The sequence below is a fragment of the Ochlerotatus camptorhynchus genome, unplaced genomic scaffold, assembly GCF_037179485.1.
Source record: "Ochlerotatus camptorhynchus isolate MF236.1 unplaced genomic scaffold, CSIRO-AGI_Acam_v1.1 ptg000330l, whole genome shotgun sequence".
In the NCBI taxonomy this organism is placed as follows: Eukaryota; Metazoa; Arthropoda; class Insecta; order Diptera; family Culicidae; genus Ochlerotatus; species Ochlerotatus camptorhynchus.
In genome coordinates, this window is record NW_027040818.1 from 12,902,586 (window position 1) to 13,025,323 (window position 122,738).

At 42.7% G+C, this 122,738-nt stretch overlaps 10 protein-coding genes across 12 annotated transcripts; 5 read left to right on the forward strand and 5 right to left on the reverse strand.

Annotated features, from left to right (window-relative positions):
• The first annotated feature begins 19,419 nt into the window (after positions 1 to 19,419).
• LOC135708627 (zinc finger protein 493-like) lies at positions 19,420 to 20,971 on the forward strand. The gene is made up of 2 exons (XM_065230729.1): positions 19,420 to 19,634; positions 19,702 to 20,971. The coding sequence occupies exons 1-2, from the start codon at positions 19,521 to 19,523 to the stop codon at positions 20,953 to 20,955; spliced, it is 1,368 nt and encodes a 455-aa protein (XP_065086801.1). The 5' UTR covers positions 19,420 to 19,520; the 3' UTR covers positions 20,956 to 20,971.
• Positions 20,972 to 21,471: 500 nt separating this feature from the next.
• On the forward strand, positions 21,472 to 23,213 carry LOC135708407 (transcription factor grauzone-like). Its single transcript, XM_065230506.1, has 3 exons — positions 21,472 to 21,665; positions 21,738 to 22,859; positions 22,928 to 23,213. Exons 1-3 carry the CDS (start codon positions 21,540 to 21,542, stop codon positions 23,123 to 23,125), a joined length of 1,446 nt encoding a protein of 481 aa, XP_065086578.1. The 5' UTR covers positions 21,472 to 21,539; the 3' UTR covers positions 23,126 to 23,213.
• A 29-nt stretch (positions 23,214 to 23,242) lies between these two features.
• LOC135708412 (zinc finger protein 391-like) lies at positions 23,243 to 46,078 on the reverse strand. 3 transcript variants are annotated; one of them, XM_065230512.1, is made up of 2 exons: positions 24,625 to 24,768; positions 23,243 to 24,554 (listed from the first exon to the last, which is right to left on the reverse strand). In XM_065230512.1, exons 1-2 carry the CDS (start codon positions 24,736 to 24,738, stop codon positions 23,268 to 23,270), a joined length of 1,401 nt encoding a protein of 466 aa, XP_065086584.1. In that variant the 5' UTR covers positions 24,739 to 24,768; the 3' UTR covers positions 23,243 to 23,267. The 3 variants fall into 3 exon arrangements, with proteins under 3 accessions (XP_065086584.1, XP_065086583.1, XP_065086585.1); XM_065230511.1 differs by lacking the exon at positions 24,625 to 24,768 and adding an exon at positions 45,874 to 46,075 and having other exon boundaries at positions 23,245 to 24,554; XM_065230513.1 differs by lacking the exons at positions 23,243 to 24,554; positions 24,625 to 24,768 and adding exons at positions 44,545 to 45,807; positions 45,874 to 46,078.
• Positions 46,079 to 56,635: 10,557 nt separating this feature from the next.
• Positions 56,636 to 60,410, forward strand: LOC135708669 (uncharacterized). Its single transcript, XM_065230769.1, has 2 exons — positions 56,636 to 56,900; positions 56,946 to 60,410. Exon 2 carries the CDS (start codon positions 56,958 to 56,960, stop codon positions 60,408 to 60,410), a length of 3,453 nt encoding a protein of 1,150 aa, XP_065086841.1. The 5' UTR covers positions 56,636 to 56,900; positions 56,946 to 56,957.
• An 8,108-nt stretch (positions 60,411 to 68,518) lies between these two features.
• On the reverse strand, positions 68,519 to 70,073 carry LOC135708418 (zinc finger protein 681-like). The gene is made up of 2 exons (XM_065230520.1): positions 69,848 to 70,073; positions 68,519 to 69,781 (listed from the first exon to the last, which is right to left on the reverse strand). Exons 1-2 carry the CDS (start codon positions 69,959 to 69,961, stop codon positions 68,528 to 68,530), a joined length of 1,368 nt encoding a protein of 455 aa, XP_065086592.1. The 5' UTR covers positions 69,962 to 70,073; the 3' UTR covers positions 68,519 to 68,527.
• A 1,399-nt stretch (positions 70,074 to 71,472) lies between these two features.
• On the reverse strand, positions 71,473 to 73,967 carry Rint1 (RAD50 interactor 1). Its single transcript, XM_065230445.1, has 3 exons — positions 72,910 to 73,967; positions 71,827 to 72,851; positions 71,473 to 71,764 (listed from the first exon to the last, which is right to left on the reverse strand). Exons 1-3 carry the CDS (start codon positions 73,855 to 73,857, stop codon positions 71,569 to 71,571), a joined length of 2,169 nt encoding a protein of 722 aa, XP_065086517.1. The 5' UTR covers positions 73,858 to 73,967; the 3' UTR covers positions 71,473 to 71,568.
• A 7,502-nt stretch (positions 73,968 to 81,469) lies between these two features.
• Positions 81,470 to 82,310, forward strand: Chrac-16 (chromatin accessibility complex protein 1). The gene is made up of 2 exons (XM_065230598.1): positions 81,470 to 81,676; positions 81,741 to 82,310. The coding sequence occupies exons 1-2, from the start codon at positions 81,560 to 81,562 to the stop codon at positions 82,140 to 82,142; spliced, it is 519 nt and encodes a 172-aa protein (XP_065086670.1). The 5' UTR covers positions 81,470 to 81,559; the 3' UTR covers positions 82,143 to 82,310.
• A 1,722-nt stretch (positions 82,311 to 84,032) lies between these two features.
• Positions 84,033 to 89,631, reverse strand: LOC135708670 (uncharacterized). Its single transcript, XM_065230771.1, has 4 exons — positions 88,686 to 89,631; positions 88,399 to 88,559; positions 87,877 to 88,074; positions 84,033 to 84,164 (listed from the first exon to the last, which is right to left on the reverse strand). Exons 1-4 carry the CDS (start codon positions 89,629 to 89,631, stop codon positions 84,033 to 84,035), a joined length of 1,437 nt encoding a protein of 478 aa, XP_065086843.1.
• A 5,493-nt stretch (positions 89,632 to 95,124) lies between these two features.
• Positions 95,125 to 98,268, reverse strand: LOC135708628 (putative helicase MOV-10). Its single transcript, XM_065230730.1, has 4 exons — positions 98,134 to 98,268; positions 97,191 to 98,075; positions 96,833 to 97,131; positions 95,125 to 96,772 (listed from the first exon to the last, which is right to left on the reverse strand). Exons 1-4 carry the CDS (start codon positions 98,188 to 98,190, stop codon positions 95,389 to 95,391), a joined length of 2,625 nt encoding a protein of 874 aa, XP_065086802.1. The 5' UTR covers positions 98,191 to 98,268; the 3' UTR covers positions 95,125 to 95,388.
• An 8,741-nt stretch (positions 98,269 to 107,009) lies between these two features.
• Positions 107,010 to 109,499, forward strand: LOC135708629 (probable cytochrome P450 308a1). Its single transcript, XM_065230731.1, has 4 exons — positions 107,010 to 107,225; positions 107,280 to 107,619; positions 107,679 to 107,869; positions 108,683 to 109,499. Exons 1-4 carry the CDS (start codon positions 107,044 to 107,046, stop codon positions 109,479 to 109,481), a joined length of 1,512 nt encoding a protein of 503 aa, XP_065086803.1. The 5' UTR covers positions 107,010 to 107,043; the 3' UTR covers positions 109,482 to 109,499.
• The last annotated feature ends 13,239 nt before the right edge of the window (positions 109,500 to 122,738 follow it).

Here is a 122,738-nt window from a genome sequence, read left to right on the forward strand (position 1 = left end):
ACATATTCAGAGAACTTAATATAGGCTTTGAGTTCATGGAACTGAGTTTAAGTTCAAGAAACTTATTGAAAGTACAGGAATCTTCGTATAACTGATATTCACCGATTTGCGATGATATCTCTCGATATTATTCAAGACTGAAGATCTGCAACTGTTGAAAAATTCAAACGACAATTTTTAGACATCCTTCCAAGATGGAAGTTTGATTAGAGAGTATTTAAAGGATATGCAGTTGGTCCGAGATTTAAAGACCTCTGGATATTGTTCAAGACTTCAGGTTGATCAATTATTATTCTTAAGATATTCAACTGTTAATAAAATTCAAATAACGTCTCTAGATAGTCTCTCAAGATTGCTGGTTGGTCAGATATTAGTGAATTCAGGTTGATCAGGAAATCTGAAGATCTTAAACTAGTCAAACATTCAATTGGCTCTCTCAAGATAGCAGATCGGTTAGAAAGTACTTAAAGATCTCCAGCTGATCGAAGATCACAATAAAGTCCTCTGGATATTTTTCAAGGCTTCAGGTTGATCATGTATTATTGTGAAGATATTCTCCCAAAACTGTACGTTGATCAGGAAGTTTTCAAAAGATCTCCAGCTAATCGAATATTTCAGTGAAGTCCTGTGAATATTCAATTGGATCAAGTTTTATTCTGAAATATCCGATTTTGGTTACATTATTCATATTCAACGTATTCAGGAAGAAGCCTAAAATGTGAAGTCAAAAACTTCATTTATTTAACAAAAATCTTCATATGCCAGCTTAAAATTAAAAAAAAATCCATCGGAAGCCTGCTTCAGCTTCCGCATGTCTTGAAACAACTTCACAAATCATGAGATGTCTTCAAAATGTCTGCATGAAAAAAATACCTTCACAGAATTTTAAATGTCTTCAAAATGAAGATATGTCTTTAAATCTGGTGTCCCTACTATTGAAGGAATCTCCATTTTTAATCTTTCTTCGATGGAGATGAAACATACGAATATTAAAACAATTTACTATCTTTGTTCACTTCCCGGGATGGTGGAAACCACCGGGAAATGGAAGGTCTACCTCAGACCCCTCAGACCATCGAAATCGCCTTTTCGAATGATAGCTGCAACCGGATGACGGTTGTTTTGAAATCAGATGATTTTCCTCTCGACTACAGGATGAAAATTGGTACGAGAAGGGGAGCCTTCAGTTGAAATGCGTAATGATCTCTGCAGATTGATTGTCATACTAAATGGATATGCATATGATATTGGTTCAGTCCCTTAACGCAAATCATTCAAAACGATGATGTAAATAATTCTATCCAACGTCATTTTCTGATCTGATGTTTCGTCGACGTTGAACACACGACTGGGAGGAAACTTGATTTCGTCAAATTTGATCTCCAGAATGTCATAAAATTGATTCACTGAAACTGTGTTGAAGCCTTGTGCCCTTGCGATCGAAGTGAGCTCTGGCTTCCGCATGTTGGGGATGTCGTCAAAAAGCCAGTCATAACCCGCCAGCTGGGATGTTGTATTGAACAATGGATGTTCTGTTCCATTTCGTTCCGCCAGTTGATAAGCCATACTTCTAATGTCTCGGAGGCTGAGACCGTACAAGCGTTTGTCCTCCAAAAGGTATTGCACTAATTCCTCCTCTCGCTGCGGGGAAAATACTGTGTCGCGCGGATTCTCCGCGTAAAATCTTCTCTCCCCAAGCTCTCTCGTCACTGCAGATAATTTGTTATGTCCTGTCTGCATTAATCGAATCGTTTCGAGTATTGTCGAGGAGCCATTTTTCAGAACGCATCAGCGCAATTTTACATGACTGTCACCTAGTAAGGTGTACTGGGACTGAAACTCTCCTCACGTCACTCTACTTTTAGAACGTTGCGGGCCTGTACAATCGATCCACCCTGCAGTGTTCCTCTGAAAAGAGCAGTATTATACTGCCGATTACATTATAGGACCCATACACGCTACAACCTGATGGCTTGACTTGTTATCCAATGTTCGGATAACCATTTCGATAATCTAATGAAGTTTATACAGCTTCTGTCCCACACAGACTTTGACACTGACCCTCGTAAAATCTGTCGTCTTTTGGGGCCAACCCCGTCAGAATCCCGACCAAGTGCTGTGGCGACCCTGTCTAATGAGGTCAATACGCAATACAATTTGGTTCCACGACTAGGTTGCATCGTGTGTGAAGTGGATTGTTGACCATTCCACCGAGCATCCACCCAACCTAGTCTTACAGCAAAGTCGCAAGGAGGTCATTTTGTCCGTACAAACATTGCAACCGAGTACCAACCCGACCAAGTTGAACTACCAGAATGTAGCGTGTATTGGCCCCATTGTGCATGGTAGAACTTGCCGAAGACTAACCATCAAATCCAATAATCGATCTCAAATCGCAAACATTCGAACATACTTTTCGTATCATTTTATACCTGGGATCCATGACAAAACATTGAACGGATAATTTCCACTCTCGATCATCACAACAGACTCACACACATCTTATTCATAACCTAGAAATATTTAACAAAAGAAGAAAAAACTGCTAAGTTGCTCTATACTATCTCCAGTAGAAGAGATTCAAGTGTTGAAGAAGAAGAAGAAAAAAAACGCGAATACCCTCTGCTTGCGCGGAAGGTAAAAGCACTAATTCGTAATCCATATTTTCAATGTCTCGTTTTTTGAGTGGTTCTGTGTTGCATTAGGTGATGACCGTTGAGCGAACGTTGAGCAAGAGAAGAAGAAGAAAAAAAGTAATTCGTAAATATGTATTTGATAATGCATGCTGTATCAGAACTTCATTTCCAAGAATTTTATAAATTTTAGCACATTTGTATGCGTAATTGTAACTATTTTAAACGACAAAAAAAAACAACAACCAATAAGTAAAATGCTATTAAATAACTGAATTATAAAATATTCGATCATGGGCAATGGGGAAAGCGGTAAAACAAGGGGAGCGCATCGGCATATTGTTGATCAATTCTTGTGGGAGGATAAAATAAAGTATGGGGAAAGAAAGAAAGAAGGAGAGATTCTTAGATGTTAGGAGCAAGGATGAGAAGAAAGTATCGTTAGATGAAATTTACTATACAATATTTATTCGAATCAAACAAAAAAAAACCCCTCCACTCCTGTTAATGAGAATTGGCATATACGAACGTATTCACCTACAAAAAGCGTATTCATTAGGTTTATTTAGCCCCTTTTAATAAATTATTCCTGGCCGCCAGCTAGGCGCCCACCTATTTCCAATGTATTATTACAGCAATTATTATTATTTTTCTGGAAGAGCTATCCAAACACACACTGGTGATAAACTGTCTCAATTATAGTGAAGAAAAAAAAATCAAGAAAATCTGCCGAAATCCATTTATTCTAAAAAAAAAACCCCACTCAATTCAAGTGAACAGAATAGTTTTAAATAATCAGCAAATCATACACAACCGTATAAACAAATATTATGTATAGCTGAGAAAAGATACAGAGAAACGCTGACATGCAGAAACAAAAAATAAAGAGAGAACAGAAAATGCTAGAAGCGAAATATAGAACAAGCAAAAGGGCAGAACTAAGAATAACTGAATAAACATTTTTATAATGTAATTATTACAAAATTGGAATCAGGGTCGGTGGGATTTTTTTCCTAGCGAGTAGTGGAGATATCACTGTCCTTTTAAACGTCGATTTAAAAAAAAAAAGACTATTTGCAATTTGGGATTAGAACACTGTACACTATTTTAAATTTAAATAACCTGGTTGCGTTCCTGTCTGAGTAATTTGAAAATGGGAGCTTTGAAGGTTTCCATCCAGCACTAATAAGACGCCCCCCCCGTAACGTGGGTGGATGTGATTCCTAATCTTCTATTCGTTGTTCCCTAGTTTAAAGTGGTTAAAACTAGGGATCTGATGTATGGTCATTATCGGTGCCATTGCTTAATGTTGCTGCTGGGGAATATCATAGAGGTAACTAAAGCGCTGTCCAGACTGAGCAGTTATAATTACCTCTATGTTATAACCATAGAGGTTACTTTAAGACCACAAGGTCCCGAAGAAACGTGCTCTACTTTTTGGCTCAGCTCTTGTAATATCTCCAGTCCCAAGTTAATCGATGCACCCCTCGAAACATAGGAACATCAACGAACCCCTCATTTTATCTGTCAAACTTTCATAGAGAATCAAAACAAACATTGTTTAGTACTAGAATTTCGACTAGAATGGGATACTTTAATCGATTTGCTTGGGACCAATAGGCTAGTCAAGTATAGTGAACCAATTTTAAATCGTTAGTTTCCAACCGGTTGGTGTAACCGTGTAACTGAGTAAAAAAGGAAACCAATACAATTTTACTCAGTATTTGAGATACTTCCATCGGTCGTGTACATACTATTTCAAAACTTCCCAAATTTGGGTAGAATCCACCTAGATCGATCAAAACTGAACCTACCCAAAAATGGGTTAAATATTTTGGGAGTGACAAATTGACAAATGGACAACATCGACATTATAGATACTGGCATCAGCGTTGCCAGATATACCGATTTATCGGTATTTATACCGATTTTCGAACTTGATACCGATATACAGATATGGTTTCCCAGAATACCGATTTTTTAGATTTTATACCGATTTATACCGTTTTTTTATAATAATCAAAATGATTGCCTATCCACGCTGAACTGTTGGAGGAAACCATTGTGAGAGACTTTTATTTTTTGAATATCTCTTATTTTTAGTGCCGTCTTATGATTGATACTCTTTCGATTAATGTTTCCATTTTTTCGCTGATTTTGGCTACCCAGGAATTGAGAAACAACTGATGAATCATCCCGGTAATTCCTTGGAATCGAAAAATACTTTTTATTCAGTGAATAAATAGGTCCATGAATATGTTGCATTTTTAACTTCCTAAAGTTTATTCAATCTTCCCGTGGAATATCGTTCCACCTTACCCCGTTAGTTATTTACCGATTCCTATGGAAAGTAATATCGACTTCGCTTGGAAGTTTCTCCTGGTTTAGCTCAAAAGATTCTTCCGTCTTCTCCCGCCAGTTTGCTTTTTCAACTTCCCCGGAACATCAGGGATGCTTAAAGTGTTTTATTGCGGTTCCACTCTTCCTTCAGGAAAACTGCAGGAACTTTTAAGAAGTTCTGAATATTCAGAATAACTCAGACTTTTGGGTAAGTTTAAAGATCTGTCAGGGTAAGTTCCGATGAATGAAATAAAGTTTCATTCAATTCTGTTAAAATTCGAGAACCCGGGAATTTCAGGAAAGTCCAGAGAACTCCAATAAACCTAAGGAAACATCAAACATATTTTGGAAACTTCACAAATTTAAAGCACTTCAGGGAAATTTAATGGTTTTCAGGACTATTCCATTTTTCCGGGGCAATTCAGAGAACTTAGGGAAGCTCTGAGAACATCAGAACCCTAATAAAAAATAACCATAAACGAACGATAACCCAAATCATTGAACTATTCCACAAATGGTTTGGATGATACCCAGAACACGTCGTTAAGCAAATTAACCATACAATTTTTATTAGGGAAAGGATCAATTGATTTAAATGAAATTGCTGAAACTTTAAAAAGAGTTCCGAAAAACTCGGGCAATTTCCGAAAACTTGAGCAAAGTACCGAGAGGTTCATGAAAATTTTGGAAGCTTAAGAGAAGTAATATGAATATTAAAAAGTTGTGCGAGGCAAGTTTCGAGAACTTTAAAAATCAAAAAAAATCGAGAAGATCAGAAAGCTTCAATGCTGATGATGAATCAATTACAAGAATATTGTGAGAGCACTTAGGAAGTTCTGAAACCTTCATGAAAGTCCGGATACCTTCAAAGAAGATGAGAGATTTTCTATAAGTTCCATAATAATCAAGGTAGTTCCCAGTACTTTGAGGATGATCAGAGGACTTCAAAACAGCCCCATAAACTTTAAGAAAATTGCAAGAACTTTCAAGGAGCTCCGAAGAATTATGTGATATTTCGAAGTGCATTTCAGGGGCATTGTTGGGTCTTCAGGGATGTTTTATAAAAATTAGGAAAAATTACTCAGGATCATTAGAACATGCAAGGAACTTCAGGTAATGTTGTGCTAAGCTAACATCCCCAAGAAATCTCTTTCTTCCGGAGTTTTCCCCCAACTTCTTTGAAGTTTCTTTCGACTGATCTGTAAGCTCTCTGACTTTTGACTTTCTCCAGAAGCTTCTTCCACTCTACCTTAGGAAGTTTATTCCATCTTCTTCCGTCTCCAAAAAGTTTATAACGTCTTCTCCAGGAAGTTTAATTAAACTTCCACCAAATGTGTATCCACAGAAATTTCGTTCGTCTTCCTCTAGAAATTTCTCCTTAAGCCATTCTTCGTAGGTTTTTTTTTTTCGGCTTCTATTGAAAGGTTTTTCTGAGCTTCTTCTGGCTTTCCATGGAAATGGCTACTCCTGGAATTTGTTTCAGATTTATCTGGCTTCCTCTGGAAGTGTCATCCGTTTTTTTTCCGAAAGCTTCTTTAACTTGTCATCAGAAGTTTCTCAATAGTTGTCTTGGAAGTTCCTTGGAAGTTTTTCTGACTTCTCTTAGAACTTTCTTCAAGCTTCCTCCAGTAGAGCTACTTTATTCTTTCTCTGGAAGTTTTATCGGCTTCCTTTAGAAGCTACTTCAAACATTGCACAGTGGTCCAGAATGCAGATTTAGGTGGAATGATATGTTTTGAGCCTGAAATTGGAACTTTAGACTAAAAGTCTCTTCTACAAAGTTGTTCCTTATAGTTAGGCCCTCATTTTTATGACAATGGATTCTAGAGTGGTTCCTATTATCATTAAAATCAAAAATTTAACTTTTTTGTTTGAATAAATTAAGATATACATTCTTCGGCAAAGTTATAGCTGAGCTAATTTCAAGCAACTTTGTTAAAAATAACTTTTTTGTATCTCTTAAATTGGCCGATTTAGAGCTATTTTCTCGAATTGAGTTAGGGTGGCTCTTAAAAAAACAGTTTTTTTGCTCTATTTTTCTTATTTCGAATTTCTCAACAAAGGTTAGATCTTAAGAAGGCGCAAATTTTTGCTGCACAAAGCTTGTCAATATCTTTCGCCGATCAAGAGTTATTGACGTTTGTATACTAAAAATATGCACTTTTCAAATGTTAATATCTCTGGTTGGGGCAAACAAAAAAAAAGTTTTTTTTGCAGCATTTGAAAGGGCGTATGTTATTCTCAATAATATGAAAAAAATTGGAGGTATGCTATTTTTTAAACTCGTATAAAATCAATTTGAATTTATTCATATTTTTTACTATATTTGAGTATATCTTTTTTATTACAAGAGATACAGGCAACAAATCCAGCTATAAAACATTCGTTTGAAAGTCTCTAGAAGATGACTTTCATGATAAATTTCAATTACATTTCCGGAAAAAATTTCCATTCTAAGTCCAAAAGATTGAACTTTTGGCATCAAAAACGGCAAAAATATAAAATTAATTAAGATAATAAATACCGATAAATACCGATTTCTTTAAACTGTTGGTACCGATAAGCTGGAAAACAATCTGGCAACGCTGGCTGGCATACACTGGCGCCCAACTTAAAAATCCACAAATAGTACTACCGTTAGCGAAATTTTTGGTTTATGAGTTTTGTGCTTGATTACCCTTGGGAGGACAGTTTGTTTTTTACCTTTACGCAAATATTCGGGATGGATTACACACACTTGAGTAATGAGGAAATTAATTATGAGTTTTCTCTGCGTCATGTAGTCAACTTAGGTCCCAAGGTGCTTCGCCTTAAGGGGAGGTTCATTTGGATATGGCCGAAAATCGTGCAAACTTTGCGAATTTTTTTGTGGGAAAATGAAAAGACATACAAAGTTGTGCTATTGAGTTTTAATGCGTTATACATTGATGACTACAAAATGTTGTTTTTGAAAAATTCAAAATGGCGGATCTCGTTGGCCTCTGCGCACGAAACAATGTCCCTGCTGTCAATTATAGGGCCTTCCGTAACTCGGCCTAACGCATTGAAACGCCATTGAAACGACAATGAATACACTTCGGCCTATCGGATGAAGATAAAAATTGATTCGGTCGGAGCGCTTCTTTTGTTTTTGGGAGTTATGGGTGCAAACGTTCGTATGACGTGTTCTCATTGACTTCGTTCGGTAGCTTATTAACTATTATTATTATTATTATTTAGCTTTATTAAGGAGGCTTTCAGCCTTGGGCTGGTTCGCCTCCATAGCGCTTATTAACTAAAGTATCGTACCAAACGCATAATTGACTTGTTAACTCTGAAATCATGGATTTATTTGAAGTTTTCTGCACGATTATGGGCGATTAGGCCGAAGTTGTTCTCTACCCTACCTAACCTAAACAAATGTTTAACGAAAAAAACCTAACTTTTTGGACATTAAAAAAAATATCTTTTTTTTTACTTTGTTCTCGTTTAAACATTATAAAAAAGTAGAAGGGTCTGTGCCTAAGGGCACGAACGGAAGCTTGACGTAGGACCGCTAGTGGACGGAACAAATGTGAATATTTAGTTATTTTAATTGATCAATTATCTTAGCTCTTTCCGTTTTTTATTTGTAAGCGTATCAAATTTGCAGTATTTATTTCAAAGAGAAAGTTGATGAAGATAATCCAAGGGACTGTCAACTTGAGTATTTTCGATTCATCTACCCGACTTTAAAAGGTGTGTTTTGAATTTTTAAGTTTTGTGCATTTTCGTATTAAAGTGTATTTAATTCACCCCTCACAGATTTCCTTCCGAATTATATGAATGGGGCGGGGAGGAAAGTATCGTTTGTGCAGAATATGTAAAAAAGGAGGTACTTCGAGAGATTGAACTCGTGAGCAGGCATGGCAAATCATTTGCATTCATTTCGTGCATTCATTTACATTCATTTGCCCCTAACTTTTTTCATCAACAGAACTCCGCAAAATAGTGTATGGAATTTTTGTAGGTTATGTTATTAGCTGCAACTTTTGTCAGTAACTCAAATCCGTATCTCTTATGTATGACGAACCAGAGTGAACAGAAGCCACTACTGTTTTTCAGTGAATGTATTTTACATTCACTGAAAAACAGTAACAAGTTTTGCCCACTCTAATTCGTGATGCATAAGAGATACAGATTTGAGTTCTGGGCAAAAGTTGTAGCTAATAACAAAATCTACTAAAGCTCTATACATCATTTTGCGGAATGCTGTTGATGAAAAAAGTTAGAGGCAGATGAATGTAAATGATTGCATGAAATGAATGTAAATGTATGTATATTTATTTGGAAAGTCGCCGGGAAATACCCGGTGGCGATTTGTTTTTTATGATAACTCCCTCCTTACTTGAAAACAGGCAAAAACTCACAAACAGGCTGCTTTCTCATGGTATACAGTGTGATAATTCAATAATCAATAAATTATCTCAACATTTAGTGGCAAACCATTCATAAATTTCGGTAACATACAAAAAATTCTATAATTCACATTAAATTTCATATGCAAGCGCCGATTGAAACAATCTTTTCGACGTCACTACAAGGGTGATTGATTAAACAAAAGAAACGAATCGTGCGGAATGAAAGCCGAGGAAAAACTAATTGCACCAATATAGTCAGGCCTACAATTCCACACCTTCTATAGACAGGTTGCGCCTTGATAGCTAGCTGCTTGCGGGAACTGATGACCTTGACCAATGTCCAAATAATACTCTTTAACAAATTCTTGGTGGTCCTGAAAAGGACTGTTTTGTAGTGAAGGTTAAGTAATTCTGAGCTGGGTGTTCAACACGGATGAGGCTGTCGAGCTGTATGTCGTTTGGAGCGAGGGTGACACGCTTGGCATAGATAACCGACCCGCAGCGACTCACGAAGAGCTACTGATTCCGATCCATAGCATAGCGGTGCAGCTTCTTCCTCCTTTGATGGTTGCTTGCAGGCAGCCTTTCGTTGTTACTGGAGAACAATTTTCAACGCCACACGCCGAAAGAACTGCTACTGCTGCTACTGCTGCTACTAATTTCGACGAGCGAACACCCCCACACAGTGGTGTGGTCGTTGGGAGCGTGTGGTTCTGCCACTTCGACTTGTTTCGTCTACTTACTACTCTCTGACGACTGTGCTGGGGAAGCAGCATATGCATGTAGGTAATTGGTGGATTTGTTAGTTAATTCGACGCTTTTGGACAATGCTGGACATTTAACAGTTTTTCAATAGTTTCTTGTTAAAAATTAACATTCGGAAGCATGGTTATCAATGCGTAGCCATATTTCTGATCGATTGGTGATAAAATTATTGAAATTGGACCAGGGGCAGCTGAGTTATTATCGTTCAAAATCTTTCTTAATTTGTTACATGTTCCATTTTCGGTTTTCACAAAGTGTACCCCCATATAGAAATCAAAGGCGTAGTCCTACGTAAAAAAACAAATGTTCATGCCAATAATAGGTACAAGCCGTAAAGAAAAGTATTCACTTTAAAATTATGTTTGAATGAACCGAATCGGATGAATAGAACAAGACTTATCATTGACAAGAGTTCTCAAAACATGGTTCCGAGAAAAACGCGTTTAAAGTTTTTGGCGTGACATGGGTCCGTTCGAGACGCTCTAACTCGAAAAATACGTATTGTATCGGAATATCCTTTGACACATATATTCTACACATGTGTAGTTTACATTTTAAGTAAAAAAATCGATTTTTTCGCCAAAATCTAAATGAACCTCCCCTTAAGGCACTCATACAAGAAGAGTCCTTAAGAGATAATATGCCTACAAGTTCGGAGCATGTTATGAGTGCTCAGGCCAATATTGAAGTCGGTCAATCGCCAGTAGAACAACTTCACTTGCTTACGAGCTTGCTTACGGAAGCAGCCGTCAATTCAATCGACATAAACGATTTGAGTCAACTCCGTTCGCGACTTTCCCACTTCCAAAACCCGTTGCGACTTATCGATCCCCCTGTTGAACTTCAAGACATACACACGATGGTCACGATGCACGTGAATGTGTTGCTCAACAAAGTTGTCAGTGTGTACCGTTATTCGGTGAACGGGGTGCAACGAAGTGAAGTGACAGTGAACCAGCAAGAGAACACAACTGGAACGGTACGGTGGACCGTTGAACGTGAACAAGGAGCTGCAGGAGGAAGCAACGCCAGTTTTCGTTTCCAAGCCACCAATTCCGGAAGAAGATAAGTGTTTCATAGTCAAAAAGAACATGAATGCAGACTATGCGGCAATTGTAACAGCAGCAAGACCACGATCGTTGCGTGAAATGGTGGAGATTTGTACCAGTTACGATTAAACAAGAATGCTCCTGAACAGGCAGCGGTGGATTCCAATTCCACATAGTGCACTACTGGACCCGAACTTTGCGACACCGAGATCCAACAATAGGCCTGCACCAATGCCACAGCAGCAGTCGTATCGTTTCAACAGAGTGCATGCAGTGGAGGTGGAAGGAGACATGGACGAAGACTGGAGGTTGCAGCAATCCGATCCTCAAGGGCACGGAGCCTCAGCAAACACTGAGGAAGACAACTGGCAGTACAAGCATAGAGGTAACTCTAAGACCACTGGGTCCCGAAGAAAATCATTATTATTTTTGGCTCACTCAGTACCAGAACAACGGTCCCAAGCAGTCCCAAGCTATTTCACTCACCCCTGCATGTTCTACATGAATCCACACACCCCTGATGTTATCTGTCAAACTTTCATAGCGAATCAAAACAAACATAGTGTAGTAATAGAATTTCAACTAGAATTGGGGTACGCCATAGAAGTACTTGGGACCAATAGGCTACTCAAGCAGTGAATCAATTTAAAATCGTTAGTTTCGTATTGATTTTTGGTACAAGCTCGATGAACTCGTTGAGCAAGTGAACGCTCTGAAGATGAACTTCGAACGGAAAAGTTCCAGACCCAATGAGGTAGCTCAAAAACCAGCAGCAGCCTCGATTTGTGCATAGATCTAACCGTACGGTACCAGATAATCTGCAACAATTCCGTCAACAACACAGTAGCATCATAGAGGTAACTCTAAGACCAGAAGGTCCCGAAGAAATGTGCTCAACTTTTTGGCTCAGCTCTGGTACTATCTTCGGTCCCAAGACAATCGATTCACCCCTCGAAACATAGGAAAAACCAATAACCCCTCATTTTATCTGTCAAACTTTCATATCGAATCAAAACAAACATAGTGTAGTACTGGAATTTATACTACAATGGGGTACGTTAATCGATTTGCTTGTAGGCTAGTCAAGTAGTGAGCCAATTTTAAATCGTTAGTTTCGTATTGATTGTTGGTATTATTCTGCTATCGCTGTGGACGGAAAGGACATTCGTTGCGCAGTTGCTTCACATGTCGCTCGGATGCGGTAAACTACGCGGCGGAGAATGTACAATAAAGGGAAGCAGCTCTCCGCTAGCACTGGAATACTCCTTAAATTTACCAGAATTCCAGAATATTATCTCAACAATCATCGATCCCGGAAGTGACAACCGTCCGCACGCAGTAATATCCGTATTAGGGAAGGAGTGAACTGCTTTACTGGATAGCGGAGCTAACTGTTCGCTGCTTGGGGGTAAACATATCCAGCTTGCAGAGGAGTACGGTTTGCAGAAATGAAGCGTAAAAGGAGGAATAAAGACAGCAGACGGAGCACGACACAACACCAGCGAGTTCGTCTACCTTCCCATAGTGTACAACGGCCGAAACGAAGTTCTCCCGGTTCTGTTAGTACCATCAATCCCAGACTGCATCATCTTGAGAATGAACTTTTGGGACAAATTCGGAGTCAAGGCCATTTGCTGTTCGGGCGAAGCAGAAGGCAACGAGGAACGCAGTGAAGATCAGGAAATGAAGGAGCTGTCAACAGAGCAGAAAATGCAGTTGAAGAGAACATTGGGGAAATTTCCAAGTGTGCAGGATGGCAAACTGGGATGCACGTATAAGTACGAGCATCGGATCGAGATAGGAGACGCAGTACCACGGAAGCAACGCCACTATCTCATGTCGCCGTACGTTCTCCAGGAGGTCAACAGAGAAATCGATGATTGCCCTGGACGTCATCGAAGAAGCACAATTCTCGCCGTGGAATAGTCCATTAGTAGCCGTCAAGAAGAAGACCGGTCAGTAGCGCGTTTGTTTGGATGCCCGTCACCTAAACTCCATCATGGTGAATGAAGGTTATCTGATCCCGCAAATAGCATCGATCACGAACAACCTCCGGAGCAGCAAATTCATCTCTTAAATAGACCTCAAGGACGCATTCTGGCAGCTTCCACTTCAACCAGGGTGGCGACCGTTAACGGCGTTCACCGTTCCATCCAGAAGCCACATTCAGTTCAAGGTGGTGCCTTTCGGATTTTGCACACGGCTGATGACGCATATTTTCGCAGACATGGAACCGCAGGTCTTTCACTACTTGCAAGGCTGTTACAACACGCGCGGACTTCGCGATTTTCGCGGATTTGAACTTTCAGTCGCGAAAATCGCGGAAACATTAAATGATGTCGCGAAAATCGCGAAGGGACTGATGTGCTGTCACAAAAATTGTGGAATTCATTGTAACCTTTCCGTCCCGGATTATTTTGCTGTCATCAATTTTGTTGTTCATTTGGCTCTCAATTTTTTACCGGTTCAAACCAAAAACCCTGCAAATAATCGAGAAATGATCTCAATTCCATAAGTCACACCGGATTTACACGGAAATTCCGTGAGGTCTGTCCAATGAGAGACATTTTCATGTTTTTATTTATTTCCAATATGAACACAGCATTTTTCGATGTCAAATCATAAACGAATCGTATATATGCGGGTAATTACCATGTATACCGGATATTATAGGTTCTCCAAATCGTCGTTCAGTTGATTTGTTCAACTATATCAACCAAGACTGCAATAATGTCTGTAGAATCGAAATATGTCCAAACAGATTCAAAGTGTCTATGTGGATTGTGTCCGACCTATTGCTACGTATACAAGATGTTATAGATTCTGAAATCATACTGGAGATCAGATTATTTTTCTACTACATTACCCAAGACTAATTCAATATATGTAGTATCGAAATATGCCCAAACAAATTTGCAGTGTCTATGTGGATCATGCCAATCTATTTCCGTGTATATGCCAAATGTTCTAGGATTTCCAAATCGATATTTTGATACTACAGATCATAGATCATCTGGTATACGTGGAAATAATTAAACATTATCCATATAGCCACTACGAATCTGTTTGGGCATAATTCGATACTACAGACTGTATCCCATCTGAACTCCAGAACGATTTGGAGAACTTAAAACATCTGGTATACATGGCAATAGTTCATGCATGATTCACATAGACACTGTGCATCTGTCTGGACATATTTCGATATTAAAGACATTGTCCCAATCTCGGTTGATCTAGTAGATCAAATTATCTGAACTCCAGGACGATTTGAAGAATTTACGTGTGGATTACTCGGAAATAGATCATGCATGATCCACATAGACACTTTGAAACTGATTGGACATTTTTCGATACTACAGACATTATTGCAGTTTTGGTTGATCTAGTAGAAAAAATCAAATTTGTAAAACCTATAATTTCCAGTACACATAGTAATAAGTCGTGCATGATCCACAAACTCACATATATATGATTCGGTTATGATTTGCCAACGAAAATACAATGTCTCACCATTGGACAGACCCCAAGGAATATCTGTGTAAATACAGAACCGCGACGTGACCAACAAGTGTGACTTATGAAACTCTGGTAATTTCTCGATTATGTGCAGGGTGTTTGGTTTGAATCGGTCAAAAATTGAGAAAACTAGCGCCAAATTAACTACAACATTTAGGACAGCAAAATACGTCAGAGACGCAAAGGTTAACTTTCAAGAAAATTTGCATTTCAAATGAAAATGCATTTTTTTTAAATAATGCTTCATCAAATCTAGGCCTGTATTATTCAATAGAAACATTCATAAACTAGGGGGCGACCCCGGCGTAGTGGTTAACATCCATACCTCTCACGCCAAAGTCACGAGTTCAAATCTCACCCCCGGACAAGTCACGAATGACTCAAGAGTGTTAAAGTGACCATAATAATTAAAAAAAAAAAACATTCATAAACAACTGAATTTTTTTTCCAAAGGATACAAACGATACTCCTTTAGCTCAGTCGGTAAAGGCGCAGCTACAAAGCGAGGCTATGCTGGAGGCGACTGAGTTCGATTCCCGTTCGGTCTATTAATTTTTCGGGTTGAAAAATTTCTCTACTTCCTTGGACAGGCATAGAAAGCTCTCAAATCAATGTGAAGGTACTTCAAAGAGCACTAAGTTCAGAGCAGGCAAAATCTAATATGCTATATGCAATAAGCTTGAAATGCCATGTAGTAGTATACAAATGGTATTTTTAGGTAATGAAAACATTTTTTTTTGTCGCGGATTAGTATTTGAAGTCGCGGATTTCTTTTGAAAAATCGCGGATTTCGCGGATCAAATTTAGAAAATATTGTAACAGCCCTGTACTTGGATGACATCAGCATCTGCTCAGAAACCTTCGAAGAGCACATCGCTGTGCTCGAAGAAGTATGATGAAGTACCTCGGTTATGTGATCGACGAGCAAGGATGGCGAGTGGACGACGGAAAGATCGAGGCGATCGTACAGTTTACAACACCTTTGACCAGAAAAGAGGCACAGCGCTTTCTGGGCGTCTGCAACTGGTATCGTCGATTCATCGCAGGGTCTTCCCAACTAGCAGCTCCACTGACAGATCCAACAAGAGCAAAGAAGAAGTTCAGGTGGACACCAGCAGCGGAAGAAGCATTCCTCAAGCTAAAAGCAGCACTGGTATCAGCCCCGGTGTTAGCGATCCTGGACTACGACAAACCGATCGCCATAGCATGTGATGTGAGCGATACAGCGATTGGAGCAGTCCTCACTCAAGAAATCGAAGAAGAGGAACACCCGATCAGTTACTTTTCGCAGAAGCTGTCAGCCTCGGAGCGGAAGTACTCGGTTACGGAACGTGAGTGTCTAGCTGTGATAAGGGCAATCGAGAAGTTCTGAGGATACGTAGAAGGAGTAAAGTTCGTCGTACACTGCGATCATGCGGCTCTCAGCTATTTGAAGTCGATGAAGAACCCAACAGCATTGATGAGTCGAAGGCTGTTACGATTGAATGCATTCGACTTCGAGATCCGGTACAGGAAAGGCTCAATCAACGTAGTTCCTGATGCTTTGTCGAGGATGGTAGCTGAAGCAGTGTTCACCGTACAAAAGTTAGAGGATTCGTGGTACAAGAAGCTGTTTGAAAATGTGAAGAACAGCGGAGACCAGTATCCAGATTTTCGGATAGCGAATGATGTCCTTCTGGAGATAAGCGGAGGCACAAATAGTTGTTTTGGCAACCATGAAAAATAAATGATCTTACTGGCATGCGTGAAAAAGTTCATGCCATCATAGAGCTCTTCTTTGGGCAGTTTTGTTTTGTTTCGGGCGCAAAAGTTCAAAATTAAGTGCAGAGCAAATCTTTGCAACAATGAACCGAGGAATGGTTTGCTTTATCTTTCGTTCTTCCGTTGTCTGCGAAATAAATCGGAATGTGGAATGTGGAAAGCGTTTTTTGCTTTTAATTTTAAAATACTTCTCAATTTTGCGAACAAAATTACATCCATTGATGTAATATTGTATCTGCTTTTTGCTAATGTATGTATGTATGTAAGTAGCCACCATCCTAGCTTGGGTCTTGCCCTGCATGCGGCTCCACTCAACAGCAAGATCAAATTCCGTCATCATTCTGAATTCAACATACTGCTGTATGAAGGGCCAAAAAGGGTTGGACGGGCCCGTAAACAGAGGCACTTACGCGAAACCCGCGGGAATAAGAGAATCTCCTTCCAACAAAATGAATAACGAAATTCGCAATGCATGTTAAGCTTTCCACAGGATGATTTGTTTAAGAAGAGCGCGTCAAATTCATTGCAACTGTTGGAGTGAAATGTAACTATCTAAAATGACAGTACACATTCCCTCCTAGACTCCGGTTGGCACTCCACTCCATTGTCCAGTTACAACTTCAATGATGCCCTGATGCTCCCTCCCGTCCCAGTATTTATTGTAATTTACATTATGAATTTATATATAATCATGTAATATATAATGTATATAAAATACGTAATAAAATAAAAAATATAATAAAAAATAAAGATGTTTTACAAAATACAAATAACCTAGATTATTGGGTCCTATACACACACTTTTTGTTTTATGTGCCATGAAATGACATAATGCATCATTGTATGTTTTGAAAATATAATACTAAAGTATTGAATCAATAGACCGAAAATCGAGGTTATTTGGACATGAGACATTATATTTAAAAGGATACTACCAAACCGACCATCAAACGCACTGCCCACAAAAGCAGACACGTCCCCTCGAAAATGCAATCGAGAAATGTACAAGAACAATCCTCAACTGGAACGTACTCACCAAATCAATATATCCGGGAGCGCATTCCCGATGTCGTCGAACGGCAAAAAAAAGGGAACTCGGTGAGCAAATTTGTGATACGGAATTTTCACTGAAAACAACCACGAATTTCACCACATCCAACTGCGAAACACGTTCAGAAGCACTTTTGGTACACTTTCGATATCAATTTCTTTTGATTTATTTTTTTATTTTGCTAAAATAGTTGCAAGTGTACCAACATCAACACCAATCGTGCCAAGCTTTACACGCACCTTGCAGCGCGTACATAAACTGGAATTAAAATTTTCACTCGCCATGCCACAAATTTCTGGTCCGGGATAAACAATCAAACCACGCAGCGCCACACCTTCTGATGCTTGTTATTTTGCAAACATCATGAATCATGTTTTCTTTCTCGATTCTAAAACTTCTCGGAAAGCGAGAAAACTACCACTCACACACGTATAACCGTCCGGGAGGCAGAGTGCCAGCGCTAATCCGGCAAATGCAGCCGAAAACTATGAAGGCGAACGCACGCACAAAACAGAGAACAAACACAACCTTATCCAAAGGGGTTCCGTGCGCGACTGCTTTGTATCTGCTTTTTGCTAATACATCATTATTTCTTGAATTATTGCTGATTGCATCTGAAACTGGACTGCCACAAAAATACAAAAAGTGTGATAAAAGTGCACCTTTGCGTCAAATCGTTTTGGTGTCTTCGGAGCACTTGTTGCTTGCATCATAAGAAATAAGTGCACGGAACACACCAAGAAGATTAGACGGAAGCTCGCACTTTAATCACACTTTTAAATAAGTGAAAACGCGCTTACTAGTCCAGTTTGGTGCGAAATGCGCAATACATTGATCGATATTACATTTTTTTTTTGCTGTGTACTTCCCGCTGAAATGAGCATGTTCGACTCAATTTTGAGTTGTTGCGAGTTACCGTGCACGGAAACCGCAAAATACGCAAAAATGACTATAAAGGACTCAATTTTGACTATAAAGTATGCATATTCGGCTAAAACGGGACTACACCTAAAATGTGTGTATTTTTTACACATTTTATGAGTATCTGGAACTCATAAATGCATAAAATTTATTCATTTTTGTACTAGTAATTACTCATAAATGTGTAAAATTTTACTCATTTTGTGGGTAGTCCCGTTTTCATTCAAATATGTGTACTTTATAGTCATAAAAGAGTTTTTTGCGATTACCGTGTGTAGTATGTGCCGACTAAACGTCATAAAGCTCTCCATACACGGTCAACTGCAGTAACTCAGCGACTAAATTCAATTGAATCAGGGTATTTTATTTCCATACGAAATTTACTCATACTTGGAAGAAACTGCAGTTACTCATTAGCTATGAGTAACTGCAGTTTTTTTTTTCTAAATATGAGTATATTTCGTATAGAACGAAAATGCTCTGAGTCAATTGAATTCAGTAGCTGAGTTGTTGTAATTATACCAAAAAATAGGTAAATATGATTATTCTCAACGTGGGGTTCCCACGGTTCCCACACTTTACTACCCCTGTTGGGTGGTTTTGCTCCTCCGTTTTTGACAACATTAGTGGCTGTAAGCGGTATTATGGTATTATCCTCGGATTAAATCCCGATCAAGAATGTCCGGCTGCTTTGATGTCGGCATCAGAGTTATTCAACACGATGCTATGCAAACAATTCGCAGATCTTTCAAACAGGGACGGTATTAAAAGTTAATCCGAGTTATCGCTTACCGCCATAGAAGGAGAAAAGCAGACAAACTAGTCAAAAGTAGGTACAAGTGAACTAACCGTTTTGTATTTTTTTCTTACCGTGAAAGTTACTTTGTTTATAAACAAAAGTCATATTGTATACCAACGATATTTTATCTCCATCCATTTTTTTTTTTATTGGCATTGAAATTTATTTTATTCGTGACGATAAATAACCCATCAGTTGACAAACTTTTCTTAAAATCAAGAAAGCGTAATGTAATTTGTGGTAATATGTACTCTATTTAACATAATTCAAACTTGATTTAACGAAATTGATAAAATTAACAAAATGGATTCAACCATCCGAATGTGTCGACTTTGCCTGGAGTACGAAAAACCATCGGTAACATCCATGCAAGATAAAAAATTCCGTGCCAGATTGACTACAGTTTCCAACTTTTTGGTAAGCAACTCCACGGATTTGTGAATTTAAAATAAAAAAAATAAGTCAAATTGTTCTAATGCTTTAGTTCGAGGAAAATGAACAACTTCCCTCCGCGGTGTGTTCGGAATGTTCCAAAAGAGTCAACCAGTTTTACACATTCATGGAAACCGTTCGATGCAACCAAGAACAGCTTCAACTATCGCTTCCACCCACTCAGGTGAAGAATGAGATATTCCTGGAATCGTCATACGAGGAGTTCGAATCTCCAGTGAAAAAGGAAGAACAGTCACCCGAACACAAAACCGAAACGATGGACGTGGAAGTCGAGATGCATGAAGACCCAACAATTGCAGAGAAGAGTGAACCCGAGGAAGAGCCAGCATCGTCTTTGCCGATCAAAGATGAGGAACGCGTAAAAATTACAGACGAGGATCGTCTAATCAAGGAGTTTTTCTCCCTGAAGTGCGATACGTGTTCGGAGTCGTTTGAAACCTTCAAGCAGCTGAAGACGCATGCAAAGAAGGTTCACAACACACAAGCGGTGCTGCAATGTTGCAACAAAAGTTTTTCCTTCAAACGGAAAATGCTTTTCCACATCAATAATCATTTGAAGCCGTGCAAATGTGACGAGTGTGGCAAGGGTTTCCCGGACAACCAAACCCTGAAAGTTCATTACAGCGCCAGGCATATGAGCAGCGAAGAGAAACCATTCAAATGCGAGAAATGCGCTCGATCTTTCCAAACGGAACAAATCCTCCGGACACATCTTCGACGACACGACCAGATGGACTGTCCAATTTGTAAAAGGAGCCTTTCGAACATGTTCACTTTGAAGAACCACATGGCGGTAGTACACAACGACGAGAGGAAGTTCATGTGCGACGTTTGCGGTAAGGATTTCAAATACCGTGGAGGTCTGGACTCGCACAGACTGATGCACACGGGACTGAAACGAGAGGACGGAGCCCGGTGCGAGATCTGTCACACGTGGATCAGCAGGAAGAAGCAACTCCGAAGACACATGATCGAGATACACCAGGCGAAGGAGGTCACCTGCGACATTTGCCACAAGGTTTACCCGAATGAGAAATCCTTGACCACACACAAGGGTCGAGTGCACGTGGAGGACAAATTCGAGTGCGAGATCTGTGGGAAACGGTTCAAGCGGAATGTCTACTTGAAGGAACACCGCGCGACCCACACGGGTCAGAAGCTGTACTCGTGCGAATTTTGCGGCATGGAGATGAACTCGAATGCGAATTTGTACTCGCACAAAAAGAACAAGCATCCAGAAGAGTGGCTGCAGGCCAAGCAGAAAGCGGCAAAGTTTACAGACTAAGGCGACAGGGCTTTAGAATCGAATTAAACTTGTTTAATAAATATGTATGAACTATTAGTAAGCTTTTTACAGTCCCAAGGTATGCGATCAGCAAAATCTATTTGGGTAGAAAGCGAGTGGTGGCTACCCAGCGTGTATGTTTTCAAGTAAATTTGACGTGAATTTTTTGTTGAGTTTTGGTATGCACGCTATTCCAAAATTACCCAAATTTGGGTAGAATCCACCCAGATTGGTCAAAACTGAAACTACCAAAAATGGTATGTTGTGAATGCCAAGATGACAAAAAACAGCGTCGATCGGATTCATGTCGATGTTGTCCATTTGTCAACTTGTCACTCCCAACACAGTTTACCCATTTTTGGGTAGGTTCAGTTTTGACCAATCTGGGTGGATTCTATCCAAATTTGTGTTGTTTTAAAATAGCGTGTGTCGATTTGTTTGAAAACAAACACCATGGTTGTAACTTTTGAATTTAATAAAACTTCATGTGACATCGGAGAAATTTACAATATTCAGCTCGGAATATACAAATCAGCCCTACCAAACCATCGTCGTCTAACTCAAATTTTGAATTGATTGTGGCAATGGAAGTCGAAGTGGTTGATCTGACGATTTCCTGCCGCCTGTGCCTGATACCTATCACAGGGAAAGCCATCGATCTGCACAGTGAGGAGTTGATGGCGCAACTGGAATTCATCTTCCTCGTGTCGGTAAGTACCTATTTCAATCTAACCATCTAGTTAATGTCAGCAGCCAATTACCTTCTAATTAAATTGTTGCAGTTTAAACAAAAGGATTGGTTCCCCCGAACAGTATGCCACGAGTGTCTGGCCCTAGTGACGACAACCTACGCCTTCGTACAGAAGGTCCGGGACAATCAATACTATTTGGAATCTTTGGACTTGTCCTATGCGGTTGACGCTGAACCTGTCGAAATCGAAGTTGGACAGAGTATGAAAATTGATACCGGCGATTTGGTCACTACTGAAAATGGGCTTTCGGAAGATCCATCAGAGGAGGACTGCAAAGAGGAACCGGTAACGGTTGATGAGTCTACCTCAGAGCCAGAAATGGAACTAAAGATTCCCAGGAAACCCCGAAAGCTTAGAAAGAAGTTAAGTCAAACGAAAGATGACGAACTCATTAGACAGTATTACAAGTTTCAGTGTGACCTCTGTTCAGAGGGGACTTCCAATTTCAACACTCTGTTAGGTCACTTTCGTGAGAAACACAAAGTGTCCGGTTACATCAAATGTTGCAACAAGAAGTTGTACCGGCGGTGTCGTCTGTTGGAACACATCTCCAAGCACCTTAATCCGGACACGTTCCGGTGTGAGATGTGCAACAAATCATACTCCTGTAAGACTAGCCTAGAGCTGCACAACATGCACCTTCACCTGCCGGAAACCGAGAAACCTTTCAAATGTACCAAATGCCCACGGTCCTTTGCCAAGGACTATCAGCTAAAATGTCACATCGTGCGGCACGTGGCCGTGGAATGCCCGAAGTGCGGGCGCATCATGTCTAGCCGGCTGTCGCTCAGGGACCATCTGATCAAAATGCACAGCGAAGTCGGTCAACGGTTGATGGTGTGCGATACCTGTGGGAAGGGTTTTCGCTCGAAGACGTCGTTTCAGAGACACGTGCTATTGCACCAGGGTGTGACGCAGGAGAACCGGATCCAGTGTAATCTGTGTTCGCGGTGGCTGATAAACAAGATGGGCCTGAAGAAGCACATCCGGACGCAGCATACCGAAGTGGGGGAGATCTTTGTTTGCGCGGACTGTGGCAAGATAGCACCGAATTCGGCGGCTCTGCAGCAGCATCGGAGGGTTGTCCATTCGGAGCAGAAGTTTGCCTGCGAGATCTGCGAGAAGAGCTTCAAACGGGCAATTGCGCTGAAGGTAAGGGATGGTGGTTGGGATTGGCAGTGGACATAGAGTGATACGAGTGGGATCGATTCTCTTTGCAGGAACATCGGGCTACCCATACGGGCGAGACGCTCTACTCGTGTAAGTTCTGCCCGATGACGTTCATATCGAATGCTAATATGTACACGCATCAGAAGAAAATCCACCCGAAACAGTGGGAGAAGACGCGGAAGGGTAAATTGAAGGAAGAAATAGGCAACGGACTAGGATTTTCAGCATCAACCACAGGGGCTTCATAGCTCGATTGTGTATTATAACGCAATCAATCACCCCATTATTAAGGAAGAACAGAATTAAACTATTTTCTCCCAGTTCTGTCGGATAATAAGCGCTCGAATGGGCTTACAAATAAATCACGCTGCTAGTATTTATTAGGCAAGTTTAATTTGACTCTAAAACCCCATGGCCCTCGTCGGTAAACTTAGCCGCCCTCCGCTTGGCCTGCATCCACTCCTCTGGATGTTTGTTCTTTTTGTGTGAGTACAAATTCCCATTCGAGTTCATCTCCATTCCGCAAAATTCGCACGAGTACAGCTTCTGACCCGTGTGGCTCGCGCGGTGTTCCTTCAAGTTGACATTCCGCTTGAACCGTTTCCCACAGATCTCGCACTCGAATTTGTCATCGACGTGCACTCGACCCTTGTGTGTGGTCAAAGATTTCTCGTTCGGGTAAACCTTGTGGCAAATGCCGCAGGTGACCTCCTTCGCCTGATGTATCTCGATCATGTGTCTTCGGAGTTGCTTCTTCCTGCTGATCCACGTGTGGCAGATCTCGCACCGGGCCCCGTCCTCTCGTTTCAGTCCCGTGTGCAACACACTGTGTGAATTCAGTGCTTCACGGGATTTGAAATCCTTACCGCAAACGTCGCAGATGAACTTTCTCTCGTCGTTGTGCACTCCCGACATGTGCGACTTCAAAGTGTACACATTCGAAAGACTCTTCTTACAAATCGGACACTCAACCCGGTCGTGCAACCGACGGTGCGTCCGGAGTATTTGTTCCGTTTGGAATGACCGATTGCATTTCTCGCATTTGAATTGTTTCTCTTCGCTGCTCGTGTGCTTCACTATGTGATGAACTTTCAGGGTATGCTTGTCGGGAAAACCCTTGCCACATTCGTTGCATTTGCAGGGCTTCAAATGAGTGTTGATGTGGAATAGCATTTTGTGTTTGAGGGAAAAACTTTTGTTGCAGCATTGCAGCACCGCTTGTGTGTCGTGAACCTTCTTTGCATGCGACTTCAGATGTTTCAAGGTTTCAAACGACTCCGAACACGTATCGCACTTCAGGGATAAAAAATCCTTGATTAGACGATCCTCGTCTGTTATTTCCACAGATATCTCATCCTCGATCGACAAAGACGATGCTGGCTCTTCCTCGGCCTCACTCTTCTCTTCAGCTGAAAGGTATTCATCAGCATACATCTCGACTTCCAAGTCCATCGTTTCGGTTTTGTGTTCGGGTGACTGTTCTTCCTTTTTCACTGGAGATTCGAACTCCTCGTATGACGATTCCAGGAATATCTCATTCTTCACCTGAGTGGGTGGAAGCGATAGCCGAAGCTGTTCTTGGTTGCATCGAACTGTTTCCATGAACGTGTAAAACTGGTTGACTCTTTTGGAACATTCCGAACACACCGCGGAGGGAAGTTGTTCATTTTCCTCAAACTAAAGCATTAGAACAATTTGACTTAGTTTTTTTTTTATTTTAAATTAACAAATCCGTGGAATTGCTTACCAAAAAGTTAGAAACTGTAGTCAATCTGGCACGGAATGTTTCATCGTCCATGGACGCTTCCGATGGTTTTTTGGATTCCAGGCAAAGCCGGCAAATTCGAATGGTTTTATCCATGGTTAATTTTTTTGAGTTTTATTGGAGAAAATCAAGTTGGTCAACGCACAGAATGACAGTTTCTCATTGTATATAGATCAGTGCACGGTCCCTAACCTCACTTTGTGCTCCCTATCATTTTGCTTCTGAGTAAAAGAGATAGCAACGAATGGGAGCCAAAACAAACCACCCAAAACTGTCAAAACTTACGGGTGAGAGAAGAGTGCGGCAAATCTTCGTGAACTGATCAATTATCCTCACAGGAGTATACGGCCAATGAGAACGACCCAAATTTGAGTTTAGTTCACTCATATTCGCAAATAGTGCAGGAATTCAGCGATGAGTAAATTTGCCTCATGTTTTCCTGTGAAAATTTTCGAAAATCTGCCGGAAATTGAGTAAAATTAACGAAAAACATGAGGCAAATTTACTCATCGTTGAGCTTGCACTTCGATGAGGAAACTAAACTCAAATTTGGGCACTCTCATTGGCCGTGCAAGTGACGGCGCCGATCAGCGTTGCCAGATATACCGATTTTCAAACTTGATACCGATATTGATGAATTATTTACGTTACGGTCGACCAGCAGATGGAAATGATTTGAAAATTATAATGACGTTTTGCTACCTGGCAAATCGTATGGAATATTTTTTAGTACTTCATCAGTTTTGTAATTGCAAATCTGGAAACTAGGTGTCGCATGGCCAGTTTTACCTCTGCGTAAATTCATCAATACAGATAAGGTTTCTCAGAATATCGATTTTTGAGTTTTAATAACGATTTATACCAATTTTTTAATAATCAAAATGATTACTGCCTGCCCGCGCTGAACCGTCAGAGGAAACTGTGAATACTCTATAATCACCAAGGAATCACCGAGGGCTAACACAAAAATTGCACTTGCAAGACAAACAAAACAGCTAGCTGTTTCTGTGGAAGGAACGTTTTTCCTCGAAAATTCTGGAAAAGGTATGAAAGAAATCAAATTATTTTCCCTAATGGATATCTATAATTTTAGCGAAATAAGTTTTTACCACATCTGGAGATTAGCTTCGCGTCGACCGAAGATCCTCCCGCACCGAACGGACATAATCGTTGAGGTAGTTGGGTAATATCCTGTTTCGGGCGTCCTGTACTGGTATTCTTGTACTATCAGTTGGTTTACCGATGGTCCCATTTGCTTTTTCATCTACAGGCTTATTCGTCTTATCAACTCCAGTATCGTTCGCGAACTTGCTCGTTTCAGTTTCGTGTGCGGAACTGTCGTCACGCCATTGGTGTACTCTTTTGGTTTGTGATACGTGCCGTTTTAGTACTACTCCATCCCCGTCATCGAGCACCAGGCTGCCGTTTTTCTCATGTACGACGGTGTACTTCTTAGGAAGAAAACGAGTCTCTCCTTTTGCACGATTGTGCCGTTCCACTATCACCGTGTGGCCCGGCTTCACTCTACATGGTTTTGCTCCGCGTCTTCGCGAGATTTTCCCAACAGTTTAGATTGCCGATCGGTACTTTCAAGAAGCTTCTCATCATACGACGCTTTCTCATGCTGCAGTAGCGGTAGTCCTCGTTTGATCTTGCGGCCCAGCATGACTTCCTCCGGTGGCACTTTGGTTACGCTGTGATTTGCTGCATTATGGGCATTGATCGCTTCCCGTAGCTCGTTAACGAAGTTGGTTTTGTTTGTAGAAGCTGTGGCCATTGCCTTGTTGACCACCTTCATGTAGGATTCTACCACCCCATTTTGCTGCGGGAACAACGGGGTTGAAAAAATCGTGGTTATTCCTCGCTAAGCGCAATATTGTTTGTATTCTACGCCATTGAATGGCGGACCATTATCTGATTTGATGATCTTAGGGTAGCCCTCCCTCTCGAAAACCTCTTCAAGTATCTTTTTCGTGGATTCGAAAGAGGTTGATTTTACTGGCTTTGCTATGAGATACCTGGATCTGTATTCAACGATTAGGAGTATCGAAATGCCACCAAACTTGACGTAGGGGCCATTGAAATCGATGGCTATTGTTTCCCACACTGCGTTTGGCACAAATACTCGTTCCATCGGTGTCGTCGTCTCCGGTTTTCCACTAATGGCACATGTTTTGCAGGACTCCACCCAATTTCGGACATCCTTCGAAATGCCAGGCCACCAAACATGCTGTCTGATAATACTTTTCATTTTAGCAGTTGTTGGATGACCTTCGTGGGCTACTTGTAGAGCTCTTTTGCGAAGTTTTTCCGGCATTACGGCACATCCGGTTTTGACTATTATTCCGTTCCGAATGGTCAAGTCATCCTTCACCGCCTTATACTTTCGCAAATCGATCGACCATTCTCCCGTCTGTAAGGCATGCATTACCTTTTTAAGCGTCTCATCGTGTTCTGTACGTTCCCTGACGTCGTGCTCAGTTAGAAATTCCATGGTATTTGCCTCTAGACATCCGATTTCCCAGGGACTTACGTCCTCTTCGAAGGGAGCGTCGTCGCCACAGTATAGTCTTGATGAACTATCAGCTATATTCTCACGGCCTCGTACGTACTCGACGTCATAACTGTATGGACTCAATCGAAGCGCCCAGTCATCAGCGCGAGTAAGGGCTCGTTTTGAATCCTCTCGTGACCGGTTCAGAATAAACGCCACTCCTTGGGCGTCAGTGCGCAATGTAAAATGTCTACCGAGGAGGTAGTACGAAAATTGTTCTACTGCCCAAACTGCACCTAACGCTTCACGCTGGTTTTGGGCGTACTTCCTCTCGGTAGGGGTCTATGCCTTTGAAGCGAAGCTGATTATTCGTGGATGACGAGTATCACTCTCCTGTACCAGCACCGCCCCCAGAGCTACCGGCGATGCATCGGTGTAAAGGATTGTTCTGTCGGTTTCGGAAAAATAACCGAGAGCCTTGGTGCATTCCATGATTCGCTGCTTTATGATGTTAAACGCTTTTCTTTGTTCTGGGCCCCACGACCAAATTTTTCCTGTAGTTGCTGCCCACAAAGGACTCGAAATATCGGCGAAGTTTGGTACGTACGGGCTGATGAACGACGCCAGACCAAGGAAGCTTCGAAGCTCGGATAGAGTAGCTGGCTCCCTGAAATTCTGAAAGCTTTTGATTTTCTCCTCATCGATGTGGAAGCCTTCTTCATCTAGTTCGTGTCCTAGAAACTTGATTTTTGGCTTGTCGTACTCACATTTGTCTTTATTGAGCGTTAGGTTATTTTCTTTCAAAATAAACAGGACCTTTGCAACGTATTTTCGAAGATCTTCCAGTGAACTAGCGAAAATCAAGATGTCGTCAATATAGAAAATAATGTTTTCAACATCTTTTAGTATCTGTACATCCCGTCCTCGGTCAAAAAGGTCGTTAAGTCTCTCGATTCATCTGACAAGGTTAGATGGTAAAAAGCGTTCTTCAGATCCAGTTTTGAAAAATACTTCGCCCCGTGTAGTCGCACTTTCATTTCTTGTATAAGGGGAAGCCGGAAGTATTCTCTACTTATCGCTCGGTTAGGGGCGCGCATGTTTACTACCAAGCGGAAATCGTTTTTCCCTTTTGAAACTGCGGACATTCCACTAATCCAGTTGGGTGCTGAAGTAACTTTCTCAATGATCCCACGTGTTTCCATTTCAAGAAGTCGGCGCTTTGCCCCTTCTCTGTACGCAGCTGGCACGTTGTAATATGCGTTCTTTACTGGTGTAATCGTGTTGTCTACGTTGAACTTGACTGTAACGCCTGGCATCGTCGGGAATTCCTTCACGTCTTCTGTTATTTCGCAAATATTGATTTGCAGTAGCCTTAAATCGCTAGCTGTCGATCGACCAAGAAGTGATCGGAGTCCCTTACGGATGACATGGAAAATCGCTGTAATGGGAGGGCTGCTACTATTTGGTACAACTATCTCAGCTCTAAACGTCCGTTCCACTGACAGCGGTTCTTTCGACCCGTATGCGAGAATTCCCTTATTCTTTTTGCTAACCATTTCCAGTTTTGCCTTGCCGGATTCAAAGTCGCGCTCTATGCGGTCCCAATCATTTCCGCATACGACGTTGACGTCAGCACCGGAGTCAATAAGAAAAGAAATCAAACTGGCTGACCCCAAACTGCAGTTAATCAAAACGTCTTCTAAGGATAATGCATTGATATGCTAGAAAGAACAAAACACATGGTGATCATCAATAAGTATATTATCACATTGATTATATAAAAGTTATGCATTTTTATTCTTTCAGTACCTGTTTGTCATCTTCACGTCCGTCATCATGGTCACTTGATACGTCCTCTCGCTTAAAACGGACTGCATTGACACGTCTGCTTCTGCAAGCTGCTGCGAAGTGCCCTAGCTTGCCACAATTGAGGCACTTCTTATCGAGTGCAGGGCATCGACCGTTCCTATGGAATAAAAGGTTGCACCGTGAACAGCGGGACCGTCGTCCTTGAGCATGATCGATCTGACGGCGTTTGGCAGGTGGATCACTCGTGGAGTTATCCAGATTCCTGCGTTTCTGGTTGCTACTGTTCGTTTTATTCTGGTGTTTTATTTGAAATACATGGTCGTTTGCAGGTTGTGTTGTCTCAGCCTCATATGCCTCGTCACGGGTAGCTGCCTGCACGATGAAATTCGTTTCGTGTCCGTACGTTCTGGATGCTTTGACTAATGCTTTGTTCCGTAGACCTTTAAGCAGCTGCGCTCTCACAAATCGGTCCTGGTCGTCATTGCTGTAACCACATAGCCTGACCTTGCACATTAGACGTGCATGAAATGCGACGGTGGATTCATTCTTTTCTTGCATCATGGACGAGAACGCTTCGTGTTCCGCCGCTGTGTCTGTCATTGATCGGAAGTAAGCATGGATGTTAGCAGCAAACGTCTTATAACAGTTCACGTCCGTCAAACATGGGCGTAATTTTGCTGCTCGGACTATCTCTTGTAGATCGGGGCCCATTGAAAGAAACAAAAGCTGTGTTCTTTTCACGGGGTCATCGACATTACTCAGCGATGCGGCAATCTCAAAATTTTCTATATATCTATTCCATTCCTCCCACATCTTATTCGCCGGAATACCGGAGGGGAATGGTTGGATGTTGTCCCATCTTATCGCAGATGATTTTCTCTCACCCGTGCTGGGAGCATCAATAGGCACACTCCAATTCGGTTCGGTTTCCCGGTGTGATGAGGATGGGCGGTCGTATGTTTGCAAGGATTGTATGGTTGAAGCCATACACTCGAGAACTTTTTCAATTCGATCCATCCGGTCGTTCGGAATTTCTCCTCCGAGGTTCTTCGTGAGTGACGTTGGACACATATCAGCTTGACCATCTTTCGAATTCGCCTTTCCATTAGTTGGTCCGGTACACGGTTCGGTAAGGGATTGATCCGGACACGATGGATGTATGGGTTCTTTTTCAGAGCCAGTGCCATCAGCTTCGTCACCAGAACCACTGCTATTGGTATCGTTGCTTGCAGATTTATCGCTGTAGGATTCACTACCGTCGGAGTCACTACCGTCAGAATCGCATTCCGTGTCCACGTCACTGATTGCATGGTTATGGTCAACTGCCTCGTGCTCTTCATTAATTCCTTCCGATTGCGCTTTAACGGGAGATTTGGGATTTACATCACAGTCTTCCTGTTCCGTTTGCTCGACGGTTCGCACGTATTTCCCATTCATGGTGCTACGTTGTCTGGTTGTGCAATTCGCTTTCGCTTTGCTTCGTATTGCTGCACTATAAACCTGTAACAAACACATATGCAAAGCATTCGCTAGATCTCGAATGCTCCGTCGTCTTATTGATAACGGGGATATTATGATTTTTGTATGTTTTCCATTCGATTTAGCGGCGACGTCCCGACCCGCACTATTAACATCCGTTTATCAGTGAAAGGTCGCCTTAGCGGCTGTCTCAACACGTTCGAGGTTGTTTCAAGATTCGATCATAGCGGCTGTCCCAACTCGCTTTCTTGTTTCTATCCATAGCAAACACGTTTTCTATATTAGAATACAGTCACTTTTATTACGGATGTCCCATTCCGCATTGCAATCTTTGAAAGTTCTACGTAACACATAACTATAACTTTTCAATAATTAGTTTTGTTCTATACGCCTCTTTAACACATTTTTCCATGGTCCTTAACTTGATGTTGCTCCTATTTGAGCAACTCCTGGCAGGATCGCCATTGTGAATACTCTATAATCACCAAGGAATCACCGAGGGCTAATCACACGGAAGCACGTCTTACCGTCTCAGAAGCTGCAAGTGGACTGTGCAGAGACTATGGCGGTACCAACGATGCCTGGTCGAGTGCTAAGTCGCTGTGGACGGAAATCACTCACACATTCATATTCATCTAGCTAAGAGGCGAACAGGGCGATGCGCTGGATGATTTCGCCCGAGTTTAGCACATGTTACACTACAGTATTTATGCACCACACAGAAACTATTGTAAGAAACTTTTATCTTTTTGAAAATATCAAATTTTTTTAGTCTGCTCAATAAAATCCATCTTTAAAAACGTCTTATTCTTCTTCTTCTTCTTCTTCGCATTTCAAGCTTATTGCATATCGCAAATTAGCTTATTGCGTGCTCTCAACTTAGTGTTCTATATGCACTTCCACAATTATTAATTGAGAGCTTTCGATGCCTGTACCATTTTTGCATTGGTATAATTGTGTTTCAGTCCAATCATACTTCTATGCCCAGGGAAGCCGAGAAATTTTCCAACCCGAAAAATTCCTAGACCGGACCGGGAATCGAACCCAGCCACCTCCAGCATGGTCTTGCTTTGTAGCTGCGCCTTTACCGACTGAGCTAAGGGAGGCCTTTAAAAATGTCTTATGCTCTTGCGTTTTCGGCTACCATGGAGTCGAGAAAGAGCTGACGACTCATCCCGATCTGGGAGGGAGTAGCAGATAGCACACACGGACTTCATTGTATACTTGTTCTTCTTGTCGTGAAAATTTGTGCCATTGAAATCAAATCAAAACAGGCGTAGCAAAATATCGTGTTTTGTTTTGAGCCTGTAGTGATTATTTGAGATTATTCAGTGTGCAGTGAGAAACTGTACTTTTCTGTTTGGTATTTTACTATGCCACTAGATGTTTTGACAAAACAAATGTTTTGACCTTGATTAATAATATCTTTAAATATTGATTTGTGTGTATTTCGAATGAATTAAAAAGAAACGGTGTTCCATTGAATAAAATATCTGGAAACGACAGATTGTCATAAATTAATTTGCGCACGAATTCAATACCGCCTTGTGTATTCCTGTTCAACTATAGGAAAAGCATCATAAAATTCCTTGGCTTCCAATGACAGTTCGGGGCAGCAGAGCCGTCCATTTTTCTCTCTTCGCGACTCTCCCTCAGATCCCGATAATCCTCGAAATCGGGAAATACTTTTATTCAGAGAACAAATCAAGCAGAACATTGCATTAGGTCCTAAGTAACATTGATCGATTCTCTTCATCGACTTTCTCTTTCGTTAATAACTTGGGTATAGAACCATTTCTTGTCATGTTTGTCGTAGAAGATAGATAATAGATTCTTTCATCGATCTGTAAGCTGAAAATAGCTAGAAATGTCTTAACATGGCCGTGATGATGGAAAGAGAAAGTCGTCGAAGAGAATCTATCAATGTTACTTAGGACCTTATGCAATGTTCAGCTTGAAATAGGTCCATCAAAATATTAATTTTTCATCTTCTTGATCTCCCTAATAAAAATAAGCATAAAAGAGAGCTTAACGACGTGTTCGGAGAATCATCCAAACCATTTGTGGGATAGTTTACGCATCCGGGATACAGTTCGTTTATGGTCTTTGTTTATTAGGGCTGCTTAAATCTTCGCTTTGAAGTTTCTTCCAACTTTCCCTAGGAATGCCTTTTTTATAATGCGTTTTTCCAGACTCATTTGCTGTAGCTTTGCGGAGCCGATATTCCTTGTTTAGATAACAAAATTACTTGAAACTAACGATAGTAAAGCGGGGGCCGATTACTCGCGGCTATCTCGAGGTTAGGGGTAACAAGTTGCAACAAATGGATGGCAGGGTAGGGATTGTGAACACAAGGTTTCGAGAGCAATGTGCTCTTGAACTCGAATTAAGCGACATACTGATGAAAAAGACAAACATGGGGGTACACCTCCCTAGGAATGTTCGTCCACCTTACCCTAGAAGTTATTTTTCGATTCCTTCCAGAAAGCTATTGTGGCTTCCCTTGGAAGCTTCTACTGGCTTCGCTCGAAAGATTATTCCGTCTTTTCCCGTCAGTTTTGTTTTTCAACTTCCCCAGAACTTCAGGAATGCTTCCAGAGTTTTATCATAGAGGTAACTCTAAGACTAGAAGGTCCCGAAATAACGTGCTCAACTTTTTGGCTCAGCTCTGGTACTGTCTTCGGTCCCAAGCTAATCGATTCACCCCTCGAAACATAGGAAAAACCAATCACCCCTCATTTTACCTGTCAAACTTTCATAGCGAATCAAAACAAACATTGCGTAGTACTAGAATTTCGACTAGAATAGGGTACGTTAATCGTTTGCTTGGGACCAATAGGCTACTAAAGTGGTGAGCCAATTTAAAATCGTTAGTTTCGTATTGATTGTTGGTTTTATTGCGGTTCCATTTGCTTCAGGAAAACTGCAGGAACCTTTTAGAAGTCCTGAAACTTCAGAATAGTCCATACTTTTAGGTAAGTTTAAAGACCTGTAAGGGTAAGTTTCGATAAATTAAAAACAGTTTCAGTAACTGCTGTTAAGGTTCGAGATCCCGGCAATTTCAGGAGTCTAGAGAACTCTAGTGAACTTAAGGAAAAATCTGAAATATTTGGGAAACTTCACAAGCTCAAAGAACTTCATGGAAATTTAATGATTTTCAGGACAGTTCCACTTGTTTCAAGAGAATTGAGATAACTTTAGGGAAGCTCTGAGAACATCAGGACATATAAATTCAAGGAAATTTCTGAACCTTTAAAGAAGTTCCGGGCATGCTAGGCAAACACAGTTTTGGTTACTGTAGAGTTCAGTAATATTATGCGTTAAGCAGAGGTACGTCTCTGTATGGTTCGACTAAAATACATCCCTGTATACGTCTGGTAGTATATTGGAGAAAATAGGAACGAGAGGATGATCACAAGCGGTATCGAGTTAGTTGCGATACGAATATCACTGGAGGTGGACGGGAGTAGCTGGTTGACGCAGAACGAACCAAGAGGCATCGAGCGATTCTACAGGTCACGAACTGCTCATTTGCTAATAACTTTGCTCAGAAATGACGAAACATTGTTCTTTTTGAAGCAGTAGATAGAATAGACTTTACACACTTAGAAAAAATCACCGACTTCGATAATTCATTTACCGAATTCTCAACAGCTGAACGGTCGGAAATGTTTTCGGTAATCAGCAAAAGCTGAATAAGGCTTTTTTGAATATTGTCCACACTAGCCCGAACCTGTTTTGGATGTGTAACGAGTGCGCCAAGCTGATGAAATGTGCTCGGTTCAAAACTGCCGTCTCGTCGTTTGGCAGTGTGATTAATTCTATCACCGAGAGACAGGAAATCGCACACGCTGAGCTTAGGAAGGAAATGGCTAAGCAAGAACAGCAGATCGCTCAGCTATCGAAACGAATCGCATTGACAACTCCGACAAACTCCGATTTCATGCGTCAACCGCCATTAAAACGGCGCCGCGATGAAGGCTCGCTCACTAGCAAACCACTTGTTGGTGGTTCTAAAGCAGTAACAGGCGACAATGCCTTTACCGAGGTCCTTACTGTCCCTGAACCCAGCGAGCTGTTTTGGCTGTACCTTTCTCGTATTCATCCTAGCGTGAAATCTGAATCAATCGAGAAGCTGGTCAAAGGTTGTGTACAGTGTGAAGATCCGATTAAGGTTGTGCCACTAGTCAAAAAAGGATCCGACATCAGCCGTATGAGCTTCATCTCGTACAAAGTCGGAATGGATCCCAAACTACGCGAAGCTGCTCTTAGATCGGATACATGGCCGAAAGGAATTTTGTTCCGTGAATTTGAAGACGGTTCAAAAAACATGTGGTTGCCTCGTTTGAACACGCCTACCATCACGATCTCTCCTATTCCGGGACCTTCCGAGTTCTCAACTCCCATTTCCGGACTAGACCCAGTCTGCTGATTCAGAATTGGATTTTGCGTTGTGAATTGGAGCGCTGTAGACCAGAACGCACTGCCTGTCGCATTATGGGAGACCTCGAACCACTCGATCCAGTCGCGCTAGCTGTTTCCCGCCATCAAAGCCGTTCTATTTCCTGCCATCAGAGTCGTTCTGGCCCTGCGGTCGAGTTCGGTGGTGAGGTCTCCCGAGCATCGTCGTCAGGCAAGTATGCATACATTAGTTACAGTCATTTGCCTGATCAGTTTCCGTGTTCCAGTGCAACGCTTCATGATGTTTACACGATTTCCAAGAATAATGCTGCTACCTTTATTGCTTCTGGACCACCACCATCACCACCGAGACGCATCGTGGATAGCACTGTGGAAGCCCCTGATTTCTCTGCCTCAGTCGCGCTTATTCCAGCCAGCGCTCTGCATAGTCGTCTCGGCCCTGAGTGTAGATGTAGGTCGGGGGTCTTCCAACCAGCTATTACTGGCAAGTATATTGACGATTCAGCTTCTCCTTTGCCTGATACCGCTTCAACTTCTAGCTGTGTTTCCGGTTCTGCGATCTCCACACTAGCCACATCATATCCATGCATCCGTCCTGCCAACTACCAGCAGGTTTATGCCGCCGAACCTCCCGACCCAGTCGCGCTTGCTGCAGACATCCGCCATCGTCATCGTCCCGGTCCTGTGGTCGGTGATGGTATCGGGGGCTTCCGGCCTGCAACCTCAGGCGAGTATGTTAGTGATTCCGAACTTTCGGTACCTGATGTCCTTTCGATTTCTAGTGCCCGTGATTGCTCCTCGAATGGTCTCCGGATTTACTACCAAAACGTGCGTGGGCTGAGGACTAAAATCGACTCGTTTTACCTGGCTGTTGCGGAGGCCGAATATGATTTGATTGTGCTGACGGAAACGTGGCTGGACGACCGAATCTACTCATCGCAACTTTTCGGGTCACTCTATTCCGTCTTTAGAACTGACCGGTCTGCCCTAAACAGTCAAAAATCGCGCGGTGGCGGAGTCCTGATTGCAGTATCTACTAAACTAGCCAGCTACGTAAGTACGTCACCCATTTCCAGTCAACTGGAACAGCTGTGGATTGTCGTAGAACTTCCACAAAGCAAGCTTAGTGTAGGCGCAATCTACCTGCCTCCCGACCGCAAAAACAACTGCACGATCATCCGTGAGCATGTGGAATCGTTAGGGTCAATGTCGTCACAATTAAGTCCCTGCTCTCCCGCTTTCGTATTTGGTGACTACAATCAAGCTGGTCTACAGTGGCGCTTTACAGACAGTGGCACACCATTAATTGATCCACTGCTTTCGCATATGCCGGTTGCTTGCTGTGCTCTTTTGGACGGTTTTAACTTTTACGGGTTCACACAAGTGAATACTTTTCCGAACCAAAATGGACGTTTTCTAGATCTTGTCCTGGCAAATGATTCCGCACTACCGGGCACTTCTGTTTCCTTGCCCGTCGAGCCACTGATTGATCTAGATGCCGATCATCCCGCTCTCGTCGTGTCATTTAGTTTACCTGCGCCGATTCTTTTTACGCCGTCATCTGAGTGCTACTCTTTGGACTTTCGCCGGGCCGATTATGTTGCATTGAACAATGCGCTTGCGGAAATTGATTGGCAATTTATCGAAACTGCCGCTAGCGTGAATGATGCAGTGGATTTTTTCAGTGCTGCACTGGAAGATGCTATTTTCCGCATTGTCCCAGCTCGACGACCTCCGCTAAAGCCTGCATGGTCTAACCCACGCCTACGCGTGCTAAAACGTCAACGCTCTGCCGCCCTCCGAAGGTATTGTAACTCTCGCTCGCCGTACTACAAACGACTGTTCAATTTTGCTAGTTTTATATCGAATTTGTTTTTGATTCAGTTCCAACCTGGATCGGGTATCAAGATTGGGTCTGCTTGTTGCCTTTCAAACGTCAGTGTTAACGTTTGTTTTTGTAACCTGGCTCGGGTTGAGGTTCGCACTGACAATAAGCTCAGGTTCACACGGGTTGGAACTGGTTCCAACCTGGATAATAAACAAATTCGCTAGTAGTTATCGAAATTACAATCGTTTTCTCTATAATCGACACGTGAGACGCACGGAAGCGAACCTTCGCACGAATCCGAAAAGTTTTTGGTCGTTTGTCAACTCAAAACGGAAGGAATCCGGGTTGCCTTGTTCCATGTTTGTCGGGAATGACTCGGCTAATAGTGAAAGAGAAAAATTCGACTTGTTTGCTCGTCATTTCAAGCAAGTGTTCAACGATTTCTCCGCTTCGCCAACACAAGTGCTGGATGCTGCTGTTGGGATGCCACGTGATGTGTTTAGTTTCGTTATTCCGCGCATTTCAGAAGACATGGTGATAGCCGCAACACGCAGACTGAAGCTATCGTTCGCCTCCGGACCTGACGGCATTCCGTCATCAGTTCTAAAACGTTGTGTAGCCAATCTCTGCCTTCCACTTGCAAGGCTATTCAATCTCTCGGCACAGCAATGTGAGTTCCCCTGCCGCTGGAAACTTTTTATCTGTTCCCAGTGCACAAAAAAGGAGATAAACGGAATGTCATAAATTATCGTGGAATCACCTCCCTGTGTGCCTGCTCAAAACTGTTCGAGATAATCATAAATGGTGCTCTGTTCGCACGCTGCAAAAATTATATCGATACAGAACAACACGGTTTCTACCCGAAGCGCTCCGTGTCCACGAACCTGGTGCAGTTCACTTCTAACTGTCTGCGATGCATGGATTCGTTTCCTCAACTGGCGTGACCCAACGAACTTGCCACCGTACGAGGAGCGTTGCCTTCTCCTGGGAATCGAGCCATTAGAGGTGAGACGGACGGTCGCTCAAGCTATGTTCGCTGGAAAGCTGCTTACAGGTGACATTGACTGCCCAACACTGCTGTCACAGCTAAATATGTATGCCCCTGAGAGGTCTCTTCGTCAACGCGACTTTCTGTTTTTGGAACCACGAAGCCGGAATTATACACAACACGAGCCAATTCGAGCAATCAGCCGGCAATTCAACAACTTTTTTTATATGTTCGACGTCAATGTATCAGCTGACGTGTTTCGTCATCGGCTACTTGGCCTTTTCCGTACCGTTGACCGTAAATATTTAGTTTAAGTTTTATTCATTTAGACAGTATTTGTCAGTTGAATTTTTCAATAAACAATAAACAATAAACAAAATTAGTTGTCAAATTTACCGGACGATCGAACTGTAATTTTGAGGCCGATATGCAAATCGAAAATTACCGAGAGATCTGTAATTTTTTAAAAAGGTAACCGACTCAACTGTAATTTGCTTTAATATTGTTTCAAGGTGGCGGTCACTGCAACCCATGCAACAATTTGGCAGCAGTCGTGATCAATGTGTTAGTGTTGCAAATTGTTCTACCAATGAACAAAAACAAGTTTTTGTCGGAAGGATTCGGCGCTATACACTGAAAACAGAGAAGCATTGGATGAAGATTCCAAATGCTGTTTTCAGATCGTCGCCAACGGGATTGGAACTTGGAACGACAGAAAAAAAAACAAGCAACAACATCGGCCATCTGTAATCGGTATTTATTTAGATAACGAAAATTAATTTCTTACGGAAAATATCTACGATTCGCTCATCTTGGTGTTACATAACAGCCTCCATAATTTCACCTTTTTATTTATCACAAACACGAACGTTTTCAAAGTCGAGTTCAAAGTCGATCTAAAATCACAATATGGTGGATTTGACGTTTACCGAGACCGTTACCGAACTCAGTAATGAAACGCTTTGTTTACCGAAACTGCAGTAAAATATTTCACCGAAGTCAGTGATGTAGCTGATTTACAGACCTGCCGGTAAAAAATGTTTACCGTTTTCGTTAAATTAAAATGAAATTACCGAAGTTCGGTCATTTCATTTACAGTTTTTAGCAATAAAGCGAGAAAATACCGAAACATCTGCAATTTTTAGTGTTACCGATCTAAGAAGACAGTGATTTTTTTTACCAAACTCAGGGTCTCATTTTAAAGTGTGTAATCTATCAATGACTTTAAAGAAAAACAAATTTCAACAACTGAGTGAAAATTTATTAACAAATGAGCAGTTGGTGTGTAAACTCTAGATAGAGCTGGAATAAGAGCGATACAGCTTTTGTAAACAATGACTTCTCTCGATGATTTCTCGAAAGTCATAGCTCTCCCTGGCAAATCGACATCCCCATCGAGAAGCGGAAGACTTCCCCTACTCGATGGATATGTTGCTTTATGTAGGCGTGCCTTGAATTCCTAGAAATCATCGAGAGAAGTCATTGTTTACAAAGGCTGTTATGCCCTAATTCCAGCTCTATCTAGAACTGTGCATGCCAAGCATGATTCAGGGAATTTTCAAAAAATTCAGCAAAGTTCCGAGAGGTTCATGAAAATTTTAGAAACGGAAACGAAGCTACATGAACATTAGAAAATTGTGAGAACATTTTAAGGGAGGTTCTGAGTGCAGTTTCGAGAACTTTAAGAAAATCGGGAAGATCCGAGAGATCTCAGAGATCAGAGATCCATTAAATAAAAAAAATAAAAATAAATTAAAGCGCTAAAGAAGTTCCGAATACTTCAAGAAAGTCCAGGGACTTTCAAAGGAGATAAGAGATTTTCCGGTAGTTTCAGAGAGCTTCAAAACAGCCCCATTAACTTAAGGAAAATTGCAAGAACATTGAAGGAGCTGCGAGGAATTATGGGATATTCAGAAGTGCAATTCAGGAATGTTCCAAAAATTTCAGGGACATTGTGGGGTTTTCAGGGATGTTTTATTTGTATCAGAAAAATAGCTGGATCATTAGAGCATGTGAGAAACTTCAAGGAATATTGTGCTAACATCCCAGCTAACCGTAATCATTTCTTCCACATCTTCTCCTTGTATCTTTCGACCATCCGTATGCCCTCTGGCGTCCGGCTTTTTTGATAAGTTACTTCAAATCTACCTTAGGCAGTTTTCCCTAGCGTGTCCAGGAAGTTCATTAAAGTTCTAGCGGATGTATCTATCGAGTTCTCCCAGAAGTTTCTTTCGTCTTCCTCTGGAAGATTCTCCATAAGTCATTCTCCGTAGGTTTTTTACGACTTCTATTGGAAAGTGTTCCTAAGCTTATTCTGACTTCCCCTCGAATTGGCTTCCGATTTCCAAAACTTTTCTGGTTTCCTCTGAGTGCGTCCTCCGATTTTTTCCAAATGTTTCTAAATATTTCGTAAGAAATTACTCAATATTTATCTTGGAAGATCCCCATCGGATGTTTATCCGACATTTCTTAGAATGTCCTGCAAACTTCCTCCACAAGATCTTCTTTATTCTTTCTCTGTCGGTTTTGTCGGTATCATTAAGAGACTTATTCAAATGTTCGCCGGAAAATTCTTCCGACTTACCTGCAAAGTATATTTTTCGTTCTTAGTCCAAAAGTTTGAATTTTCACCTCCAAAAAGCAAAACTATAAAATTAATTAAAATAGTGAATACCCTCAAGACTTTGCGAAGGAAATTACAAGCTGCTGTATCAGCCACCACAAGATGGGCCTGTAGGGTCGGCTTTGAATTATCCGCAGAAAAGAGCGTGGCTTCCCACGTATGCCACTTCCGTCATCGCCCGCTACCAACAGCCATCGTTGCGAACAATATTCCAATACCCAACAAGAAGACCATCCAGGTTCTCGGTGTACGTTTGGACCGGGAGCTGAGGTTCGACGCACATTTCAATGAAATCAAAGCCAACTGCCGCACGCGGCTAAACCTCCTCCGGAAACTTTCCAAACCACACCGGAGCAGTAACAGAGAGATTCTACTTAAAGTGGCCAAAGCCACTGTAAACAGATAGATTATTCTACGGGATCGAACTGTTCTGCCTTTCCAACGACTCTCTAACCACACGACTAGCCCCAACGTATAACCAGGCAATCAGAATCGTCGCAGGACTTCTGCCTTCAACACCGGCTGAGTCGGCATGCGTCGAACTCGGTGTACTACCGTTTCAATACCAAGTCGCCGAAACGCTGAGCTGCAGAACGACCAGCTACCTGGAAAGACCACCGGGAACCACGAGGTCTTTCTCCTCAGGGAGGGGAACAGAGCTCTCGGAAACTTGGTCCATCAGGAGCTCCCACCCGTGTCCAGGGTACACTGGAACGGAGCCAGAGGATGGACAGAACCAACCAAACGCGTTGACCTTTCAATTGCCAAGCGCTTCAAGGCAGGTAAAAACTCCCGTGCCATGCAAGCCCACGTAGCGGAGCTGCTGAGAACTAAATACGCAAATTTTCAACACCGTTACACGGACGGCTCTAAGGCCGTGGGGAAGGTCGGATTCGGAGCAGCGGATGTATCCAATAGCTACTTCTTTCGACTACCCGATCAGTGCCCCGTCTTCTCGGCGGAGGCTGCGGCCATCCACTTCGCCACCACGACACCCGCCAATAAACCCATATGTGTCCTAACAGACTCCGCCAGCGTTTTATACGCCTTGAATTCAGCAACATCCAGACACCCCTGGATACAAGGGATCCAAAAGGCCGCGCCGCCTAACACCTCATTTGTTTGGGTACCCGGCCATTGCGGTATCCGGGGCAACTGTGAAGCAGATCATCTCGCTGCCACAGGTCGCTCCGGCCGGATGGCCACCACAGTTGTACCATAGAGGTAACTCTAAGACTAGAAGGTCCCGAAATAACGTGCTCAACTTTTTGGCTCAGCTCTGGTACTGTCTTCGGTCCCAAGCTAATCGATTCACCCCTCGAAACATAGGAAAAACCAATAACCCCTCATTTTACCTGTCAAACTTTCATAGCGAATCAAAACAAACATTGCGTAGTACTAGAATTTCGACTAGAATAGGGTACGTTAATCGTTTGCTTGGGACCAATAGGCTACTAAAGTGGTGAGCCAATTTAAAATCGTTAGTTTCGTATTGATTGTTGGTTGTACCCAGTCAGGGCCCGGGCCCGGGAGTGGTTCGCAAAAAGGGGACCGTTCCTGAGAAAAATAAAGGGCGACACCTCCAAATGGAATGACATTACGAGCCGATGGGAACAACAGGTCTTATCCCGGCTTCGATCCGGACACACCCGAGTGACCCACAACATGGGTAGCGCTACCTCTTTCGGAAGTTTTGCGACTCCTGCAACACGATTATGACAGTCGAACACCTGATTGTTAACTGTCCCTGCTTCCATAACATCCGGCTCCTCTATGGAATACCGAACAGCATACGTAACGCCCTCTCTAACGACCCGTCCACGGAAGCAGCCCTAATAGCTTTCCTAAAAGATGCTGGGCTGTTCTATAAAATATAATCAATATATACAAAATGACTACGCTTCGAACATGGACACCACTGGAGTAAGCCTGGATATCACATGACGATTACCTGACTGCCTTCGACAACGACCACCGCCATTCACACCATGATCCGCCAACCACGCTAAGAACCAAGAAAGGAACTATAATGAACTCTGTTTAAAAATACTCTGTACTAAGGGGACTCCCTACTGGGGCTCCACCAACCTCAAGGAGAACCCCTTCTGGGTTCTCCAAACTCTCAACTATGTAATTAGGGAAGCCCCCTTCCGGGGCTCCCGGAGATGAACCAGCCTGCGGCTGAAAATCTCCTAAATAGGGATAATAATAATAATAATAAAATAGTGAATACCGGTAAATCTCGATTTTTAAAACATTTGATACCGATAAGCTTGAAAACAATATGGCAACGCTGGCGAGGGTGGCCAGATTATTTTTTTCATTATCGGTAGTTTCTCAAAACTTTTATCGGTAGTTATCGGTAGGCCGTCTTAAGAAGGCTTAACGAAACTTTAAACCTTTCTGAGCGGGAGAAGGATGAAAACAAATCACGCGCAATTTTGAACTTTTGAACCGAGCCATCAGTCCTTCAACCTTATACATTGGATAGTCTAATCTAGAGTCACGCCAAGAGTGAAGCCAAGTCTACCTATTGAACTGTCAAACCGGCTACCTATCATGTAAAGTAAACAAACATTACGATGCTATGAAAGGTTAACAAAACGCAGCAAAAAAAATATTTTTATACCATATCAAAGTGGATGCACTTCAATCGTGTCAAAAATATGGTGTAATATTACTTGCCAAAAAGAACAAAATCATTATTAATACAGTGCATGAACTGACATAACGCTCCTTTTACTGCATTTGTTTATTTTTGTGGCCATAAAATTATGTACATGTGATTTTCGACATGATTGAAGTGCATCCTCTAGGATGTAATATCACAATCTCGTGGGTATTGGATTGTTTTAAATAAAATGGGGGTACTGCTGGACAACTGTCTTTGAAGTTGTTCACAACATTAAGTGCTGTTTGACTGTATATTCAGGAACATTCTCTAATTGAATATACCAGAGGAACTCAGACCAGCCCAGCAGTTCACTCATAGATCTAAATGCAAAATGTAGGTTCTCGAGTGAGCTCAAGAAGAAGAGGTAGTTAATGACCCCATTAGTCCCCTTAATTCAAATAATGCTGCAACTCACACAAAACAAACTACAGAAGTCTATTCATCATCCTCTATAGTCGACCTTCAACTGATTTACTACAGCCACTATTTTTTTTCTCGCTAGAAGTCATGTGAAATTGATGTAGAAGTCCTTTGTTGCCAGGGAATCTTTCGAAAACCGTGATTCGAGTTCAACTTTTGTTTCTCTTGGCGTGACAAGTAAGTGTGAGTAGGACGAACGGAATACGGAACACACAAAGGGAGAAACAGAAAATTGCATCTCTGCTAGGAGGCTGACAGAGAGAGAGTCGATTAAACGTTAAAAGAAACTCATCATTTTGGATTGAAGTTACAAAACGCATTGCGTTCGATAAAATTGACTAAATACGGAAAACAAAACATAGGTATTGAACATTTATCAAGATTACTTAAAATCTGTGTTTCTCGGTAGGAAAATTGTAAAATCGGTAGTTTTGAACCTTTCGTCTGTGAATCGGTGTGCATCCCGAAAATCGGTAGAACTACCGATAAATCGGTAGGTATGGCCACCCTGGCTGGCGCCGGTGCATCGGTGTAGATACTCATGTAATAGATGTGCGGATGCCAGCTAATGTATCCAAACCAGCTAGGTGGCATCCCTATCTTGCTTGCCTTGCCTTGAAAAGAGCTAACATCGCTGCTGACCCGCGAATTGCGGGCCCCACTGACAGCTCATAATTTGTAAACAAATAGAAGATTCAAGCCAGAATTTCAAAAAAGGCGTGACTGATATTATGGATATTCTTAATATTTTTGCTTACATTTTGTGAAAAATAAACTTAGGACTCATAAAATATTATTTTCTGATTTTCTACCACGAAGTCAACCATTTATATGGCATAAAAGGGAAAATAATTTCATTTGATAAAAATAAGACAATTCAGTCACGCCATTTTTGCAGTTCACACTGGAATTGTGACGTTTCAGATGTTGGTTTCAATAACATGGCGGCATGCAAACGGACTGTGAAAATCGAATGGAAATTCTCGCGTACCTTCTCAAATAGACCAATCTACATTGATCGATTCTCTTCACCAACTCTCTCTTTCGTTAATAACTTGGTTGCATTCCTACTTCAGGCTTTTCCGATCGAACCGTATTTCCCATACAAAACAAAAATGCATATTCAAGCATATTCATGGAATAAGTTTTATTTGACACCAAAAATCGTCCCTATCTAGTCAATAAACTTGGACGCCCCCTGCTTAGCCTGCCTCCACTCCAGTGGGTGTTTGTTCTTTTTATGTGAGTACAAATTCCCATTCGAGTTCATCTCCATTCCGCAAAATTCGCACGAGTACAGCTTCTGACCAATGTGGCTCGCGCGGTGTTCCTTCAAGTTGACATTCCGCTTGAACCGTTTCCCACAGATCTCGCACTCGAATTTGTCATCGACGTGCACTCGACCCTTGTGTGTGGTCAAAGATTTCTCGTTCGGGTAAACCTTGTGGCAAATATCGCAGGTGACCTCCTTGGCCTGGTGTTGATGCATCATGTGTTTTCTGAGATGCTGTTTCCTGCTTATCCAAGTGTGGCAGATCTCGCATTGCGCTCCATCCTCCCGTTTCAGTTCCTTGTGTATCAGTTTGTGCGAATCAACAGCACTGCGGGATTTGAAATCCTTACCGCAAACGTCGCACATGAACTTCCTCTCGCCGCTGTGCATTCGCGCTATGTGCGACTTCAGAAGATACATGTTCGAAATGCTCTTCATGCAAATCGGACACTCCACCTGGTCGTGCAACCGAAGGTGCGTCCGGAGCTTTTGTTCCGTTTGGAATGACCGATTGCATTTCTCGCATTTGAATTGTTTCTCTTCGCTGCTGATGTGCTTGGCGCTGTAATGAACATTCAGGCCAGTCTTGTCCGGGAAACCTCTGTCACATCCGTCGCATTTGAACGGCTTCAAATGAGTGTTGATGTGGAAAATCATTTTGTGTTTGAGGGAAAAACTTTTGTTGCAACATTGCAGCACCGCTTGTGTGTTGTGAACCTTCTTTGCATGCGACTTCAGATGTTTCAAGGTTTCAAACGACTCCGAACACGTATCGCACTTCAGGGAGAAAAACTCCTTGATTAGACGATCCTCGTCTGTAATTTCCACAGATTTCTCATCTTCGATCGATAAAGACGATGCTGGCTCTTCCTCGGCCTCACTCTTCTCTGCAGTTAGAGGGTCTTCAAACATCTCGACTTCCACGTGGATCGTTTCGGGTGTGTCTATCTCTGGCAGTTCTTCCTTTTTTACAGCACAACCGAGCTCCACATACGGCGATTCCACAAATACCTCACACTTGATCTGAGTGGGTGGAAGTGATAGCTGAAGCTGTTCCTGGTTGCACCGAACTGTTTCCATGAACGTGTAAAACTGGTTGATCCTTTCGGAACACTCCGAGCATACACTCGAAGTAAGTTGCTCACTGTCCTCGAACTAAAGCATAGAACAATTCGTCTTAAATGTTGGTTGATTCACTAACTAATGCATGGTATTGCTTACCATAAAGTTGGAAACTGCAGTCAATCTGGCCCGGAATGTCCCATCGTTCATGGATGTTACCGATGGTTTTTCGGATTCCAGGCAAAGCCGACACATTTGGATGGTTTGATCCATGTCTACAATTTAAGGAATTTCAAAATCCACCCCGAGATAAAACTTTATTATTGGCGAGATGGAAGCATTCGTGGTCTTAGCTTATAAAGCCTGTCGGAAAGACAAATCCAGAAAAAATACTTTTGACTGTTTAATACAGTACACGCTCGTCTGATTTTACTCTAAAGTTAGTAACTTTTACTCAGTTTCGTATTTGTATGCAAAATGTCAAAAACTGACCAACATTAATTTAGCACAGTGAGTAACATTTACTCTAATTAAATAAATATGAAACTTAACTGTTTTGAGTAAAATCAAATGAAATAAACGTTCGAGAAATTTTAAAGTTCGGAGCTGAAAGTAAACCCTAATAAAAATTACCATAAAAGAGAGCTTAACGACGTGTTCGGGTATCATCCAAACCATTTGTGGGATAATTTACCCATCGTGGATACAGTTCGTTTATGGTATTTGTTTATTAGGGAATCCCACAAAGTGTTCAAACAAAGAATGAAAGATTCTGCGTTCAGTTAAACTGGTCTGGACAGTTTCACGAATTGACCTCTTTTACGAATGTTTCGGATCTTTCGGAGGACCATCCACTGCACAATGCACAGTGGTCCAGAATGCAGATTTAGGTGGAATGGTTTTGAGCCTGAAATTGAAACTTTAGACTAAAAGTTTCTTCTGCAAAGTTGTTCCTTATAGTTAGGCCCTTATTTTTATGACAATGAATTCTAGGGTGGTTCTTATTATCAATAAAATCAAAAATCTAACTTTTTTGTTTGAATAAATTAAGGTATACATTCCTTGACAAAAGTTATAACCGAGCTAATTTATAGCAACTATGTATAAAAAAAAAACTTTTTTTTATCTCTTAGAGTGACTGATTTAGAGCTATTTTCTTGAATTGAGTTAGTTGTCTCTAAAAAAAAACGAGTTAGTTGTTTGAGCAAAAATATGCGTCATAAAAAGTTCTAAAAGTATTTAGAACAAAGTTTTTACGGGAAACAAAAGCATAAAAAGATTTTTAAAGAAAGCCGATTTTCTAGGGGCCACCCTAACCTGCTCGTTTAAAATAATCATAACTCATGAACCATTAGAGATAGAAATTTGATGTCTTGAGCAAAGTTGCTTCAAATTGATTGTTCTAGAACTTTTTCAAACAGTGCATTGGTCCATCTCAAATAATAAAAGAGTTGTTATTAATTATGTATATTAATGACTTGCGACGTGTTTTACGATTTTACGACATTAATCTTTTTTGCAGATGATACTGTGTTATTCATTGCAGCTAAGGATTTAGATGATGCCGTTTTACACTTGAATGAAGATTTGCGATCTCTAAGTAGATGGTTGAACTATAAGCAGTTGAAATTGAATACAAGTAAAACTAAATTTATGATAATTTCGCGGAGTCGAGTAAATGAGAACGTCTCTGTTGTAATTGATGATGAGACTATTGATCGCGTTCGGGAGATTAAATATCTTGGCGTGATTATTGATGACACACTTAAGTTCAACTCTCACATTGAGAATGTCATCAAGAAGAAGTATGGAATTCTATGTCGACTGAAAAACGATTTAACTATTGCCAGTAAAATACAGCTATACAAATCAATCATCTCTCCTCATCTAGACTTTTGCCCTTCCATTTTATTTCTGGCCAATGCAACACAAATATCGAGATTACAGCGCTTGCAGAGTAAAATAATGCGTTTGATTTTGAGATGTAATAGATTCACTTCCTCAACTTTGATGCTAGACGCCTTACAATGGTTTTCGGTGAAGCAAAGAATTGTATATTTGACTATGGTGTTCATTTTTAAAGTAGTTAACGGTTTGCTGCCTCGATATTTGTGTGATCGAATTGAAAGAGGAAGTGACTTTCATAGATATAATACTAGAAACGCGGTTGAAATAAGAACACCACATTTCTTGACTTGTGCTTCACAAAATTCATTATATTATAATAAATGTTTTCAATTCGATGCCTAGACATATCAAACGTTCAACAACACTTACAGAATTTAAAAGACACTGCATTTTACACGTTAAAACTGTCTTTTGAACAGTTATCCAGTGATTTTTTTTATGAATTGACAAATTATGTATCTTGACGAAGTTATCTCTAACGGATTATTTTATTTTATATGGATTGCTGTCATAGAGACTTTTTTTTAATAATTATTGTAGCACTGCAAAAACTATTCCTGTTCGCCACGATGGTGATGATGGATTTTTAATATTTGATTTAATAGTAGATTAATTTACGTCAGGCAAATATCATCTGTTTCTCGATTAGTACCACTCCTGATTCGTTCATTGGTTCCAGCGCATTATCAGTCATCAATCATCCGTCACCTACCGGTCGCCTAAGAATTCTGGGACGCATTGAAGTTGGCAGTACGGAAGCCCCTTCTTCTCCCGCCACAGTCGAGTTAATCCAGTCATCGTCCTGCAGTCGTCCTGGACCTGTGTGTGGGCTTGGAGAAGGGGTCTTCCAACCCGCAACTCAAGGCAAGTATGTTCGTGTCATCACCAGTTCCGCTCCTGATTCGTCCGTTGCTTCCAGCGCCTCACCGCCTCAAGAGCAACAACCGGCTGGTTCGACTGAAACGTCATACTCCGATGGCTTCAAATCCCACATCAGCACTGCACCGGATCTTGCTCGCCACGTTTTGGAACATCCCAGACCAGAACGCGCTGCCTGCTGCCTCAAGGAAGCCCCTGAGCCACTCAACCCAGTCGCGCTTGCTGATTCTTGTCATCGTAGTCGTTCTGGCCCTGTGGTTGAGAATGGTGAAGAGGTCTTCCAACCTTCTACATTAGGCAAGTATGCTTTTGTTGAAAACAGTTCTTCTCCTGATCCGTCTCTGTGTTCCAGAGTACCACCATGCTCGTTTCGGCTGATCGATCATTCTGCAGACCTCCAACCGATTTCGTTTGACCGCCTGTTGGTGTATTACCAGAACGTTCGTGACCTGCGAACAATGATTGATGATTTTTTCCTTACTGCTTTTGACTCTGACTACGATTTCATAGTTCTTACGGAAACCTGGCTCGATGACCGCATTAATTCATCTCAATTATTTGGCAGTCTATTCACGGTATTTCAAAACGACCGCAACCACCAGAATAGTACCAACAATCAATACGAAACTAACGATTTGAAATTGGCTCACTACTTGACTAGCCTATTGGTCCCAAGCAAACGATTAACGTATCCCATTCTAGTCGAAATTCTAGTACTACACAATGTTTGTTTTGATTCGCTATGAAAGTTTGACAGATAAAATGAGGGGTTATTGGTTTTTCCTATGTATCGAGGGGTGAATCGGTTAGCTTGGGACCGAAGAGAGTACCAGAGCTGAGCCAAAAAATTGAGCACGTTATTTCGGGACTATCTAGTCTTAGAGTTACCTCTATGATAGTACCAAATCGCGTGGAGGAGGCGTCTTGATTGCGGTATCCAAACGCCTAAGCTTCTGCATCGATCCTGCTTCAGTTTGCACTTCTCTAGAGCAGCTGTGGGTCAAAATAACGACGCCTCGTAGATCAATAAGTATTGGCGTTATGTATCTACCTCCAGACCGGAAATCTGATGCGAGCAGCATTGCACACCACATCAGTTCGATTGGTACCGTATTCTCTCGACTAGAACAAAACGACCTAGCTCTGGTATTTGGTGACTACAATCAGTCTGGGCTCTCATGGAACGTTCCTGCAAACGATCTTCCTAGCATTGATGTTCTTCGCTCGAACATACCCGCATCCTGCTGTGCTCTCCTTGATGGCTTATGGTTAAACCTGCATGGCTTAACGCAAATCAACTCGATACTGAATAGCAACTCTCGGCTGCTTGATCTCGTTCTGGCGAACGAAGCTGCAGGACTGGAATGTTCTATGCTAGAAGCCGCATAGCCTTTGATTGGCATCGACACCAATCATCCTGCGTTGGAAGTTTCCATCAACCTATCTGTTCCTCCCTAATAAAAAATAACCATAAACGAACGATAACCCAAATCATTGAACTATTCCACAAATGGTTTGGATTATACCCAGAACACGTCGTTAAGCAAATTAACCATACAATTTTTATTAGGGCTGTTCGCTACGATAACCCCCCTGCTGATGTACATGAGCTCGACTTTCGTAGAGTAGATTTCACTCGCTTGCCCAGGATTGGCAGTTCCTTGACACGTGTTCATCTATTGATGAAGCCGTCAACTACTTCGCTGAGGTCGTTGGCCGAGCAATAACTGATTCTGTCCCATTGAGGAGACCCTCTCCCAAACCCGCATGGTCCAATGATCGACTACGAATTTGAAGCGTCTGAGATCGAAGGCCCTCCGTAAATACTGTCGTACTCGTAACCCATTCACCAAACGATTATTTTCAACAGCGAGCAACGAATGTCGCACATATAACCGCATTCTTTACAAAAGCTACACAAGGTGTGTGCAGGCTAATTTACGGCTTAATCCAAAGCAGTTCTGGCCATTCGTGAATACCAAACGAAACGAGGAGGGGCTACCAGTCGAAATTCACCTGGGTGATAGAGTCGCCAGCAATTCCCTTGAGAAATGTAATCTTCTGGCAGAACATTTCAAAAGCATTTTCAATGACACTACGGCTTCGTTGTCCCAAGTTGCTGAAGCGATGAGGGACACTCCCAGTGATGCTTTCCATTTTTCGATTACCTCGGTTACAGTAGACCTCGTCGAATCCGCCATCAAGAAGCTGAAATTTTCTAATGCTGCTGGCCCTGACGGGATCCCCTCAAGCATCCTGAAGCGATGCTGTTCAGAGCTTACAACACCGCTTTCGAAGCTGTTCAATATTTCATTACAGCAGGGGGAGTTCCCTACGCGTTGGAAATCGTCATTCATGTTCCCGATCTACAAGAAAGGAGACAAGAGAAACGTCGAAAATTACCGACGGATCACATCACTCAGTGCCTGCTCTAAAGTTTTCGAAATCATCATCAACGACGCATTATTCTCTAGCTGCAGAAATTACATTTCTCCTGACCAACACGGTTTTTATCCCAAGAGATCAGTTTCAAAAAATCTAGCTTCGTTCATTTCTTTATGTCTTCGGAGTATGGAAGCTGGAGCGCAGGTGGACGTTGTACATACAGATCTTAAGGCTGCATTCGACCGGGTTGACCACTCCATACTGCTAGCTAAACTTGAAAAAAACTCGGTGTATCCTCGGGTTTAACTTGTTGGTTCAAGTCCTATCTGACCAATCGGGAACTTTGTGTTAGAATCGGATCAGAGCAATCGGACTATTTTACAAACAGCTCCGGTGTTCCTCAAGGTAGCGACTTTGGACCATTGCTATTCTCGATTTTTGTGAATGAGGCCGAACTTCTGCAACGTGTGGACAATTTTCGTGACCTAGGAATCACGCTGGACTGCACCTTAACATTCAAGCTTCATTACTCGGGCATCGTTGCAAAAGCTAACAGGCAACGAGTTTCAGGATCCTGCCTGTCTAAAAGCTCTATACTGCTCTCTATCGATCTTGGAATTCAGCTCGGTAGTATGGTGCCCGTATCAAGCAGTTTGGATAGCGAGGATTGAATCTGTTCAAAGAAAATTAGTTCGGTATGCCTTTCGTCACCTTCCTTGACCCTTGACCCTGTGAACCTTCCGCCGTACGAAGATCGTTGTCAACTCCTGGATCTTGAAACACTAGAACCACAAACGAAGTGACAGACGACTAACTGGCGAAGAAATCCATTAAAATAATGTGGTTCACTGTAATAGAATTTTCTTGGAAGCTTGTGCCATCATCCACCAGATGGGTTAGTTTTTTTGTTTTGATTTGAACAAAGTTGATTTTGTGTATAATGATCATTTGACAGGTTTGAGCCTCGTGCGTATTAAAGGGTGGAACGGTCAAAATTGGTTCGTCGACTAAAATTTGGCGAATTTTTTTAAATCGTGCATTTAAAAAACGTGAACGCCCCTTATTTTGTAGGCCTGTGCGTACGGAATGTTGCCTCTATTTTGTTTTTGTCGTTTTCCATTCAGTTGTCAAAATGGCGTCGAACCAAGAGGAACAGCGTATCACAATTTTGCTCGCACATAAGCAAAATCCAAATTATTCCCACGCCGATTTATTGCGTCAGAAATTTGATTGCATTATAATGAACAATGAAACATACGTCAAGGCGAATTTCAAGCAGCTCCCAGGTCAAGAGTTAACACGGCTACCGGAAAAGGAAAGGTTCAAGATAAGTTTAAGCAGAAAAAGTTGTCAAAGATCTCGAAAAAAAATCTTGCTTTGGCAGGCGATTTGCACATGTGGGATGAAAAGCGAAATTTTCGAGATAACTGGCATTACCAACCAAGATATTTATGGAAAGAAGTGGTTGCAAAAACGATTTTTGAAGAAACACAATTGTTCCGTGCTGTTTTGGCCTAGGAACGGTATTGCGCCCACAACGTGCAAGTGCAACCTCCAAACTCGCCGCAGCTGCACCCAATTGAAAAATTTTGGGCAATCGTTAAGCGGAACTTCAAGAAAACTCAGAAAGCAGTTGGAAATGAGAAACAGTTCAAAGCAAATTGACCTTCAGCATCAAATAAGGTTGATACAACAGCGGTACAAAATCTGATGGAAAGTGTGAAACGTAAAGCCCGACAGTTCTCATTTGGAAAATCGGAAGCCCAATCAAATAATTTTCCTGTATTTTGTAGTCATTGAACTTCAAAAGGAAATGCAGCTTGATCATCCAATAACAAAATTAGTATGCACTTACTTAATCATGATTGACCAATTTTTGACCGTTCCACCCTTTACGGATATAGAGGACTGAATTTAACATGAAGAGCTCAACACCACTTGGTACTGATGAAGTCTGCAAGTAGTAGACGAAATACGCGTATCTGTCAAAAGATAAGCAATTATAATGGAATTTAAAGGAAATAAACCAACCCACTCAAAGCTCTTCATAAAGGGATTCAGTTAAGAGGTTCGACAAATTTAAAAGAATTGGTTAAAATTTGATAAAAAAAATGCAATTTTGAAGCTTATTTGGAAGATACCTTGAGTTAGTAGTAAGTTTTCTGGCAAATGTTGGGGGTTCGTAAGCATTCCTGACATTGCTGAAAATTATGACAGCATCAGATTGCGGGGTTCCTAGTGTGTAGTAGGATGCTTTGTTGATTGTTCACTAACTCTTGATTGCTTGTAATACTTATGAATATTTTAGGTGGACTAAAAGGCGAACTAAGAGGTGGACGCCTGAGTTTTTCCACATTTATATCGCTGTGAAGCAACTGTAAACTCTAGAGGGAATTTATATCTGTAACTGAAACCAGTTCGATTTTGTTTGCTAACCAGGTTAAAATGTCATATTTAATTATTTTTGATTTTTTGATTTTTTTTGATTTTGCGAGACAGAAGGGGGTCTTATGAAGGCCAGATCTCAAGTCTCAAGGCCAAATTCCAGAACTTGAGTGGAACATGGTTCTCACGTATAATGTCTAAAATGAACCACATGCCCCAACCAACCCCTAGAACGGCTCCCATACACTCTCCATGCTGAATCTTGAGTCCCCCCTTTTCCCATATCATTACATGCAAAATAATAACCCGATGCAGATCAATTGAATATGCCTAATTGAATTAGTTGCAATGAAAGTGTTAACAGTAATGACAGTATAATATAGTAATTTATTAAAATGAATATTTACCTGTTAATAATGATCGAGGTTGGTGAAGAGTATGGGAAGTTGTTAGTAGATTTTACCATCACATAGTTAGTCGAATCCTTGGAAACCATCATCCTCGTCTTCAGAGAAACCTCTGAAATCCAGGATGTTCAGTTGCTCATCGCTACTTGAATCGCTGAGAGTAACTTCCGAGTCTTCGTATTCTGATTCCACCATTTCAGTGAACAATCTTGTCGTGGCTGATTTGAACTCACTTCTGTTATTAGCCACCTCTTGCCAATAATCCACCGATCGACCGCTTCTTTCTACATCCTGCCTTGCGCTGGTTTTCCAAGTGAAGCAGGGTCTTCCAACTTTTTTCTTCTCCGGGCTTTCCTGATAATCCCCTGAGGTGCGCTTCTAACGACGTATGTATGTATGTATGTAAGTAGCCACCATCCTAGCTTGGGTCTTGCCCTGCATGCGGCTCCACTCAACAGCAAGATCAAATTCCGTCATCATTCTGAATTCAACATACTGCTGTATGAAGGGCCAAAAAGGGTTGGACGGACCCGTAAGCAGAGGCACTTACGCGAAACCCGCGGGAATAAGAGAATCTCCTTCCAACAATATGATCCAACAAAATGAATAACGAAATTCGCAATGCATGTTAAGCTTTCCACGGGATGATTTGTTTAAGAAGAGCGCGTCAAATTCATTGCAACTGTTGGAGTGAAATGTAACTATCTAAAATGACAGTACACATTCCCTCCTAGACTCCGGTTGGCACTCCACTCCATTGTCCAGTTACAACTTCAATGATGCCCTGATGCTCCCTCCCGTCCCAGTATTTATTGTAATTTACATTATGAATTTATATATAATCATGTAATATATAATGTATATATAATGTACGTGCAAGCTATGGGAGCATTTTGGCTGCGCGGGTGTTGATCAAAGGATCAAGCAAGCGGATCGCCGATACCATTGCAAGATATGTTGCTCCAAGCTAGGAGCAATTAGCAAGCAGCTACCGCTTCCCGCAGCAGATCGCCCTATTCGAAGCACACGGGCTAGTTCGAAAAGGAGCCAACAAGATCCGACAACGGCGGCAAGTGTTACGTCGACCGTTCGTGCAGCAATTCTGGAGGCCCAGCTGAAGAATGCGGAAGAAGAACTACTACGACGGGAACACGATTTGATGGAGCAAGCCGAAATAAAGAAGAGGGAACTGGAAGAATCGGAACGCCAGCTGGAGGAGAAGAAAAAGTTAGCAGAAGAAGAAAGAAGTCTACGTGAAAGAAAATTGAAGGAGGAAAAGGAATTAAAGGCCATGCAGTCGCAGTTGAGGAAGGAATCCATGGAAAAGCGGCAGGAAATCATTCGGCAAGCAGCTTTGAATAGCAGTAGAGGTGGGTCCATTCCGGAGTCTTTCCAAAAGGTATCGGACTGGCTGGAAGAGCACACGGGTGCTGGAGGATTAGAGGGAAATCCAGTGGAAGACAATAACGTCAATCCCCACTCTAACAAGTTTCCTATTTACCTAGCACAGCAAATTGGGGGACGAAATCCGTTGATAAGTGGAAATTCATCTCGACGACCAGCAGCTTTACCCCCTCAACCAATAACCCATTCAACTCCACTTCACTCTGGTGAATCACCAATTCCTGCACCTCAAGAACATCCGAATCGGAGCCCGGTTGGTTTCAACCTGAACGATCAAAGACCCAGACAGGTAGCTGATGGTAACCAAAGGTCGATTTCGAATCCTGTCGTGCTTACACAGCAACACATTGCTGCACGGCAAGTACTGGGCAAAGAGTTGCCAGTATTTAGCGGTAATCCTGAAGATTGGCCTATATTTATAAGCAGTTTCGACCAGTCCACGATCGCTTGTGGATATACGGATGCGGAGAACCTCATCCGCCTTCAGAGGTGTCTCCGTGGTCGCGCTCTAGAAACGGTCAAGAGTCGTTTACTCCTACCAACAGGGGTTCGGCAAGTGATACAAACCCTGCGGACGCTCTATGGTCGACCAGAACTTCTCATTCGTTCGCTGATCGATAAGATTCATCAAGTGCCACCACCAAGGCACGACCGATTGGGCACATTAATTGACTTCGGCATTTCTGTGCAGAATCTCGTGGACCATCTCATTGGGGCTGATCAAAAAGACCACCTATCGAATCCAGTCTTGATGCGAGAATTAGTGGAAAAGCTCCCGGGATCAATACGACTAGACTGGGTTGCCTTCAAAACCCGTTCTCAAACAGCTAACCTGGAAACATTCGGCAATTTTATGTCCGGGCTAGTGAACGCAGCGAGTGAAGTCACTTTCGATCTGCCAGGATCCAGCAGTACTTCCAGGGTAGAAAAGCGGAAGCCGGAACGGAAAGAGCTGGGATCTATCCATGCACATACTTCTGGGTCAACCGATCCACTACCGGTAGGTAATTCCACTACAATTTCAAAACAACCGGCCAAACCTTGTGTCTCATGTGGCCGTGAGGGCCATCGAGTGGCGGGTTGTCCACAGTTCAAGGCTGCTAACTGTGACGAGCGGTGGAAATTAGTCGACCAAAAGGGGCTCTGCAGAACGTGTCTCAACAGTCATGGTAAGTGGCCATGTAGATCGTGGCGAGGCTGCGAAATCGAGGGATGTCGCAAAAAGCATCACACACTCCTCCACTCGTCCTCTCCTCCTGGAAATGTGATCGTTTCTGCAAGTCACATGTCGGTGAATTTTCCTGGCCTCTTTTCCGTATGGTGCCAGTAGTTCTCTTTGGAAAGCATGGTCCACGGGTGGTGCTGGCCTTTATCGACGAAGGTTCTTCATTTACACTGTTGGAAGACTCTGTTGCCGACGAGTTAGGTATCTCGGGACCTACGGAAGCACATACTCTTCAATGGACTGGCAACGTGAAGAGGATGGAACCACAATCAAAGGTGGTGCAAGTTAATATTTCCGGGAAAGGTAGTTCAACCAAATACAAGTTAGGTCATGCCAGAACCGTGAGCAGTTTACTCCTGCCGTCTCAAACGCTGAGGTACCGCGAATTGGCTAGACGATTTCCCCATCTGCGTGGCCTCCCTGTAGAAGAATACGAACTTGCTCAACCAAAGTTGCTGATCGGGCTGGACAACCTTCACCTATGTGTTCCGCTCAAAATTAGGGAAGGGGGCCCGAATGATCCAATCGCTGCCAAGTGTCGTTTGGGATGGAGTATATACGGGAGCATACCGTTCCATACACGTACAGAAGCTGTTGTTAACTTTCACGTCGCAGCGTTGCCTGATCATGATCAAGAGTTGAATGAACAGATGCGCGATTACTTCACTATGGAGAATGCTGGGGTTTCTGCTCCGTGCAACAAACTCGAGTCCGAAGAGGATAAGCGGGCAATCCAAATCCTGCAAGAATCAACACGCCGCACGGGAGAAGTATCTCGTTTTGAGACGGGGTTGTTGTGGAAGTTTGACGATCCTGACTTCCCTGACAGTTATCCGATGGCAGTTCGCCGTCTGGAGTCATTAGAACGGAAATTTGAAGCGAATCCATGTTTGGCGGAGCAAGTACGCAACCAGATAGCTGACTACGAGCGCAAAGGCTATGCGCACAAGGCCTCTCTTACGGAGCTGACGTCCATACCGGCAAACCGGGTGTGGTACCTACCTCTAGGAGTCGTAACCAGTCTGAAGAAACCTGGCAAGATCAGATTAATCTGGGATGCAGCAGCAAAAATAGGTGAAGATTCGTTCAACTCCAAACTTCTGAAAGGACCGGACCTGTTAACGCCACTTCCGAAGGTTCTATGCCAATTCCGGCAGTTTCCAGTGGCAGTGTCTGGAGATCTGATGGAGATGTTCCACCAATTAGGAATCCGGTATCCGGACTGCTTATCTCAGCGATTTGTGTTCCGCGATAGACCTTCCGACTACCCGCAAGTCTATATCATGGACGTGGCCACGTTTGGATCGACTTGTTCTCCAGCGTCGGCACAATATGTGAAGAATCTGAATGCCCAAGAATTCTCCAACAAATTTCCCCGTGCTGCTGAAGCCATAATCAATAAGCACTACGTCGACGATTATCTAGATAGCTTTCGAACAGTCCAAGAAGCGATAGATGTGGTGAATGAGGTGAAGATGGTGCATTCGATGGGAGGATTCACGCTACGACACTTCCTATCCAATGAAGTGGATGTTCTGCGTGGGATCGGTGAAGTTGCAGCAGATGAAAGCAAGAATTTGTTACTGGAGAGAGGAGGATATGTCGAATCAGTGCTTGGGATGCAATGGTTGCCAGAAGACGATGTTTTCACCTATTCCTTCGTCAGACATGTCCCTACGAAGCGCGAAGTAGTTAAAGTGGTGATGACCTTGTTCGATCCACTAGGACTTATTTCGTTTTTCCTCGTTCATGGCAAAATCCTGATTCAGGATATTTGGGCCAGAGGTACAGATTGGGACGTTACCATTCCCAACGACCTGTACGAACGCTGGCGTACCTGGACGAGCCTTTTTCCGACGCTCGATCTGCTTCGTATTCCGAGATGTTACTTCCGGTCAGCGCTTCCGGAAAATGTTGATGGCCTGGAGATTCATATGTTCTGCGATGCCAGCGAAGCAGCGTTCTCATGTGCCGCTTACTTTCGCGCAGAAATAGATGGAGAAATACAAGTGGCGTTCAGCGGTTCCAAAACAAAGGTCGCTCCACTCAAAACCCTTTCCATTCCTCGACTTGAACTAAACGCCGCCGTGCTTGGGACCCGTCTGTTGGAGACTCTTCAGAACCATCATAGCATACCGGTGTCTCGCAGGTTTCTCTGGAGCGATTCGAGTACCGTATTGTCATGGATTCGTTCCGACCATCGCCGGTACCATAAGTTCGTAGCCTTCCGTATCGGAGAAATCTTGATGTCTACAAATCCGTCGGAGTGGAGATGGGTTCCCACCAAACTTAACGTTGCCGATCAAGCAACGAAATGGAACAACGGACCATTGCTTTCGTTAGAGAATCCCTGGTTTCGAGGACCGAGTTTCCTTTTCGAACCAGAGAAATTATGGCCAAAACAGCATCCTTCAACGCCGACGAAAGAAGAACTTCGCCCTGCTACCACGCTCTTGAGTCACCTCACACCGCAGGTGGGTATCCCGCTTGAAGTTCCTCGATTCAACTCATGGACAAAGCTTCAACGAACCGTTGCCTTTGTTTTGCGCTACGTGGACAACTGTTGCCGTAAGAAACACCAAGAATGTCTGCGGCTAGATGTCCTCACCCAAGAGGAGCTAAAACGGGCCGAAGAACTTCTGTGGAAGATCGCTCAGAAGGAAACATTTGCGGAAGAAATTTTTATCCTCGCCGAGTCACAGGGTCCTCCTGAGAAACGACATCGTATTGTGCACAAATCCAGCCCAATTTACAAGACATGGCCCTTTATGGATGATCATGGGATCCTGAGGATGCGTGGCAGAATAGGTGCCGCTCCTTATGTCCCAACCGAAGCTAAGTTTCCAACGATTTTGTCGAAAAACCACCCAATAACATTCCTAATCGTAGATTGGTTCCATCGCCGCTTCAACCATGCCAATCAAGAGACCATCGTCAACGAGATCCGCCAACGATTCGAGATTTCTAAGCTTAGATCGCTGGTGGAGAAAGTCTCAAAAAATTGCGTCTGGTGTCGTGTTTCCAAAGCTGCTCCAAGACCTCCAGCAATGGCCCCACTACCAAAGATACGCCTCACTTCATTCGTTCGACCCTTTTCATTCGTCGGACTTGACTACTTTGGGCCAGTCTACGTTAGAGTCGGTCGAAGTCTCGCTAAACGATGGATTGCCCTGTTCACTTGCCTGACGGTAAGAGCAGTGCACATGGAGGTGGTGCATTCTCTGAGCACGGAATCCTGCATCATGGCAGTGCGTCGCTTCGTGTCTCGCCGGGGTCCGCCCAGAGAATTCTATTCTGACAATGGGACGTGCTTCCAAGGTGCAAGTCGGGAGCTCAAAGCAGAAATCGAGAATCGAAATGAAGCCCTAGCGCTTACTTTCACGAGCGCGGAAACCAGCTGGAAATTCATCCCACCTGCTGCGCCCCATATGGGAGGCGTATGGGAACGAATAGTTCGGTCGGTTAAGGTGGCAACTGGGGCAGTTTTGGATGCCGCTCGTAAGCCCGATGACGAAGCTCTGGAGACCGTGATCCTAGAAGCCGAGGCGATGATCAATAGTAGGCCGTTCACTTTCGTACCATTGGAATCAGCTGATCAGGAGGCTTTGACTCCCAATCATTTCTTGTTGGGCAGTTCTACTGGGGTCAAAATTAACCCCACGGCTCCCGTAGATAGCCGTACTATACTTAGGAGCAACTGGAAACTGGCGCAGTTCATCAGTGAAGAATTCTGGCGGCGATGGGTGAAAGAATACTTGCCCGTAATCACTCGCAGGTGCAAATGGTTTGAGGGAGAGAAGGATCTTGAAGTCGGTGACTTAGTGTTGGTGGTCAGTGGATCCTTAAGGAACCAATGGCTGAGAGGACGCATCGAGCAAGTGTTCCCTGGCAAGGACGGGAGAGTACGTCAAGCGCTCGTACGCACTGCAACGGGATTTCTTCGACGACCAGCTGTGAAACTAGCTGTTTTGGACGTCATGAACAGTGGTAAACCTGGTTCAACTGCTCCTGGAACTCCAGAAGATCACCAAGGTTTACGGGCGGGGGAATGTAACGACGGACCCCCCGTCGCAGCGGCGCCGTGCGCACAGAACGCTGAATGAACCATCGCACTTCACTTCACATATCTCGATGACAGCGCACGTCCACGATTGTCATCGCTGTAGAGTATGGGAAAAAAAAACAATCGGTAGAGAAAACGATTTACAACGAGAACAACAGTAATTCTAAAATAATTTATTATTTGTACTTAAAAGTATTTGACTTTAAACGAGTGCATTTAAATGCGATACCTATATTATCCTACAACACTAAAAGTAAGTTTGTTTGCTTAAAATATAGCTTAAAATTAGTGAACTAATAATATCTTAACCTAGATTCAGCTTAAAAACTACAACGTACGAATCCGACGACTCACTACTTGAACTATTGTCGGTTTACCAAAATTGTAAGTTGAAATGGGAGCAGTTTGTAGGTTGGACTAAAATAAATATCCTTTTCTAGCTTGAAGCTAACAGCACAACAAAAACAGCGTTTGCTCTCGGGAGTTGGAAAACCCGTCAAGTCTTCAACCGTACAGCATCATTGTATGTTTTGAAAATATAATACTAAAGTATTGAATCAATAGACCGAAAATCGAGGTTATTTGGACATGAGACATTATATTTAAAAGGATACTACCAAACCGACCATCAAACGCACTGCCCACAAAAGCAGACACGTCCCCTCGAAAATGCAATCGAGAAATGTACAAGAACAATCCTCAACTGGAACGTACTCACCAAATCAATATATCCGGGAGCGCATTCCCGATGTCGTCGAACGGCAAAAAAAAGGGAACTCGGTGAGCAAATTTGTGATACGGAATTTTCACTGAAAACAACCACGAATTTCACCACATCCAACTGCGAAACACGTTCAGAAGCACTTTTGGTACACTTTCGATATCAATTTCTTTTGATTTATTTTTTTATTTGTTGCTAAAATAGTTGCAAGTGTACCAACATCAACACCAATCGTGCCAAACTTTACACGCACCTTGCAGCGCGTACATAAACTGGAATTAAAATTTTCACTCGCGATGCCACAAATTTCTGGTCCGGAAGAAACAATCAAACCACGCAGCGCCACACCTTCTGATGCTTGTTATTTTGCAAACATCATGAATCATGTTTTCTTTCTCGATTCTAAGACTTCTCGGAAAGCGAGAAAACTACCACTCACACACGTATAACCGTCCGGGAGGCAGAGTGCCAGCGCTAATCCGGCAAATGCAGCCGAAAACTATGAAGGCGAACGCACGCACAAAACAGAGAACAAACACAACCTTATCCAAAGGGGTTCCGTGCGCGACTGCTGTGTTCTATAAAATATAATCAATATACAAAATGACTACGCTTCGAACATGGACACCACTGGAGTAAGCCTGGATATCACATGACGATTACCTGACTGCCTTCGACAACGACCACCGCTATTCACACCATGATCCGCCAACCACGCTAAGAACCAAGACAGGAACTATAATTTGTTGTTGTTGTTGTTGTTTATTATTGACATTTTACATCCTGCGGATGCATTCATGTCAGTTCAATTGATTTTTGTGTAAACAGTGTGTGGGTGTGTTCAGAGTGATGTGAGGGTGAGTGTTAGTGTTTACGATACAATTCAAAATTCACTTAGCTTTCTTATTGTTTGCTCGTTTCCTGGTTCATCGTCTGCATGCTCATCTCATGGTTTACACTTCTTCTCTATAAATATCTTCTTTACTTCTTCTATATATATATTCACCATCTTCATTCTTCATGATCTGCCATATATCTTTTCCACATTATTTTTCGATTTCTCCGTTCCTTCCTTGCGCTTCATATTTATCTTCATTCTTCTGCATCTTCATAATCATTCATGTCTTCTGCAGTACTTTCGTTTTCTGCTTCATCTTCATCCTTTTTCACTTTATCTTCTTCGATTTCCATTCAGCATCTTCTTCATGAACTCATTTGCTTCCAACATTCATCGGTAACATTCTTCCACTGCATCTTCTTCCATTTCCTGTCCGACATCTTCTTCCATTCAGACTTCATTTTTCTTCTGCATCGCTTGCTTGTTCTTCATCCTCCGCTTCGTTTTCTTCCTATATCCTGCATTTTCCTTTCCATTCTATTTTCGCCTTTCAAAGCTTCCGATAAAGTTTGGTTTCATGCAGAAACTTCAGCAACCGCTTCTCATAATCATCGTCGTTGCGTAACGCCGTAAAAAGGCTTGTGGAATCGATTCCGTATTTCGTCCTGGCCGCTTCAAATTTTCTGCAGTGCAGAATAATGTGACGAACGTCAACAACGGTCCCACAGCATTCACATGCTGGCGGAGCTGTTTTCTTCAGCAAAAATTCATGCGTAACCCTAGTATGACCAATGCGCAGACGGGTGAGTATGCGTTGATCGGCAGAGCTGTACTGATCGATCCACTTCTTCGTTTCCCTTTTGACCTCCTTCAGCTTCACATCTGTCAATTGTGCCCAACGTGCTTCCCATAGCTGACGAAAGACTTGGTTCATGTTCTTGATGGAATCAATTCTTGGTACGGCAACGTTGATTGGTGGACTGTTTCGTGCTTCACTGGCTAGACGGTCTGCTTCTTCGTTACCGCGAATTCCGGCATGACCAGGGATCCAACAAAGGTGGATCGGCCGTCCACGTAGTAAGCGCTCGATTTCCTGGATCCACGGATGCTGCGATCTACCACTCTCTATGGCCGAAAGACAGCTGGCCGAATCAGACAGAATTATGACACATTCGGTTGATGCTCTTGCAGCGATGACGGCCGACTTGATTGCAAAGGCCTCCGCCGAAAAAACGCTACATTGTGACGGAAGACCTATTGCTTGCTGAATGCTGCTACTAAATACACCTGCTACAACTATGTTCTCGCATTTAGAACCATCCGTATAAATAGCCAAAGCACGGCTAAACCGGTTAGCCAACAACTCCTGCACGATGGGACGCACTGTATTCGGGGGGTCCCCAGCTTTCACCTTCCGTTTCACATCCCAAACAATATGCGGCTTGGGTTCATACCACTCTCGGTTGGCTAGATGTGTTCGTACAGCGATGTTTGGAAGCTCTACATCAATCATCGCCAGGCGATCGGACGCTCGTTCCACAACTGGAAGATCGATATTCCTGGAATCCTTCTTTATCAAACGAATTGCAGCACGAATTATGGCTTGCATAATCATTAAATCGAATGGCAAAGTGCCTGCTTCAGCCATAATCGCTGGAATCGGACTGGTGACGTAGGCCCCTGAGGCGAACCGGACCATCCGGTTGTAGATGGGTGCAAGAGTCTGCACCACCGAATCCTTCGCTCTACTGACGAGCCCGATACCGTAGATAAGTTGCGACGTGACGATTGCTGATCCGATACCCAACAGAGAATCGCGTTGCCCTCGCGGAAGTTTAGCCCCGATCATCTTCAAGATCCGCAGTCTAGAGTCGCACGTGTTTTTGACTACCTTGCAATGGTGTTTGAAGGACAGCGACGGTACAGCTGTACGGTCGATGAATATATCGTTGCTGGGTTCTCGACGGGCGTTGGGACTGCCGTAGAAAATGTTTGATTTTGTCGCGGAAATTGTGAAGCCGACGCTTTTCGCCCATTTGTCGACAGCTTTCACGGCAGCCTGTAGATCTCTATACAGAGGACGCTCCTTACTCCTCCGTACCACCAGCAAAATATCGTCCGCATAGAGAAGCACGGCAACAGTATGCGGCACCACTCTGAAAATCGGCTGCATCGCTATAAGGAATAACGTGACAGACAACACTGATCCTTGGGGGACTCCGTTCTCCAATGGCATTTCATCCGATAAATGTTCTTCCACGTTCACCCGGAAAGATCTGTCGGTGAGGAAACTGTTCAGTACGTTGAACATGCGCCCACCCATCTGCCACTTACGCAGAGTACGCAAGATACCGTACCGCCAAGTGGTGTCGTACGCTTTCGACAAATCAAGCGATGCAATCAAGCAGTGTTCGTCCCGATTTGGCAATGACCTATCCAACTCCGCCAAGTATGTGTCGACGCCTCTTCCAGCTCTAAAGGCGTGCTGCCTCTTATCCAGTCGTCCATTCGACTCCAACTCAGTCGTCAATCTGCGGTTCACGATACGTTCGAACACCTTTGCGATGCAGTTGGTCAAAGTGATAGGTCGGAAAGCAGCAGGTCCAGATTCAGAACAGTTTGGCTTCGGAATTGGCACTATTATTCCGGTTCGCCAGCTGATAGGGTAAACGCCACTACGCCAGATTCTGTTTAGAAGCTGCAACAGCGCGATTTTGACGGATACAGGCAGACGTCGGATCATCGGATACCCTACCGAGTCAGGACCTGTAGAGACACTACGTCCTTTGTCGAGTGCCCACAGAAGCTCATCCAGGGTGAAGTCCGCGTTATATATCTCGTCGTTATCCGGAAGAAAATCCACGCGATCCCGTTCCGCTCTTTCCTTCGCTGTTTGAAACAGTTGGGGATAGCTTGAGGTCGCTGATCTCTCACAGTAGTGCTCGGTCAGTTCTTCTGCTATTTCTTCCACTTTCTCCGTGTAGCCATCGGGTCGCTTGATAACCGCCTTGCTGTATTGTCGTTTGCCTCTCAGGGTGTTCATCGTCCGCCACATTTCTGCCGTTGTGCTGCTAGGTGATATTTTTCCGACAAAGTCCTTCCACGAATGTTCCTTAGCTTCCTTCACTGCCTTCTTAGCCACTGCCTTCGCTTCCTGGAACTGCTTCAAAACATCCGTTGTGTCTGATCCTGCTATTCTGCTGCGCTTCAGTGCTCTCAGAAGTTTTCGACGCTGCTTAATCGTCGTTTTCACTTCCGGGCACCACCATGGTACCGATTTGGAACCAACTCGTCCTGATGTTCGAGGAATGCTAGCGGTTGCTGCTGATAATATCCGATCTACGAACTCATCAACGCCAATCTCGTCATCCGGTTTGATGCTGCTGGAAGTCAGTCGTTCGAACAATGTCCAATCTGCTTGGTCGTAGAGCCATCTTCTTCGCTTCGTGGCGATCTGTGAGAATTCAGGTGAAGAGACGGTGATTGGAAAGTGGTCGCTGGTGTGGGTATCCGGAAGTGTTCGCCAGATAAATCTGGGAGCTAGAACCTCTGAACAGATCGAAAGATCTATGGCAGAAAACGAACCGTTTGCTGGATCCACCCGCGTGTGTGATCCGTCATTCAGGATTATCAGATGCTCCGTCAGTGTCTTTTCAGCGATGTAGCGGCCAAGCGCATTCGATGCCGTAGAACCCCAGGCGGGATGGTGCGCATTGAAGTCGCCAAGTACCAAAATTGGCGGGGGCAGAAGCTCCAAGAAATCATTTAGTTCTGTTTGGCACTGTTGCTGGGAGTTCGGAGATATGTAGATCGACACTACCGTCATTGGAGTCGGAAGATGGATGCGAACTGCAATGGCTTGAATATCACAATTGATATCGATGCGCTCGAATGGAACCCCTTCACGGATGGCAAGGCCCACTCCTTGCTGCCAGTATCGACGACTACCGGTTTGAAGAAGCAGGGTGTAGTTCTTGCCGACAAAGTCTGGCGCGACCACACGATTATCCACTTTCGTCTCTTGCAGCGCTATAACGGACGGTTCATGCTGGCTGATGAGCAATTTGAGCTCGCTGATGTTGGCACGTAGACCACGTATGTTCCACTGGAGGGCAATACATTTCGTGGGATGACTACTGTTGACTGTTGCTGATGACGAAGATGATGCTGACGGTCTACGCGTTGGACTTGACATATCGGCCGGATTCCAGGAGGAAACAGAGGGTGCAAGACACTCGTGACTGGTCCCACTCTCGTCCCCCTGAACATCCACTTCCCTCCTGGGAAGGGGGGAGGTTACTTCACGCTCTCCCTCCCCACACCGATTTCGGAATACTGTCTGTTGCAGTAATGCTGACGGTGGAGATGAATCTCGACTTTGCTGTTGACGACGAACTTCACCGGCGGAAAAATTCCTGAACCGGTTACTAGGAATAATAGTGCCGGTGGCACTCACAATGTTGTGGTAGCTAGTGTTGGCTGACGGTGGATTTTCGATTGGCACTACATGCCGACGGCTGCTTTCGTTGGAAAATGGCCATATGGGTGTATTGGATGTAAGCGAGTGATATCGAGGTGGTATTATGGTAGGTAGGTAAGTGGTATGTTGCTCTAATGTTTCATAATCGACCGCAGAGGGGGATTCTCCATCAACGGGTTGGAGTAAGACGTCCCGGATGGATCCTCCAGCCTGCTGCGCTCTCTCCTGTGAGAGTGAAGGGGGTACTACACTTTCCCTCCCTTCAAGTCGATCGATGTCGTTGTCCGTTTCGCTTGTCCGGTAAGTATTGCTGGTCGGTAAACGTTTGGAGGAATGAATCTTATCGAAGATGCTGACTAGGGGCCGTCTGTTCGATCTCATCCTCGTCGACGCTTATCGTTTCCTGGTCGGATGTCGGTGTTTTTTCAACGGGCTTCTTCAGCGGTGGGCTTTGTCGGCCGGGTGAGGTGTTGTTGCTCCTGTCATGCCTTTTCTTCTTCTTGTTGTGTTTAGATTCCGTTGTCGCTGGCGATCTACTTCTGAGATGCATCGACGGTGTGCCTATCTGCGATTCTCCGGATTTTCTCATGAGTTGAGAATGCAGGTTCGAATCGATTGCTTGGTTCGATTGACTTTCAGAAGGATGGATCGGTTTACTCGGCTGAGCTAGCGGGGTTTGTTGAACTTGCGGTGTTCGAATCAGTTTAATGTGTCCCATTAATTTGTCGATCTTTTCGTCCTTCTTCTTCATCACTTCAAGAAGTTGAGCAATTTGGGCGTCTTTCTCCTCCATTTTCTTCTCCAGTTCCTCCAATTTTTTCCGGTCGGCAATCTGCTGGGCTGCAGCTGCGGCGTAACTTCCTGTCCCTGTTTCGACTCGCTTGCGTGCTTCAGGGTACGTCAGATTATGATCCACTTTTAGACGGATCACTTCCACTTCCTTCTTATAAACCGGGCATTGACAGTTGTTCGGACGATGAGGTCCACCACAATTGATGCAGTGGGCAGCTGCTGCACACTGTTCATCCTCCGCCAGTTCATGATCGGCAGAACAGTTAAGGCAACGTTTCGGACCAGGACATCGGACACGGGGATGGCCGTATCGGACACAACCATAGCACAAGAGAGGAAGCAGCCCTAATAGTTTTCCTAAAAGATGCTGGGCTGTTCTATAAAATATAATCAATATATACAAAATGACTACGCTTCGAACATGGACACCACTGGAGTAAGCCTGGATATCACATGACGATTACCTGACTGCCTTCGACAACGACCACCGCCATTCACACCATGATCCGCCAACCACGCTAAGAACCAAGACAGGAACTATAATGAACTCTCGATTAACATTTCAAATGGTCCTATCTGCTTTGATCGATTCTCTTAATCGACTTTCTCTTTTCATAACCACTGCTATGCAAACAGATTTCGCGTTAATTCTACCACATAGTTTGATAAAGGAGGTTCTTATCTAGCGTCCAAAACGTCAAATACAACAGGGAAAGGTTTTGCAGCTGAGTTATTAACGAAAGAGAAAGTCGATGAAGAGAATCGATCAAAGCAGATAGGACCAATTGAAATGTTCATCGAGAACTCTGTTTAAAAATACTCTGTACTAAGGGGACTCCCTCTTGGAGCTCCACCAACCACTAGGAGAACCCCTTCTGGGTTCTCCAAACTCTCAACTATGTAATTAGGGAAGCCCCTTCTGGGGCTCACGGAGATGGACCAGCCTGCGGCTGGAAATCTCCTAAATAGGGATAATAATAATAATAATAAAATAGTGAATACCGATAAATCCCGATTTTTAAAACATTTGATTCCGATAAGCTTGAAAACAATCTGGCAACGCTGGCGCCGGTGCATCGGTGTAGATACTCATGTAATAGATGTGCGGATGCCAGCTAATGTATCCAAACGGACTGTGAAAAACGAATGGAAATTCTCGCGTACCTTCTCAAATAGACCAATCTACATTGATCGATTCGTTAATAACTTGGTTGCATTCCTATTTCAGGCTTTTCCGATCGAACCGTATTTTCCATACAAAACAAAAATGCATATTTAAGCATATTCATGGAATAAGTTTTATTTGACACCAAAAATCGTCCCTATCTAGTCAATAAACTTGGACGCCCCCTGCTTAGCCTGCCTCCACTCCAGTGGGTGTTTGTTCTTTTTATGTGAGTACAAATTCCCATTCGAGTTCATCTCCATTCCGCAAAATTCGCACGAGTACAGCTTCTGACCCATGTGGCCAGCGCGGTGTTCCTGCAAGTTTAGATTTCGCTTGAACCGTTTCCCGCAGATTTCGCACTTGAATTTTTCCTCCACGTGCACTCGATTCTTGTGCATGCCCAAACCTTTCTCGTTCGGATAGACCTTGTGACAAATATCGCAGGTGACCTCCTTGGCCTGGTGTTGATGCATCATGTGTTTTCTGAGATGCTGTTTCCTGCTTATCCAAGTGTGGCAGATCTCGCATTGCGCTCCATCCTCCCGTTTCAGTTCCTTGTGTATCAGTTTGTGCGAATCAACAGCACTGCGGGATTTGAAATCCTTACCGCAAACGTCGCACATGAACTTCCTCTCGCCGCTGTGCATCCTCGCTATGTGCGACTTCAGAAGATACATGTTCGAAATGCTCTTCATGCAAATCGGACACTCCACCTGGTCGTGCAACCGACGGTGTGTCCGGAGCTTTTGTTCCGTTTGGAATGACCGATTGCATTTCTCGCATTTGAATTGTTTCTCTTCGCTGCTGATGTGCTTGGCGCTGTAATGAACATTCAGAGCAGTCTTGTCCGGGAAACCTCTGTCACATTCGTCGCATTTGAACGGCTTCAAATGAGTGTTGATGTGGAAAATCATTTTGTGTTTGAGAGAAAAACTTTTGTTGCAACATTGCAGCACTGCTTGTGTGTTGTGAACCTTCTTTGCATGCGACTTCAGATGTTTCAAGGTTTCAAATGACTCTGCACACGTATCGCACTTCAGGGATAAAAACTCCTTGATTAGACGATCCTCGTCTGTAATTTCCACAGATTCCTCATCTTCGATCGACAAAGACGATGCTGGCTCTTCCTCGGCCTCACTCTTCTCTGCAGTTAGAGGGTCTTCAAACATCTCGACTTCCACGTGGATCGTTTCGGGTGTGTCTATCTCTGGCAGTTCTTCCTTTTTTACAGCACAACCGAGCTCCACATACGGCGATTCCACAAATACCTCACACTTGATCTGAGTGGGTGGAAGTGATAGCTGAAGCTGTTCCTGGTTGCATCGAACTGCTTCCATGAACGTGTAAAACTGGTTGATCCTTTCGGAACACTCCGAGCATACACTCGAAGTAAGTTGGTCACTGTCCTCGAACTAAAGCATAGAACAATTTGTCTTAAATGTTGGTTGATTCACTAACTAATGCATGGAATTGCTTACCATAAAGTTGGAAACTGCAGTCAATCTGGCCCGGAATGTCCCATCGTTCATGGATGTTACCGATGGTTTTTCGGATTCCAGGCAAAGCCGACACATTTGGATGGTTTGATCCATGTCTACAATTTAAGGAATTTCAAAATCCACCCCGAGATAAAACTTTATTATTGGCGAGATGGAAGCATTCGTGGTCTTAGCTTATAAAGCCTGTCGGAAAGACAAATCCAGAAAAAATACTTTTGACTGTTTAATAACAGTGATGTGCTCAGCCGTACACGCTCGTCTGATTTTACTCTAAAGTTAGTAACTTTTACTCAGTTTCGTATTTGTATGCAAAATGTCAAAAACTGACCAACATTAATTTAGCACAGTGAGTAACATTTACTCTAATTAAATAAATATGAAACTTAACTGTTTTGAGTAAAATCAAATGAAATAAACGTTCGAGAAATTTTAAAGTTCGGAGCTGAAAGTAAACCCTAATAAAAATGACCATAAAAGAGAGCTTAACGACGTGTTCGGGTATCATCCAAACCATTTGTGGGATAAATTACCCATCGTGGATACAGTTCGTTTATGGTATTTGTTTATTAGGGAATCCCACAAAGTGTTCAAACAAAGAATGAAAGATTCTGCGTTCAGTTAAACTGGTCTGGACAGTTTCACGAATTGACCTCTTTTTTCGAATGTTTCGGATCTTTCGGAGGACGATCCACTGCACAATGCACAGTAGTCCAGAATGCAGATTTAGGTGGAATGATATGTTTTGAGCCTGAAATTGAAACTTTAGACTAAAAGTTTCTTCTGCAAACATGTTCCTTATAGTTAGGCCCTTATTTTTATGACAATGAATTCTAGGGTGGTTCTTATTATCAATCACATCAAAAATCTAACTTTTTTGTTTGAATAAATTAAGGTATACATTCTTTGACAAAGTTATAGCCGAGCTAATTTATAGCAACTATGTATAAAAAAACCTTTTTTTATCTCTTAAAATGACTGATTTAGAGCTATTTTCTTGAATTGAGTTAGGTGTCTCTAAAAAAAACGAGTTAGTTGTTTGAGCATAAATATGCGTCATAATAAGTTCTAAAAGTATGTATCTAGAACAAAGTTTTTACGGGAAACAAACGTATAAAAAGATTTTTAAAGAAAACCAATTTTCTAGGGGCCACCCTAACCTGCTCGTTTAAAATAATCATAACTCATGAACCATAAGAGATAGACATTTGATGTCTTGAGCAAAGTTGCTTCAAATTGATTGTTCTAGATTTTTTTAAAACAGCGCATTGGTCCATCTCAAATAATAAAAAAAAGTTTGTATCGTTCCATCTATGCTCTTCTGAGATCACACACTCCAAAGCGTTGTCAGAGCTCACACGAAAGTCCATCACTTTGCCACGCAACTCTCCAACGTCGTGCCAATTCATCCGGATATCCGTATTCGTACGAGTCAAGTCATTCACCCATATTCTTGTTTTCGTTCGAACCATGCAAAAAAAATGTTTGTATGGTTCGAACGGTTCGAGTGAAAACAAGAATATGGGTGATTGACTGTCCTGCTTTAGAACAAGGCAAAGTTTCTCAAAAATGACTCCTTTTTCCAGATCAACAGAAAAACGCAGCAGCAATGGTTTATTTTTCGCAACACAATATTAATATACTATATACCTAAACGTTCGTAATGTATCAAATTGACGCCCAAACTCCACCTCTAATCAGGTTTAGGATACGAAAATATCGTTTCGCCTTTCTAGTATTTCAGCAACGGCTGACTTGCTCAATATAGATAATCCTACCTCTTTCAGCGTGTTCCTCACTGCGTCCTCCGTTTGCTCCGTGTTGTTTGAACCGAGAGTTTCATGTAGCAACATTGCCGACCCCAACGGCATTGTCAGCAATGTGCAAGCGTCGTTTATTCTGTGCGAAACCAAGTTCGTAAAGTTCACAATCCTGAGCATATGTTATCCGAGCTTACGTACCTCTTGAACAGCAAACTCGGCTTCCGGGCATACTGGCCCAACAGGGCAAACAGATTCCTCGTCATATCGAACTGAAACTGCAACGCTCCGCCGGTGGAAAACTTCGTATTCATCACCATCCCATCGATGAACCACTCGTCCAGATGCAGAGCGATCAACCGAATCACAATCGAGAATACATTCGCCGACAGTTCTGCCTCCAGGCTGTGCAAATGGTTCACCAACACCTGGAACATCTCGCTGGCGCTGGCCGAAAGCATGAACGTTTCCTTCGTGTCCAGCTGGTTCATGGTGGGCCAAACATCATGCCGATAGGAGCGGGATTTTGCCTTCACGTCGTCCACCACCCGAGACGCGAGATCCTTCACCAAAGCCCTCTGCCAATGGTCCAACTCTTCAATCGTTTTGTCAAACACGGAACTTATTTCATCGGCATGCGGACCATACAGAGCGGCATGCAAGTGCAGATAATGCACGTTTTCTCCCCACTCCCGAAGGACTGACGTGATATAATTGATGGCGTTCAGGATTTTGGTCGAACTGACACAATCCGGACCGGGACTGTTATGCAGCTGAACCAACCGACGGCGGAAGTTGTCGATCAGCTCAAGCTGCAACTCGAGAAACTGCAACTGCTGACCAGGTTGCGGGAGGGAACAGTACCGCTCCCGGATTGCATCCAACAGCCTAATGAACTGGTCAGCACATCTTGGGATTTTCATATCGTCCAAATTGGCTGGATCAAGGAATCTCCAAGGATCCTCGCTCTTCAACATTGCGTCCATTTTGTCGGTGGTAAACTTCTCTTCGATTGCCATCCACTTGACCAGATACTTGGCCTGAATCAGGACCGACACGGCACTTGAGAAACTCGACGGATATCCGAGGGTAGATTTCAATTCCTGCTCGAATGAGAGCACTTCATCGATCAAGTGGCCAAACAAGGCCTCATCTTGGCAGATGCTATCGATGTCTTCGACCAGTTTCTCAATGGCCAGCTGAACCAATCCTCGAATGAATTCCAGCTGAAATTGGTAACAAATTGCTGTATTACCCAAATCCACGAAAAACGACCATACCTACCCTAACGTTATGATTCACAGCCCCTGCCTTGATGGCGGGCGTTTGAAAGTTTTGCCCTACAAACACATGGTTCTCCTTGGCCCACGACAGAATCTGCGTAAAGTACCATTCCGGTTTATCCAGTCGGTTCGTTTGTTTGTTACCGGAAAAGTGGAACGCAAATCTCAATCGGAACGGCTTCAGCAGCAACTCATTCGGGGCCATAATCGGAGGACAAATTATCGACGGCGTAAGTTTAACACTCAGCAAATTCTGATCGCCAGGGACCTTCACTAGGAAGAGATACTCCGCCAGAATGGACAACTTGTTCAGGTTCTCCTTGGAAGGGTTGAACACTTCCAGCGATTGGTTCAAGTTGGGCCACTTAATTGCTTTCAGTATTGCCTCAAATTCCTTCGAAAATTTCTCCTTCAAAATATCGTGCCAATAGAAAGCGGTGTTCCGTGCGTACATCTTCAGATGGGGACAATCCAACCCAGCCAACCTGTCCAGAATGCTGTTGGAATTCCCACTCAAGGCCACATACAAACTGATCGTTTTATTCTCGTCCTTCCCGTTGATGGAAACCGTCAGCTCCTGACTAATGTTCTGAACGTCCAGTAAAATCATGTAATATTCCTTCATGTTCTCCAGATTGGATATTTTCTTCAGATGCCCATCGATTCGTTCCAGCACTTCCTTGTGCCGTTCGATCCTCTGCAAGAGCTTTTCCTCGAAAGCCTCCAGGTTATCGGACGCTTCCTCCAGTTCCGTGTGCTTCCACGAGCACGACTGGATCGCATTCTTCAGTTCCGGCATGCAGCTTTCATCGGACAAGTCGATCCTGCCGGCCAGACGTTCCAAGTCGGTCTGGAAGGTCTGCAGTAGCGCTTCGTTCTTTTTCAGCGCTCCGAAGTCCGCGCCCAGCTCCTTGTTAAGGCGGGCCACCACCCTGTCCTCGATCGTCATCGTGTACCGCCGCTTGACTTGGAAACACACAATGCACAATGAAAACACGATTTTTTTCACGAAAACTAGCGAAAAAGTACGGACTATTTGCGATTCATTTCAATTTTTTCTGCGATAAACACACATCCTCATCATCGTCATCATCATCACCACCCACCAACCTGCATGTCGTCGGTCGTTGTCGTCATCGATTTGTTGACAGTTCGCGTGATGCATCGACACGGAGATGAAAAACTATCCAAATTTGAGTAAATCGCATAATATATTATAGTAGTTTTCATCAAGGTGACTACAAATAGGTGTTCTGATGTGTCAAATTCATGATTCAGCCATGTTGGATTTTTGTATGGGACAGCGACCGAGTTTGTTTACAATTTGCTCTAAAACCGCACTTTTCCCCCCCGCGACCTCCTCGCCTATATAGTGACAAAGCTGTATCACCATTTATATACCCACCATGGTTTTCATTAGAAATACTCAGAGGGAGAGATGGGCGGAGAGAATGTTTTGAGCCAAATGTACTGCCAAAATCTGAGCTAATCGAACATTCCCATTAGAATTTGTCGATTTCTTATTCTTACTAGATTAAATTTGAGAGCATTGCAATCGAACGGAAATTCAATCACCTTTATGTTTCGTGTGCTTCTCAAATTCAACTAGTTTTTGGAATCAAAAACAATATTCTATCGCTATTGAATTGGTTACCCTAATAAAAAATAACCATAAACGAACGATAACCCAAATCATTGAACTATTCCAATTCCACAAATGGTTTGGATGATACCCAGAACACGTCGTTAAGCAAATTAACCATACAATTTTTATTAGGGTAATTAATGGCACCAAGAGTATTTCTAGTTTCCATTAACACCAGCAAAAAAAAAAAACAGTTACTTACTCTTTAGTAAATATATTCTACCCAAAATTAAGTTTAATTTACGTAAATTTGAGAATATGCAATTTACTCGAAGGGTTTCTACCAGCGTTAATTACCGGTTAGTGCCAGTCAGATTACCGAAAATTACTCTTATTACTTTTCAGTTAATTAAAATTACTTTATTACTTTCCAATTATTTTTATAACTCTCGATTATCGAAATTACTACGATTACTTGAATAATTTTAAGAATTACTTTGGAATTACCAAGGGGTAGGTCACTCCGCACACCAATATTGGGTCAACATTTTTCTCAGTGTGCCGCAAGTGTACCGCTGGTTTGCCGATTGTGCCGGCATAAGCCATTTTACGAGACGTTTTGATGACAGTTCCTGGTGGGCCGCTCGTGGCATTGTTATTGTTTACGTTTGATATTTTTGTTTTGATTCTCTACACGGCCAACAAAAGTAACTCACGAGTGTATGGGCTTGCCACGGATTTACCCAAAAGTAAGCAAGTTAAACACACTCCGTGAGTCACTTTTGATGACCGTGTAGTTGCGAATGAAGATATTCGGCCCGCCAGTAAATGTCAAAATTAGTAAACAGAATAAAATCAGCTGACTCTACCTGTCTCGTAAAATGCCTTATTGCCGAGCATAGAGCAAGCTGCGATTTACCAAAAAATACGAAAAGTATGGTATACTTGGCAACCCAGTATTTCTGACAGCTTGAATGTTTAGGCTTGCAATCACAACGGCCCCAAAATCTAGATAAAGCTGGAATTAGGGCGTAACAGATTTTGTAAACAATGACTTCTTTTGATGATTTATAGAAAGTTAAGGCTTGCCAACGCAAATCCACAACACCATCGGGTAGGGGAAGAGTTGCCCTACCCGACGTTTATGTTGGTTTGCGTGGGCGTGCCTTGAGTTCCTAGAAATCATCGATAGAAGTCATTGTTACGCCCTAATTCCAGCTCTATCTAGAAATGTCGAATACCGTGCTAGATAAGGATTTCTTTTACCGACGAATAAAACGCCTCTACACCAGCTGGAAGGAACCAGAGTTTTCCCATGATGATTCGCTGCAGGTGGATTGCATTCAGACGGCGGTCGGCGTAGACGAGGAAACCATCTACAGCAAATCAACCTCGCTGAAGATCTGACTGCTGGTATAGGAGCTGATCGATACGATTACAGTGCTGTGCGAAAAGTCAATCTTTTTCCTGACCAGCAAGAAGAAGGTCGATTTCCTGGAGCAGATCCAATCGCGTACATCATGCCCTCCAAGGAGGACTCCGAGGTTATCACCATCAGACGGTAGATGTATTCAACAAGTACCTCAAGGATCACGTCACGGAGATTATGGATGCTGATAAGAAAGTAAAACATGCCAAACTATCGGCGGGTGACGGACAAAAGGTACGTCTCTGGTGTGGATACCAACATGTGCTACCCAGTCGGGTGGCAATTACAGCTTGAAGTTCAGTGCATTCAGCGACAAGAACTATCTGCACTTTGGATCTATCATCTGTGCTCTGGGTGCGCGTTACAAGTCCAGCTACTCCAATGTCGTCCGAACCTTGCTGGTCAATCCAACGGAAACGATTCAGGAGTACTACACTTTACTGCTCAATCTGGAAGGGGAACTGCTGAAGGTGAAGGTGAAGGCGCAAGAAGCTCTCGGAGGTTTTCGACGTCGGAATGGTTTATGCCAAGAAAAAGGATCTCGAACTAAGACGTTTGGTTTGGTTGGTGAAAATTAGTTCGGTATTGTTCAAATGAATTTGGTTTGGTAGCCGACCAATTGACCAGACTACTTTTCACGGTACAATCACAAGGAATGTTTACTACTTCCACTCAACCTAATTAACTTTTATTTTTATTACAAAAATCGAAAACCATTTATTTCATCTCGTATAAGATGACACTTATCCGAAAATAAAGCTACTCAAATTTAAACCGAAATTTACTTCAAATTTACATACGTCGCATCGGTGATAAGGCCAGAGTTGTTATCCTTCACCGCCATCAAAGCATAACCATCGTTGTCTCAGAAGTTGGAACAGGAGTTCTTGATTAGCCAGGAATCTTCTCCTTTGAGTTTTCCGTATCCAACCGCCACCATTGCATGATTCAATCCATCTAATTTGCTCTTGCATTCCGGTTCGTAGTACACTCCATTTGCGTAGTAGCTGAAATACTTGTGAACGGCATCGATAGCAATCGACAGCTCTCTTAAATACACAGTCAAACAGCACGTAATGTTGTGAACAACTTCAATAACAGCAGTCCAGCAGTGCTCCCATTTTATTTAATGAACAATACAATGCCTACGAGATTGTGCCGAAGGTGTGCCGATGGATGTGCCCAAGCTGTGCCGAATCTACTTGGGGCACACTGTACTGAGTGACTTACCCCTTGGGAATTACTCAATTCAGGCATAACATTTGATAACGGCACAAAAGCATTTGTAAACAAACTTTCTAAGACCCTTTACACGAGAAAAAAAAGTACGTCCACGCAAACCAATAACATCATCGGATAGGGGCAACTATCACCTTTCCGAAAGTGGTATTGGTTTGCGTGGGTGTACTTTGGTTCGCGTGTAAAGGGCCTTAGAAAGTTTGTTTACAAATGCTTTTGTGCCGTTATCAAATGTTATGCCTGAATTATTCAATGATTAACAATGTTTCCAACGATGGAATTGTTAGAGAAATACGACGACATCCAAGCTCGATTAACACTCCGAATACGATGCCTCCGAAAAACGTGTAAAGGCAAGTTTGCAATGTCATAACTTAGTCATTTCTTAATGAATTTCAAAAATTGTGGTACCTTTAGAATTCCTAGGGTTTGTAGATGATTTTGATTGCAAAAAGATTGGAAACAGAGTCGTCTACTTTTTTAAAAAGCGAAAAGAGTTGTTACACGTTTTTTTTGAAAAGTATGTTTGTAAGGTTTTGCAAGTGGCGCAAGATCTGTAATTTAGATTAATGGGCACAAATGTTCACAACTAGCCAGAAAACAGTCATGGTTCCTATATATGGATCCTAGAGACAACGGAACGGTCATCAAAAAATCCGGAACATCCGTATAAGTGGTCAATCCCTGAACCTGATCCTAGAGCTCTGCGGTTTTTTTGAAAACATTTGAAACTGCGATATAAAAAAATATTTGGGGTTGTGACATAAAAATGTTCCTGGATGGCCATGAGACCGTCTTTCGGAAGATCCGAAACATCCGTAAAAGTGGACAATCCATGCAACTGATCTTAGAGCTCCACAGTTTTTGAAAAACACTAAGAACTGAGATGATAGAATGAATTTGGGGTGACATAAACATGGACCTTGATGGCCATGAGACCGTGCTCCGGAAGATTCGAAACATCCGTGAAAGTAGAAAATTCACGAAACTGATCCTAGAGCTCCGTGGTTTTCTTGAAAACGTTAGGAACTGTGATATTAGAATGAATTTGGGATCGTGACATAAACATGAACCCAAATGGCCATCGGACCGTCCTCCGGAAGATCCGAAAAATCCGTAAAAGTGGTCAAGCTCCGTGGTTTTCTTGAAAACGTTAGGAACTGTGATATTAGAATGAATTTGGGATCGTGAAATAATCAAGGACACTGATGGCCATGTCCTCCGAAAGATCCGAAAAAACCGGAAAAGTCAAGCTGAACATTGCATTAGGTTCTAAGTAACATTGATCGATTCTCTTCGTCGACTTTATCTTTCGTTAATAACTTGAGCACAGCACCGTTGCTTGATGTGTTTGTCAAATTAGATGCTAGATAAAAGCTTCTTTTATCGATCTGTGGGCTGAAAATACCTGGGATTGTATTTACATGGCCGAGTTGATGCAAAGAGAAAGTCGACGAACAGAATCTGTCAATGTTACTTAGGACCTAATGCAATGTTCAGCTTGACTTTTCCGGTTTTTTCGGATCTTTCGGAGGGGCCATCAGTGTCCTTGATTATGTCACGATCCCAAATTCATTCTAATATCACAGTTCCTAACGTTTTCAAGAAAACCACGGAGCTCTTGGATCAGTTTCGTGAATTTTCCACTTTCACGGATGTTTCAGATCTGCCGGAGGACGGTCTCATGGCCATCAAGGTACATGCTTATGTCACAACCCCATTTTTTTTTTAAATCACAGTTCCTAATGTTTTCAAAAAACTGCAGAGCTCTAGGATCAGGTTGATGGATTGACCACTTATACGGATGTTCTGGATTTTTTTAGGACCGTTCCGTTGTCTCTAGGATCGATATATAGGAACCATGTCTGTTTTCTGGCTAATTGTGAACATTTGTGCCCATTAATCTAAATTACAGATCTTGCGCCACTTGCAAAACCTTACAAACATACTTTTCAAAAAAAAGTGTAACAACTCTTTTCGCTTTTTAAAAAAGTAGACGACTCTATTTCCAATCTTTTTGCAATCAAAATCATCTATCATCTAGGAATTCTAAAGGTACCACAATTTTTGAAATTCAGTAAGAAATGGCTAAGTTATGACATTGCAAAATTGCCGTTACACGTTTTTCGGAGGCTTCGTAGTCGGCGTAAAGTTTTTTTACCCACCGTATCCGGAGTGTTAATAAAAATGAGCGTCACAGCAAAAACCAAAACTGGAATTATGGTAAACTCATATTTTAAACTGAGTTTAAAAAAAGGTTTCATTGAAAAATCGTAATTTGAAAGTTTTTCTTTAAATACTGTATTTCAATATAGCAAAACTCGTCTGTTGCTTTTGTTTTGATTTGAGTTTAAACATTATTTGAGCGCTCTGATGTCATGATGTCATCGAAACAATATTAAATATGGCGTGACTTTCTACCAGCGATTCCACTAAACTGAACCAACTAATTTTTTTTTTATGAAACGCACAAATGATGGCTACTTTTTTCGTGGTTCTAGAAGAAAAAATCTCAAAAATTTTATTTCAAAGTTCGAAAGGTAGTAAACGTCATTTTAACTGCTTGAATGAAGATGATTAATTGACTCACTACTTGACTACCCTAATAAAGATAACCATAAAAGAGAGCTTAACCAACAATCAATACGAAACTAACGATTTTAAATTGGCTCACCACTTTAGTAGCCTATTGGTCCCAAGCAAACGATTAACGTACCCTATTCTAGTCGAAATTTTAGTACTACGCAATGTTTGTTTTGATTCGCTATGAAAGTTTGACAGATAAAATGAGGGGTTATTGGTTTTTCCTATGTTTCGAGGGGTGATTCGACAAGCTTGGGACCGAAGATAGTACCAGAGGTGAGCCAAAAAGTTGAGCACGTTTCTTTGGGACCTACTTGTCTTCACCACAGTGTACTCAACAGATGGCGGTAATGTTTTAACGACGATGTTTTACAATGAGAAATATTTAATGATGTTATGTCTGTTTGTCTGTGGTTTAATCAACATTGAAAGTTATCTTGTTTGAATAAATTTTAATCATTTTTGATTCTATTTTAATCACTGTTTGATTAAAATTGAATTTTAATCATTTTTGATTATATATTAATATTCTAAAGAATAAAATTTAATACTGAAAAGATAAATTTTTATCACAAGTGATTATTTCGAATTTAATCATGCATGACTACTGCCGAACCCTAATAAAAATGTTATGGTTAATTTGCTTAACGACGTGTTCTGTGTATCATCCAAACCATTTGTGGAATAGTTCCATCATTTGGGTTATCGTTCGTTTATGGTAATTTTTTATTAGGGAAGTCATCATGGCTCGGACTCAATAATACCAACAATCAATACGAAACTAACGATTTTAAATTGGCTCACCACTTTAGTAGCCTATTGGTCCCAAGCAAACGATTAACGTACCCTATTCTAGTTGAAATTCTATTACTACACTATGTTTGTTTTGATTCGCTATGAAAGTTTGACAGATAACATCAGGGGTGTGTGGATTCATGCAGAACATGCAGGGGTGAGTGAAATAGCTTGGGACTGCTTGGGACCGTTGTTCTGGTACTGAGTGAGCCAAAAATAATAATGATTTTCTTCGGGACCCAGTGGTCTTAGAGTTACCTCTATGATAATACCTTGTACAGACAAACAAAGTTCACTGTTGTACTACCGTTGTACCATAGAGGTAACTCTAAGACCACTGGGTCCCGAAGAAAATCATTATTATTTTTGGCTCACTCAGTACCAGAACAACGGTCCCAAGCAGTCCCAAGCTATTTCACTCACCCCTGCATGTTCTGCATGAATCCACACACCCCTGATGTTATCTGTCAAACTTTCATAGCGAATCAAAACAAACATAGTGTAGTAATAGAATTTCAACTAGAATAGGGTACGTTAATCGTTTGCTTGGGACCAATAGGCTACTGAAGTGGTGAGCCAATTTAAAATCGTTAGTTTCGTATTGATTGTTGGTTGTACTGCTTTAAGCTAGTACCACAAATTGTACGTTTTGAGGTACTTGATTAAAGGAGTACAACGGTACTAATTTGTATGTCTGTCTGTGGTATAAGGTGAAGCGGGAATTTGCATACTTTTTAAGCTTTTTGATTTCAATTTTATTTGAGTGCACTTTTTGCGATTTGAGTAAACTGAACTTAAAATTGGGTTGATCTCATTAGTCGTTTATACGTTACGAGGGATTATACATTCTAGTACTTCATCCCAGCAAACATCGATTAACGTCAAAGAAGAAAATCAAGTATATCAAAACAAACTGCGTTTTTCGGCGCCTGTTAACCGCTTGTGGCCTACGTTTTCTACGAAGCAGTGTACGTTTTAAAGAATTTTCAGTGAAAACCGTATCAAACAGCCTAAAAAAACATGGATCAAGAGAAGCTGACACAACTCCCCATCAGCCGGATAAGAACGGTGATGAAAACATCGCCATCCATTGGCCATATCAATCAGGACGCTTTATTCCTGATGTGTCGGGCAGCTGTAAGTATCCCGGACGCCATTCGTCAGCTCTAATCGCTTTTAAAACATAAAAATGAATCTCCAGGAAATGTTCGTCGAGTACATCGCCAAAAATGCGCACAAGAAGGGAACAACAACGATGAACTACAAACAGCTGGCCGAGTACGTGGAGTCGAAAGACGCGCTGGACTTTCTGGTTCAGATCCTACCGAAGAAGATGACCGTCAGTCAGTACAAAAAGATCATGGAGAACAAGAAGAGTAAGGGCGAAGATGACAGCGATAGCGACGAGGACAGCAGCAGCGAGGAAGAGTCGGACGATTCGGAACCGTCGTCGTCTTCGGAAGAGGAGGGTGAGGAAGAGAAGAATGACGATGTGGACAGTGTAATCTCGATCAAGTCTTCCAGTTCGGACGAAAAGGAAAACTCCAAGAACATGAGCAACAAGAAGACACCGGTTAAGCATAAGACCGGGGATTCTCCGTAGGGTTGGTATTTTTCTCTAGATTAGTGTTTTGTCTTATTGCATTATGTTCTTCTATAAGCTGTATTAATAAACTGTTAGATTTAGTTATCTATTTAATTGAAGATGCTGTTATTTCAGTATGTAGTACCGTGACCAGCCCTAATTCCGCGCAGCGCCCAATACCGTGGATTTGACAATAAACTTGAATATTTTGCTATGCATGCAGATTTTTTTCTAAATTATTTTCGCAAACGGTAGGACACACAAGTACAAAACAAAATATGTATTGATAGCAGAAAATTGAAACGACTCCCAAAAAAAAAACCCTTACGCCGAGGATGTAGCTACAGGCTTCAGGTTAAAACGCAATGTTTCTTCGCTAAATTCAACGCTCGGAGTGGTTACCGCCGCGATTTCACTCGGCTCGATGCATTTTCGGCAGCAATCGAATCCATTCAATCTCCGAATACCCAGGGCGATCCGTTGGACAGCCCTTTCTCTCAAGCCGAATTGTGCTTCGCACTAGCCAGTGGAAGAGGAAAATTAGCTGATCCTGATGACGACGGATATCCATTCCTTCGTCACCTTCCACCCATCGGCAAAAAGATGCTGCTGCAAAATTACAACCGAGTTTGGACAGATAGAACCTTCCCCGCTCAGTGGCGACATAGTCATCTCTATTCCTAAGAAGTACTCGGTGCGAACGGAACCGAGCGGATACCGTCCCATCTGCAGCAAGGTCATGGAACGGATGGTCAATCGAAGAATAATGCAATTCATCCGAGACAACGACATTTGCATTTCGTACATGTTCTGGATGATGCCCTCGAAAATGGTCTCCACGTGAACTTGGTCACGAGAACACCTTTGCTTCTGTGCTATCTATAGCAGTAACTTAGTAGTAGGCTACGACTTTAGATACGTAAGCTCGGGTAGAATATATTATACATCTGGAAGAGTAATTCGTGTTTATTTACTACATACTCTGTAAATCTGATTCCGTGAAGTGAATTTAGAAGTTGGTTCCTGTTCCGGAGTACCACAGCTTCTATTCGCAACTTTCTCACGAACATAACTTTCGAGGCTCCGTGTTGGCGGCAACCCTTTTCCTCATCGCCATGAACGGAGTCTTCGAAGGCTTACCAAAAGGTGTCTTCATTTTTGGGTTTACGAATGACATCATCATTCTCGCCACTGGACATAGACCCATCCTGATCGGCAGGAAACTCCAAAGTGCATGCTTGGGCATCATCCTTCGGATTCGAACTATCGCCATCCAAGAGTCGATTCTCCCATCTGTGCTTAGGTAAACACCGAGCGAAAAGGAATTCCCCCAAAATCGGTGGAGAAGAAATACCTTTCGAGGCCACGATCCGCGTTATCGGAGTATATCTAGACCGTCACCTGAGTTTTCAGCGACCCGATAGAAAAGCAATGTCATCACCAGCAAGCACACCAACAACAACCGTAACGTTGACCTACGTATCACGAAGGCAATCATTTGTAGCAAACTTCTCTACGATGCCGAGCTACTGCGTAGATAATGTAACCGATAAAATCGCACCAAATTTCAACCGACCTTAGCCCTTGCACTCCTGCAGCAGTCACGTGTGTCGAAGTTGAAATCCTCTCCTCCAGTGTCTTGAAGAAGATGACCGGAGACGACGAGGATGTGTGTTCCTCCTCAAAGAGGCAAACAAGCTCCTTCAAGATTTCACCTACCAGAACCTCCCCCAGTGTCCAGGGTCCACTGGGTCGGAGACGAAGCGTGGAACTACTCTCCATCTAAGATCATATGGGCATTAAATAAACCAACTAAAGAAAATCTGAACCCCCAACGAGCTCATTAGAACAACGCTGAATGGCTGCGAGCTCAACTATACGGATGGTTCGAAAACAGCGAGCCCCAACCTAGATACTAGCAGAGGCCTTCTTAAGCCTACATTTGATCTTCTCGCCTAAGCCAGCTGCCATCTTCTCGACCGTTATGGAGTCCAGCTTAACCTGGAAGACTATCATTATCGATTCGGCCTGCTGAACTGCCTATAATCGCATATCGGTCTCATATGGATTTTCATCAATTTTTAGATAACAACGCTATTCACTATCAATTATTGGAATATAGGCACATACTTGTCCGCTAACTGGGCACACTGGGCGTTCTTTAACTGGGCTGCGTTTTTAGCGAAAGCGTTAAGCCTTTTAAAATTCGCGAGTATGAATGCTGTGAAAATAGCAATAACAAAGCTTGACACTGTTTCAATTCAATGCACGTGAACATGTTTAACGCCGACCAAACAATCCATTTAAGTTTCCCTCATTGTTTTTGACGTTTGACAAGCCAGCCCAGTTAGCGAACAAGTACTGTACTTCCATATGATGTGAAAAAACTACGGACTTTGATCATGAAAAAAGGGAAAACAGCATCAAGTCCATCAAGCAAAATAATCGCATATCAGACCCATCCTGAAATTCAATCGTCCATAGTTCACGTTCAAGTTCTGCTTTTCGAATTGCCTTATTTTTCGCTGATATTACAAAACATGCAAGCTTCATTGCAACTGAGGAAGCCCCTATTCCGCTCATCGCAGTCGAGTCCCTCCTGCCAGCGACCAGCAGTCGTACCAACAATCAATACGAAACTAACGATTTTAAATTGGCTCACCACTTTAGTAGCCTATTGGTCCCAAGCAAACGATTAACGTACCCTATTCTAGTTGAAATTCTATTACTACACTATGTTTGTTTTGATTCGCTATGAAAGTTTGACAGATAACATCAGGGGTGTGTGGATTCATGCAGAACATGCAGGGGTGAGTGAAATAGCTTGGGACTGCTTGGGACCGTTGTTCTGGTACTGAGTGAGCCAAAAATAATAATGATTTTCTTCGGGACCCAGTGGTCTTAGAGTTACCTCTATGGTCGTACCGGCCCTGCGTTTGAGATGGGAGAAGGGGACTTCCACATTCCTGTTATTGGCAAGTATGATCAACCGACGAATATATTATCGCCTGAAAGTATCTTGGTTTCCAGCGGCCTTACTCGAACATCCTTCCTCCGTCAAGTGACATCTACCAGCTCCCAAATGCAACTACACGCTGAACCTCCCATTGTTCCCGAACAGCGGAGGTTGGACATAACGATTTACTATCAGAACGTTGGATCACTGTTACGACATTTTAGTTTTGACCGAAACATGGCTCAATTATCGAACCACTTCAAACAATGTCTTTGGTGCTGGCTACGAAATATTTCGCTGCGATCGAAACACGAATAATAGTAGGAAAACTACTGGGGAAGGCGTCCTTATCGCAGTTAATTCCAAGCTGAAAGCAGAAGTTATCGAGGACGATTCCGAGGACGATTCCTGGAACATGGTTGAACAAGTGTGGCTGATCGTCATATGCTTCTCTGTGCAGTGTACATCCCTCCAGATCGAACCTGTGACTTGGAGCTTATTGACGCACATTGTCGGTCTGTCTTGGCCGCTTCAGGCAAAGCAGGCCCTTCCGACGAAGTTATTGTTCTTGGCGATTTTAACCAACCAGACTCCAACCCATAGTGGTTTCTTTTGTCCTGATCACGAGTGTTCATTTTTCCACGTAGGAACCATCCAGCTCCTGGACAGTTATAGCAACAATCAATAGGAAACTAACGATTTTAAATTGGCTCACTACTTGACTAGCCTATTGGTCCCAAGCAAATGATTAACGTATCCCATTCTAGTTGAAATTCTAGTACTACGCAATGTTTGTTTTGATCTAAGGCTCTGAACCATTTGGTGGATTATTTTAACTTTTGGTTAAAATTTGACAGATGAAAAGTTATCGATTAACCCTGCTATCCGAGCGTGGTTACTTCTGACAGACAAGAAGTTAAATTTTGACGACCGTGGCTCGAAAACCGGTCGATCGACAGCACGGGGATTTTCGAACATAAGAAATAACTTTCGAAATGTCACTTTTAACCACGAGTTCAATTTAACTCGGCAAATGGTTCACAGCCTAAGAGGGTTTTGATTCGCTATGAAAGTTTGACAGATAAAATGAGGGGTTATTGGCTTTTCCTATGTTTCGAGGGGTGAATCGATTAGCTTGGGACCGAAGAGAGTACCAGAGCTGAGCCAAAAAGTTGAGCACGTTATTTCGGGACCTTCTAGTCTTAGAGTTACCTCTATGGTTATAGTACCGCAATTCTGTCACAAATCAATGGCCTGTTGAATGAAAACATCTGCACCCTGGATCTCTGCTTTGTGAGTGCTCGTGATACAGCTCCTTTCCTCTCCACGGCACCGGAAGTGCATCATGCTTTAGTTATCGAGATCGAAAATAATATTGTCCATGATTTCACCAGCACTCCAAACGCTTTGTCATATGACTTCTGTAGAGCTGACCATCGCAATATCGTCCATGTGCTGTCTAACCTACATTGGGAGCATATTCTAGATCCTGTAGACGTCAACATTGCTGCACAAACCTTTTCTCGCGTCTTGGCATATGTCATTGACAGGCACGTTTCCAAAAAGATCATCCATATCGACTCTCGCGTCCCGAGGATGACGGGAAATCTTCGCTCGTTGAAAAGAACTAAGAAGTCTGCTCTCAGAAGATTTACTAAATTCCGCACACTGCCGCTGAAATGCTACTTTGTCAGGCTCAACCACGAGTACAAGCGGTTAAGTCGTCTCTGTTTTTAACGCTATCAGAGGAGAATTCAACGGCGGCTAAAATCACACCCTAAATCCTTCTGGAACTTCGTAAATGAGCAACGCAGCGAAGTCGGCTTACCCTCTCCCATGATTTTCAATGGTGAAACTGCTGGCAATCAACAAGACATTTGCAACCTGTTCTCAGCCAAATTTGCTAGCATGTTTGAAGACTAGCAACTCTCCGCTAATCTCATTACTTCCGCGGCCAGTAATGTTCATTTGGTCAACCAAACGCTTAGCGTCGTCGACGCCTTCCCTCAGCAAAAGACGACACGAACTGACCACTTTTTTGGACAACAATTTCAACGAGATTAACTATTTTTATTTTATTGACCCGATGGTGTTCCGTCGATTATTCTTAAAAAGAACATCATTTGTCTTTTAGATCCACTGCGCGCCGCATGTTCCAGCTCTCTCTTTCCAGTGGCATCTTTTCGTCTTGCTGGAAGACTGCGGATATGTTTCCTGTCCATCAAAAGGGAAGCAAACGCGACGTAAACAACTACCGGGGAATAATAACGTTGCTGACTGTAAGAATCGTCCTGGTCGTTGACGGCCGGGTGTTTTCTCACCTGTCGAGAGAAGGACCAAAATGTAAGAATCGTCCTGGTCGTTGACGGCCGGGTGTTTTCTCACTTGTCGAGAGAAGTTCGTGTCCAGGCTATTTGTTGGGGAAGGAATTTCAGTTTATTCGCCAGGGGTTCCCTCAGCAAAAGACGACACGAACTGACCACTTTTTTGGACAATAATTTCAACGAGATTAACTATTTTTATTTTATTGAGGAAAACTTCTTACAAACTTGGAGACAAGTCAACTAACTTTTTCACTCTTTTTTTCACACCCGCTTGCTTCGATGGTTATTTAGTTGCTATGGTTACGCTCAGTTGGCGGCGCGACGACTGCGATACCCGAGGAGAAAAGTTCGGACTGGCAGTGTCAGCAACATTCTCCGGGCCAGGAACCGAGCTGATTGCCTGGAGCAGCACAACCTTGTTTACAGGTCTTTTGTAGGTCGACTTTGATGTCCGCACTGCAACTGTTCTCACCTTTCCATCCGGTCCTTGGTAGATCTTCTCTACAACTCCTTTCGGCCAGCTTCCTCGGTGTAGCGATTCGTCCACTATCATCACTAGATCACCGACGTGATAATCGTGGTAATTCCTGCTGTCCGGCCACTTGCGACTTCTGATCAACTCCGGACGGAACGAGGCTATCCACCTGCGCCAGAAACGATCCGCGTAAATCTGAGAATGCTTATAGGCAGCACGACAGTTAAGATCTCGTTCATCAAAGTTATGGTCGAACTGGATTGAATTGTTTCGGCCAAGCAGCAACATGTTTGGAGTTATCGGTTCAGGGTCCAGGGGGTCATCCGGAACGTGTGTCAAAGGTCTGTTGTTTACGGTGTTCATTGCCTCGCATAAAGCAGTACGCAGCACCAAGTCCGTAGGGTGCCTATCCCGTAACATTGCACGAAGGGCAGTCTTCACAGAGCGTACTAAACGTTCCCAGCAACCTCCTAAATAAAGTGCACCAGGTAGAATAAACTTCCACTTAAAACTTCTGACGCTCAGCGAATCTTCAATCTGCCGCTGATCCAGAGTTCTCACCAGTTTCTTCAGTTCAGCATCTGCACCAGTAAAGTTGGTACCGTTGTCGGTCATGAAGCACTGTGGTAAGCCACGGATGGACATGAAGCAGCGGATGGCCATTATGCAGCTGCCCGTGTCTAAAGATGGCACGACTTCAAGGTGTACAGCTCTTGATGTCATACACGTGAACAATACTACCCACCTCTTTTCAACACGACGACCAACTTTTACAGACAACGGTCCAAAATAATCAATACCCGTACATGTAAACGGGAACACGAACGGGGTTGTTCTTTCCGGTGGTAGGTTTCCCATTAGCGGAACGGTCGGTTTTGCTCTAAGCTCACGACACTTGACACAGGACATCGTGTACTTCTTTACCTGTGAGCGAATCTTCAGGATACGGTGCCGTTCCTTGATATTGTTAACAACGGTCTCCATTCCTTGATGTGCGTTGGCGATATGGTACATACGAATCAGTAGAGTTGAAAACTGGTGGTTGTTAGGAAGAATCACAGGATTGTTCACTTCAAACGACTTTCCATCATCCTGCACACGACCTCGCATACGGATGATTCCGTTTTCCAGAAACGGCGAATATGTTTTCAAACGACTATTGCTTTTCACGAATCCGGTCTGCTTCAGACTGCGCAACTCTTCACAGAAAATTTGCGACTGTACCTTCCTGTACCAGACACTCTTAGCTTCATCCATGTCGTTCACGGAGATTGTCAAACATTTAGGCTTTTTACACTTTGGCAGTGCTAAAATCTTTCGCATTTTCAGGTAGTACGCAGTAGATCTAATCAAGCGATTGAAATCAGAGAACCTCTCAATATCGGGAAGGTCAACCAACTCAACTTCAACCACGGTACAACACATCGGATCCAAGGAAACATCAGCAATCACTTCGGTATGAAAATTTATCAACTCATACGAGGACATCTCTAGCGGTTCATTGTTCGGCCAATGGACACTATCCCGATACAGAAAGTTTGCACCTTTCAACCATTCCTGCATACAACCAAACTTGGAGGACTTCGTAGCCAAATCAGCTACGTTCAGCTGTGATGGAACCCAATGCCACAGATCATCTCCATGACCATTCTCCTTAATTTTCATGACACGAGAACCAACATACGCCGTGAGCTTCTGACTTGTCTTCAACCAACTCAAGCAGATTTTAGAATCGGTCCAGAAGTACTGCATATTCACTTCTATTTTTAGTTCGTCTTGAACTACCTTCATCATTTGACTTGCAAGAACACACCCTTGAAGTTCAAGTCGTGCTGACTGCTGTATCAAAACTTTTTGAATTGGTTGTCATAGGGTCCCTAAATGCGCATTGCAAGCAATATCTAAGCATAGATCAACACGGATTCATAACTGGGCGTTCCACAACTATACGAACCTGCTGTGCCTAACGTCTTACATCACAGACCGTTTGATTGCTCGGACCCAAACGGACGTTATTCACACAGATCTTACAGCAGCCTTCGATAAGCTGAACCATGAAACAGCGATCGCTAAGCTTGATAGGGTAGGAATCGGTGGAAATCTTTTGAGATGGTTTGGTTCGTACCTCACGGAGCGCCAACTGACAGTAACTTTGGGTACTTGTTGTTGACGTCATCATAACTTCACCTTGCTAATCATTTACCTTTGTTCCATCCCTTTGCTATGACTGGCAGCCCTGATGTCAGTCTCAAAACATGAGAAAAGAGAACCACAACCTGTAAAAAACTTGAGTCTAATAAAACCAAACGGGTCCTTATTTTAGGAAGTTAATTTGACTGTTTTAAGTAGTAATTCCCCGAAATTTCCCCACCAATCTTACGTTAGCCATTAGGTTATGGGCCCAGTCACGGCTGGTGGTGGAAATTAGTGCGGTTCGCGAGTAAAATCGGAACGTTTTCGTCGAAAGTTTGCCGGCGCTGAAAATCGGTCGGAAGTTCGCGTGTGTCGTCGCGAAAACAAAATGGCGGAGAAGGTTGCGATCGAGAAGCTGGGGGATCATAACTGGCCCCTGTGGAAATTCATGATCAACCTGATTCTCGGCGAAAAGAGCCTGTCCGATATTGTGAAAGGCGAGAAACCGGCCGAACCGACGAATGATTGGATTTCCAAAGACGGAGTTGCGCAGTCCGTCATCGAACTAGCTTTGGAAGATACGCAACTATGCCACGTCATGGGGAAAGCCACCGCGAAAGAGATGTGGGATGCCCTACAAGCACACCACGAAAGGAAGTCTATGTGTGGAAAAGTTTTCTTGATGCGGAAGTTGATTTCGCTTCGGATGCCGGAGCGGGGCAGTATGACCGACCATCTTTCGGAGATAACCCTACTTCACAATCGTCTCGCTGGGATAGGAGAAACGATGACAGACCACTGGCTGGTGTCGATCATTCTCTCGAGCCTTCCAGAATCGTATAATTCCCTCATCATGTCGCTCGAGTCTCGTCCGGAAGAAGAACTTTCGTTGGATTTCGTACGAGGGCGACTCTTGGACGAGTGGAGGAGACGGTGCGGCGGTGAAACTCATAGCAGCAGCAGTGCAGAACAGCATCATCGTGCCTTGCAGACTGGCACAAAACCAAAACAAAAGTGCCATTACTGCGGCAAGGAGGGGCACTTCAAGCGAGATTGCCGCAAGTGGATCCAGGATCAGCAGCGAAAAGGCGACGGCCGCGATGGTGCCGGCCGTGGTTCGGGCTGCTCGAAGCAGAAAGTAAACAAAGTGCAAGAAGAAAATGAAGAAGTGTGTTTCAGTGTTCGGTCGAAGAAAGAAGATGAACATTGGTACCTAGATTCGGGGTGCACCTCCCATATGACTGGTGACGTTTCGAAGCTGATGTCAGTGAACGGTTCGCGGAAGCAAACAATTTGTTTGGCTGATGGGAACAAAGTACAATCAAAAGGCGTCGGTGACTGTCGTGTTGACGCGTGTGATGGTAGTGGTGACCCCGTGAATCTAAAACTGAAAAACGTTCTGCTCGTGCCGGATTTGAAGAACAATTTGCTTTCGGTGAGCAAAATCGCTGACGAGGGATACGATGTAACGTTCAGCGAAAGTGAGGGCCGTATCATGAAAAACGAAAGTGTTATCGTTGTCGGTGTCCGTGATGGAAATTTGTATCACTTGAAGCGTGAAAATGAACAATCGTTGTTGGCGGAGACGAATCATCGGGCTGGATGTCAGCACATCTGGCATCGCCGGCTGGGGCATCGGCACCCGGAGGATGTAACCAAGATTGTTCGAGATGGACTCGGTACTGGACTGGACATGACTGCATTTCCGGTGAAGAATTTGGTGGAGATAGATCGGTCTCCGATTCCGACGGTGGAGGACGAGGTTCCTGATGATGAATCAGTATCTACTATGGAAGATGAAGCGGATTCTTCTGACACCGAAGGGAACTTTGATACGGCGGATGAAACGGAGGAATCAGATTTCGAAGGCTTTCGGGACGAGGAGTTCCAGCGACGTTCGCAGCGAAGCACCAAGGGGAAAGCACCAGTTCGCCTGATCGAAGAAATTAACGCAGTGCGCATTCAGGAGGAGAACGAACCGACGACCTATAAGGATGCGGTATCGTGTGCGCAGAAGGATCAATGGAGGACGGCGATGGAAGAAGAATTAGCATCGCATCGTGATTTGAAGACTTGGGAGATCGTCAAGCTACCGGAGGGGAAGAAAGTGGTTGGCAGCCGCTGGGTTTATAAAATCAAACGGAATGCCAGCGGTGAGCCGGTGAAGTATATAAAGCACGATTAGTCGCGCAGGGGTGCAGTCAAAAACCAGGAGTCGACTTTGAGGAAGTTTATGCACCGGTCGTGACTCAAGCCACTTTCCGGACGCTACTGGCGGTGGCGAGCTACAAGAAGATAGTTCTGAAGCATGTAGATATAAAGACTGCCTACCTCAACGGGAGTCTCGGCGAAGAGGTCTACATGAGGCAGCCCCCGGGGTTTGCTGAACCGGGCAAAGAAGGATTCGTTTGTCGTCTGCTCAAAAGCATATATGGGCTGCGACAATCCGCACGCTGTTGGAACGAAGTCTTGAATGACATGGGGTTCACGGCTAGCTCGGCAGATCCATGCTTGTATGTTCGTGACGTCGAAGGTAAAAGTGTCTACATCGTGCTCTACGTCGATGATGTTGTCATCGGATGCGACGATGAAGGGGAGATAGATCGAGTTCACGAAGAGATCAGCGAGCACTTTGAGACGACCGGATTAGGAGAGTTGAAGTACTTCCTCGGCCTGGAGATCGACCGTGTTGCCGGAAATTACGGAGTGTGTCTGTCGGGATACATTCAGCGCGTTGCTGAACAGTTCGGCTTGGGTGATGCCAAATCTTCTCGTACACCTATGGATGAAGCTTATGCTCGGGGCGACTTGGACAGTCAGCTACTCCCGGACAACGTGAACTACAGAAGTTTGGTGGGCGCCTTACTGTACATCTCCGTGAATGCGCGACATGATATAGCTGTTGCTACTTCGATCCTTGCTCAGAAAGTTTCCCAACCGACGGAGGCCGACTGGACGGCCGCGAAACGTGTCGTCAGATATCTGCGTGGAACCCTTAACTGGAAATTGCAATTCACTGAATCTGCACCAACGCTGATGGGTTACTCCGACGCAGATTGGTCTGGGGACCACAAAACCAGGAAGTCAACATCTGGATTCGTATTCACCGTGGGCGGCACTGCGGTAGCCTGGAGAAGCAAGTAGCAGAGCATCGTGGCACTCTCATCAATGGAATCGGAATATGTCGCGCTTAGCGAAGCAACGCAGGAGGTGTTGTGGCTACGAAGACTACTTGCGGATCTAGGATTCGAGCAGAAGGAGCCAACGGTGTTGCACGAAGACAATCAATCGTGCATCGCCTTTGTACGATCGGAGCGGGTCGGTAAACGCTCAAAGCACATCGAGACGAAGGAGATGTTCGTGCGCAATCTTTGTGAGAAAGGAGAGATAACATTGCAATACCTTTGTTCGGAGGAGATGATCGCCGACGCTTTAACGAAGCCGCTGGGAACGATTAGAAACCGGAAGCTGTCGACGAAAATGGGATTGACCGAAGATGAATTTCGTGGAACGTCGGGTAAAGATTAAGGAGGAGTGTTGACGTCATCATAACTTCACCTTGCTAATCATTTACCTTTGTTCCATCCCTTTGCTATGACTGGCAGCCCTGATGTCAGTCTCAAAACATGAGAAAAGAGAACCACAACCTGTAAAAAACTTGAGTCTAATAAAACCAAACGGGTCCTTATTTTAGGAAGTTAATTTGACTGTTTTAAGTAGTAATTCCCCGAAATTTCCCCACCAATCTTACGTTAGTTATTACTTGTCGCTCAGCAAGCTTCTGCGCAAAGTCCGGTATGCCTCAGGGTAGCCATCTGGGATCATTGGCATTTCTCCTTTACTTCGACGACGACACAGGGTCACGATTATCGTTTGCAGCCGATCTGAAAGTTTTTCTGCGCTTCCGCCGGCACTCGCCGACTGCCGTTCTCTCCAAAATCAGATTGACATCTTTGCTGACTGGTGTAGTCTAAACCGACTGGTGGTCAACCCAGCTAAGTGTACAATCATTACTTTCTCACGCAAGAAACAACCGATTATTTTCAACTACAAACTACTAGGCACTTTTGGCTTTGTCTTCAAGATTACTAAGAACTTCACATACTTTTACTGCTTGAAATCGCTCTATTGCTCTCTTGTACGATCTACGTTGGAATACTGCTCTGCAGTGTGGAGCCCGAACTACAATAATGGGGCCGAGCGAATTGAATCTGTGCAACGACGTTTTCTTTGCTTCGCGCTCCGTAAGCTGCCTTGGAGATAGCCACTTCGTCTTCCAAGCTACGAGAATCGCTGCCAATTGATCAATGTCGAGCCTTTACGTATCCGAAGAGATGTTTTCAGAGGCTTAACCGTCGTCAATACCCTGCAAGGAAGAATCGACTGCGAAGCAATTCTGCAACAAGTGAACATTAATGTTGAACCTCGATCACTACGCAACAGTTTTATGCTGAGACTTCCACTTCTTCGAACTAATTATAGCTTAGGGAGCGCTATTTACGGCTTGCAGCGAGTGTTCAACCGAGTAGTGTCGATGTTCGATTTCCACTTGACACGAAATATCCTTCGCCGAAGATTCTCTGCCTTTTTTGCTGATCGAAGGCGCTTGATGCCCAACAGCTAAGTGTAAAATTTAAGACTTATAAATTTTTAGTAACTTGACAATGCTTTCCTAGTTATTTTCGTTTGTAACTGTAGTAACTGTAGTATATGTAGTCTGTATAATCTGTACTTTTTTTTTACAACACATCATTGGGACTATTTCTAGTCTGTTGATGCAAACATAACAAATAAACAAACTGATTTTAACTGGAAAAAATATGAATAAATTTACTATGAGCATTCAAATATTTACATGGGAATTGCACTTCGTAATTTCGACGCCCATTTTCTCAATCTCGATTACTTTTTCAAAGGGACGTATCAGCTTTTGTAAAAAATGCTTTTGATCGTCAATTTGGCGTAACTCAATAGCAATATCTACTTTCTTCCATATGGGACTGATATGCGATTATAGGCTTAGGATTAGTATTTGAGTGAGTGACTAGAAGACTGGTTATTAATCGAACCAACGATTGAACGGTCATTACAGTAATATTGAATCAGATCATCTTATATTATCAATTATAACAAATCGCGAATAATTCAATAATTGTATGCGAGAAAGCAAATCGCTTCTAAAAATAGTTAGGTTTGATTTTCTCTGCTCATATTATTAAAAAAAAATGAATAGTAAATGCCGTTTTGTGCTCGACAACTGCTGACGATGATTGAACGGTAGTTTGAATCGTCAGTTCTAACATAATCCAATGAATGATACTTAGATAACTTGTAGGAAATACTTACCGGAACTAGATCCGGTTGAATCAAATTGAATTAGCAATCTTCCCCTTTGTCTTCACCCGTCGCTTGCTTGTACGGAGGCACCAGTTTGAACTCACTTCCGGTGAACGCTCCATAGTCAACGCAGAATCTCAGCATCGAATACCAGGTCACATCCCGCTGCAGCGTGTCCGGATTCCCGACGATGATCATCAGCGCTCTTGCCCGAGTTATAGCCACGTTCAAGCGCTTCTCGTTCTTCAAGAATCCAACCGTCGCCGTTTCGGATCGCACCGTCGAAATCAGTATGACCGGCTTCTCCCGTCCCTGGAACTGCTCGGTGGAACCAACCTCCACCTGATCCCAGTTGTTGTCCTTGCAGAGTGCTTTAATATACTGGACCTGCTTGGTATACGGCGAGATAACTCCGATGTCAGCCTGTCCCACAGAACGACCATTGATCTGCTCGGAGAGAATGGTTTTGATGTAGGACACGACCTGGTTTGCCTCCTGACGATTGTACAGACTGCTTGAATGGGCATCCTTCTCGGTTATCCCGCGGGTCGAATGGAAAAACAGGGGACACTTTTTCCTTGGCAGCACAGGCCAACCTATCGCCCAATCAGTAGCAAATGGAGGACCGCGTGGACGCAGAACGCCTCCGTAGAAGGCACAACTCGAAAACTCAATGATGTACTTGTTGGATCGGAAGTTGTTCAGCAGCTTTGTGATGACAAACGGGTTATACTCCATTGTCTTGGGGTCCTTAACGTATACGGAGTAATTCATGAGTCGTTCCAGCATCGAAACCTCCTGGACCGTACCGTGTAAGTATTTATGCGTAACAAGCGGTCCCAACTGCTTGGGATCGCCAGAAAGAACTACGCTCGCGGTGACTTCTTTCCCATTGGTGCCGATTCCTGCGATGGGAACCAAGGCGGATACCTCTTTGTTGCTTCCCGCTTCATCGATGAATATGTATTTAAAGTGGTGAGGATCGATTTTGGCCTGAGCCAAACGGCCGCACATGGTAGTAGTGGCCACTACAATCCGACTATTGTAGACATCGTGCCACGAGGGAATTGCATACGTTCCCGATGATATATTCGAAATATCGACCACGGCTTGATCCATATTGAGTATATTCTTTTCGCAAGACTTCGAAAGGAAACGGAACACATCGGTAGCTGGGATGAACTCCAGCAGACGCTTGGTAAACTCCTCGCAGGCAAAGTTCGAAGGTGCCGAAACCAGCACGTTAGCCGTCGGTTGCAGTTTCCAGATTTGAATCACTGCTTCCACTATCGTCGAGGTTTTACCCGTGCCGGGTGGACCGAACAGAATATACGGCGCTGGAAATGCCGTACGATTGACTATGTTCCGGACGGCAGACATCTGTTCGTCGTTCTTCGCAACGAAATTGCTGAACCACTCGAAGCTGCAAGAAAAGTAAGTCTAATAATCCGCAATCAATGAGAGAGGGCAATCAAAACCCCACCTGTCGTATTTGATTTTCTTTTCCACCGGTGGCTTTGGAAACAGCAGCTTCTCGATGCCAACCGGATCCATCAGCGACAGTGCAAAGTATTCTAGCTGAAACGTCAGCCGGTTCAATTCGAATACAACCATGTAGGTAGGCGCCGGATCCGGAGGACAATTCATGTGGATAACCATATAATCCTCATTGATCTTGTGAATCGTCCCCGGGAAGCAACGCGGCTCAAACTCACTGGGTATGATGACTTTCACTCCGCACTCCTCGTCCAGCAAGGTTGGGGCGACCGCGAATTGATCAATCTGGCGATGATACAAACCTAGGATAGAATCATATCTCCAACAACTACCACATCAATTACCGTCAAACGATAGAACTTCTCCGAAATTCCGGGCACCAGGGTGGCTTTCTTAATTATGTACTTTGAATACTCCACCTGCAGATGGTAGTCCTCGATCTGATTCAGCAGGTTCAAGTGCTCGACATAATTATCGGGGCTCAAACCATCGTTCTTGTACTTCGCCAACCGATCCAGCAAAGATTTAGCGCCAGCAGACTTGGAATTCGGAGAGAAATTACTCTTGTGCAGCTCCCGGATAACCAGCGGAACCGGATAGCAATTCAACGCTGAGCAGCGAATCGGAGGCTTCTTCAATTCCAGCTGCTCCCTCAGAAAGTGGCTCAGTTCGCTAACCTGAACGTAATGCTGCTCCAGCACTTCCGTCTTCGAGTTCGTTCGCCCGACCAGAATCAACGCAAAATTCCGTTCCAATTCCGACAGCATACTGCTATTGAGCGAAAACGTTGTACTGGCAGCCCACGGAACGCGGGTCTCACTCTCGAACAGAGTCATCAGTTGACCATTGGGCAAGTGGAGGTACGCCATGGTCAACAGCACGACCGGATGAGGCGACACGTTCTTCACGTACACCAGCGTCTTGGCGAAATCCGGACGGTAATCCAGCCGGATTTGGAACATTGCTTCCTCGAGAATGCTATCATCCACTTGTCTTATGAAGCGGAACTCACTGCCGTGTTGTTCCAGGTGCCTGGTGAACAGATCCTCGTTCTTACAATTCGCTCGGCATACGTAGCAGTACCAAGGAATGTGTTTTATTTCCTGGAAATCCCGGATAAATGTTCGGACGTGACGCGATTTCCACGGTCGCTCCGTGCGCTTGAGTTGGGATGGTTGTTTCGATGCATTTTGCTGCTGTTGGGGAGGTTCTGCCTTCACCGGTGCAAGCTGATGGGAAGAGCGTCGGTTTAGCCTCATAACACAACTCCCATTAACTAGGGCTTACCTTATCAAATGTAGCTTTAGCTGAGTTACTTCTGTTATTTTTCACTAAACTATTCATTGCTGAATTAATTGGTCGCGTAAATTTTTAAAAAGCTATCGATACCCATTGGGACAACCGCACGTGTGGAGACTCTTGTCACTGGAAAAGGAAACTGCGGAAAGAAAGTATGAACGTAAAAGCTAACCTCAATGAGTACAGAGAGAGGTGAAGCAGATCGTGAAATATGGTTGTGTTAGTAAACCAAAAAATTAACGTAAACGCAATTAGTGACGTCACTAATTGCATGTACGTACAGGGGTTTTACTCACACAACTTAACCGACTGCTTTCTCTCGGTAATCCAGTCATTGAGCTAACCTCGCCCTTCTTTCATTTTGCTTTTGCTTTTATTTTATTGACACGCTAACTTTAAAATACCCATTAATAAGCAATATTTTACCCATTTGATTTATTTATTATTCTCTTCATTTAAGACACAAACAAAGTGACAGACGGAGCGGCTCGAAAACTTTGGTGACTAACCTGCTATTTCAATTTTTCAGTGTACCATTCAACAATTAACCACTTCATTCAAGCACTTAAAATGACGTTTACTACCACTCGAACTTTGAAATAAAACATTATTTTGAGATTTTTTCTTCTAACCTCGAGAAAAGTAGCCAAAATTTGTGTGTTTTATAAAAAAATAGAAATTAGTTGGTCCAGTTTTGTGAAATCGCTGGTAGAAAATCACGCCAAAATTGCTTGACAAAGTGCCCGCATAAACGCGAACCATAAATTGACCTTACCTAAAATGGTTAAAAATTGTTTATAATCCCTGCTAAACTTTAACTGAAATGGTTATGGAACTTTACATGAACGTTTAATGATAAAGTTTCAACCTTATGTATTATGGTTTTTTGGAACTGGACCTTACAAATAATGGGTTGTTAAGAACCATTACCATTCCAAATTCTTGTTTTCTCCATACATTTTCAGAAAGAGAACTATATAAGAACGTTTTTACTTATGATTTGAGAACATTAATGGTAATGGTTATTGTTGGAATATCAACGAAGAGAAAATACAAACGTGTTAACTTTGCAAGCGTCACTTTATTAATCGTCCCATAGGTTACAAGGTTGCCAGTCATCACAACATTATCTCTCTTTATTTCATTTTGAAAATGATAAAATATCGGAAGGACATTATTCCATTGAATAATCTTCGTAACGCTTAGGACGTACAATCTTCCGGCGGGGCCTTGCATCCGACGATGCACTCACTGTTGGTAACACGGCACTTCCGAATTCAGTTACCTTTGGATTTTCCGGGATTCCGTTGTCGGATGAGTTCAAGGTTTTCAGGTGGGAAGTGTTACGCTTGTACCTTTGTCCACTAGGAGTTGCAACGGTCGCCATACTACCGTTTTTCTCTACGACCGTTGCAGACGTGGACAAAAATGTAGGGGTTAGCTTATTATGCGGTTGCATATTCCTCATCAAAACTTCGTCACCAACCTTGATCGTAGTTTCCTTAGCTCCAACCCTCTTGTCTCGGTTCTCCTTGGCTCCGTGTTTTACTATGGCATCACGATCTCGCAGTTCTTCATCGAAGATTACTTCATCCTGCATGTGTGGAAATAGGTCTCGAAATCGACGTCCAAACATCAAAGTCGCTGGGGCAACTCCAGTAACACTATGAGGTGTCACCGAATACATATACAAATATTCTTGAAGCGCGTGTTCCATATTGGTCCTTTGGTGTTGACTGATCTTGAGCACCTTCATGAGTGAACGATTCTGCCGTTCCACTTCTCCGTTCGCAGCAGGCCAGTAAGGTGTCGTGTGAGCGAGTTTTATGCCGTAGTCAACACAGTAGTCCTTGAGCTCTTGACTTGAAAAGTTTTTCGCGTTGTCTGTTGTCAACACAAATGGCAGTCCCATTCTCGTGAAAATTTGCTTCAAGACTCGTATTACATCAGAAGATGTAGTGTGGGACATGAACTCGGCAATCACGAAACGGCTATACAAATCAACTAGCACAAAAATGTATTTACCATTCGGGAGAGGACCAAGAAAATCAGCACTCAAATGCACCCATGGGGCTGACGGCATTTCACGTAAACGCAGCGGTTCCGGTTTGTTCAATGGTCCAACCATTTGGCACTCAACACAGTTTCTGCAGGACCTTTCAACATCGGCATCTAGTCCTGGCCACCAAACAGCCGAGCGCAAACGACGTTTCATTTTCTCCTTCCCCGGGTGTCCAATGTGCGAAAGCTCTAGCAGTGCAGCCCGCAGGCCCTCAGGAATCACTATTTTATTCTTCCTCAGCAGAATTTCCTTGATGAAACAGAATTCGGTCTTGAACGGCACAAATTTCTTCAAGCTTTCATCCCAGCGATCATCTAGAAGAGCTTGTTTCACTTTCTGGATCTCTTCGTCCTCTTGCGAATTGAGTATTATCTCGTTCATCGTGATAGCAGCAGGTTTGTTCATCTCAACAATCAATCCCAATGAATCCTCCGTCGTCTTGTCAAACGTTGTAGAGCTGATTGTATCACACAACCTCGATAACGGATCTGCAATATTGATTTCACCCGGAACATGAACCACAGAAAAACGAAAAGATTGCATACGCAGTATCCATCTTTCTTGACGCTGATTTGGGTGTGATGATTCGTTAAAGATGTGTACCAGCGGCTTGTGATCCGTGACGACAGTGAACTCCAAACCTCTCAGGTACATTGCAAAGCGTTCAGTAGCCCAGACTATGGCAAGAGCCTCTTTATCCAGCGTTGAATACTTCTGCTCCGTTTTGGTTAGACTTTTACTAGCGTAGCATACGGGTCTTGATTTCGATTTAGTGGTTTGCAACAAGACAGCCCCAAGGCCTTTCTCACTAGCATCTGTTACCAGCATGGTTGGATAACTAGGATTATAGAAAGCCAGATTTCGTGGATTCGACATAACGTTCTTAATTTCGTTGAATGATCTCTTTGCATCTTTGGACCAATGAAATTTATTCCCTTTTACGATCATTTCCCTCAGGGGGGCAGTCGCATTAGATAGCTTAGGAATAAACTTCCCTACGTAGTTTACTAGACCCAAGAAGCTACGCATTTCGGTCACGCTCTGAGGACGACGAAAGTTCTGGATCGCGTTCACCTTGTCATTTGTAGGCAGAATCCCATCAGCAGAAAGTTGATGCCCCATGAAGCAAACCGTAAATTTACCGAACTCGCATTTCGATTCGTTGATAGTGAGGCCATGTTCACGTAGACGATCAAGGACAGCTTTGAGCCTTTTATCGTGTTCTTCTTGAGAAGACCCATAGACCAGCATATCATCTATGAAGACTTTAACACCTTTCAAACCTTTCAGCACTCTCTCGATACAGCGTTGAAAAATCTCGGGGGCAACGCTCATGCCGAACATTAGTCTTTTGTAGCGGTAATAAGCATCTTGCGTCACAAACGTCGTAATGTCTCGCGAATTTGGCGATAGTTCGATTTGATGGAATGCCTTCACGAGATCTACTTTGCTAAATACTTTACAGCCTTCCAGGTGCGGCATTATTTCCTCGAAGGTTGGTAAAGGATGTTTCTCCGGAATAATAGCCCTGTTCGCTTTTCTCATATCCACACAAAGTCGCACATTCTTGCCGTGGTCTTTGATAGTTACTACTAACGGCGATGCCCAAGTGATATTCAGGGGCGCGAGTTCGATGATATCCTGTTTCAATAAATCTTCGATCCGTTCGTCGACTAGTTTCTTTAACGGAATCGGCAACCGTCGACAGGGTTGTTGAACAGGTGGTACGGAATGGTCAATCTTGATGTCAACCTGTACATGCTTCAGCTTTCCGATCGAGAGTTTCCCCGCATCACTAACATTGCACAATTCGCTGTGGATTTCGAGGATGCCCAAGTCCATTGACGTTTTCTTGCTCAAAAGGTTTCCTCCTTTGTTTCCCTCGACGACATAGATTTCATGATGCACTGTAGCATTCTTCGTTGCAATATCAGCTTTAATTATTTTCTCCACTTTCAGCTTCCCATCACCATACGCCCTCAATACCTTGTCCGACTTTTCTTCCTTGCTCACTACACATTCTTGTCCTTTTAGCCATTTCCAGGTTCCACGAGTAATTACATTTACGTGAGCTCCGGAGTCCACAATCCAACGTAGTTCCACGCCACCAACGTAACATGTTACTTTGTCTGCATCAGTGCTGGTTGCATATACGTGCTGCACATCGTTCTGCGCTGCTTCACAGCTCTCGCTCTCCGATGAATCCGATACAGAATCATAGTCTTCACGGACTTGACGTACTCGAGATTTGCTTGTTGTTGCCTTCACAGTTTTGGTCTTGCACATTTTTTTAAAATGACCCACGATTCCGCATTTGTCGCATATTTTACTTTTGGCCGGACAGCTTTTGTCGTTTGCGAAATGTCCTGGGTTTCCGCATCGGAAACATGTTTCGTGGCGATCCAGGTGGCGAGCAACTTTCTTCACCAAATTGACAGAATCCTCTTCGACAGACTTCTTCATTTGCTCTCTATTCCTCATTACCGTTTCCAAAATCCGACCTTCATCTGCTATTTCCTGCACCATCATCAGCTTTTTCTTCAATATCGATTCCCGCAGAGAATCCAAACAACACTTATCGAAGACCTGTTCGGTAATCCGCATTTCCAGGGCCACTCCATAATCGCAAAGTCTGCCCTGATCCCGAAGACGATGGATGAACTTCTCGACTGTTTCACTATTCAACTGTTCCATTTTCCGGAAAACACATCTTTCATATGGTACGTTATTCAACGGAGCAAAATGAGCATCAAGCAAACCGATAGCTTGTTTATATACATCAGAACCCGCAGGGGGAGCAGCGTTGTGTCCTTCGATGTTGAAAAATATGTCTTGTACTTCCGGACCTGCGTAGTGAAGCAGATAAGACCGCTTCCTAGAAGGCAGAGCTACGCAATTAACATCAAGGAACAGTTCAAACGAGCGTTTCCATTTTGTCCATCGGCTCCCGATGGAGGCACTGTCCGCCACGTCGAAGGGTGGTACCGTCGATTTGTTTACATCCATTTTTTTTTTACACTTTTTGTTTCTCCTTCTATTTTTTTTTGCTACTATGACGTGTATACTTTTCACTGATTTAGGTTAGGCATCTCCGGCCTCCAGAAACGATCCGCTGTCAGCTATTTTTTTTGTTTTTCCACTGATTTCCGTCTTTCGTTTGGTTTGTCCGTATCAAAACACCAAGATCTACGCATTTAAGCAAATTTTTCCGAATTTAATCCCATCTTCAGTCGCCAAAATGTTGGAATATCAACGAAGAGAAAATACAAACGTGTTAACTTTGCAAGCGTCACATAGGTTACAAGGTTGCCAGTCATCACAACAGTTATGGTAGTCAGTAAGGTCCATTAATGGTTTTGTATTATCGCTCAACTTTACGTGGAATATATCGTGAATTGGTAATCAGTAAATTACAGGCAACCAATTCGCGATATATTCCACATAAAGTTGATCGATGTTACAAAACCATTCGTGAACCTTACTGACATTGATCTGTATTGAGATCTCCAACAACAGCGCTAAATTTTAACGAATTCGGCTACAATTTGAATTTGCGGGGTAATTTTAAAATTTGCATGGGAAAATGTATTGGAAATGGCACAAAACTATTCACGTGCGTATGAACATGAGGACATACTAAAGAAGTAGTTTACCCACAATTAGTATGTTTTCAAGTTTTTGGAGCAGATTTCATCTCTTAGGCTGTAAACCATTTGCCGAGTTAAATTTAACTCCTAGTTAAAAGTGACATTTCGAAAGTTATTCTCTATGTTCGAAAATCCCTGTGCTGTCGATCGACCAGTTTTCGAGCCACGGTTGTCAAAATTTAACTTCTTGTCTGTCAGAAATAACCATGCTCGGATAGCATAGTTAATCGATAACTTTCCATCTGTTAAATTTTAACCAAAAGTTAAAAAATTTGCCAAATGGTTCAGAGCCTTACAGAGCTCTGGTGGACGCATCTAGAAACGAAAAAAAAAATCCATCGACAAATCAAAAAGTTACAGCCTTTGAAAGTGGCCTGGGGTCAAATTGCCCCAAGGTAAAGACAAAGGGTTAACGATTTTTGCTTTTAACCTGGTTTCCATTTTACTTCAATTCGACTTAACCACAAACGAAGTGACAGACGGAGCGGCTCGAAAACTTTGGTGACGCACCTGCTATTGCAATTTTTCAGTGTACCACATGGCAACACCACTACTACACTCAAAAAATTCCACACGTCGTCATCATGTGTCTCACACTTAATTTTGCGCATATTGTGAAACACATCCATTTCATGTGTGAATCTTATGCTATGAACCATGCCTGAACACTATGGATTTGAATTGTGACACACTTGGATTCTATGTGCCTCATATGGTGATATCAATCCAGCTTTCCATGCTCGGTAATGGCGGCCTGTTTGTATGAATAAATGTATCCTTCACTGTGCTTTTTGACACTATCTGGATGTTCGAATTTCAACCTCTTCCCTTTCCCTCTCCCAGGAACAGTAGAAAATGGAACAACATACGCCCTCCAGTTAGTGTCAAAAAGCACAGTGAAGGATACATTTATTCATACAAACAGGCCGCCATTACCGAGCATGGAAAGCTGGATAGCTTTGCACACCATAGTTCAATATTCTACAATATTCTACTTTATCGAATTCTACTTTACCGACTCTAAAAATGAATCGACAAATATATAAACAAAACTGCCAGAGGCCAGAGCTTTCACATATATTTTTAATGGGTCTGATTTGGGATTCAATCATGGACTGTTGGGGTATGCTGCTGCCGGAGTCTTCGTTCGATCTCACTGTGCCACGGTTGTTCTCATATATGAGGCAGGTTGATAGGATAAAGTCACAACTCTTGTTATCGATGTTTACCTTTCTGAGCAAGCAATTCACATCGTATTGAAATGCAAAACACTTTAAATCCATCTGTTTTGAACAGTAGCGTGATTCAATGTGCAATACACTTGAATAGATAGTGAAAGATTTTCAACATTTCAAAGTTTGAAACACTATAAATTAACGAGTATAACACATTGAACCAAGGTGAAATATACTTAAAGTAAATGTGTTGTGCATTTAGAAAATCAAGTGTTTAAACACTTCGATCAAACGTGTGAAATTTTTTGAGTGTACTTGATTGTACCACATGGCAACACTAGTAATGGATTGTACCACATGGCAACACTAAATGTAATAGAATGTTTTGGCTCTATCTCTTTCACTCTACTCTAAACTGAAATGCATAAAAAAAATGACAAAATGATACACTCTTTGCACACTGTCAAAGATCATATTGCACACAAAATCAACTATGTTCAAATCAAAACAAAAATACTAGCCCATCTGGTGGCTGATGGCACAAGCTTCTAAGAAAATTCTATTACAGCGAACCACATTATTTTAATGAATTTCTTCACCAGTAAGTCGTCTGTCACTTCGTTTGTGACTTCCCGCATAAACGCGAACCATCACATGACCTTACCGATAATGGTTATAAATTGTTTATAATCCCTGCTAAACTTCAACTGAAATGGTTATGGAACTTTACATGAACGTTTGTGTGATAATGTTTTAACCTTATGTATTATGGTTTTTTGGAAGCGGACCTTACAAATAATGGGTTGTTAAGAACCATTACGATTCCAAATTCTTGTTTTCTCCATACATTTTCGGAAAGAGAACTATATTAGAACGTTTTTACTTATGGTTTGAGAACATTAATGGTTATGGTAGTCAGTAAGGTCCATTAATGGTTTTGTATTATCGCTCAACTTTACGTGAAATATATCGTGAATTGGTAATCAGTAATTTACAGGCAACCAATTCGCGATATATTCCACATAAAGTTGATCGATGTTACAAAACCATTCATGAACTTTACTGGTTACCATAACCATTACCATTAATGTTCTCAAACCATAAGTTAAAAGGTTTTAGTATAGTTTTCTTTCCGAAAATGTATGGAGAAAACAAGAATTTAGAAAGGTAATGGTTCTTAACAACCCATTATTGGTAAGGTCCACTTCCAAAAAACTATAATACTTAAGGTTAAAACTTTATCATTAAACGTTCATGTAAAGTTCCATAACCATTTCAGTTGAAGTTTAGCAGGGATTATAAACAATTTATAACCATTATCGGTAAGGTCAATTTATGGTTCGCGCTTATGCGGGTTAACTCTTCAAAGAACTTGGATTTATATTGATAGAAGCTGTGAACCAGCCAGATCAAAGCTTGTCGAAAGACGAATAAACAATAATAAGTCAAAGCAAAAGATGTCAAAGTACCTATTTCCGGAGTGATTTGAGATTTGGGCGTAATTCCATTTTGTAAACAAACACGTCAATCACTGATTTCTCGCGAATAAAAGCTCAATCTTGAAAACTAATAACGCTTTGAGGTAGAGGAATGATTCCTCTATCATTTGGTGTAGTTTGTTTATGAGATTGAGGTTTAATTCAAGAGAAATCGACAATTGACGTCTTTTTTTACAAAAGAAATTACGCCCAAATCTCAAATCACTCCGGAATTTACGTTCGTATATGATTTCATTCATGTCGAATATTTCACCGAATGAAAACATCCAGACACCCTGTATGGCTGGAAGCGTTGATAGTCGTAAATATTTATCACATGAGGGAGTCAAGCCGGCACATGGTCTGCCATCACAGTGTGTGCGAGTGCAGGGCGGGCGACTCCGATGTTTGCTCACTTACACACTTATGCTCGGGCGCTTGGCTGCGAAGAAGCTGATCGTTCACCACCCATCTGCCGCCTTTGCTAGCTACAGTCAGTCAGTCAGTCTTCTAAGCTCGAATCGCACCTATGCAAGATGATCGAGGTGTACATCGCAGTAGGAGTGTTGGCCATTTGTCTCTACTTCAAATGGGTGTGCAGTTATTGGCGTCGGGTGGCCAACATTGACGGTCCCCAACCGCTGCCCATATTCGGAAACGGACTAGAACAGATCACTGGATCGAAGCATTTTGGGGAGATTTTTGAGGAAGTTTACAGGTAAGTCCAAATGGTATTTCGATTATGTTTTCATTGAACACTGCAATATTATAGGACATATCCGACGGCGTCATGGGTCGGAATCTACGAGCTGTTCAACAAACCTGCCATCGTTGTACGAGATTTGGAATTGGTGAAGGACATTCTGGTGGGAAGCTTTCAGCATTTTAACAAAAACTCATTCGAAGTAGATGAGACCATTGATCCCCTTGTTGCGGTGAATCCATTTACCCAATCCGGTGATACATGGAAGGAAACACGCGGACAGCTGGTACCGGTATTCACGCAATCAAAGATCCGAGCATGCTTTCCCATCCTCAAAAATGTAGCGGAAAACTTCTTGGATTACGTGACCACCACACGTGAGAGCACTCCAGATTTGGAGGCAAAGGATGTACGATCAACACCTTGTTTTATGATTCACTTAATGTAAAAGTATCGTTTCAATTGCAGATTTGTTCCCGGTATACAATCGACGCGGTGGCCAGCTGTGCCTTCGGTATCGATGCGGAATCGTTTACCAATCCGAACTCCGAATTTCAACGGGTGGGATACGAATTGTTCCACCCGAATTCGATTTCCGCCACCGTGCGAACATTGCTGGCACTGTTTGCACCGAAAGTCGCTTCTCTGCTCCGGATTCCGTAAGTTGCCTACCACCTTCATTTGGTTTAAATTAAACATTTTGATTGGCGTGTCAAGTGGCAAATGCTTCAATTGATAAGGCGCATCGTTATCACAGATTCTGCCTCTTTCTTCTATATTCTGCCTATTAGATACATGTATGGCGCACACTATTTGTGGCTCCAGCAATTGGACCAAATTGAGGCAAATTTTGGCAATTTCGAATGAGGACCGTTCGACCATTTTTCGGTTGCAAATTCGTACCGAATTTGATATTGCAAAGTGCTTCCTTTCAATCTTGTTTGACTATTTGCACTTTATCTCTATGTTGAGGTGGTATTATTTGTTTACATCTTTCATTTGAACACACAAGCGGGATAGTTGTTGCGCTAGTGTGCGTGAATGGATAATTTGAACCACCCTAATACCTAGGACAGACATGATTGTATACTAACTAATACCATGTACAGACATACCGAGTAGTGCCGTTGTTCTTCTTTAATCTAGTGCGTCGATTGTAGTACTAGATTGAAGAAGTCGATATGTATGTACAAGGTCTAGTACGACTATTGCACTACCCATAAACGTATAATTGTTGTAATGCGTTTATGAATACTACAAAATCATGTCTGCTATTATGATAGAACGTACATTTCCTACAATCACTATTTATACTGCTGTTATACGCATAAGTGTCCCACAATCCATAAGGATTGCATAGGACATGTGACAGTTATGCGTATAGTGGCAGTATAGAATTACCATAAAAATCAGTCCAATGCACAAATTTTTCAATCTCAGTAATTATGTACTCGTATCCCATGTTCTTCCAGCTTCGTCCCGCGGCACGTGGATCGCTGGTTCCGCAAGTTGGTCAACGAAATCATCCGGCAGCGCAAGGAAGGCGAAGTCAAACGCCAGGACCTTTTCCAGGCCATGTACGACTCCCTGGCGCAGAATGGCACCAGCGAAGTCAAGGTCGACGAAATCGTAGGCCATTCGGTAACGTTCCTTAGCGAAGGTTTCGAAACCTCCAGCACTATGATGAGCTACTTGCTCTACGAACTGGCTTCGAACCAGCACATCCAGGATCGAGTACTGAACGAAATCGATTGCGTCCTGAAGGAGTACGATGGGAAACTGACGGACGAAGCGGTCCAGAAGTTGGTCTACATGGAACGAGCCATGTACGAAACGTTGCGAATGCACTCACCCGTTTTCACCTTGACTAAAGTTTGCACCAAGGACTACGAACTACCAACGCAGTATGCAGATGGGGCCGCGAAGCGTGTCACTATACCGGTTGGAATGTCGGCCATCATTCCGGTTTTTGCCATCCACTACGATCCGGAACTCTATCCGGACCCGTGTCGATTCGAGCCGGACCGCTTTCTGGACGAGAATCGCAAGGCCCGACATCGGTACGCGTTTTTAGGTTTCGGCGAGGGTCCAAGGATTTGTTTGGGCATGAAGTTCGGCCTGACCCAGAGCAAGATCGGCATAGCGACGCTGCTGACCAAGTACCGGGTGCAACAATCGGACAAACAGCAACTTCCCCTGGAAATATCCAGGAAATCGTTTCTGCTGTCGCCCAAGAATGGTATCTGGGTGAAATTCGTGGAACGGCGATAAGAGGTGTCTCACTTTACTTTTAGAATATAGAGCAAATACCAAGTTTGCCTTAACCATTGCTGCTTGTCTTATTAATGCCAAACAATTCCCCGTTTACGGACTTCAGCTAAGTTTTTTTTTTTATCTAGTTCGTTTATTTGGGAGGCTCAATCGCGTTAGCTTTACGGAGCCGATAATTCATTGTTCACTGTGTGTAACAAAATTCACTTAATTCTATGTCTAGTAGGAGTTGGGCCGATTACTCGCGGCTTACTCGAGGTTAGAAGGGTACATTTTCGAAGGATAGGATCAGGGGAGGAGCTTGGGGTAGGGTTTCGTTGTCTCATCAGAGCGTTGTCGCCAGTATGAACGGTAGTGCTGTTCTAGCTTCGTCCGGAGTTCGACCGGCTATGGTGGGTGACCAGTGGGCGACGATGAGACTCATCGAGACGGGGGGACAAGACAAACAAAAACTAATAAAGAGAGACAAAAGACAAAAGGAATTAAATTCTTATACTAGACATTTGAAGAAAAACATAAACGGACTGCATATAGCAGAGATCACGGGTTGCCAACACGTCTCTGATAGGAACATAGGGTTGTCTTCCTTGGGCCTCGAGGGTATTCAAAAGTCGCTCTCTGGCGGCGTCATTATCCGTACATTGCCAAACTGCGTGTTCGATGTCATCGTAACCGTTTCCACACCGACAGATGTTGCTGTCCACGAGGTTTATTCTATTGAGATGAGCATCTAGCGAGTAGTGGTTGGACATAAGTCTACTCATCACGCGAATGAAGTCACGACTTAAGCCCAAGCCTTTAAACCACGCTCTCGAAGAAACATTAGGAATAATTGAATGTAACCACCGTCCAAGATTTCCAGTGTCCCAATCGGTTTGCCAACTCGAAAAGGTACTCTGACGCACTAAATGGTAAAATTCATCGTGTGAAATTTGCCTGTCATACAATTCGCCTTCCTGCGCGCCCACCTTTGCGAGAGAGTCCGCCTTCTCATTGCCTGGGATTGAGCAATGTGAGGGGACCCATACAAAGGTAATCATATATGATCTTTCGACCAGCACACACATCTGCTCCCTTACCTTTGAAAGGAAATAAGATGGGTGCCTACCTTGTTTCATCGACCGAATAGCCTCAATCGAACTGAGACTATCCGAGAAGATGAAGTAATGGTCTGTGGGCATATTGGAAATCATCCCCAATGCGAAGTTGATTGCTGCCAGCTCAGCAACAAAAACGGAACAAGGTTCCTGAAGTTTGCGGAAGGCGCTAGAGTTTTCATTGAAGACACCGAAGCCAGTGGATCCATTGAGACGGGACCCGTCTGTAAAATATATTTTCATGCAATTGACTTGTTGGTACTTTTCAGTAAAAATACGTGGGATAATAATAGGTCGAAGTTGATCGGGAATCCCATGAGTTGCTTGTTTCATGGTCAGATCATATTCAATTGAGGAACTGCGATTGGTGAAGTGAACACGGTCTGGAGGATAACAAGGAAGACACATATCTGATGATATGTAGTGGTGGTAGATTCTCATAAATCGAGATTGTGTGTTCAGCCCAAGAATTTCTTCAAAATTAGCAATTATAAGTGTGTTCGTCACTCCGCATTTGATTAGTATTCTGAGAGAGAGCTCCCAGAAACGGTTCTGGAGGGGTGTTACTCCTGCCAGAACCTCGAGACTCATGTTATGCGTTGAGTGCATACAGCCTAGAGCAATACGCAGACAACGATATTGAATTCGTTCCAATTTTATTAGGTGACTTTTTCTTGCCGAGAGAAAGCAGAAAGAGCCGTACTCTAGAACAGAGAGAATAGTTGTTTTATAAAGCGTTATGAGGTCTCCCGGATGAGCACCCCACCATGTGCCGCAAATTGAACGGAGAAAGTTGATCCTCTGCTGACATTTTTGCTTCAAATACGTAATATGGGCATTCCAAGTGCACTTTGAATCAAACCAGACCCTAAGGTACTTGAAAGACAATGATTGGGTAATGTTTCTGCCCAAAAGATTAAGCTGCATTTGGGCTGGGTACCGCTTTCGAGTAAACACTACCAGTTCAGTTTTCTGCGGCGAGAATTCGATCCCTAGATTCATAGCCCAAGAAGACAAGTTATCTAAGGAATTTTGCAATGGTCCTTGCAAGTCCACGGCATGTGGACCTCTTACGGAAACCACACCGTCATCTGCAAGTTGTCTTAGCGTGCATTGTTCTGCCAAACAGTTGTCGATATCTTTGACATAAAAGTTATAAAGAAGAGGGCTGAAACATGAGCCTTGGGGCAGGCCCATGTAACTAATTCTGGAAGTTGTCAGTTTTCCAAGAGAAAAGTTCATTTGCTTTTCTGACAACAAATTGTACAAGAAATTATTTAAAATTCCAGAAAGCCCACATCTGTGCAGATTGTCTGACAGAATTTCAATGGAAACTGAATCAAAAGCCCCCTTAATGTCCAAGAATACTGAAGCCAATTGCTCCTTGTGTGCAAAGGCCAGTTGAATATCTGTGGAAAGCAGCGCTAGACAATCGTTTGTTCCTTTGCTCTTGCGGAACCCAAACTGTGTATTTGATAGCAAGTTATTTGATTCGACCCAGTGATCGAGTCTCCGAAGGATCATTTTCTCCAACAATTTCCTAATGCACGAAAGCATAGCAATCGGACGGTATGAGTTATGGTCAGACGCTGATTTGCCAGGTTTTTTAATGGCTATTACTTTGACCTGTCTCCATTCAGGCGGTACAATGTTGTTTTCTAGCAAGGAATTGAATAAATCTAGCAAGCGTCTTTTAGCGATATTTGGAAGATTTTTCAGAAGATTGAATTTAATCATATCGCTTCCCGGTGAGGAGTTGTTCGATGAAAGAAGAGCCATAGAGAAATCCAGCATTGAGAATGGTCTATCCAGAGAGCCGCCGCTAGGAGACGCTTCTCGAAGAATATTTTGTGCTGGAACTGAGTCCGGACAGACCTTTTTAGCGAAATCGAATATCCATCGGTTGGAGTATTCTTCACTCTCATTGAAAGATGAGCGGTTACGCATGTTGCGAGCCACCCTCCACAAGGTGTTCATTGAGGTTTCTCGTGAGAGTCCCTCGACGAAATTGCGCCAATAACCGCGTTTTTTTGCTTTGATTAATTGTTTCAGCTTTGTCTCAAGCTTTGAATATTCCTCGAAGTAAGTGGAGGTTTTGTGTCTACGAAAAGCTTTGAAAGCATCAGATTTTTCTACATACAATTTTGTGCATTCTTCGTCCCAACCAGGTGTGGCTGGTCTCCTTTTAAAGGGTGCACTTGGAACTTTTCTTTTTTGTGCTTCCAGTGAGCTTTTGTAAATCAAATCGGCTAGGAATCGATATTCTTCCAATGGTGGAAGCGCATCTATTGATTCGACACCGATTGTCACCGCCGTTGCATATTTCTGCCAGTCGATGTTCCTTGTAAGATCAAATGGAACCCGAGATGGTTCTGTAGAGTGAGGGCCACACTTTATTGAAATGATGATTGGCAAATGATCGCTACCATGGGGATCATTGATAACCTTCCACTGACAATCCAATGATAGCGATCTTGAACACAAGTCACTATGACCCATACTCCCCTACCAGGGGTGAGAGACAGAGTCACGCGCCACGAGGCAAAATTAAACTACAATAGGGAGGCAATGGACTTGCAAAATGTATTGTCTAATACTTATGCCGGTTGTAAACAACCTATCAGCCGTTGCAGCTAGATGGTCCGTTTGCTGCTGCTGGTGGTGATGATTGGTGTTGGTGGGTCGGCACGATGATGAAAAAATGGCTTGACGACCGGATGGATTACCGGGGTGGATTAAAGCTGGATGGCAACTCCAAGGGGCTCGGCCCATGGAATTCCACTTCCTCTGTTGCACACTGGTCACTTGGGGCACCCAATGGGGGGGGGGGTGAAAAAACCGCTCGGGCGGAAAAAACACCGAAAAAAATTAGATGCCGCGCGACTGAGACCGGGACGTTGTTAACCGACTGAGTGTTCAACTAGGAATGCCTTCAGCTAAGTTGATAGCATTTTATGTTCAACCTCTTCAATTTGGATGAAACTTTCTGGATATTTAAGCCTTTTCTGCTCATGAACCATCGGTGGAACTTGAACCTACAAACTCATTTTGCTAAATAAAATTCCTTGGGTTTTCCTGGTTATTCCAGGACTTCAACGCAAAATTTCCTGGTTTTTATAGAAATATAAAAAAAAGTGAATTCCTTGAAATAGTCCTCATAATTTTCTAGGATCTTTTCTTTGACTTCTTTGATGTAAATTTACGATTTGTTTTACATTAAATGATTTCTTGAGTTTGTGTGGTTTACATGTAACTATGCATTTTCAAGTGACACAGATGCGTCGTTTCAACTTTAGTTCATTTGAAATTTTTTAAATTATTATTTAACTTCCCTAATAAAAAATAACCATAAACGAACGATAACCCAAATCATTGAACTATTCCACAAATGGTTTGGAAGATACCCAGAACACGTCGTTAACCAAATTAACCATACAATTTGTATTAGGGTTCCTATCTAGCTTTCCATGCTCGGTAATGGTGGCCTGTTTGTATGAATAAATGTATCCTTCACTGTGCTATCTGGAGGTTCGGATTTTGTCCCCTCCCTTTCCCTCTCCCAGGAACAGAAGAAAATGAAACAACACGCCCTCCAGTTAGTGTCAAAAAGCACAGTGAAGGATACATTTATTCATACAAACAGGCCACCATTACCGAGCATGGAAAGCTGGATAGTCATATCAGGCCTGTTTAGAGCATTCCCACCTTGGTTTGAAATTGGAAAAAGGAGACTATTCATAACTACTATTTGCAACTACAACTAATCTACAACTACTATATACACCTAACCTACTCAGGACTGGTAGCGATCACTGCTGTCAGAAATAGTGATTTTAGTGACCATGTTGAATAAATAAGTGACCAAATAGTGACTTAAATTTGTAAAAATAGTGACTAAAAAGCAGTCTTCAAGGTGCAGCATCGCGCTTGTGAGCAAATAAGTTTCTAATATTTCCTTGAAATTATTTGAACTACCCTTTGATTCTCTGACCTATCTGGATGTTCTCGAGGCTTCCATAAAGCTCTTATTTCTTAACACCTTCAAATTCCCCTTAAGTTCATTGGACTTCTGTTATGTTTCTGAAGTTTTCATAAATTCTCTAAAGGTCTCTGTACTTCCCGGAAATTCACGGAACATCTTATAGATTGTCTATTTGTTTTTCAGCACTATCTTGAATTTATCAAAATTACGATTATATATTTTTAATCAATCTAGCTTTTCTGAGGTGCATAGAACTTCTTAAAAATTTGCACATTACCCCTCAAGTTTTCTAAATTTCTAAAGTTAGCTTGACACCTATGAAGTTCTTTGATATTCTAGGACCGTCTTAAAAGTTCCTGAAAAGTTCCGGACTCTAAAAGAACCGCTTTGAGGTTCTTACAGCTTCCAGTAAGTTTCCCATATTTTCAGCGGTTAACTTCCCTTATGTTCCTGCAGTTTGTTTATAGAGGTTCACTGACATTCTCAGCATTTCCTTTCATTCCTCAGAACTTCTCCAAAGTTTCTACAATTGTTGTAAAGTTAATGGGACTGCATTGAAGATCATTACTTTACTTAATTCTGGCACTTTGAATATTTTCAATATCTTGAACTTGTACATTGAAGTGTTGAATACGAAAATTCAAGACATTGAATATTTTTAGATCTTGGACTTATTTACTTGGAAAACTCAGGTAATTTTATCCAGAAAAATGAGTAGACATCCTGTACATAGAGAAAGACGATTGAAGTCACAACACAAAGAATAATCAATCGAGAAATAATTTCAAAGTTGAAAATAGTGACGTATTACAAGAAAAAGTGACTTGGGCTTTAAAAAAGAGACTTTTTAGTGACTGACTTGAAAAAAGTGACCAAGTCACTAAAAAGTGACCAAGTCACTAAAAAGTGACTCGCTACCAGCCCTGCCTGCTGTATACAAATTGCTTATCAAAGCATATGTCATCAATTTTAAAATATAATTTTGGAACGATCGCCTCTAGGTGGCGATCGGAAATTCTTGTATCGAAGGAACGATCAAGGACCATGCTCAGCACTCCATTCTGAGCGACCTGGATTTTGTTCCTATAAATCTGTGCACATGATTCCAACACCGGAGCTGCGTAGAGGATCGCAGGTGCTATGATTTGTTTGTAGACAGTCAGTTTGAGAGGCGGAACCTGCGGTAAATCAGCGGATTCAGACACCTAACCAAGTCAGAACACTTGACGACGGTTTTTTTTCTACATGCGAACTAAAGAGAAGCTTTTCATCGAACAACATACCGAGATACGTTACTTCAGCAGACCACTCAACACTTGTGCCATCCATGATTACAGTACAAAATGGAGCCGGTTTTAGTTTGGCTGATGTCCGATGGAGGAACCTCGGGAGGAACATAATTGTTTGAGTTTTAAAGGCATTGATTTGGTGTTGGCACGTGTTGGCATACACAGCAAAAAAAAAATGTAATATCGATCAATGTAATTCAAGCTGATGTATGAAATAATGATGTAATAGCAAAAAGCAGATACAATATTACATCAATGGATGTAATTTTGTTCGCAAAATCGATGTACATCGTACAACGTTATATTATACAACCGATGGATTGACCTGGTTGCAGCAGTTTGGATGTAATATTCAACAACTTTTTTTTCGGTGTAGATAATCAGCAAAGGCGTCAAGGCATCGTTTAAGTTTGTTTGTTATTTCGCGGGGTATCCATCCTTTGACGGCTATTGCGTTATCATCTGCGAACAGGAAAAACACGGATCCGTCTTCAAATGGATGAATGACGAAAGTGTAGATGCTATTGTCAAATCCAAGTTTATGCCGGCCACCGCGGCGCTGTAATCGTAGCGGTGGTGAACTTGAGATCATCTGTCAAACTGCATATATTTTCAAGTTTGTGATAAGAGAACTATATTTTACGTGTTATTGTAATTGCTTTATTCAAAAACAGAAAGCAAATATGAACAGAAAAGTAGTGCCGGTAAGAATGGTAAATAAATCCTAATTTTTAAATGCAAAATTATTGAGATTTCTTCAAAATGAAAAATAGGTTGCTCCCAGCAAAACATCAACAAATAATGTTAACAATGTTCTTACAGTATTCAAACTGAGAATGCAATAGTGAAGGATCATCCCATCGGAAATTGAATTACATCAATTAATTTTGCTGTTTGAGGTGAGTTGTTAGAACAATTTTACATATTGAAGCAATCAAAACAATCTATTGTTCCATCCGCAGGAACATCATCTTCCTTATAGCTAAATCCGCTGCGAAACCATTAGGAGGTAATCACGCCTGGTTCAGACGAGCGGGACAACAAAGGCATTTTAATATCATATTGACACGAACTAGTACTGTAATTTAACAAATGTCCATAAAAATAATTAAATTTCCAAGGGCTGTCACTAGCTGATCACCGTCGGATAGTGCTTATTCCTGTCACCAGGCGCGCATAAGTTTAAGTTGGATTCGTCAATAAAGTAAAGGGCCCAACAGAATTCCTTGCGGAACACCTGCTGGGATGGAAAACGTGTCTGGAAGACAACCATTCAACGATATCTTAAACGACCTTTGCTGGAGGCAGATACGGATGATTTCAACCAGATGTAATGGGAAGTTGAAGTTACAAATCTTGTATGCAAGTCCGTCATATCAGACATTGCCAAACACCTTTTCAACGTCTAGCAAGGCCATGGCTATGGACTTGGATACGGCTTTGTTTTTTCGGATGTTATTTATCACCCGTACTAGTTGGAGATTGGTGGAATGCCCCTTGTTGTTTTCCTCGACAAACTTGAGCAAACAATTGAGAATGGGTTTCTCGAACAATTTGCTCAGCGCTGAAAGCAGACTGATTGGCCTGTAGCTTGAAGACAATGTTGGATCCTTACCGGGTTTGCGGATTGGTTCAATTTTTGCTACCTTCTAGACGCTTGGAAAGTAGTGCAGCTCCAAGCATCTGTTGAAGATAGCGGTCAAAAGAGACTGCACTTTCATGCTGAGTCTCTTCAAGATTAAATTGAATGTTGGATCTCAGTAGCACAGGATCATAGCAACCAGATTGATTGGTTGCCTATTTATAGGAGTCAATAAATGTGACTGATTCATTCCCTTGAAAATACCGGTAGTTTACAATCGATTTAATGGATAACTTATTTCTGACAAATATCCATATGGGACTGTTATGGTTTTATGAGCAGCACAGGTAGGTTCTTTAAGGGTATTGAGGTAAATGCATATTCGTAAACTGTATTAAAAATGGAATCGAAATCCAAAATTTCATCCATTTTGGAACACTGGAATTATTTTAAATAAATTACCACCTTAGCGCCCCTCGGTGGGACTTTGTATGGAAGCGAGCGGTCAGTTTGTTAGTTTAATGTCAAACAGTGAAGTTATTATTTTGCTTTAAAGCTTGATTTAAAAATCGAGATGAAAGTCTATGGGTTCGAAAAAAATAGCGTGCTCAGAAAACTGAAACTCTTTCCGATGATTTATAAAAACCGATATTGTATTCAAAATAAAGAACCCAGTTCTAACAACAATCAATACGAAACTAACGATTTTAAATTGGCTCACTACTTGACTAGCCTATTGGTCCCAAGCAAACGATTAACGTACCCCATTCTAGTCGAAATTCTAGTACTACACTATGTTTGTTTTGATTCGCTATGAAAGTTCGACAGATAAAATGAGGGGTTAGTGGATTTTCCTATGTTTCGAGGGGTGAATCACGTAACAGCGTCTCGCCTGTTACCGTCAAGACAACGTCATCCGCAAAACCAAGGATCTCAACTCCTTTGGGCAGTTTCAGCATAGAGGTAACTCTAAGACCACTGGGTCCCGAAGAAAATCATTATTATTTTTGGCTCACTCAGTACCAGAACAACGGTCCCAAGCAGTCCCAAGCTATTTCACTCACCCCTGCATGTTCTGCATGAATCCACACACCCCTGATGTTATCTGTCAAACTTTCATAGCTAATCAAAACAAACATAGTGTAGTAATAAAATTTCAACTAGAATAGGGTACGTTAATCGTTTGCTTGGGACCAATAGGCTACTAAAGTGGTGAGCCAATTTAAAATCGTTAGTTTCGTATTGATTGTTGGTTTCAGTGTTAGCACGCCGTTGTACATCCCGTTCCAGAGCGTTGGACCAAGGATGGAGCCTTGTGGAACTCCCGCTGTGATCCTCTGTCCCATGTCTGTCTCGTAGACCAGAACCCGGTTCTGAAAATAACTCCTCAGGATCCTGTGCAGGTAGTCAGGGACCCTCATTCTATGCAGCTCTTCGGCGATGGCCTCCCTGCTGACGCTGTTGAACGCATTCTTGACGTCGATCGTTATCACGGTGCAATATCAATCTCCTCTCCGCTTTTGTTTGGACGCCTTCTCAGCTCTCTCAACCACTGTCAGAATTTCATCCACCGTCGATCTCCCTTTCCGGAATCCGAACTGCCTCTCCGACAATCCGTGCTCACTCTCCGATGATTTCGTCAGCCTCTTTAGGATGATCCTCTCCAAGAGTTCTCCGAGTGTATCCAGCAGGCATATAGGCCTATACGATGCTGGATCCCCCGGCGGTTTTCCTGGTTTCGGCAGCAACACTAGCTTCTGTATCTTCCACCTGTCAGGGAAGTGACCCTCGTCCAGGCATTTCTGCAGCACCATCCCGAACATGTCCGGGGATGCCTGGATCGCCGCTTTCAACGCAAAGTTGGGGATTCCATCCGGACCGGGAGCTTTCTTCACCTTCAATCCTTTAGCCACTGCTACGAGTTCCTCGTTGGTGACTTCGACGTTATCTCCCTCTCCTTCTCCGTACGGTTTAGGTGGCCAGGTCAGCCATACAAATTACCACGACTTTTCTGATCAAAGCACAAAATTGACATCTGCTACCGTGTTCGCGGAAAATCTTTATCCCACGAACACGGTTACAAAATGTATGAGTTGGTTCGTGTCTAATCTATTCCGGACAAATTATTTTTATCTAGATAAAAAGAATACTATGGTTTTAACAGATGGGATCGCTGCACATTTGAATCGGCCGCTATGGATTCTCGATCAAGAGTTATGTTTAAGTTTAAGTTTGTCGGTGATAGTTCTATCGCAGATCCAGTAACCCATTTCAGAATGTGTGGAAAGTCACGCCCATTCCGAGGTTACTCACAATAAGCCCCGCATTTTTGCATCACCGTTTTCAAATGGATATCGTTATTACATACACACTTCCATCACCGACAAACCGACATGACACTTAATTCTGACTTATGCCCGAAAATCGTAAACGGCCGATTTAAATGTGCGGTGATCCGAACTGTCAAAACTATAGGATTTTTTGATCTAGATAAAAATAATTAGTCTAGAATAGATCAGACACGAACCAATTCATAAATTTTGCATGCGGGTTTATGGCTTAGTTGAATATTTCCCGCGAACACGGAGCCAGATGTCAGCTGTGCTTTTGTCAGAAATTTTATTGTTTTTGCTATGGTCATTAGTGATGCAAAATTTGAAATTTTCGCTCCACAATACTTAATCGATTTCAAATCGGATCCTGACTAACCTCTCAAAATTTGAACCCATTTGGTGAGAAACTGAGATGGCACAAACCATTTGAAGTTTGTATGGGTATTACCACAAACGAAGTGACAGACGGAGCGGCTCGAAAACTTTGGTGACGCACCTGCTATTGCAACTTTTCAGTGTACCACATGGCAACACCACTACTACTGGATTGTACCACATGGCAACACTACTAATGGATTGTACCACATGGCAACACTTAATGTACTGGAATATTTTGGTTCTATCTCTTTCACTCTACTCTAAATAAACTGAAATGCATTAAAAAATGACAAAATGATACACTCTTTGCACACTGTCAAAGATCATATTGCACACAAAATCAACTATGTTCAAATCAAAACAAAAATACTAGCCCATCTGGTGGCTGATGGCACAAGCTTCTAAGAAGATTCTATTACAGCGAACCACATTATTTTAATGGATTTCTTCGCCAGTTAGTCGTCTGTCACTTCGTTTGTGGTATTACTATCGTAAAATCAAGATTTTTGTTCATGTCTATCTAATAATTCACCATATCGGTCGGCTTCAAAAGCTTTCAATTGTACTTGTAGGAAATTTTTCCTGTTACAACTTTGCTGAAGACCACTTTTTGATTAAATGCAAGGATCGAAAGTTATCAATGGTTCAATGCGCTGATGTCTTATGATCATGCTCAATCAATTGCTCAGCAGGCAATATTGGTGTTTCTGGGGCGTTGAATAGGACACAAAAATCATGGCTACTATGTCACACTGCAAAATACAGTGTTGCCTACAGAGCAGCTGCTTGATCATGTCATAAGTTTAGCAATCTCTTAAATAATAAATAACTTTTTTCCTGTCTCGTTTTACAAAGAAACGATCTTCAGCACAAATGTAGCTGAGAAAATTTTCTATAAGAATGGCTAACTGTTTTGGAGCTCAATATGGAAAAAGACTAGAAGGCAATGAACAAAAAGTTGAGATTTCCCATAGTAATTTACATGTAAACTTCAAATGGCTTGTGCGAAGTCTGTTTCTAACCAAATGAGTTGTAACTTTGGGAGGCTAATCAGGACCCGATTTGAAACCATTTAAGCACTGTGGAGCGAAAAAGTCAAATTTTGCATCAGTCTAATGGTCATTCATGTCGGTTTGTCGGTGCTTCCATGTTCGAAAATATTCTTTTCAAACCTAGCGCGTATTTAGTGTAATCTTGACGTTGATTTATTCTTTTGGAATCCTTTTGACTGTTTCTCTAACGCGTCGTATTTCATGCCGTGCTTCACCGCCTGTTTGCCTGTGCCTTCACTATCGCAACTTCGGGTAATCCGCGACAGTACCCCTGGCAATTTTGATCTGACTGCAATCACTCTCTCATACTCGAAATGTGCCACGACAAAATTAGCCCAACGATGCCCTATATGCTCTCTGACCAAAGCGCAGGGATAAAAGTAGGGTTGCGCTTGTAGCACCGACAAACCGACGTGAAACTTAAACTTAACTTTCGCTCGAAAATCTATAACGGCCGATTGAAATGTTCAGCGATACCATCCGTCAAAACCATACAAACTTTTCATCTAGATAAAAATAACTTGTCCAAAATAGATCAGACACGAGCCAATCCATACATTTTGCACTTAGATCACAAACGAAGTGACAGACGGAGCGGCTCGAAAACTTTGGTGACTAACCTGCTATTTCAATTTTTCAGTGTACCACATGGCAACACCACTACTACTGGATTGTACCACATGGCAACACTACTACTAGATTGAACTAGCATTTTCACCAAATGTACCAGAATGTTTTGGTTCTATCTTTTTCACTCTACTCAAAACTGAAATGCATAAAAAAATGACAAAATGATACGCACTCTTTGCACACTGTCAAAGAATCATTGTACACAAAATCAACTTCGTTCAAATCAAAACAAAAAAACTAACCCATCTGGTGGATGATGGCACAAGCTTCCAAGAAAATTCTATTACAGTGAACCACATTATTTAAAGGGATTTCTTCGCCAGTTAGTCGTCTGTCACTTCGTTTGTGCTTAGATCAACGTTTTCCGCGAACACGGAGCAGATGTCGGTAGTGTGCTTTGAGCAGAAATTTCGTGGTGATTTCTATGGTCATTCATGTCGGTTTGTCGGTGCTTGTAGGCCCAAAATTAAATCTAAGCCCTATGTGTGATTTTTTGACAAGTAATTGCATATGGGTCATCCCACGCCAAGTCACCGAGAAAAATTACAAAAGTGAAATTGACCTCTTCCGGTTTGGACCAAATTTGGAGGAGATATTTGTGTCACACAAACTTTTAAAAATCTACATTTCCAAGGGAGAATTTTCTACTTTTCGTAATTTACAACAAAGCACTGTTACAGTACTTTAGTATACTTTCTTTTATTAATATTTCCGGACCGAATGAAGCTAAGCATAAGAAATTTGGACAACAAATCTAAATCTGAAAATTTTATTTTTGAACAGTGTTGCCAAATACTGTTAATGCACGTTTGGAAACTTTAAACGCATTCTTTCACTTCCGAAAAAGCAATGATACAAAATGCTAGGCAAAATGAAAATATTTGCAATAGTGTTAAGGTAGTAATAGAAGTGCA

Bases quoted from the DNA above. Each gene is read 5' to 3' on its own strand.
- LOC135708627 (XM_065230729.1), top strand. From the start codon at position 19,521: ATGGATTCAACCATCCGAATGTGTCGACTTTGCCTGGAGTACGAAAAA. The intron at 19,635-19,701 runs GTAAGCAACTCC...CTAATGCTTTAG, and splicing joins CTACAGTTTCCAACTTTTTG to TTCGAGGAAAATGAACAACT.
- LOC135708407 (XM_065230506.1), top strand. From the start codon at position 21,540: ATGGAAGTCGAAGTGGTTGATCTGACGATTTCCTGCCGCCTGTGCCTG. The intron at 21,666-21,737 runs GTAAGTACCTAT...AAATTGTTGCAG, and splicing joins AATTCATCTTCCTCGTGTCG to TTTAAACAAAAGGATTGGTT. The intron at 22,860-22,927 runs GTAAGGGATGGT...TTCTCTTTGCAG, and splicing joins AACGGGCAATTGCGCTGAAG to GAACATCGGGCTACCCATAC.
- LOC135708412 (XM_065230512.1), bottom strand. From the start codon at position 24,738: ATGGATAAAACCATTCGAATTTGCCGGCTTTGCCTGGAATCCAAAAAA. The intron at 24,555-24,624 runs GTAAGCAATTCC...CTAATGCTTTAG, and splicing joins CTACAGTTTCTAACTTTTTG to TTTGAGGAAAATGAACAACT.
- LOC135708669 (XM_065230769.1), top strand. From the start codon at position 56,958: ATGCGCGATTACTTCACTATGGAGAATGCTGGGGTTTCTGCTCCGTGC.
- LOC135708418 (XM_065230520.1), bottom strand. From the start codon at position 69,961: ATGGATCAAACCATCCAAATGTGTCGGCTTTGCCTGGAATCCGAAAAA. The intron at 69,782-69,847 runs GTAAGCAATTCC...TCTATGCTTTAG, and splicing joins CTGCAGTTTCCAACTTTATG to TTCGAGGACAGTGACCAACT.
- Rint1 (XM_065230445.1), bottom strand. From the start codon at position 73,857: ATGACGATCGAGGACAGGGTGGTGGCCCGCCTTAACAAGGAGCTGGGC. The intron at 72,852-72,909 runs GTAGGTATGGTC...TACCAATTTCAG, and splicing joins CTGTGAATCATAACGTTAGG to CTGGAATTCATTCGAGGATT. The intron at 71,765-71,826 runs GTACGTAAGCTC...GGTTTCGCACAG, and splicing joins CCGAGTTTGCTGTTCAAGAG to AATAAACGACGCTTGCACAT.
- Chrac-16 (XM_065230598.1), top strand. From the start codon at position 81,560: ATGGATCAAGAGAAGCTGACACAACTCCCCATCAGCCGGATAAGAACG. The intron at 81,677-81,740 runs GTAAGTATCCCG...ATGAATCTCCAG, and splicing joins TCCTGATGTGTCGGGCAGCT to GAAATGTTCGTCGAGTACAT.
- LOC135708670 (XM_065230771.1), bottom strand. From the start codon at position 89,631: ATGCAGTACTTCTGGACCGATTCTAAAATCTGCTTGAGTTGGTTGAAG. The intron at 88,560-88,685 runs GTACGGGTATTG...TGCCATCTTTAG, and splicing joins GTTCGTGTTCCCGTTTACAT to ACACGGGCAGCTGCATAATG. The intron at 84,165-87,876 runs GTGAGAACAGTT...ATGCGATTATAG, and splicing joins ACCAAGGACCGGATGGAAAG to GCAGTTCAGCAGGCCGAATC.
- LOC135708628 (XM_065230730.1), bottom strand. From the start codon at position 98,190: ATGAATAGTTTAGTGAAAAATAACAGAAGTAACTCAGCTAAAGCTACA. The intron at 97,132-97,190 runs GTAATTGATGTG...TATCATCGCCAG, and splicing joins AGAAGTTCTATCGTTTGACG to ATTGATCAATTCGCGGTCGC. The intron at 96,773-96,832 runs GTGGGGTTTTGA...CTTTTCTTGCAG, and splicing joins AAGAAAATCAAATACGACAG to CTTCGAGTGGTTCAGCAATT.
- LOC135708629 (XM_065230731.1), top strand. From the start codon at position 107,044: ATGATCGAGGTGTACATCGCAGTAGGAGTGTTGGCCATTTGTCTCTAC. The intron at 107,226-107,279 runs GTAAGTCCAAAT...GCAATATTATAG, and splicing joins ATTTTTGAGGAAGTTTACAG to GACATATCCGACGGCGTCAT. The intron at 107,620-107,678 runs GTACGATCAACA...TTTCAATTGCAG, and splicing joins CAGATTTGGAGGCAAAGGAT to ATTTGTTCCCGGTATACAAT.